At 39.8% G+C, this 105,418-nt stretch overlaps 2 protein-coding genes and 3 long non-coding RNA genes across 11 annotated transcripts; 3 read left to right on the forward strand and 2 right to left on the reverse strand.

Moving 5' to 3' along the window:
- Positions 1–17,228: 17,228 nt before the first annotated feature.
- LOC104594786 (uncharacterized) lies at positions 17,229–18,350 on the reverse strand. Its single transcript, XR_734787.3, has 2 exons — positions 17,813–18,350; positions 17,229–17,739 (listed from the first exon to the last, which is right to left on the reverse strand). It is a non-coding gene; the product is annotated as an uncharacterized LOC104594786 (long non-coding RNA).
- Positions 18,351–26,136: 7,786 nt separating this feature from the next.
- Positions 26,137–35,408, forward strand: LOC104594788 (uncharacterized). 3 transcript variants are annotated; one of them, XR_016082095.1, is made up of 3 exons: positions 26,137–26,888; positions 27,087–27,294; positions 27,390–33,362. It is a non-coding gene; the product is annotated as an uncharacterized LOC104594788 (long non-coding RNA). The 3 variants fall into 3 exon arrangements; XR_734790.3 differs by having other exon boundaries at positions 26,144–26,727; positions 26,798–26,888; positions 27,087–33,362; XR_734791.3 differs by lacking the exon at positions 27,390–33,362 and adding an exon at positions 35,095–35,408 and having other exon boundaries at positions 26,149–26,888.
- Positions 33,559–35,081, reverse strand: LOC104594787 (uncharacterized). 2 transcript variants are annotated; one of them, XR_734788.3, is made up of 2 exons: positions 34,515–35,081; positions 33,559–33,999 (listed from the first exon to the last, which is right to left on the reverse strand). It is a non-coding gene; the product is annotated as an uncharacterized LOC104594787 (long non-coding RNA). The 2 variants fall into 2 exon arrangements; XR_016082096.1 differs by lacking the exon at positions 34,515–35,081 and adding an exon at positions 34,339–34,508.
- Positions 35,409–48,133: 12,725 nt separating the features above from the next.
- Positions 48,134–55,630, forward strand: LPPGAMMA (Phosphatidic acid phosphatase (PAP2) family protein). Its single transcript, XM_010255259.3, has 2 exons — positions 48,134–48,943; positions 55,377–55,630. Exon 1 carries the CDS (start codon positions 48,251–48,253, stop codon positions 48,923–48,925), a length of 675 nt encoding a protein of 224 aa, XP_010253561.1. The 5' UTR covers positions 48,134–48,250; the 3' UTR covers positions 48,926–48,943; positions 55,377–55,630.
- A 3,469-nt stretch (positions 55,631–59,099) lies between these two features.
- Positions 59,100–97,673, forward strand: LOC104594791 (transcription factor GTE1). 4 transcript variants are annotated; one of them, XM_088897210.1, is made up of 10 exons: positions 59,111–59,367; positions 70,533–70,763; positions 75,509–75,664; positions 81,780–81,995; positions 83,055–83,132; positions 83,495–83,719; positions 83,926–84,024; positions 84,199–84,257; positions 97,132–97,282; positions 97,376–97,673. In XM_088897210.1, exons 3-10 carry the CDS (start codon positions 75,509–75,511, stop codon positions 97,547–97,549), a joined length of 1,158 nt encoding a protein of 385 aa, XP_088753336.1. In that variant the 5' UTR covers positions 59,111–59,367; positions 70,533–70,763; the 3' UTR covers positions 97,550–97,673. The 4 variants fall into 4 exon arrangements, with proteins under 4 accessions (XP_010253565.1, XP_088753336.1, XP_010253566.1 ...); XM_010255263.3 differs by lacking the exon at positions 70,533–70,763 and having other exon boundaries at positions 59,100–59,367; XM_088897211.1 differs by lacking the exons at positions 59,111–59,367; positions 70,533–70,763 and adding an exon at positions 70,927–71,005.
- The last annotated feature ends 7,745 nt before the right edge of the window (positions 97,674–105,418 follow it).

Below are 105,418 nucleotides of genomic sequence, written 5' to 3' on the forward strand. Positions count from 1 at the left end.
TCAACTGCCCAGATCAGCAGTTTTCTGACTTTTTCAACAAGTATTAGTCAATTAGCGGTTTATAGTATAACTGGGACCGGGGGCCTGAATGATTACCGGTTTTTCCAATCCTGTTTTAAAAACCATGGTTCACCCTCTTCTCCCTTTCACCCAAAACCCTTTTTTGAGAGATCATTGCCACTGCATATATAGCAGGGCTGTTGAATGGGGCAGCATTAGTCTCGTCATCACTATCAACGCTATTAGAGGTTTCCATTTCTATTGAACATATACGGGCTGTTGCTTCATTTGTTCAAAGTAATCAACCATTTCGTTGAATGTAAACTTCTTAAATATTCAAGAAGGCAAAGAAGAACATAGCACGCTAATTAATTAAAGTGTTCAAAAAGTATAATTTATTTTAAATGTGAATGGAGGTTTTTTGCATAAGCCAAAGTTCATGAGAGGCTAAAGTATCTATTAGAAACTACAATGGAGGTTGAAGTAATTCATTATATAATTTACAAACTTCTTGTCATCGCAATACTTCAATCCCCCTCCAAACTTTGGACTTTTTTAATTTTATAAAATATCCAAATTATCCCATTTAAACATGTTTCTCTTATTTTATCTGAGAAAAATGAATTTTCTTTGAAAATATGTGATATGTGATCATGTGAGATTTTTTGCTTATCATATATGACTTATAGTTTCGGTGTGAGTATTTATTGGATTGAAATGGACCAGTCCAGACATAATAGTCCTGAGTATTGAGTATTTACTGGATTGCATTGGACCTTGTCCATCCATAATGGATTGTGTCAGATTGAACCAATATCTGGTTAGCTGGTAGAAGATAAGAATGGAGGTGTCAATGGACATGTTTGGGTTGCAACCAATATAAATTAGAATCAATTTGAACATATTGAATGATCCAACTGAATTGGATTGGTCTAAAATGGTCCAGAGTATCCATTGGATTGGATTGGACCCGGTCCATCTATAATGGATTCATATTGCATTGGATTGGATTTGACCAAATCTAGTCTAATTGTATTCATACATACCCAACCCAGTTGTCATTTGCCAAATATTTGAGACCTTGGTAACAATATGATTAAAACTAAACTTAAATGCTTGTTGTAAATGTGCACATGCATTACACATGGAAATTTTAAATTATAACAACACTTATTATTATTATTATTAACCTTTTGTATTCCATTTCTATCATAAATAAAAATAATTTTTACTTTAAAAAATTATGTTTATTTAATATGAAGAATATAGAACATTAGAAATGTTTCCAAATTCTTTCAACAAAATTCTGCACTTTTTCATTTTTTTTGTGTTCTATCTATTTTTTAAATGTTTATTATTCAATTATGACATCGTGATTTTTTTTTTTTAAAAGTTGGACAATTGACCCACCAGCTAAATAAGAAAATAGCTTTGCTTCCAAATTAGTCTTAAGTTATATATTTCATCTACATTATATAAATAATTTATACTTATCAAAATTAATTTTTGTTTGATATAATTAATATGTAATTTTTTATATATTATATTGATTACTTAAACTCTTTTTTTTTAAAGAGTTACTATTTAGCTATACCTATCATTGATTAATCTATTTGACCTAAAGCACTAACCCACCACCCAAAAAGAAAAATTGTTTGATTTCCATGTTGACATTTTGTATTACATTTCCATCATTGATAAAATTATTTCTTGTGTATAATACTTATTATTGTTCAATATAATGAACGTATAATATTAGATATGTACCCAATATTTTACTTATTATAAATATACAACTTTAGATATGTGCCCAAATGTTTCTATATATATATTCTTTTTATTTTTTATTTTTAAAAATTTTATTATTTGGCTATGGCATCATTTCATTTCTAAGTTGATTTTAAATTTAGCATTCCATTTTCAACATTAATAAGAATGAGCAAAATCTCATCACTCGAACTCGTCACACCTTTGATCGAGCCAAGGTTTAAAATATTGTAACGTATTGGCCGATATGTACCGTTACCATAAGAAACCAATACATGGAACATGTAAAATTCATGTGTTCCGTATCTTTTCGTATGTATTGGCCGAGCAAGACTCGAACCATAGTCACCAGATTTTAATGCACATAATTTTGCCACTCAACCAATCCAATTTGTTTGGTGTAATTACATGCATTTTTAGTTTTAAGTCAATTTTTTTTCTTTTCTTAGTGATGCTTATTAATAAATGCTGAAATTAATTATTAACATTTATATATTAATAAATATTAAGATAATTATATCGGTTATTTGAAAATTGATGTATATACATTCACATTTTAGTTTTTTTTTTTGTTTTTTTCACATTTTAGTTATTCCATCATTTTTCAACGGTTACTAATTATGTATCGATATGTCACATTTTATATAAAAGTTAAATTATGGTTTTTTACATTTAAATGATTTATTTACAATCATATAAAACTTGTAAGCATTGTTAATAATATATTTTTTATGATTTTTTTTAATTTCTTAACATATTTATGCGTATCTTGATTTTTCGTCTGTATCCATGCCTATCCAAAATGTATCCCGATACGTCTCTTAAAATTGTCTTTCCGATACACCTTGTGTTTCCGATACTTTAAACCTTGGATCGAGATCTTTGTGCTCTTCTCGTCACCAAGCACAAGCGAATATAGGAACCCTACCTTGTGTTTTTCAACCAAAAGGGAACCTCATCTCACTAGTAGACCTGTTCATGGGCCGGATTCGGGTTGGGCTTTCACTTTGCATTAACATATTTTTCTAAAGCCCGAGCCCGAGCCTAGCCTAACCATCAGGCCTACAACTTGGGCCCGAGCCCGACCCTCATAAAAAAACGCAAAGCCCGGGCCTGAGCCCGAGCCCGAAGTCTAGCTCATGTCGCTGCTATTGCTGAAGCGATTGAATAGAGAGAGAGAGATTATAAAGAAAAAATAAAAATGTATATATTAATTTATTAATATATATATTCTAATAAATATTATATATTTTATAAAATATATAATGCTGAGTCGGGTCGAGCCGGGCTCAGGACAAGCTTTTTTGACAAATCCCAAGCCCGGCCCGAAACACAATCGGGTTGATGTTTTGGGCCCTAAGTCAGGCCCGCGGGCCTAATTACATGTCTAAGCCCGACCGAGGTGCGGGCCGGGTCATTGGGCTACCCGGCCCATGAACAGGTCTACTCACTAGGCTATGTTTAATTTGAAGGAAAAGGTAGGAAAATTTATACAATATTTCCAAAATTTTCATATCTTTCTTTTTCCTTACCCTATTTTTTCCTTTAAACCAAACATGACCTTAGGGTTTACCGCGGGTATTTGAAATTCGATCCTACAAACATCGATGATTTCATTTTCTTATCAATTCTAAAAAGTGTAGCTTGAACTCTGCTACTTTCTTGTTAATCATGCTATCGAGGTTTTAGGCTGAAGGTGGATGCTGATGAATCGATTTTTGGTCATGTATCAATTTTTTGGCTAAGTACCTCGTCGTTTAGTCTGCTTCCAAGTGGCCGATAACTCAGACCGAAGTGGAGAACTTTGGCTGTCGGGCTGAGTCGAGCTGGTCAGCCCGACACCTCACGGGCAGCTTGACACCTAGCCTGTCCAGCTCGACTCAGCCTGGTAGCCAAAGTTGGAAGCAGACCAAATGACGAGGTACTTAGCCAAAAAAATGATACATGACCAAAAATCGATTCATCGGATGCGATTATTTGGGGCGGGATTATGAAGTTTACGGATGAGGTTGGGCGGCTATGGACATCTCTCGCTGACTATTATATTCGACGAGGACCCCAGAGAGGGCGAGGGGCATTTTCGAGAGGGATTGATGATTGTGATCAATGTGAGAGATTTTAGTGTGACATTTTGATGTTTACTCTCGATTCGAAGGAGAGATGTAGGGCTATTCATAATAAGACCCAACCCGGACCGACCCAATCCGAGTTGGCCGGGTTTTCTTCAGCACCGGTCAGTTTCGGGTTATAAAAAGTCATAAATCGATGATTCAGTTTGGTTTCGGTTTTTATGTGTGAAAATCAGAATCGACCCGAACCGAACCGACTTAGTAGTTAGTTCCTAGTTAGTAGTTACAACCTACTTAGTTCCTACTTATCTAAATTGTCTCTATCCTAGTTACAACCTAGCACCACTAAGTAGGTTGTAACTAAGTTGGGTTGTACAACAACTAAGTCACCACTAAGTAGAACCGAAACTGACTCAAACCGATCAGGTTGGTTTTGCTTAACACATGGTCGGTTTCGGTTTCAATTTCAGGTAACCCGACCAGGTTGGGTCGGTTGGAAAAACATCAGTAAACTGACCCAAACTGACCCGTGAACAGCCCTAGAGAGATGTATTGTATTAGCCGATGGGTTGTATTGGGCTTGGGGTTTTAGGTCAGTGGGCCAGGCCAATATGGCCCGCATGGTCCTGTTATGCCGCCTATGGCTTGTGGGGTGGCACAACCCATATATATTATATATATAATATAATATATAATATAAATTATATATATAATATAATATATAATATAAATTATAATTATATAATAATATATTGTATATAATATATTATTAAAATAAATATATTTTTTTCAATTTTATTATACTATTTTATTTAATTATATATATAAACAATTGTATATAAAATTAAAAATTTAAATGTTTTTTTCAAATTTTTAATATAAATAACTTTGGCCTGGTTTAAAGCTTGACCTAGCCTAGCATGGGTCTGTGTAGGTTCGGATCATGGGCTGTGCCACGCCGACGCCCAAAATATTCCAAACGAGGGAGGCACAGCCGGGACGATCTGCAGGCCATGCCATGCCAGACCAGCATGTGGCCCGTTTTACACCTCTAATTTGAAGAGAAGACAGTATGATTGCTTTTATGGAGAGGTTGGAGGTGTTGGGCATTAGTGAGGACTTTGCGTTTGAAACTCTGTTGCCTTTGAGGTGAATGATGGTGCGCTTAGATGATAACCTTTCTAGACACAAGTTTGAGGAGGAGATTTTTCGTGGGTTTGCGGTTGGCTCGATTGGAGCACCTCACTCATGGATAGAAGGCCCGAGCTCTAACAGTGTTCTTCTCCCGCAAAATCCCCACAATGTTGAACAGTGGCATCGGAGGGTGAAACTTCTTGAGGGAAATACGACTTAAGCAGATACCAAATTACATGGAAGTTGTGGGGTCCATGAAAGTTGTAGGGTAGCGTCATAATTTATTGGTTGCTTTTGCAAAGCTGCACGAGAAGCGCAGGGATGTTCTAGAGTGATTTTCGTCAAGGTTGTACTAGTCAATTATAAAACAGTGGATGATCTGGTTAGTGTTTGATGTGAATAGGCCGAAATGGAACTGAGACACGGGAATTTTAAAGGATCAATTGAGTTAGTGAAGAGGGCTACCGTAGAACCTAAGCTGGAGGTCAAACGGAGAGGTGTGTTCTTAAGCTATTAGTGCCATATGTGGATGATTATGCATGTAAAAGAACTTTTTCACTTGCTAAATGACAAAGATGACAAGGCCATGGTTTTTAAAATCGGATTGAATCAAACGGTCGGACCAGAAAAACTGAGAATCAGTTAGGTGATCAGTTTTTTTTTTTATTCGGTTCGAATGATCGGACCATTTGACTTAAGAACCAGGTTTTTTATCGGTTCATTGTCCGGTTCGATTTTAAAAACCTTGGACAGGGCATTATTAGAACAAATAGAGTGTGGAACAACATTGAAGCAGGCAGTATTTTAATTACACTGTACTGGATCCCTACAAGTAAGCTTCAAAGGTTGCATGAGGGAGTTTTGCACTAATATTGTATAATGTAGAAGTCATTTGGTAAGTCTTTTTGGAAAGATCTTCTAATAGCTCTGACAATCAAAAGACACATTGAGTTTTTGCATGAAAATCTGAGCAGTTCAAAACTAGTTTGACTACCCTACGTCTTTACCCAGCGAGAAAGATGAGAAAAGCTCCATGAAACTTCCTAAGATTATCTTAAAATAGGATTTTCACATTTTTTTTGGCGCATTACTTTTGGTGACTAAATCTGTTACAAACAAACGGAAAAGGACCACGATACGATCTGCCCTTTTTGTAAACAGCCATAAAACCACAGACAAAGACATGCCAGATGGGGCTGTAATTTAGTAAGTTCTAGAGGGAGATGAGCTATGAGATGGGTTGGGTCGCTCGCAATCTAGCATGACCTTGCATGACTCGCCATGTTGGGCTCAGCAAGTTCAGGCACATGGGTCCACATGACAGTTGACACACATATATAAAATATTCAAGATGGAAAACAGTAAATAAAAAAACAAGGATGGAATTGCTATTTTTTTTTTCTGTACACATGTATTTCGCAGCAAGCTATAATTAAATCTCGTCTTCCACATAAAAATGTTAAGACCATGTGCAAGAAGTATGCTGAGCTAGACAAGAGCTTGGGAGAAATTGGTCGTGCTCGTGCAATATATGTATACATATCCCGACTTTCAAATCAAATCCACGATCTGATGATGATTTCTGGAAGAAATGACATGAGTTTGAGGTGCAATATGAAAACGAGTTTGGAAAGACTACAAATACAAATTCGTAAATCAATTTAGGAGTATAAATATAAAATTGTAGAATGCAAAATCTTGTATTTTGTATATATTTGTATTTATGCTCTTTCTTGTTCAGGTTGATCTCTTTTTCTTTGTTGAGATTACTTTTAGCCCGACATGCTTTTTGAGTTGACATGAAACCTAATCCATTTCATTTCTTTTTAGTGTTTGAATGCATGCCTATCACCAGGAGTTGATTTATTGCTAGAGTAAAAATTAGAACAGCCTTGTTTCATGTTATTCTAGGACAGGCCGACCGACTCATTTGGAAAGGTTTTGTAGCGAAAACTTGGGATGGAATCTCACCTTCATCAGGGTTTGGGGATGTGCTACTGCTGTGTAGCCCCAACTCCCCAAAAAAAAATCGATTAATTCATTTTTATATGATGATGGCTTGATGCTTTAAATGTTTTGAAAAGCTTTATGTTATTGAATTCATTTCACTTTATGTTGGTAAACTAGATTGGAAACTCCTTATTCAATGATGATAAGTAGCAGATCTCCTAGGTGACTAATGAAGATAATAGAAGTTACAACCATCATACCTATGGGCCTCTTTTTAGTTTTCATGGACTATCTAAACTGGATTTGAAATTTAGGACATCCAACCACATTGATTGACATAGAGATGGGTTCCGATCCCCTGAGTGCCCATTACATGTTATTGTCTTATATTTCTATTATAATTAGAGGTGTAAATTAATCCTTATATGGTTTCTCCCTGGATTTCCCCCTTGTAGATACATTTTATCCTTTGTCAATACTATTTAGGTTATGTTTGGGAGTGCTTAAAAATAAGTGTTTATTTGGATCATTAAGAACTTATTGGTATTTGGGAAATAGGTCTGAAATAAGTGCTTAATAAGAACTTGTTTTTTAAGAAACTTTTTCTTTCAAAATTATCTCTAGTTAAATTTTAAAATACCACTTATAAAATTATTCCTCGTTGAATTTTATAAAAGTACTTTTATGAGAGCACTTTACAAAAGCATTTTTATAAAAATACTTTTATGAAAGGAATTTTACAAAAGCAGTTTTATAAAAGCACTTATACGAAAGCACTTTTATAAAAATACTTTTATGAAAGAACTTTTACAAAAGCAGTTTTATAAAAGTACTTTTATGAAAGCAATTTTATAAAAATACTTTTACAAACGTACTTTCATAAAAGTGTTTTTATAAAAGTACTTTCAAAGGATATGTTTTAAAAATTTGAAAGAAAATGAAGGACAAAATAGCCACAAATACTTATTTAAGTGCTTGTTAGATAAAAAAAACAACCAAACACCCAATATAAAAATAAGTGATTCTTTTAAAAAAATAAACATTTGAAAAAATTGGGTGTCAAATGCATTTATTTTTAACTTAAACACTCCCAAACATAACCTTAATGCAAAAAGACTAGAAAGACAATTGGCTCCTGCAGCAACTAACAAATCTGCTAATGAAGGTAGTGGAAAAGTAGGCATTGTGAGTGCAGGGAGTGGAATCACAACCTGGGGTGATCTGTAGATCTGATGGAGGGAGGAAGATACCTGCAAATAACGGAAGACATAGAGTTGCCAGAGGAGAGTGACTCTTGAGGATGATCAACGAGTTGAAATTGCCCAAAAAAGATGTTCCAGCTGCAGATTTTGGGGATCTGGCAAATAAAGTGGAGGGAACTGATAATGATGCTGAAGAGTGAAGACAAAGAGGGTGATGGCCATCTTGGTACCCTTGAGGGAATAGAGGCAAAGACGTGCTTATGTTATGCTGGCAAAAAAGAAAAAAAAAAAAAGATTTTGGTTTGCAGGAATAAGGGTATGGAATAGGAATCTGTATGTGATTATTCCGATTTCAACTTTTTGATTGGGTAGAATCAGAATTTTATTATCATTTTTGTTGGAATGACATTCCCCTATTTGAGAGAATAATTATTCTCTGTCCTTCTAAAAATCAAATCTTATTCCTACTAATTCCAATTCTCATTCCTATTCCTATCTAAACCACACTGACTATGGAAATAGATGATTCTAATTCCGATTCCGATTCCAATTCTACGATTTAAATTTTGACTCTGTATCCTGAACTAATCAGTAACCACCCGTTCAGTTTGAGCTACCCTGTAGACTGTAGTTGCTGAAATTTGTTGTTCAAGATGTACATGTTCGGATTATTTTTGCCTGTACATTATGAGGATTACATCTTTTTATAATAAATGAAAATGTTCTAGTAATCGATGTGCAATTTAAATAATTTGTTAACGACAGGACTGAGTGCATTTGATGGTGAACCTTCTTGTACGCATCCAATCTCATTTTACGATCAGACAGGAGAGATTAGTACTGCATTCTTAACATAAAATTATTGCGCAGATCATAATAAAGAGATGCTGGAAGCAGGTTTTTAAAATCTAATCGGACAATGGACCATTCAGAGGTTGGGTTGAACGGTTTGACCGTTTGAACTGAATCAATAGCCTCTTTTGACAAAAAAATAATAAATAATAAATAATAAAAAACTGTTATCTAAATCGACAGTTCGAATGGTTCAACTGCTTAAATCAGTGATTTACTGATCAAAAGACAGTTCTGAGGTAAAACGGAATCAATCAAATGATCAATTCCTGATTTTTCCGGTCTGGTCCGGTTTTAAAAATATTGACTAGAACAACAAAATTAGTAAAACCCAAATGGAAATAAAGCCATGCATCTTGGTTTTTGGTAGCATTTGATTTGGTCCATCTTCTGCGATCTTTCCTTTTTATTTTAATATATATATATTATTTCAGGGTTGATTGGTTGTAAGTTTTTTTTTTTTGTTTTCTGGTATCTTGTCGATACAGTCGGGGGGGAATCTATGAAAGATTTGATTGACCTTTTTGTTTTTATCCATGTATATGTTGCCATAAATGGAAATAAAGCAATCAACCCCTACAACGTCTCACAGCACATCCCCGTCGTGTATTGGGAACATCTGATCATTGGGAGATGTTCCCAATACACGGCGGGAATGTGCTGTGAGATGTTGTGGGGGGCTGATTCGGTCTCACATTTTTGTTCTTATCCATGGACATGCTTCCTTGCATGGAAACATCTAAAGGGAATGGTGTGAATGTTGTTTACTATGTTCGGTGAGGTGGCTTTTCTATTTGAAATGCTTCCATGTCAGTGCCATCTAAGCCTCGTTTTTTTGCTGGTATTATGAGAGACTGGATTTGCTCCTCACACCTAGCGCCTCACATATGCCTCACACGCACATCCTATCATGCATTGGAATATCTCCAATATTTATTGGTTATTATTCAAAGGAAATGTTCCCAATGCATGGTGGATGTGCATGTGAGGCGCCCATTTGTGAGGAGCATATTCGGTCATGTATTGTGAAGCATGTTTTGTGAGGAGCAAATCCGATCTCAAAAAGAACAAACCCCTAGAAGTAGGGGTGATCAGTTCAGCCCGGAAATTCCAGGCTTGGGCTTGAGTTTTGTGTTCAGGCCCAGGCCCACATCAAGCCAACAAATTTTAGGGCCAGGTTTGGGCTTAATACTTCAAGCCCGACCTGACCCTCATATATTTAAATTTATACATTTTGTGTATAATATATACATATGTATACTTGTTATTTTTACATTATATTATATATTTTATACATAAATATTATAACATGACATGTATAATTTATATTATATGTAATATTTTATGTTATATAATATATAAAATAAAAGTTTATATGCATGTTATGCCATTTAATATAAAATATTATAGATATGTAGTGTTTTATATATGAAAGACATTGGCCCAGAATCAGTCTGGGATAGGGCTTATGTTTTAGGCCCGAAACCCCGGGCCGGGCCGAGCTCGGTCCTAAACAATAGCCCTTATCATAAGTGCAAAGCCCAGCCCATGACCACCCCTACCTAGAAGTTCTAAGTTTGAATGCCATTTGGTTGAGAATGTTTTGAATTAAAACAATTATAACACATTTCTGCTATAAGCATAAACCAAGGTTGTTGGGGGAAGATCCTCAATAGCCATTTGAAAAATAATCCAATTACCAGGCTCTTAACTGGAATCCTACATGGCAATGTAGAGATATATCCCAGTGCACCACATAAAATGCTTTTTTATGGCTCTATGCTTCTAAGAGCCATTAGATTAGATGTTATTCAATGTGCAACAATGTTTCAGTTATTGGAAAACATTTTTTTTCGTCTTTTTTCTTTTTAATTTGACCATTGCATGAGTGTCAATATAGTATGAGTGTAAATATTGTAAGGTGGTGACTTATTGAATATAAGGCTGCGTTTGAAAATGATGCAAATATGTGTGAATGCAAATATGTGGAGTGTAAAATGGTTCATATAAATTGTAAAGTTGGGTTAGTTTTGCATTGACCAATTTACCTTATTACCCAATAGACTTTTAGCTGTAATATATGCAAATACGAATTCCAATAAAACATATGTTTTTTTTTTATAAAAAATCCACTTAAATGCAAATTTACTTCTTTTTTATTGATGCACTTTTACATCTTATTGTCAATATAAATATGCATTGGTCTGTCATTTGTCAATACAAAAATGTAATGTTGCTAAATATAGGCAAAAGTAAACTAGAGTGCAAATTTAATATAAATCGGGATTTACACTCCATTTGCATTATTTCCAAACGCAGCCTAAGGCTCAATTTAGAAGGAGTACAAATACAAATTTTGTAGAGTGAAAAACCTTATATTTGTATTGTAAATCTTTGTATTTATACTCTTCCCGAATGGAGCTAAACATTTCATTTAAATATTTAGGTAACAATTCGAATAACAAATAAAATACTGCTCAAAACACTTGTTCCATATTAAAAAAATAAAATAAAACACTTATTCCACACCTCCCAAAACCGGGAGAATGACGATAAGACTATGGGGGGCTGGAGTTCCCAAAATTGCAATGAGCCTGTCCGTACTTTTCCCCTCAATACCACCTTGCTCATCACAAGTACCAACCCAACACGTTTAACGTCAAAATGCCGGTGATAGTTCTTTGACATGGAATGCAGCTAAAGGTGTAAATCGAGTCTTGTTGGCACAATGGTCTGCGGGCTGTGACAGGCCCAGTATGATCATATGGGCCGTGCTGGGCCCGGGGTTTTAGGTCCATGAGCCGATATGGCCCAACCCATAGTCCAATCTAGTACGGCCCGCGACATGGCCCATATATTATATATATTTATATAATGTTATATAAATTATAATTATATAATAATATATAATATATAATATATTAATAAAATAAATACTTTTTAATTTTATTATACTAATTTATTTAATTATTGTATATATAAGTAATTGTATATACAAAATTCATATAAAATTAAAATTTTAACTTTTTATCATTTTTTTAAATAAATAGCTTTATGCACGATTCGACTTGGCCGCGACATGGCACAATATAACATGGACCCTCACGGGCCTGGGCCATGAACCATGTCAGGCCAACCCCCAAAATTTTCACTGAAAAAGACAGCAAGGCATATAACGTCTCACAGGGCACGATCCGCTTTACACCTCTAGGAGTGCCATTGTCTCTCCAAAATCTGAGCATGAATTGACAATGGTACTCGATCGACAGAACCTAAAAAAAGGCAACACAAGATCTGGATGTGGCTTGGACTTTGAATAATTATAAATGCAGTCAAATTGCTTGAATATCTAAAATACTATAATATCTGAAAAGAGATCGTGTTACCTATTTAATCCTATTGATATATGTTTTTCAAATTTTGTAAGTAAAAAAATGAAAAAAAAATGAAAATGGTTTATTAGTACAACTGATTCCACCATGGTTTTGAAAATCAGACCTGAAATGAAACTGTTTTGACTAAAACTGGACAAGACGTATGACTTGTTCTTAGTAGGGTTGTTTACGGGTCGGGTTGGGTTGGTTTATTGAGGTTTTTCCAATCGACCCGACCTGGTCGGGTTACCTGAACTTGAAACCGAAACCGACCCAGTGTTAAGCAAAACCAACCTAGTTGGTTTGAGTCGGGTTGGGTCGGTTTCGACTCTGAGTTCAATATGCTTGACAAAAACTCAACTGCAATATATATGTGGGGACTCTGGCACCACAATATGTGAGGTAGTGAACGTGCGAAAAGCCTTGTTTTTTGATAAATAGGATATACCTTTAGTTTACAGTTTGGACTTTGGAGAGGAGAAGAAAAGCAAAACCCATATATAATAATAATGCCTATTATAGAGGTATATATGTTATATATCTTTTCAGTAATTAAGTTTCATCTCCAAAACCTCCAACCTATCCCTTTGATAATATATTAATTTTGAAGTTTAATTGTCTTAATTGGGATTTGGGTGAATTCTATAGGGAGACTTCAAGACAGTTAATTACAATCATTAATCTAGCCAATGTAATAGATTTGAAGAGGGGCAATTAGTTATGAGGGCTTAATTAATTTGAACTTCACAAAGGGACAATTAGTGGGTTCGATTCGGGTCGATTTTGGTTTTCACACAAGAAAACCGAAACCGACCCAAACCATCAGTTTATGATGTTTTACAACCCGAAACCGATCGATGCTAAAGATAACCCGGCTAACTCGGGTTGGTCGGTTTGATCGGATTGGGCCTTCTTATGAACAACCCTAATTCTTAGGTCAATGAAACCAACTGTCTAGTCGCTCCGATTTTCAAAATCCTGAATTTCACCAAGCAGCAAATAGATATAGGCATATCCCAATTTGGTACATTTATATTTGAATTTGAGCTGGATCTTATCCATTAGGATTATATTGAATTAAATGTTATTAATAAATTTAAATGATTAAAATATTATATATTATTAATAAAATTAACTAAACTGACTTTAATATGCATTTCTTTAACCAAATGAATCGAAAATAACTTGTACGTGACTTAAACCTAACAAAAACTACAATATCTAAACGAACTTTACTGTTATTATAGATTTTCAAGTATTTATGGACATACATATAATCAGATGTTTTCGGATCGAACAGGTGTAGATTCATATTCGATCCAATTATATTCGGATCTAATTCAGATCAGTACTGTTAATGGGGTCAAATTCAAACAATCGGATATTACAAAGAGTAACAAAAGGGAGGTAAGGTTTTGTGGTAAGAATAAAGACGCATGAACTGTTAAGAAGCAGAGGTTGCACCAAAGAACTTCTGAAATGTTTTTTTTTTGGAAAAATTTCAGTTTAGTACCTTAAACGATAGTGTTATGTTAATACTCAAACTTTAAAATGTCACTGTACAAATTTTGGAAAACTGTTAATTTAATACATGCCGTAATTCATCAGTAGTCCGTTAATTAACTGATGCACGTGGTGTCACAAGTAAGTAATTTATAATATTCTAAAATTCTAAAATTACCCTTAAGAATACGGTTCATTGTCTTCTTCTTAGACGCTGAAACTAAACCAGAGCGTACGTGGATGAAAAAATTGCTGTTAAAAAAAAAACTAATACTAGAAATTAAAAAAAAATAAGGACTAGTAAAACCAGAAAACTAATACCAGTAAGAATTTGGACGACGACGGACGCGACGCGTAAAAAGGACTGGTAATTGTTACCATTTGTTAAAACAGTTCTGAGATTCTTATTGAAAAATTAGTTAAATATATTTACTTGTGATTCATTTTGATATGAAGGGACATTGATGACTGCAAGTGCTCACATATTTACTAATGTTATTGGATCTGGAGTTCTCTCCCCAGCTTGGGTTGTAGCTCTGTTGGGTTGGATAGCCGGACCTGCTGCTCTCATACACTTCGCTGTCATTACTTGGCTCACATCTGTTCTACTTCCTGACTGTTACAGGTCTCCTGACCCTGACAGGCAAGAGAAACTACACATACATTTGGACCGGTCCAATTGGACTGGATTTAGTCCAATTCGATCCAGTCCAATGTGAGTCCATTATAAATGGATCATGTCGAATCCGATCTAATAAATGTTTTGGACCAATTTGATTCGGTCCAATTCAATGCCTGGATTGTCTAATTTGTTCAAATTCATTTTGGTTTAGATTGATTTTAATCTAAATCGGTCATTGACACATATATTCTTATATTATATTAATGGACTAGATATTAGCTTAATCCAATTCAATCTATTATAAATTTGTTACAGATGGACCATGTCCAATCCAATCTAATAAATATTTTGGACTGGATTGGTCCAATCCATGGTCTTGTTGGTCCATCCAATCCATTCGAATTGATTTTGGACTGGATGGGGTCCAATCCAAAACCGGTCCATTGACACCCTTACATACATGGATGCAGTGAAAGCCAATCTAAGTAAAAAACAGGTTCCTGAAACAAGTCTGTTCTTGATTAGATTTTTAAGAGAAATTAAACAAACACTTCAAAATTCAGGTTCAAAACATTGATAAACCAAGGGTCTTTCTTGAATGTTTGGAATCCTAATGGGGTTTCTAATTTTCCCTTTTTGCCTCATGAGGAATAATGGTTCAGCTTGTGGATTAGCTCAATATGGTAGTTTTGTAGGGGCTACCATCGGATACACCACCACTCATCTATCATATGGCATAAGTAATTTAATCCGATGATTGTCCCCCATAACGTCCCACATCACATCTTTATTGTGTATTGGGAACATCTCTCCCGATGATAATACCAGAAATGATGATATTATTATCGATAGATGTGCACAATACACGGCAGAATGTGCTGTGGGACATTGTGGGGGGCAGTCAAGTGGGGGGCTGATTTGAACCCGAATCGATCTCTCCGCAGCCAAAGTTGTAGGTTTTCAGTAACTGATTCATAAAACTCTAAAACAAGATGGATAGATACCCAAAAAGGATGATTCATTTTTCTTGGATGGGTTTCATTTTGCAGCGAGAAACCATAATGTAAGGACTAATTTGAGAGGGGTGGAAGTAGGATTGGATGTCACTGCAACTGAGAAAATGTGGAGGGTCTTTTGGGCCATCGGAGACACTGCCTTTGCCTACACCCCTTCACCCGGCTTCGTTGAGATAAATTACCAGACCTTTTTATGCATCAGTCCGACCTTCATCTTCAAAACATGTCATTTCCACAAAGGACATTATAAAGAAAATTAGATGACGTCCAGAGGGCATTTGTGTTATTTTACATGCCACTTAACGTATGTTAACAATTTTAGACTAAATTGACAGTTTTCCAAAATTTGGGTACTACAGTGACACGTTTTGAAGTTCGAGTATTAACTTGACACTACCCCAAAGTTTAAGGTATTAAACTGAAAATTTTCTTTTTTTTTCAAGACCTCAGAGGACAAACACAAATCTCTTCTATTCATCCTCTACTAAAAACGAGGTTATTTGGGATCTTCAAGAAACAAAGGGCCTATTTGGTTTGTAGGAATAGGGGTCTGAAATTGGAATCGGAATGGGTCAATTCGATTCCAAGTGTTAGGTTGGATAGAATTAAAATTCTATTCCCATTCTTGGTGGCCATTCCCTCCCCCTCCCATGGGAATGAACTTCCATTCCAATTCCCATTTCGATTTCTGTCTAAGTCAAATAAACTATGGGAATAAATCATTCAGATTTCGATTCCAATGGATTTTGATTTCGCTTCTAACTGTGAACCAAATACATCCTAAATTATTTCTCCATTTGGATTAAAAAAGGTAAAAAGCTTGTTTTTCGTTAATACCATTTTGTTGATGAACTTGGCGAGACAATTTGTCCGGTACTCTTGAGAAATAACAAATAAAATGAATGAAATAAAGGTCTGTTTGGTTCACAATTGGAATCAGAATCGGAACGGTTTATTCCTAATCTGTTTGGTTCATAAAAAAATGGGAATGAGAATTGGAATTAACAGGAATGAGATTTCATTCTCAAGGGAGGGGCAGGGAATGGCATTCCCTCATTCTCACAAAAGAGAATGCCATTCCAGCAAGAATAGAAATGGGATTCCCATTCTACCTATAACCAAACAGTTAGAACCGGAATAGCCAATTCCAATTCCGAACCAGACCCCTATTCTTGCTAACCAAACGGGGCCTAATTTCATTTGGACAGGTTTCTCTTTTCAAACGCCAAAGATGATAGACGCAATTGTAGTTGTAATTTTGTAAAGAACCATACAAGCTTATGAAAGTGGAACTGCAAATTCCGACTCATTGGAAAGAGTTCTATCTGTATTTTCGGGTAGTTATCTTTTAACATTTGACAGTTGGCACGTTTCTTTCCTCATTGCGACGATGTCTGACGTCAAGGGCTACCGTCCCGTGGGCATTCAAACATAATATCGACCGGATTATCTGTTTTTACTTTTTAGCGTCGTTGGCATTATCGTTGTCTCGTCAATTCAAGTGATTGTTTGGTTCATATTACGTCTCTTCAGACTTCAGCTCGAGAGTTGAGACATCTAGACTAGTGTGAAAGAGGTGGGTTGATCTGTCGGTTTGGAAGTTCTAAACTTCTGGTATGATAGTAAAAGGCTTCTCCAAGCTTATCTGGAACTGGAATCGTCTCTTCAGCTGAATCCTTGGTAACAGAAATCGATCAATACAAGGTGAGTGTGTGGAAATCGCCTGCCTTCGGAAAAAATTCACACAAAGCTAAAAAGATCTCAGATTTTAATCTCTTGGTCGGACATGACAGAGACGGAAAGGGGCATGTACTAGCTAGCTGCTTCTCTACTGCTTACTGCTCATCTCATGTATTCAGCTCATGAGAAGAGTTTCAAAGAAGAAAAATATATAACAATCGAGAATGAAACAAACATGCCAAGATAGAGAAATTAATTGAAAATGAGATCAGACAAGGAGTCAGAACACTTTTTTTTTTTGTTCTTAGGCTAAAGAGGCAGATGATCATTTGGCCGTGGTAGCAGTCCGCCTGCTAAGCAGCTTTGGCTGTATAACCCATTAAGCTAAAATACCACTCATCCAGATCTCCGGCCAGATCTTGGTCAAGTGCTCCACCTTCTTTGATCCCCTTGAAGTTTCCTTGGATTCTTCTCCCACTACCCATGTCTTGGTTTGGGGCGGAATAAGTCTCTCTTCTTCGAGATCTTTGCTTTTTCATGGCTTCCCTTCTGCGATCATGATCCGCTATCCTGCACTAGAGATAAAGCATATAAGCCCATAACGCATGAGAGAGAGAGAGAGAAAGAGAGAGAGGAAACATACTCCACAGGAAAAGTGAGACGGTGCGTGATCCCTAAGACACAGAGAGGAATGCCAGAGGAGCTGTGAAGGTTTACGATGGATTTCATTCTCCTATTTTGCTTTGAGGTCTTGTGCAGACTGCAGGTGGAAGAGATGAACGGGAAGAAAAGTGGATTGGGAGCGTTTGGGTTGGTACTTGGTTTTAGCTTTCTTCTTCTGTCTTTCTCGATCTTGCGTGGGGGTAGCTGAAGCTCTATCTTTTGTGACACAGAATAGGCCAGCGTTCTTCCTGCATTTAAAGTAGAGTCCCCACCTAAAGTGTTTCTTTTTTTTCTTTTCTCTTCTCTTTTACTTTGATTTTGGTAGGAATTAGAAAAGAATGTTAATAGTTAGGACTTAATACTGTTGTATTGCACTCCAGTGTCCAGGTCTGGTATACTACGAGACCCAATCAGAAGTTCACACATTTTATTGTGCTTTATTGCCTTTTTCGTATCAGACTGAGAAGATTCACAGCAATGGGCCCATGTTTGGTCACTTGGGTTGATCCATACAAACAGTGACTGACATTATTAAGGTTCTGTCTTCCGTGCATCCTTGTCTGTTCTTCATATCCCCAAGCCAGCCTTGAGAAGGAAGAATCAAAGATGATTTCTTGTTCGTTTCTCATAAAGAACGGCGTATTGAAGTATATATCCATGTTTGGTTGATATATACATGTATTTCAAACATGTGATGAATAATCTCTTCCCAAACCCCTAATACTAAAACCCATGTTTAGTTAAAAATTCAATTTTCATAAGGGTATTTTAACGGCAAAAAGGAGATAAATCAGCCTTAAAAGTGTGGTTAATTAATTTGCATCATTCATAAGCGAGGATATTGGGTTTGGGCTTGGGACTTTGATCATGTGAGGTTAAAGGAAATTTACTAGCTATTCTCTCTCTCTCTTTTAAGCTAATTTTTTAGCTATGGCCTAAGTTTTTCTCATCGATATTTTAAAAAATGACCTGGAACCGGAACTGTTCTGACCATCGGTTTTTAGGTTGACGGTTCAACCGTCCGATCTGAACAGACAGCTCATTCTGACAAAATAAATTAAAAAATAAAAAATAATTAAGATTTAAAAATAACCAAAATTCGTTGAATAAATCAAATGGGTCAACAGTTCGATTGCCTAAATTAACAAATCGTTGACCAATTCAACAATTTTTTAACAGAAACTAGATTTAGGGTAAAATAGAATCGATTGCTTAAACAGTTTCCAAACTGAACGATTTGACTGTTCGAGTAACAGTGGTTCGAAAACCATTTTCTTGTAACAAATTTGCGAGTTTTGGAAAGGTGAAAAAGTCAAGTTAAGGCGAGATTGGAACGCTTGTTTGGTTGTGAAAAGTAAGGACAATGGTTTTGTGGCGTATTTCCACGTTCCACTTTCCCGGAAAGGGGAGATAAAAATGGGTACGGATTCATGGAGTGTTTCGCCTCCAAAAGAACACTTGATTAATAAGCTTGCTCCCAAGTAGACCTGTTTACGGGTTGTATCGGGTTCGGGCTGACGTTTGCCTCTTTACCAGCACAAAATGTTTAGGCCCGAGTCCGAGTTTAAAGCCCAGTCTGCACATAAAATGTTTTATTTATAATAAATTTATATTTTTTAAATAGTAAATTAGTATTTGATAATAATTTAATAAATAAATATATATTATATATAATTAATATATATTTTTATTATATGTGATAGTATCCGGTTGGGCCTTTTTGAAAAAACCTGAACCCAAATCCACAGGCCTAAAATTTTGTCTAAACCCAAAAAATAATGAACTAGGCCGGGCCATCTTGTATACTACCCAACCCACAAACAGGTCTACTCCGAAATCCCAAGGAAGCCGAATAGAAAACTACTCTCATTTTGCAGCCTTTGCACATTATGTGGGAGATGTCATAAAAAACTGAAAATTTGAATCAAAATGATAATCTGAAACAAAACATTTTATTAATCTGAACCAATTGATATATAATATATAATACATATTATTTATATTATATATAAATATATATATATTAATATATTTAAATTATATATAATATATTCATAAAAAGGGGCAGCGATCTGCTACCAACAAAACACTCCCAACAATGCGGCTGTAGTGATCAGTTGGGACATGTTGGGAGTGTATTGTTGGTACAGATCCAAAGTCCATCGTACGGTTCAACTATGATACTGAGTTTAGATGATTTTAGGAAAATCAGACTTAGAAATGGGGCGGAAACCATTCAAACAGTTCTACCGTTTGGATGGATCAATTACATAATACACTTTATGAAGAGGGCTATATATATATAGAGAGAGAGAGCAAATTGCACATGGGGTCCATTGAGGAAAAATATTTCTATTCTTTCTTTCTTTTTGATGAAAAATGTCTTCTTGTTTGTTTTCAAAAAAGATGCATAACACTATCCGAAAAAGATGAGATATGCAATATCTGCCTGAAAATTCTTTTCAATATGAAATATGCTTTGTATCAAATGTCTCGCACTTTTGCTTTCTTCTGCTTTATGGGCAAGAATCGTTACTGGATTAGATGAATTCAATTTCTCAGTAAGGCTTAGTTTGGAAGGAGTACATATTTGTATTTGTACTCCTACCAAACTGAGCCTAAATGGATTTTTCTGAACATTCTTTGACACTGGTTTAGATTGGGAGTGCCTTCACAATTGACATGAGTTACTTTGGATAGTGCCTGGATGAGGTGGATCAGTATACCTCCTTTTCTTTCTCTTGCCGAGGATAGTCCATTTCTAATCTTTTAAAATAATCATTTATGACACGAACAACTCTATAAGGATGTCGACTTCAGAGTTCATATTTGCACCCCACAGGATGTGCCCCTACATGCATATCTTAGCCTGCATTGAGAATATTTTTCATACTTTTCATTGAGAGATGTTCTTAATATACGATTGGGAATATGCTGTGAGAAGCTCCCGATTTGAAACCAAGTTTCTTTCGAGACAGGATTTCATCAAAGCAAAAATCATGCAAATACCAAGCTTCTCTCTGGAAAATAACTCCTTATTCTTTAATCTTCTACAAGTTGGCAATTTGGATTAGAGTGCATGTTCAAGGCTTGGTCTGCACTCCGGACCAAGTTAACAAGGCCTTCCGTGCTAAGCCCGAGTCTGATCTCTTCATAATGGCATTGCCCAGCCCGTCCCATTATAGTCTAAAGCCCAGCCGTGGTGAGTGGTTATTTGGAAATTGGAATGTGCAAGCCACTACAAAAGAAAACATTCCACTTTTACTTATATTCTATTACCTTTCAATATGAAATTGCAATACAAACAATTGAATTTTTCTCTGCTTTTTATTTTTCTATTTTTTAAATTAAGCGGCTTTCAGTCCGTCTTTGAAAAGACGGAATTGCACAAAGGATTCACCGTTCACTTGCTGAAATCTATAAACGAATTTGTTTCCATATTATTTACTTTAAGCTGCCACTTTGAGACACAAAATTTCCCCATTTATTAAATAATTTTATCAATCATAAATAGATTAGGTTAAGGAAAGGAATTTTATCAAGGAAAAAGGAGTATCTACATGAAGCATATATGGCATGCTAGAAACCAAATGCTACTTGAAGGAGTTTCTTTCAATCCTATTAGTATTATCTCCAAGGCAAATGCCATTATTAATTTTCTTTCTGCCTCTAAAATTTCCTTGTCAGATCAGCCTACACCTTCTATTGATCCCACTTATCAGTCTATGGTGTCGACCTCCAAATCTCCAATGGGTGTAGTTAAAATTAATGTGGATGCAGCGGTTGGATTGATTGCAAGAGACCATTGTGGTTGTTTCTTGAGGGATTCCCGAGGAATCTGAATCCACAACTTTTATTCATGGCAGGGGCAGAGCCAAGGGGACCCAGGGGAGCCATGGCCCCCCTATGGCCCACTTCTAAATTTCTAATATTACCCCTCCATGTAAATTTTTTCCCTCCTTCACTACGCACCCCAATGGTTTGGCCCCCCAACGGCCCATCTATGTTTATCCCCCCCACCCCCCATCCATTTTAGGTTTTGACCCCTCGTAAAAAATTCCCATCTCTGCCCCTGCTTCATGGTCTGTTGTTTGCTTGCTAAAGAATTACATATTTCCTCTTTCGATTATTATATCGTTCAGTTTTTGTTGGATGATCATTACCATATTAGCTAACTGCACGACTTTCATTACCAACCTTCCATCTTGCTCGGTATCTTTTGTTCCACGTTACTGCAAACTATGTAGTCCATGCTATAGCTAGGAAAGCTTTATCTCTTACTTGCACATGCAAAGTTGAATGAAATAACCCACGGGCTTCTTAAAAAAAGGAATTTATAACTTACAGGTAATCTGTCTGCCACAAACTTATAGATAAACCAAACACCCCCCAATATTATGAACGTTTCACAAGAGGCAGCCGGGCAGGGTCAGAATGACTCGGTACAAGTATAATTTCAATGGGAATGGTGCCCACAATGTAAACAGGAGCAGCCCATCCCCCAACCTTGGTGCAGGTGGGATTAGATCTCAGGATCCCAAGTCTCTGTTACAATCAGCAAGAGACCTTACCAACTACCCAGTTAGCACCTTGTGCCAACTATGTTTATCACACAATTCACTAATCGCATGTTCAAATTTTTCAGACCTCTTCTTCAAATTCCAAAATCTTCTGAGCAATAAAGCTCCTACTGGTGGATCATCTAATTAACCAATAGCGTTTTAATCGCTGATTGAAGGGACTTATTGCATTGCTTTTTTTTTTCGGTATCTTTTGCGCCTAAATCTTGGTCTAGCACTTCTACCTTTTTGGATCACATTATTGTAGATGTATTATAATGAAAACGACTAGATGACACAATAATCAATCCCAAAGTCACATATATTCCTTTATATATATATGTCTCCACCCAATGTTTTCCACCATTATTCTCTAAAACACACCCACATTGCTATGACTGAATATTAAAACTTCAACGTCTTCGCTTTTGGTGACGGGACCTTCTGATTACAAGATTTATGGTTAAGATGTTAAGTTTCATATATTGCTACCCGCAAAATGATGGTAAATGGAATTCCCTATTGTTTCTGCATGACTACTCATCTCGTTGGAGAGTTTGGAGAAGCTCCAATGTTCTTTTTGGTCAATTTGAGTCAACCATATAGATTGCCACAGTTTAAAAAAAATCAAGGGTAAAATAGTCTTTTCATTGATTCTATAGTACATGCCAACACATTTTATTGACAAGGGAGGCTTAAGTCTTACAAAGGCCATGTTTGGGAGTACTTAAAAATAAGTGTTTATTTGAGCTATTAAGCATTTATTGGTATTTGGAAAATAAGCCCAAAGTAGGTGCTTATTTTAAAAATGAGGGCTTATTTTTTAAGCCCAAAATAAAAGTGCTTTTATAAAAGTACTTTCATAAAAGTGTTTATAAAAATAATTTAATAAAAGTGCTTGCAAATGATATATTTTGAAAATTTGAAAGAAAATGAAGGACAAAATAGTCACAAATGCTTATTTAAGTGTTTATTAGAGAAAAAGACTACCAAACACTCAATATAAAAATAAAGCACTTGAAAAAGTTGGATGCCAAATGACCGAAATGCAAATAAGTGCTTATTCGAATAAGCACTTGTTTTAACCACTTATTCAATAAGCACTCCCAAACATGGCCTAAAAATAAGAGGGGAGTAACCTGATAGGACTGGACCATAGGGCACTGAAACCGTAGATGATGGGAACAAGAACGTGATAACTAAGAGTGGTTGTTCATAGGTCCATTTACGGTTGCAAGTTGCAGCTACAGAATTCATCTATTAAAAAAGAACTGAGAAGTACGGACAGACCCATGCAGATTTCTGATTTTCATTGCAGAGCTATAAACATTCAAAATGTCAAAAACCCCCACTCTACACATTACCCACCCTAGCATACTTTGGACCTAAAAATTCTGACCTTGGGCTGTCATTCTCCCAAAAATGTTTAGCTTTTTCAAATTCATGATGCCATATCACTTGAGTGATTGACAAAACCTCGTTACAATGAATGGGTGAATCGTAAAAAGAACATCCTCTCCGCATATATAACTCCCATATCTACCTTTTTTTTTTTTTTGAGTAGGGGTGGGGTGGGGAGGGGGGTTGCAGATACCAAAGAAAACATCAACAGGCAAAATATCATCAAATCAGAAAAGAAAGTAAGAAGCGAAGAGAGTGTAATATAACATTAGAAGGTCAAGTATGTTTGTCAAGGTTTTAAACATCGGACCGGACACGGAACCGCTTTGGGAATTTTTCCCGAGTCAAATAGTCTGATTAGACCTGTTCATGGCCGGGCCAGGTTCAGGCCGGGCTTTTACTCTTCATTAATGAAAATTTGTTAGGCCCAAGCCCGAGCCCGGCCCTGATAAAAAGCCCGAAGCCCGATTGTGTTCGTCGGAACTGAGTTCGCAGTGACTGTGGTCTGTGAGCTGCGACTTGCGATTTTAAGTTTAACAGTGATCATTTCACGTCAGAGAGAGAGAGAGAGAGAGAAGGAGAGGAGTGAGGACTCACCGCCGAAGTTGTTGCGTCGGTGAATGTTCGCCGCCTCACCGGTTGTGTGGCTGCTTGAGAGTGTGAGGATGAAAACTATGGAAGATGTAGAGAAGAATGGTTCGGTTGGAAAAAGAAAGGAAAGAGGCAAAGAGGTGAAAAAAAGAGGGGGTCTTCGACTAGGATTTTTAGGTTTAGTTATAGGTTGGGCCAAGCTATTTTGGCAAATCCCGAGCCCGGCTCGAATTTATTGTGGGCCGGGCTTTTTGGCTCGAGGTTAAGCCCACAGGCCCATATGCGTATTCAAGCCCGTCCGGGGGACGGGCCGGCCCGTCGGACTTAAAAAAATGGACCCTATACTTAAAATGCGACAATTCAGTACCCAAACTTTTAAAACGTGACAATCCAGCACCTGCCGTTAACTAGCTGTTAACCAACCGTTAAGTGGTATTTCAAAAAGACACAAATGCCCTTCAATTGTTATTAAATTTTCTTTATCAACCATCTAAACGTTGACAAAAAATTAACAGTCCTAAATCTTTGCTTTTTCCATACAAGAAAGTTGAGGTCATGTTTGATGCCCTTCAATTGTTATTTAATTTTCTTTATCAACCATCTAACATTGACAAAAAATTAACAATCTCAAATCTTTGCCTTTTCCATACAAGAAAGTTGGGGTCATGTTTGAAGAGGCAAGGATTTGAGACTGATAATTTTTGTCAATGTTTGGATGGTTGATAAAAAAAATTAGATGACACTCAAAGGGCATTTGTGTCTTTTTCAAATGCCACTTAATGGCCAGTTAACAACTAGTTAACGATAGGTACTGGATTGTCACGTTTTAAAAGTTTGGGTACTAAATTATCGCATTTTAAAGTTCAGGGACCAATGTGGCACTAGGCCCAAAGTAGTACTAATCAATAATTTTCCCATTTAAAAAATGGCCAAAACTGTTGTCCGAATTGACAGGTCAACGGTTCGATCGCCTAAGTCAACAGGTCACTGACCAAATCAACAGTTTTTGACCAAAAAGTGGTTTTAGGGTGAAACATAACCAGTTACCTAACCGGGGTTCCTGGGTCAACCAGTCTAACCATCCGATCCAGTATGGTTTTCAAAACCATGATGTTTGTCATAAATTACAATAGAGCTGTGGAAATCATGGTGATGTTTGGGATTGATGTCAATTTCTTAGAAATCAGTGCCATATTAGAGACACATCGCCAATTCCAAAATTATCGATTATTTTGCGATTTGTTTGGCCAATTTTTAAGAAGTCACCAAATCAATCAAAAATTGATATTTGGGGTTTTAACCGTTCAGTCCACCCCTAGGGTGGAGCTAAGACTTCTAGGAGTGGACTGAATCCTGATCAATCCATGGGCAGGATGCAATTTATAGGGGGGCTACTAGTAGACTAAGAGGGGGTTGCAATTTCAGATTTATGAGGTGGATTGCGGTCCACTTATCCTTATTTTTGGATGATGTGACATTTGACATGAATAGGGAGAATAATTACCATAAACACAAAAATCAATGCTGATAATCACTACCAAACAAATTCATAATCAATTTCTAAGACTCAAGTTTGAAAAGAGTATAAATGCAAATATGTACGGTGCAAATACATACAAGATAATAGAAAAATATAAGATTTTGCACTCTACGTATTTGCATTTGCACTCCTTCCAAACTGAGCTTAAGAGATCAGCTGACATGGCAAAAATTGTAGCAAACAAGCAACTTCTCTGATCTCTGAGAAATCAGTGAAATATCTCCCATGTTAATTTGGAAAAAAAAAATCCATGATATTTACCCCCTTTCCTACTCAAGCTGAGCAATGCTATCCATAGAACAAGATATAGGCCATATTCCGCAATATATACATATACCAAAATAAAATAATATAAAATGGCATCCAGCTCTTTTGTCTTGTATAGCTGACGTACAATCTCTGACCTCAGCAAAATGACATCAAACCTACTGGCGGCTACTTCCCTCATGCTCATATTTTAAATCCAATCACACAAAAGAACAGTTCTAAACACATCAAAATATGTTTAATTTGGAAAATTATTCATTAACCAACGTCGAGTCACCACTGGTGCCAGACTGGATAAGGAAGAGTAATCTAATTACAATATTAGGAATTACGACTTCTATAAATTAACTCAATGCTTACCACAGGGGAAGGAAAAGAACATCTGAGGTTCTCTTCTCAGGAGAGATGATGCCGGCGTCCAGCATCCATTTGCCAGAATTCATAAGGCCATCTTGGCTGGTCCCCGGCATCATCCTCCTGTGTAGAGAACCTGGCATGACAATTTATCAAGCATAAGATCAAAGAATAATGAAAAGGGTACTGAGGTTTTAGCTCAATGCTCTACTCTGCTGCGTTCTTTGTTCTTTCTTACCTTTTCTTTGGGCAGGTATGCTGGGATTGGACTCACAAGCTCAAGGTGGACAATCAAATCCATTAACTCGTGTTTTTCTACCAAACCCTCCACAGGTTAAACTCAGGTAAAAATGCATGCTTGAAAAATCTGAGGCACAAGGATGTTTTATGAATGTATTATGTAATTCTGATAACCTATCAATAGAAAAGGGAAGAGAAAATGGAACTCTGGTATATTAATTCTAGTGAAATACAACCCTGCACTCATAATGAACAAAACCAATCTTACAATTGACTAACCTCAAGTTGGATTTGATTTGCAGAGGACGATCTCAAATGCATACATGTGAGCAAGCTGGGAGCCTAGAGGGTTCACTGGAAAAACCACCGATAGATTTCCCAGGCAATCGTATCTAGTCATCAAGCCCATTATCCAACCCAAAATGGAATGGCATCAATTTCATCTTCCTTCTCAACAAGCTTTGGCCCCTGACCATTGGGTACCCCCCCCCCCCAATGGCCTGCAACCAAGTAAGTTCTACACAAATGATATTGAATTGAAGTGATCTTTGAATGGCTATCATATGCTATTATATCTCAAGTCTTAGTCTTCAATGTTTGTGCAGCACAAATAATATCCCTCTGAAAACAAATCTTCAAAGTTTGAGTGCAAAATTTCTTCATGTGTGTGTATTATAAAAGGACCAATACCGCCCAAAAGTAAGGTGTTCTATTGGGAAGTGGCTTATATGAAAACCAATACTTGTGAAATACTACAGAAAAGCTGGTGCCTCTCCTTGGGGACCTTGTACTATTTATCATTGCCGATTAATAAATTTCATTCAATTATCAAAAAAAAAACAAAATACTACAAAAAAACAGAACAGATTGGTGTCTTTCTCCAAATATCTGTCTTCTATGCAAAGCAAGTGGTGAAACTATTTGCCAAATAATTCCAGGAAACAGTGAAGAATCTATGATAGAGGGGTGCTAGGGCAACAGATGCAAGAATAGGAACAAGAACACCATAAGTAGGGGCTTGAGCCTTCAGGGTGGGTCCATTCAAATTTTGACAGAAGCCCTACCTGAGCTCACCCAAGTTGTACCTCTAACCATAAGGAGGACTTAATGGAACATATAGTGATTCAAACAGCTTATTGGCTTAAAACATTGTCCCACTTTTGATCCATTTTCAGTTCATGATTTCTCAAGGGGCTGGATCAGCATAGCTACATCATCTTTGACAATAACATCCAGGGCTTACTCTTGGAAGCCTCCTAACCTGAACCAACTCAATTTGAAATTTGATAGAAGTAGTTTGGGCATGTCTAGTAAAACTGCTATTGGCAGAGTGATTTGAGATGGAAGGTAATTGTGGCACTTTACTGAGGTCCAATAGAACAAGGAGTTACACTAAAGGCTGAGATGATGGCTCTCTGCCATGCTTTAAAGTTGGCATCCTCACTAAACCTCATTGACATCTTGGTAGGAGACTCCAGCACAACTGTGAACTGTTTGTCAGATAAATCCAGGTCTGTGGAGATACAGAAATATTCTAAGAGACCTAAGGATCTCTGCCATGCTTTAGAGTTGGCATCCTCACAAAACCTCATTGACATCTTGATAGGAGACTCCAGCACAACTGTGAACTGTTTGTCAGACAGTAATCCAGGTCTGTGGAGATACAGAAACATTGTAAGAGACCTAAGGAGAATGCTAGAGGAGCTGAGAGCTCAAATACAGTGGATCCCAAGGGAAGCAAACAGCCTGGCAAATTTGTTAGCTAAGCAAGGGGTGAACAGATCAAATATGTTCTGGGAGTCACTAATGAAGGTCTAATGGATTGGTATGTAGAACAAATGGGTATACTTAGGTTGTAGTAGGGGCTGCCTGGATTATGTAAGCTTGCTTTCAGTACACATAACATTTTTTATCTTAATCAATAAAATTAACAGGTAGCCATAAAAAAAAATTAAAAAAATCAGCTACTAATAATAATGCAACATTTTCATTCTATAAAATTGTTTCATTGATGTGACTTCAATACACTACATCCTGTAGGATTCTTATATTCAATTTTTCACCATGCCCCCCATTTGGGAGTGCTAATTGAATAAATAAGTGCTTATAGGATAAGTGCCATGAGTTTTTGGTGAAAAAATGTTTTCTTTTAAATGGGGGAAATATAGGCATTTTAAAATTATGTGATGGGCCAAAAACGCAATAAGCACTTTTTTCAAAAAGCACTTGGGAAAAAAAGGCAAAATTTTTAGCTTATTCAAAATGAGCTTATTTCCTGAAAAAGCACTTATTCAGGCTTATTTCCAAACGCAACTAAGTGCTTATATATGTGGTCCTGACCTAAAATAAGAACTTATTCCAATACGTGCTTAAAAATAAGCACACCCAGACAGGGGCTATATGATTCAACAATTCCTTATAGTGAAGCATATACCTAGATATTTGTACTACATTTTACTCCAAAGGTGCACCCATTACAATATATTTTGTTGGCAAGTTAAGTTCAACCATCCAGTTTCAGGAGTCCTAAATAGAACTATAGGAGAAAACGGGTCATATAAGCTGCAATTACCACAATGAACATTCAATAGAAATTGTTCAACATTTAGAAATCCCAAATTAACTGGGACATGCTTTTTCATCCATTTTACTCCAAAGGTAAAATAGTGAAATGGTAATCCCAACACAATGGAAACTTGAAAAAGTGTTACTAACGGTTAATGACTGAAGCATGGACATTTTGAAATGGGTGCCACACCCATATCAGACACACATGGACATTGACATAGCATGACACTTAATGGAACTCTTCTCTTTGTCACATTTTTAATATGTGACTAAAGAACCTCAAACTCTTCAGGTAAAATCTGGACTTGAATGATTAATTCATAACTTTAAAATCTTTTACAGTGACTAACTGACTGTGTACCAAAAGTTATTTTACATTATTTCCACAAAATATTTCTGTGGAGCTAAACCATTGCTACTTTCAATTGAAATGAGCTTTAATTGAACAGTCTGTGCTCGAGTTAGATTAGCTTGATTCAAGTTCGACTTGAAAGCCCATGAACCTAGCTCAATTAATGTGGAAACAATCTCTTTGTATGTACAGGGATAGTAAGGCTGCATACATCTATCCCCTTCCCATACCCCACATTGGCGGGCGCCTTGTGTATTGGGCTCCCCTTTTTTATATTATATATAATAAATATATCAGTTTTTCGAGCTTTTGATCCAAACTTGAACTCATCGAATATTTAGTTGAACCAAGCCAAGATATGCCAAAGTTTGACTTAGCTTAGTTTGATTACAGCCCCTACTCCCACTTTCTCCAATGTGACCAGATTATGTTGTGCATTCAATTAATATCTGCTCCATTTCAAGCACTCTCCATTTACTCCATGGGCTAAAAGGCCACAAGAGAGTTGGCAGATACAAGGACCCATTAGAAATCAGCTTGCAATCTCTAAGCCAAGTGTTGATGATTGAGACTCCAAGGCCCCTTGATTTCCCCTTAGACACATAATAAGAGGCAAAGATAACTCCACTCCTCATACAAAGTTACAAACTAAGTACTCTAATAGATCTGATATTACATTGAAGTATAGTTTTCAAGGTGCCAAGACGAAGCTAGGCAACGGGGGGTGCCTTGTTGCCTAGTCACCTAGGCAATGAAATTTTTACATGGAAGCCATGGACCCTGGGGTAATTCCCTAGGCTCCATAGCAATAAGTAGCCATCTTCCATTAATAATTATCTATAAACTTCATAAAAAAGTATAGGCTTCACATTAAAACATAAGAAATCATCATATTTATGAGAAGAAAAAGAAGAAAGAAAAAGAAATTTCAGAAAATAAAGGGGCTTATCCCCTATTTTTGTCTAGGAGATGAATATGTTGATTGGACAGAATTTTAAGTCTTCCTTGCTTATTGTTTGAGGTTTTGAAGTATTTGAGGGTTCAAGGAACATACACTAACATGTGTGTTGATTAAACCCTAAAAAATAAGAAAATAATAAAAAGAAACTAGTATATAAAACCCACAAAATGAATATTTTAGTTTAATAATATCTATTTAACTATTATAATATAAAAAAAAAACAAAGAACATAAAGGTGTTTCATAGTGGCATGTACAAAATAGGTAGGCGATTAAGCGAAGTAACCATCAATGGTGCCTTGTTGCCTAGGTATCACCTAGATGGGAACCTATGCATCGCCTTGGCAGCTATGCATTGAAGTCCATGTTTATACATTTTCTACCTAAGATATAATCCCATTCCTTATATAAACTAAATGCCCCAACAAAAGTACAAGCTAACCTGAAATAGCAAGAGCCATGTGCATTTCACTTCTTGCATACCTAGGCACAGTGAAACTCTGTCATCGAATTACCCTGATCTTGGGATACATGCGAATGAGCTGTTTACTAGAAACCAAATCTCTGGCATCTGTCAAATAGTGAGCTGATGATCTAACAGACAAAAACTACCAGAATCCCCAAGTAGCCAAGCAATAACCACTAAGAGTCTCCCTCAATCCATACTTTCTCAATACACAACAAACACGACTTTTTTTTATAGTAAATAAAATTTCATTAAAACAAGGAAAATTCAATATGACCTTTTTTACTTCCTTGGTTCGATAATTCATAACAAGGAATAGATTGAGATGGATGAGTGGAAAAAAACTTGAGTGGATAGGATCAGAAATGAAATCATTCATAGGAACTTAGGAGTAGCTCCAATAGGTGATAAAATGAGAGAAAGTGGAATAAGATGGTTTGTTATGCATAGAAGACCATCAACAACACCCATAAGAAGAAGTGACTTGTTACAAGTTGAGGGGCTAAATGACAAGGGGTAGACCAAAAAAGGACATTGGTAGAAGTAGTAAAAAATGGTTCAAATGCCAATAATTTAGGATATGGCCTTAAACAGAACAAACTAGCGAAACAAGATTCATGTAACCAACCCCATATAGTTGGGATAAGGCTTGGATGATGATGATGATGAAGTAAAAAGGGGGAGAGAGAGAGAGAGAGTAGAGGTGGTGATAACAGATAAGGCATAAAAAAAGAGAAAACTAACCATCATATCCATCCCCCCCCCCAAACTCAGAACAATCACTATATTAACTGAGAAAGTATACAAGTATGGTCCTCTGTACACAGTATTTTCTACAGAAAACCCCTTTAAGGACCCCCAAAAAAATTAATATTCAAAAAAGAAGATGAGAGATCATCAGTACTGAAACATGTAAGAGTTGACAGCCAAGATCTTAACATGTCCACTGCAAATTGATCACCACCTCCTCTGGACTAGATTTTTGCTCAAAAATTCTACTATTCCTTTCAGACTATAATGCCCCACGCACTGCTAGAGGAACCGCCTCCCAACAAGCTTTCCCTTTCTTGTCATTCCATGAATCCTCCACCCAGCTAATAGGCCCTTCACAGAGATTGGGAAACACCCAATAGCTGGAACAGATATTTCTTCAAACTTTCATCTACCCTTTTTCCATTCTCCCCCTCCACTTTCCACTTTAGCATAACCAACTTTGCCCCCATTCCAAACTACAAATGCCATCCCCCTTTATGTATGGTATACTATGTTCTTTCTCTCAATACACGATAAGAACAGGTGAATTCATGGCCATGGTTAAGAAAAGCAACCTTAGCCTAAATGGAGTTCCTATGCAACCATGCCCAATAAGATCAGAACACATATGACAATACCTCCTACCAAAAAAAACATTAATTCTCTAAGCTCCTTTAGAAGCAGATAGTCCTGGGTTCCCAAGAGAGAAACCATCATCATGGTATATAGGAATACAAAGATTACTTCAAACCTTGTAGTGAAAAATGCAAGACAGTAAAATTTTTTCATTATTTACATTGTATTTGTAACATATTATATGTTACCCGGATACGGCAAGGACATGGCTAGATACAATACCAGATACGAAATTTACATTAAAAACTGTAGTATCTGATATGATACAACATCCCTGTACACGTAACTAGATATCATAGCCTCAGAAGCTTGTAATTGAAATCAGTTTTCACCAATATGAAAAAATTACATCATCATCGTCATCATCCAAGCCATATCCCAACTAAAAGGGATCGCATACATGAATCCTTTCACCATTCCGTTCTGAATACCATATCCATTGTTAAATTATTTGTGATTAAGCCATTTCTTACTACTTCGACCATGTCCCTTTTTTATCTACTCCTGCCCCTTCTAGCCCCTTCAACTTGCAACAGTTCACTTCTTCTCATGGGTGCTGGTCTAAGGTCTTCTACGCATGTGACTAAATCCTTTTAGTATACCTTCCTCTCATTTTATCACCTATTGGAGCTACTCCTAGATTCCTTTGAATGGCTTTGTTTCTGGCCCTATCCTTTCTAGTTTTTCTACTCATCCATCTCAGCATATTCATTTCTTCCACACTGATTTTTTGGACATGTTGGACATGTTGTTGCCCAACACTCTGCTTCATATATAGTGTTGGTAAAACACTCACCATGCAAAACATGCAGTAAGGCCTTTGTTCCAGTTCTCCTGTTGCTATGCTTGTAAGATACCAGGCTACATCAAGCAACTGTAATACAAACAGATCCTATACAATTCTCCTTCTCTCAATAACTTAAACAGCGGGAAAAAATGACAGACCCAAAAAGATGAATGTAAACAGTACAGATGAGTATCCCAACTTCATAACAACTATAGGCAATAGTGGCATAATACAAATAATTGGAAAAATCCATCCACAAAGTCAAAGGTTGAGTTAATAATCCTGTTTTTTATGCAAAGATAATGTGCTTTGAATGCTACAGCACCAAAAATACAGGCAACTAAAGAAGATCCAAGTTCAACTCAACTAAAGCCTTTTTCACAGCTAATTAGACCCAGGTAGTAACTGCAAACTGTTTTTAGGGGTGAGTCTGGGGGGAGAGGGGAAACATAATTTATTTGGAGAAGAGGACAAAGATACCGGTATGCAATAGCAGATTTTAAATCAGCTCCAGCACTATAAGCTAAAGAATCCAAAGCTGCTTCCTCTTTGTCGATCGCCATATCTTTCAGCAGAAAAAGTATCACCATCATCAGTAACACCATGTCTACGTAGACGCTTGGCACGTATTAATGCTTCTCTTCCTTTGCCAAACCGCACACTGTCGTCTTCGATGTGCGGCAACATTTCCAACTGGAAACCAATAAGTAAATAATTAGATGGAATTTTACGTTTTTCATTGGTAAGATGTGATTTAACGTTTTAACTAGGAAAAAAAATGAAACGTTTTGACTCGTACTACTCTTAATTTCTTGCATAAAACATGTTGTACTGAACGTATAAGCATATCACAGGATTTCTTGATGAACTCAATCCCATTTAAATAATTTATTTCTTTTAATTGATCAATTAATTAAAGGAACGATGGCTATGAACTACCAAGCTTAGAAGTTAGAACCCTTCTAAAGAGGCAACAAGACTCGTATTAAAAGAATTAAAGAAGCAAAAAAGTTGATGATATTCCAGGTTTACATGCCCATAGACTTGTTAGGCCGTCTTCTGTGCCAAGGGGAACTTTCATCCGCCATTTTCGATCACCAAATATCACTCTTTGTGTGCTTTGGGGCCTTTCATTTTAGATAACAAACCCAGTGCAACGAATTAAGAAATGTAGTTCGGTTTTGAAGAAAAGAAAAGAAACAATTTACACTGCTTCAGAGGCGACAACCCGATGTGTGTCAATCCGGACGCGCAAAAAACCGCCGCTGTGATGACAGGTTACGGATAGAAGATAGAATAAAAATAAGGGAAATTTCACTTTTAGAACTTTAGGGTAATGTCAAGTTAGTACCCGAACTTTTAATCATGTTGTAACTGTATCTAAACTTTAAAAAAGTTTCAATTTGGCCTCTGCCATTAACTTTAAAAACTTTAAACCATCTCTAATTATAATTAACTGTAATCTATCAGAAGTATTAAATTTGTTCCTTATCATATGATTGCATCTTTATATCTTATTTTCTTGTTGATAAATTACATGTTGGAGTGTTTAAGTACACTAATCAGATTTTACACAACTTATCAATTATCAATTTAGATAATCAACTAATTTATAGTTTACCACTGATTACCATTTCATCTCTATTTGTTTTCTATTCTTGTAGATATTACCACTTTTAGGTATTCATTTAGGTTTAACTTTATTTAATATTTTATTTTTATTTTCTTCTACTATTCTATGATAATAGTCTACTGTTTAATAATATTATTTTTGAATTTTGTTAATAGGTATCGTAGAGAATAATGCTGGACAGTATCAGGTATCATGTTCTTATGATCATTGCAGGCTTTTTATTTATGAAGTGAAAAGTAGGACTGCTATGGACCTGTAGTAGCTGCTTAACATCTTTGCTTTTTAGGCTTTAATTCATAGTGAAACTTTTGGCTCTATTATTTTTGGCTGTATTTGGTTGCAGTGCAAACTTATTTGCATTAGTACAAATGCATGAGAGTGCAAATGTAAAAAAAAATGTGAATTCTTGTTTAATTTTGTTTTTTATTTTACTTTATTCTGCTTCATGTCTTAAATTACTTCATTTGTAATGCAATCAAACAAAATAAATTAAAATTTGAAACAAAAATAGATCAGAATTTACACTTAAATCATCTGCACTGTCACAGTTTTACATTAATGCAATTTTTTTTTTGCATTGCAACCAAACACAGCCTTAGGTTCCGATGCTTTAGCATTGTTTTAGGTCATTTGGTGAAAGAAAAAGCTTCACCAAAATGTCAAGACTATAAAACCTTGCAAAATAGGTTTTGTGAGGTCCACCAAAAGAAAATGGTGTACATAGTAAATTCCCATTCACCATGAAGTTAGTAATGGACCTCTTTCATCCCCAAAGAATGCAACAATCGATAGTCTTTTCGCCCGTGTTTAGCAGTTAGCACGCCCCCCTCCCCTAGTACATTTCATTAACACAAAGGAGAGCAACAAGCAGAAAAAATCACCAACAAGAGCTAAAGACAAAAACAAGTTATAATAAGAACCTTGAGTTATTTGGGTCATTAACACAAGTGACCCAATGGTCCATGACATCAAGCTTTATTTTATAAAACCGAAGGCCAAACAAGACCGGGGTAACATGTCTCAATAAACCACAATAGCAAATGAAAATTAACTCTTAATGGAGCTTATTAAGGTCAAAGAAGGAAGAACTACCGAACAAGGAGCTCGCTTCATTTGCTATCCAGTCAGCCACTTGATTCACTTCTTTGAATAAATGTTCATAACGAATGCCTTTTTTGAATATAAGCCTATAACGAATGCCTTTTTTGAACTTGTCCTTTTTAACTCCAAACAGTATTTGATGATGTTCCTCAGGGTGACCTAACCTTTACACACAATATGACGAGCTTTTAATAACCTTCGATGACAACCAGAGACTCCATGAAATTTGCTGTCAGGTTATGAGCCTCTCAAGTTGTCCAAGCTTCTGTCTCATTAATTGTGGTGATGCCTAAAGAGTAACCTTTATAGTCCAAAATTCTGCCAAGATGGTTTCTAGCTACTGCCGCCATTGAACACCAACCATTCTTGGGAGGCATCAAAATTCATTTTAATGCAACCCGAGTCCGGGTACCACCTAATGAGATTCCAAGTCTTATCAACCTTCTTACAGCTTCGACTGTCTCTCAATTTACCAAACTCCAACCATGAGTTTAAAGCTCTATCCATTACTACATGAGGAGGGGTCGACTTATTATTAATGACCTTTTGGTTTCAGTTTTTCCAGATGTACCAAAGAAAGTGAACACATTTTTCTTTTTTCAAACGAATTTAAATCACTGATCCTCACCCACCAATCGAAGAGAGATGATTCATGCTCATGTGGGCCTTCTATTAAGTGATTAGCCAACAACCATACTTGTTTAGGTACCACTAGGGGTGTATTCGAGCCGAGCCAACAACCATAATGTTAGGCTCGGCTCCAGTTAGACTACAAGCTAAGTTTTTTTTCTAAAAAATAAAAATTATACATATAAAAATATTTTTTTTTACATACAAATAAATTAAGAATTATAAAAATTATTTATTATTATACATAAAAAGTAAAAATATTATTATATATAATAAAAGCTATTCTATATATATATATATATATATATATATATGTATATGTATATAATAAAAAATATCCATTTATTATACTAGGCTCATGAGCCTCATGAGTCGAGCTTCACTAGGCTCGGACTCGGCTTGATTAGAAAACGAGCCTATATATCAAGCTCAAGCTCAGCTCGAAGCTCGATTTAAATTGAGCTGAGCTAAATTCGAATAGCTCGTGGCCACCCCTAGCTACCACACAATTTCTAAAAATGTGGTCGAGGTCCTCAACTTCCCCATAGAAATTATATCTCGGATCAACATTAAAGCCTCTAGAATTGAGGAAAGTTTTCAATGGAAGCTTATTTTCAATAATAGAAAAAGAAAACCCCTCAATTATGGGGGACAATTAATGTTCCAGACCATAGATATCCAATTCAAAACATTTCCCCTACTCATTGCCACTTTTTGTCAATGTTTGGATGGTTGATCAAAAAAATTAGATGATACTTGAAGGGCATTTGTGTCTTTTTCAGATGTTACTTAACAGTAAGTTAAAGTAGGTAATGCATTGATATGTTTTCAAAGTTTGGGTATTGAATTGTTGTATTTTAAAGTTTGGGGACCAAAGTGGCGCTAGGCTCAAATACAGTCTACTAATCAGGAATTTTCCCAAAATAAAAAAAAGTGAATTTAACATACCTATTTTCATTATTTTGATGTATTATTTTTTTCATCCTAGAAATCCTGGAAAGGATATTGATGAAGGAAGATTTAGCCCGACCTCGCAAATCGCGCCACGTGGCAAAAAACAAGTAGTTCGGCACTTAAAACAGCGTGCCGAGGGTACAAAACACCAAAGGGGAGAGACCAGCGGTCCGAACTCCCTAAAAGAGGAGCCTGAACTCCCCTTGAGGAGCGACTCCCTAAGAGGAGCCCGAACTCCCTACAAGGGGCCCGAGCTCCCTACTTAGAGCTCGAACTCCCTACGAGGAACCCGAACTCCCTACTTAGAGCCCGAACTCCCTACGAGGAGCCCGAACTCTCCCTTTGGCCCTGTCACACAAAGCAGAAACCCGAACTGGCCCGTCTCATGACAGTTCGGGACACCCCCCTATCCGAACTCAAGACTTCGCCTCGCGCACTGCTCCAGGCACTTCGCCTCCAGAGCATTGAATTGGACGAACCACACCGTACCTGACACCGAAGGAGTCCGTATCCAGGGGCAGTGCGCCTGACTAACTTGGGATCTGACGCTTGACGGCCGCAATTCAACGGCCACCTGCCACCGTCACCTGCCATCACCATCTCTAGTTATAGAGATGGCTCCGACAAAAAGAGCAGTGATGGTTCTGCCCCAGCAGAGGCAACAACGCCCGAACTGGCAGAAGCACGGAAATAATCATTCCCGACCTGACAGAAGTCTAGGAGTAAGTGTGCGAGGTGGTTATAAAAGGCTCTCCACTCCCCCAAAGAGGAGGTATGCAAACTTTGCGCTATCTGGTTTTGTCTTGCCTTTGAAGGATTCTAACTTAAGCTTCGGAGCCTTTACACCGGGTTCTCCCCGGAGCTTCCTCATCCCCTCCGTTTCAGGTTCCCCGCTACTCAGCTCAAAGGCAAGGTCGTTGACAGCTAAGACCGGCCGGATTGCGCATCATCAATTGGCGTCGTCTGTGGGATCGCTTCAAAAAGCCTCCCTCCAAACTCTCATAACCCCTTTTCTTCAAAAAACCCAACACTCATGGCCTCCTCCAGCAACGCCGGACGTGGCACGGAGACAAACAATACCGGGGAACAACTTCAAGTCCCCGTGGTGTGTGTTGGACAGTTCACCATCCCCCTTTCGGTGGATGGGATCCCCAGCTTGAATGCGCCACAAGCAGTGGCGCCCGTAAACCTTCTTGCCACGAGCATCCCCTTTCCTCCCCCTATTGAGGCAACCTTTACTGAACCGACTGTCGTCCCCCTGGCAGCCAGCCAAAACCGGTTGGACGACCTGATGCAGTGCATGCGGGCAATGCAAGCCCAAATGCAACACCAGCTTCACCAGCACCAAGTGCTGCACAACATCTCCCAGTATCACTATCAACAGTAGTTCCCCCAACTGCCACTAAATCAACCACTACTTCCACCTCACCACCCTGCTTCGAGGCCGGTCAAGGCCTCCCCGCAGGATGGACGCCCCCACCAAGGAAAGGCCTCTTGGCCCCAGAACCCCCCTAACAGCCAGGCTTCGTCCCCAAGCCGAAGAGAGAAAAAGATCATCCCCGCCTCGCAGCTCGCAGGCGGGTCGGGAACCTCGCCCGCGAGATCGGCACCTCGGCGCTCCAAGCCCGAGTTCCCGCTCACGGAAAACCGATTCGGCGCCCTGGCGGCAGACTACCAGCATTCCGGGCCCATCGAGCTCGGCAACACGGAGGCCAGCAGTGCCAGTACAAGGCCCACTCAACAACGACGGCGCCGGTGAAGTCGCTGAACCGCCACCCGTGTCTTGTCAGAGCTCAGAGGCAAAGAAGAGACGAGCTCGGACGAGGTAGGAGCTGCCCCGATTCTCTCAGTTCCTTCCCCCCTCGCATCAGAACTCCTGGCGGTCCCCTTGCCCAGAGATTTCAAGCTCCCACCTCTGGACAAGTATGACGGGTCCTTCAACCCCAACGACCACGTTGACGCTTTCCAGTCCCAAATGCACCTCGCCAGGGCCAGCGAATCGTGCATGTGCGTGGCCTTCACCACCACCTTCAGGGGGGTAGCCCGCACTTGGTACAGGAACCTGGCCCCCGGGTCGATAAAGTGCTGGGCCCAGTTCGTGCAGATCTTCACCGCACACTTTGTCACTAGCAAACGATGCCCCAGAATAGAGGAAAGCATCTTCGGAGTAGTCCAAAGGGAAGGAGAATCCATCCGGGGCTACATCAAGTGATTCAATAAAGCATGCTTGCAGATACCGCGGTTGGACCCCGCGGTGCAGCTCGCGGCGGCCAAAAGAGGGGTAACTTACAAAGAGTTCAAATGGCACATGGTAGCTAACCAGCCCGCAACCGTGGCCGAAATCCTCAAGCTCGTGGACAAGTTCATGAGAACAGATGAAGAAATCAACCAACGAACCGAAGGCGGGAACGAGAAAAGAAAGAGGGAATGCGAGCCCTCCAACCCAGTCGACCGAAAAAACCCGGCCCGGGAGCCAAAGCCAAACCAGTCGTTCCGAGCTCCCCTAGCAGTTCAGACGGATTACACGCCGTTAAACACAAGGCGGACCGAGATCTTAATGACAATCAAGGACGCCCCATATGTGAAGTGGCCACCTCGCCTAAAGGGAAATCTGAACGAGAGAAATAAGAATTTGTATTGTAGTTTCCATAGAGACCATGGTCATAGTACCGAGCAGTGTAATAATCTCCGGGACGAGATAGAGGGGCTCATCCGTCGCGGATACTTAAGAAATTTTGTACAACACAACAATAATAACAATATGGCAGGTCGGCAAGGGGAGCACGAAAAGGATGCCCCCGAATCTAGCAGCAGACCCGCCGAACCATTGCAGCGACAGCCTTCGGAAGAGAGGCCAGTTCGGGGAACCATCCATGTAATTGTGGGAGGATCGGTGGTAGCAGGGTGTACCTCGGCAGCAGCCCGGACTTCAGTTCGCGAAGCGGCCCTCGAGGAACGGAACCCCCCAAAAAGACCAAAGACTGAAGAACCAATCTTCTTCACGGAGGACGACGCGCGAGGGGTCCACTACCCCCACGATGACGCACTTGTCATTAAACTAAGGATCAGCGACTTTGAGGTCAGACGCGTACTCGTAGATTCGGGCAGCTCAGCGGACATCCTCTTTAAATCAGCATTTGACCAGCTATAGTTACAGAGGAGCGAGCTGAATCCCGCGAACACTCCTCTGGTGGGTTTCAGCGGAGAGGAAGTCAGGCCCTTTGGAAAAATAACAGTACCTATGGAAGTCGGCACATGGCCTTGTGCGGTCAGACTCAACCATGATTTCTTGGTGGTCACGACCCCCTCCCCATACAACGCCATAATAGGGCGGCCAATCACGCATATCCTACGGGCGGTGGTCTCCACCTACTATTTGGCCATGAAGTTCCCTAGATCGGTGCTTCCGTCGAGGAACCCTTACGAACCAAACTGGTGAGTTTTTTACTTCAAAATTTAGATATTTTTGCCTGGTCCGCGGCCGACATGCCCGGCATTAGCCCCGACCTGATAACTCACAAACTTAATACTGACCCTGTAGTCAGACCCGTTAGACAGAAGAAACGCAACTTAGCCCCAGAGCGCTGAAGGGCGGTCGACGAGGAGGTCGAGAAGCTCCTCGTAGCAGACTTCATAAGGGAAGTCCATTACCCGAGCTGGGTGGCCAACCCAGTGCTGGTAAAAAAGGCAAACGGCAAGTGGCGCATGTGCATCGACTACACCGACCTGAACCGAGCCTACCCAAAAGATTGCTTCCCCCTCCCCAGGATTGACCGCCTAGTGGACGCGACCTCGGGACATGAGTTGCTAAGCTTCCTGGATGCCTACTCGGGCTACAACCAAATCAGGATGGACCAGTCCGATGAGGAAAAAACCAGCTTCATAACCGAGTTCGGATTGTACTACTACAAGGTCATGCCCTTCAGATTAAAAAATGCCGGGGCGACCTTCCAAAGACTTGTAAATAGGCTATTTCGGCCCCTGATTGGCACGAAGATAGAATGTTATGTAGACGACATGGTCGTCAAGACACAGTTTTCACAAGAATTAATACAAGACTTAGATTCTGTCTTCCAAATCCTGCGTCAGTTTAGCATGGAATTGAACCCCAACAAATGTGTCTTCGGCGTCACCTCGGGCAAATTCCTAGGCTACATTGTCAATCGGCGCGGTATTGAGGCCAATCCGGACAAGATAAAAGCCATCCTAGATATGAGACCACCCCGGAAAGTAAAATAAGTTCAGAGGCTAAACGGCCGCATAGCCGCTCTAAGCCGCTTCATGTCCAAATCAGCAGACTGCTGCCTACCTTTCTTCAAAGCAATCAAAGGCAAAGGGTTCGAGTGGACCCAAGACTGCCAGCTCGCGTTTGACGAGCTAAAAGGTTACCTCGCTAGTGTGCCAACCCTAGCCCGGTCTGAGGAGGGCGAGGCCTTAGAACTGTACCTCTCGGCAAGCGACGAGGTGGTCAGTTCGGTACTAATAAAAGAAACAGACCGGGTCCAGCGACCCTTCTATTATGTTAGTAAAACTTTGCAGGGAGCAGAGACAAGGTACCAGCTAGCATACGCACTAGTGATAGCAGCTCGGAAACTCCGCCCGTACTTCCAGGCTCACACCGTCATCGTCCTGACTGACAAACCTCTGAGACAAGTTTTACTCAAACCCGAGGTTTCCGGTCGACTGACGAAATGGGCCATCGAACTCAGCGAGTACGACCTCCAGTACAAGCCAAGAACTGCTCTTAAGGCCTAAACTTTGCAGATTTTATCGCCGAGTGCACGTTTAGCCTCGAAGCCCCTGAGGCGGTCGAGCCCGAGATCCCCAGTTTGGGCGAGCTCGGAGCTCCCAAGCCAATAGAGTCTGAACCCCGTAGAGTAGCAGCCAGTGTAGCATCTCTCCTTGTTAGACCAAACGCGAACTGGGATGAGGAGCCCCGGATCCTTCACGTAGATGGCTCCTCGAACCAGCAAGGCAGCGGGGCTGGGATAGTGCTACGCGGCCCGAGCGGAACAAAGTTGGAATACACACTACGCTTTGAGTTCGTGGCATCCAACAACGAGGCGCTGATAGCCGGGCTGAACCTAGCACAAAAGGTCGGAGCAAAACACGTTGTTATCTGCAGTGATTCCCAGCTCGTGGTCAACCAAGTTACAGGCGAGTACGAAGCACGCGAGCTCACTCTGATTGCATACTTGGCAAAAGTAAAGGAGGCTCTGCTCAACTTCTAGTCACACTTCATCAGGCAAATCCCGAGGTCAGAGAACACTGAGGCCGATGCCCTGTCCCGGCTAGCCAGCACGAGTTACAACGCCATGAGAACCGTGTACATAGAGGACTTACCTCGGCCCAGCATTCTCGGTGAGGTAGAAAAGGTCGCTCCCGTCTTTGAAGCAGAGCCGAGCTGGATCGACCCACTCGCGAGCTTCCTGTTAGATGGAACCCTCCCTGCGGACCGCAATGCAGCCAAGAGGGTGCAGCGCCAGTCAGCCAGATACGTCTTAATAGACGAACGGTTGTACCGACGATCCTACACTCTCCCCTACATGCGATGCTTGCGACCTGCCGAAGCCAAGCTCGTACTCCGCGACACTCATGAAGGTCTGTGCGGCGGACACCTGGGGGGCAGAGCCCTCGCCCAAAAGGCACTTCGACAAGGGTACTACTGGCCAACGATGAAGGCAGAGGCCGTCGAGCTCGTCAGAAAATGCGACAAGTGTCAAAAGCATGCCAATATCCACCATTAGCCTGCTGCCGACCTCAAGTACCTCACCAGTCCATGGCCCTTTGCACAATGGGGCATCGACCTTCTGGTGCCATTCCCGCCAGCAACAGGTGGGAGAAAGTTCCTAGTGGTGGCAGTAGATTACTTCACAAAGTGGATAGAAGCCGAACCTCTGGCGGCAGTTACAGCCCGAAACATACATAACTTCTTTTGGAAGAACATAATATGTCGCTTCGGGCTACCCTGGATACTGATCTCCGACAACGGCAAACAGTTCGAGGATATCAAGTTCCAAGAATGGTGCCAAAGTATGGAAATTAGTCAGAACTTCATGTCGGTCGCACACCCGCAGGCAAACGGTCAAATAGAAGTAATGAATAGAGCCATCCTCCGCGGACTGAAAGCACGACTAGACCGAGCTAAAGGGTTGTGGGCGGACGAGCTACCAAGTGTTCTATGGGCCCACGGAACCATAGAAAAAACCGCCACAGGAGAGACCCCTTTTAACCTCACCGACGACACCGAAGCGGTAATCCCGGCGGAAATCGAAGTACCTACGCTGCGACTAGAAGCATACGACGAGCAGACAAACGAAGACGAGTTACGCACCAACCTCGACCTACTGGACGAGGTGAGAGACCTCGCGCACATCCGAACTGCGGCCTACCAGCAAAAGGTAGCTCGGTACTATAACGCCAGAGTAAAGAAGAGGAGCTTCCGCGTCGGCGACCTGGTTCTCCGTAAGATCATGGTACCCGAGCCCGGCATAGGAAAACTCGGACCAAATTGGGAAGGACCCTACAAAGTAAAGAAAGAACTCGGGGGGGCATACGAGCTCGAAACCTTAGAGGGAAAGCAAGTACCCCGAGCATGGAACATTGTCAACCTAAGGCGATACTACCTATAGACCGCCAAGCAAGGTGGATAAAGTCACCACCAAAACAGGCCGCGCGAGTGCGGTAGCCCGGACAGGAAACAGATCGAACATATGATCAGTTCGCCAAATATGCTCAGTTCGGGAGAAAGAACAACCAACACTTAAGTAAAAGTCATTCCATTCCAAAAGTAAGGTAGTACATAAAAAAAAAAATTTACAAGCCCGGAGCTATTTCTTCGTTATCAGAAGGCACTTCAACAATACCCGAAGGCCCCGCCTCTCCCTTGGAGTCTGGCTTGGCGTTGGCAGCATTGGCCATCTACTGAGTTATGCGCGAAGTAGATATGACACTAACATCGAGCTCGGGGTACGTATTTCGGATCATCCACCGGCTTAGTTTAAAACCCCTCCTATATGAATCCACCATCAGATCCTCAAAGCCCGGTGAAGCAATGTACTCATCGACGGCCTTCTTCTTGGCATCTTCGATACCTTGAGAAAAGATCTGCGTCCTCTCCCTGATGTCCTCCTGAAGATACTCGACCTGATGCTGCAGATCCAGCTTCAAATCCGCCATGTGCTTCACCACCACTCCCATGGCCTCAGCATCTCTTTGAGACCTCGCCTGCTTGATCCGTGGAAAACGAGCAGTCTCTTCGGCAGCACGAGCAGCCTCCTCGGCAGCGCGACGAGCCTCTTCGGCAGCTCGCGCTTGCCTCGAGCTCCTCTCCACCTGAGCTGCCAAGACGTGAATAGAAGAATTCACCTACCAAAAGGGACCGAGTGATCAAAAGAACCAGCAAAACAAAAAACCGAAGAGCTCTAAAGAAGGGAGAACACTTACCACCATGGCATGGGTAACGGCACGGCAGGCCACTTGGTGCAGAGGGAGATCAGTCCACGCCGCGACCTCCTCGGGAAAAATAGCCTCCTTACTCTTTTGAAGAGCATGGGTCGGCGATAACACACTCCTGAAATCCCCCGGGGCCCCCGAGCCCGAGGGCCCAGCTCGCGTATGAGCAGACCCGGAGTAAGCAGGAGCACCGGAGTATGTAGGAGCCCCTGTGTATGTAGTCTCAGCATAAGGGCCCCCTGCCGGCTCCTGCATTGGAGGGACCATCTTGGGCTCCCTGGGCAGATCTTCTGGCTGATAGTCCGGCACCTCGGGCTCCGCATCCCGGGGCATCTCGGCACGAGTTCGCTTGGCAACCCGCTTTCTCCTCTTCATGCCTTGAAACAAGTGCCCACCCCGGGTCCCCCGAGAATCCATCGCACCTGCGAAAAGAAGTTCGCCATCAGTAAAAGCAAGAAAGACAGCAAGATAAGAATCTCTAAGTGAAGAACCTATCCGAACTCAGGCCGACCGCAATGAGCTTGGCCTCCATCAGATACTGTTGACACTTCAGCCCAAGCCGCTTCCATTGCCGGAGGCCCTTCGCCGTCTCTTTGTCAAGCGTGACCCCGGAGTCAGGAGCAGCCATTCCCCACCCGGTTTGAAACGGCCACCCCAGCACACTTCGCACCCCGAAATAGTCCCGCTTCCATGCTGGCACCTTGTTGGGGAGCTCATGTAAAAGCTTAAAACCCGGGCGAGGAGACAGGTAGTAAGCCCGCCTACGCCCGGGGAGGGAACTTGCTTGCTTCTTAAGCATCAAGATTGAAGAAAAAATCTCCAAGTCCAACGGAAAGCTCTCTTCGCAAAATAAGGAGATTGTCCCCACCAAGTTTCGAATGGAATTCGAGTGAAGCTGGCCGACCATCACGCCGAAGTGGTTCAAGACTTCGACAAAGAGGGGATGGAAAGGCAATCGCAGCCCTGCGGCGAGCTGCTCCCGGAATATCGTGATCTCATCAGGACCGTGTTCCCAAGGAAAGCTACCCGAAGGTATGAAATAAGCGTACTCCCCGGGCAAGTTATAGTAGGAAATGAGGGATTGGAGCCCCTCGGGCGTCATGGTCGAAGGACCGAACTTGTCTAACATCTGACCCCAACGAGAGGTGGACGCCAAACTACCCAAAGCGCCTCGGCCTATGAGCTCGAACTCTTCCTCGAGCTCTACCTCCGGCTCGCTAGGGCTATCGGGGGATGCAACTCGGTTCGTAGAACCTGCATCAGACCCGTTGAAAAGACTATCTGAGCCATCCCAGCCAGACATCGGGGAGTAAGATGGGATCCAGGAAAGTACTCACCCGGACAAAGGCAGTAGACCACAGAAGCTCGGACGAGCGGAAGACCTTGAGGGCAAACTGAAAAAAACCTGAACGCGAACTGGATGCGATCAGAAACTCAGACGCGAGCTCGAGAGAAATACTGAAGTGACAACAACTGGGGTCCCCCCCGCTATTTATACCCACAGTGACCGAAAGGCAACGACTTAGATCAAAGCCAATCCGATGGCCCACAACTGCACTGACCGCACGTCCCCCGAGACCGAGACGTGATTGGTGCACGTCTTTCTGAAACTGACAGAGCGCCGACGCACATCTTTCGAAACTGACGGAATGCCAGCACACGTCTCTTCAGTAAAAATGGCAGCGGCACGTCTTTTTCAAATTTGAAAAGACGCTCGCTATTGCGCCCCCCAAGTGGTGCGCTTTTTTGAAAATTCGAAATAAAGCACGCGCCACCACATCTATCAGCGTTTAGGCAGGCCGGCGCGTTTCCCGCCTAATGGACGCTTGAAGAATCCCAAGGAGCCTTGACAACGCACCTCGCGCCGGCAGAACCAAGATTCAAAGTGCAGGGCAAATCTACCTGACACCTTGCAAACTCCTCGCGCCAGGGCAAGACCCTTAGCACGAGGAGTGGGGGGCAATTGATGAAGGAAGATTTGGCCCGACCAAGCAAATCGCGCCATGTGGCAAAAAACAAGTAGTTTGGCACTTAAAACAACGTACCGAGGGTACAAAACACCAAAGGGGAGAGACCAGCGGTCCGAACTCCCTAAAAGAGGAGCCCGAACTCCCCTCGAGGAGCGACTCCCTAAGAGGAGCCCGAACTCCCTACAAGGGGCCCGAGCTCCCTACTTAGAGCTCGAACTCCCTACGAGGAGCCTGAACTCCCTACTTAGAGCCCGAACTCCCTACTTAGAGCTCGAACTCCCTACGGGAAGCCTGAACTCTCCTTTTGGCCCCGTCAGACAAAGCAGAAACCCGAACTGGCCCGTCTCATGACAGTTCGGGACACCCCCCTATCCGAATTCAAGACTTCGCCTCGCGCACCGCTCCAGGCACTTCACCTCCAGAGCATTGAACTGGACGAACCACACCGTGCCTGACAACGAAGGAGTCCGTATCCAGGGGCGGCGCACCTGACTGACTTGGGATCTGACGCTTGACGGCCGCACTTCAACGGCCACCTGCCACCGTCACCTGCCATCGCCATCTCTAATTACAAAGACGGCTCCGACAAAAAGAGGAGTGACGGTTCTGCCCCAACAGAGGCAACGACGCCCGAACTGGCAGAAGCACGGAAGTAATCATTTCCGACCTGACAGAAGTCTAGGAGTAAGTGCGCGAGGTGGTTATAAAAGGCTCTCCACTCCCCCAAAGAGGAGGTATGCAAACTTTGCGCTATCTGGTTTTATCTTGCCTTTGAAGGATTCTAACTTAAGCTTCGGAGCCTTTACACCGGGTTCTCCCCGGAGCTTCCTCATCCCCTCCGTTTCAGGTTCCCCGCTACTCAGCTCAGAGGCAAGGTCGTTGACAGGTAAGACCGGCCGGATTGAGCATCATCAGATATCAGATATGTTAGTAAATTTCTCTTTGTCGTCAAAACCGTTAAGACAGAGGTGCAGAGTATCGGAACAAGTTAACGATAGGTCTTTTTACGCAAAGAATGAGTTCGGAGGGGAGGGCTGTGTCACTACCTCTGAAGTGCAGGGTGACAATCTGTAATTTACCCTCTTTGCGAACAGAGAGACACGCCACGCTTCCTTTATGCGACAACCGAGTGAATTTCTCTGCATTCTGAAAGGACACCGGAAACCAGGTCCATCTTTTTTATGATCAGAGATCCGGCAGTATGACAACTCCTCTACTCAAAGCTGTGACTCTCACACACGTTCGCTACCAAAAGGGCGACCGATTGGGTCACTTCCTTGCATGGGTTTCTTTGATCCCTGTCTTCATCAGCCTTGGTGGTTTCATTTCTCATTTTGTTTTTCGTCGAGAGCTTCAGGGCATTTTCTTTGCCCTTGGCCTCCTCATATCTCAGTTTATCAACGAAGTCATTAAAAAATCGGTTCAGCAGTCTCGGCCCGAGACATGCATGCTACTCGAGATGTGCGATTCCCACGGCTGGCCCTCCAGTCACTCTCAGTACATGTTCTTCTTCGCAGTCTACTACACTCTTCTCATGTACAAAGGAATTGGGCTCGCCGGCGTGAGGAAGAAGTTCACTGTGGGGTTTATACCTTGGTCTGTGGCCTTACTCACTATGTATTCTAGGGTTTACTTGGGGTACCACACTGTCGCACAGGTCTTTGCCGGTGCCACGCTTGGTATTGCTCTGGGGGCCTTGTGGTTTTGGGTTGTCAATTCTATGCTTATATGCTATTTTCCGGCAATTGAAGAGAGTACAATTGGGAGGATGCTTTATATCAAGGATTCTTCACACATACCAGATGTGTTGAAGTTTGAGTATGACAACGCAAGAGCCGCTCGGGAGAAATTGGCCTGCAAGTGTGCAACAGATTAAAAAATCTCAACCATGCTGGTAAGCTTTACTCTGTTTATGTTTGTTCTAGCTCTCCACTTACCTTCTTCATTTTCCCCATGATTGTCATTCTTATATAAGTGCTATCTAGCATCAGGATTATTGTAGTAAGCTTATTTATTTATTTTTAACAAACTACACACTTCTTTTAAGATTGGATGAATGAAACATGCAAGGTTTATTTTGGCCGATGCTTTGCCACTGATGAGGAATCACCACTAAGGCAAAAGATATCTCTTAGTTTCGCTGATCAAAAGAGATATCTCTTAGTCTCCAATTAAGTTTACCCTAATTTATACTCTATTATTTAAGCCATACTGCATATATTCTGCTTCTGTTCTGGTTATTTTAAAACCATTTGTTTCTAAGGAAATTATCCATAAATCCAACATCGCATTTAATCCCTCTAGTTTTATCAATTAATACCGTGTCATTACTCATTAGCAAACAACATACACGACCTCCTCATCAGTATGTTTAGTCAATTTATCCATAGTGTAAATACACAAGGGCTAGTGCTGAACCTTGGTGGGGTCCCAACATAACTGGAAACTTTGATTTCTTTCCCGTGGGTTCCAACATTGGTTGTTGCACTCTCATGTATGTCCATAATTAGGTCCACATACCTTGTTGGTATTCTTTTCTGTACTAAAACCCATCATATTTTCTTTATGGGAACTGTGGCATATTCTTTTTTTAACATCATTTCAATATCTCTCTTCTTCTCCTTAAACTTTTATATCAATCATCTCAATCAAGGTTCAAAGTATCGACACGTATCGTTCCGGGACCCCTCCGATACGCCCCTACAGTGGGTGTATCGGACGTCTGACTGGTTCAGGGGGTAGAGGAGACCTAAACTGCCCCCCCCCCTCCCGAACCGGTTGCGAAAAAAAAAAGGACCAAAATGTGTATCGATATTTTGAACCTTGATCTCAATAAAAAGATAGCTTTTGTGATTGATCTCCCTGGCACAAAAACGAATTTGTTTATCTGATATATTTGCTTAATGTTGTAAGCTTACCTGTAGTCTGCTTATTTTCTACACTTGAACCCCGTTTTCAAAAGGTAAAGAACAAGTATTGTATTAAGCTATTTATACCAGAAAGACATATAATGTACAAATTTGCCATTTGTATGGCAAATTTTCCATACTTCAGATCCCGGATTGGTATAAACCAAATATTTGTTTTATGTCAGCTGGTAATCTGTTTTTGTTGTATTTGTTCCTACTGTCTTTTTGGACAGATCAGGGATCTTGTTTTTTTTTTTTCCATTTTTTTTAAATGAATATGTTAGCTCATCAATGAAAAAGGTCTTAATCTGATGTCTATATTGTCATGGGCCTACCATATCTTCTTTCAGGCAGTTTACAAGTTATAATCACCTGAATCCCCTTCAATTATCAAATTCTGTAATCTGCCTCCCTTGCCATTTTAAGCCCTCAGAGCACTGCTTGTAAGTCATCCATATTGCCAAAAACAGTTGTGCATTTCTCTTACCCATGTCAACAGCTCTGCATGTAAGAATGTGCTCAACATGATATCCTATTCTGATTAGTTCTTAACTATGTTTCTGGGTTATGGCAAGGGCAGAGTTGGACAGGGTGTCAAATACAGAATTTTCACTAAAGTTTGAAGTATTCAAACAGGTATCCAGGTATTCTAACTCTTTTAAATTGCTAACAACATGATTGAGCCAAGGAACAGCATTTAACTGCATAGATGTTAAAAATGAGTAATAGGTTATTCTCTCAGACAGGCACACAAATAGGGAGTACTGTCTGGTTATTCTTGTTCTTACCAGTTGATCCATTACAAGACATTTTCTCATAGATGCTGTCCACAGCACAAGTGCTATTATGGATGGAACTATTGAACTCCATGGTAAGGTGTTTGGGTTTGTCCCAACTGTTGAAGATACTTCCCTAAATGCTTTGAGCTTCACCCGCCTAAGTGTGTCTAGATATGTTCGACCTAATGGATGCCACTGCATGGACCCCCATGTTTATATGCATAGATACACCATTCTTTGAAGGTTCTGTTTTCACTCTGGCAGGACCTTCCTCTTTTACTCATTCTTTTCACCATATGCTTGAGTTTCATCTTTCATGATGTTTGGTCAGATCACTTTTGCTGCAGGTGTAAAGTTGTTATCCGTCCATCCTCTCTTGTAAGATCAGCATCATTTCCGTTTGTCAGTTATATGTTGTTTCTATACTTCCTTACTTGTGTGTGATTCCATAAGTCACCTCAGATAGCTTTGCCACTGGTGGGCCCATATGGGAGTTCACTGTTGACCTTTCTGCTCCATAGGCTACTCTGGAGCATAGACAATGTCTCTAGTGTGCTGGCTAGCAGCTATCTATCATTGTAGTTTGTAATCTCCATTCTCTTCTAAGGTCTTACTTTCAGATACAAGCTTGAGTTCTGACAATCAGTCTCATCAGGTTTGCACCATTCCATGCTAACAGGTCCTAAAGATATAACTCGATAATGTGTTTCCCTCAACCTGCTATCATATCCTTTATGTTATCCTACCATCATTATTCTTTAGGCATTTGATGAACCATTTAACCGTATATAAGCTGCCAAGAAGTAGTGGCACTAGATGATGGATGGATTCAAATCCTTGCTCTAAGACTAAGCTTGATTTTGCTTGCTTCCTTCCCTATCTTCCTCATCCATGAATTTCACTGTAAATTGGGATCTGAATGAGGGAAACGTTGTAAAGCAAAGTTCAAACTATCTATATGTATAGGTTGAAATGTATTGGTTTTTGAGGTTACTGGCACAGGGCATGGGTAGAATGGCCAAAACTCCACTCCATTTTACTCGTATCCACAGTATTGGCTGATATGTTCTCAACATCAGTCTGCATCAGTTGATACAGATTCAATACAGACCAATACTATGAGTGTCAGACAATGCTTTATTATTTTATTTGTATGAACTTTTGTACCTTATTTCATGTCATTAGCTCTTATTAACTTATTTATTCAAATTCAAAATTGGCTTTATGTGATTGACATGCCATTGTTCTCTCTCACCAACTTCTAAAATTAAGGGTCTATTTCTATTTGGTTTGCAGGAATAGGGGTCTAGAATTGAAATTGGAATCCAACCGTTTGGTTGGGCAAAATCGGAATCCTATTGCCATTCCTGGTGGAATGGCATTAGGGGTGCAAGTCAGACGGGCTGGGTTGAGTTTATGGTCAACTCAGGCCCAACCGTAAGATTTGGGCCTAAGGCCTGAGCCTGAGGTCATGCCTGATCTTCCCAACCCACATTGTAATTTGATGCACTCAGGTTGGTTAGTGAACCCACTCTAAAATTACACATGTATGTATATATGTAAATACACATCTATAATTTTATATATGCATGTATGAACGCGTATAGTCAGGTCGGGTTTGGCCCTCAGGTTGGGACAAGGTCAGGCTGGGCTTGTGCTACCCAAGGGCTAGGTCCAAGCCCAACCCATGTAAAATTTTAGGCCGGGTCGGTTTGGGCTTGGGTTGGGCCTGTCCAAGTTTCATCCCTAAATGGCATTCCCCCGTTTGAGGGAATGGCCATTCTCTCTCCCCTCCCTTGGGTATGAGAATCCATTCTAACTGATTCTGATTCCGATTTCAATTCCCATCTGAAGCAAACAGGTGGGAGGAATAGACCATTCAGATTCCAATCTGATTCCAATTCTGATTCTGACTATGAACGAAACTGCCCCTAACTCATTAATTAACTTCTTGTAGAGAGACTGGGCCGAATGGGCCCTAGTATCTTTTCTTGTAGTATGTTATTTATTTATTTGTTAGCTAATGGGCCTATCTTTATGGGCCTGTTATTTCTTTTTGTAAGTTCTCTTTATGTGACTGCCTAGCTGGCCGCCCACTTAAGGGCATATTTGTAATTAACCTAACGATTGAAGTTTAACAAAAGGATTAGAGAAGGGAGGGAAGAGATATTTGAACTCTTCTTCTTCTTCCTCTTCTTTTCTCCATCTTCTTCCTTTGTTCTGCTGTTCTCTACTTTTCTTCTTCTTTTCACTCTAATTTTTACCAAGTCTATATCAGTTTTAGAGGACTGATTCACATCTCACTCCCTCTAGGGCTTGGTTCGAAGGCAGCTTGTAGAATCAGGAATGCATAATGCTTAACATCACATTAGCCATTTAAGTAATGCAATTGGGAAAAAAATAAAGAGGTTAAGAGTTTACGTGCTTGAATATGTTTTATATGGTTTGTTTGATTTTGTTTTTAAGTTTTCATTTTAAATATGTTTTACATGTTATGTTTATGTGTTTTAATTTGAAATAATAGGATTTTTTAAAACATTTATTTTAAAATTTAAGTTTATATAATTGTGTCTAGTATTTTTAATATTTTGCATTTTTTTTGAATTTTTTGCCTTTTTTTTTGCGTCTTGCACTTTTAAAACATTGGGCCAAGGATCTCCTAAGTTTTATCAACTTCAGCCGCAAGACATTCTCTCCTCATGGAGAGTGATAGATTTCATGTTATGCATTCACATACCTCCATGCATTACAACTGATATGTGCATGCTTAAATCCCTTGGTAAGGGCATAAGTATTTGCACCATCAAACTATAATGCCCCATACCAAGGATTAAAAGTTTGTAACGTATCAGGGCGTATCAGCCAATACGTATTGCATCAGTGATCCCCTGATATGCCCCTACAACAGTTGCTTCGGGGTCTGACCTGGTTCAGGGGTAGATGAGCCTTAAACCGACTCGTTGAACTGGTTTAAAAGAAAATAAAAAAAAACATAACCCAACGATACAAGCTGATATGCCCCAATCGGCTATCAAATTGTATCGATATTTAAAACCTTGCCCCATACACAAGATATCCATTATGCCTCGGATCTGGGGATTATTTGTATGAGTGGAATGTTAGAAACAGTTATTAACTAGTGACCCCATGTAACTATTCTGTTATGTGTCATGTTCAGTGAATCTGTTGTCTAACAAGCACCCACATATTGCTTTAGTGTCTCTACACAAGTGACTTGAGAGTCATCACCCTGTAAGGCAAGCATAATGTGCCGGTCTTTCCGGACTATCGAAGCCCTCTTGATAGTCCTATGGCTAGGAACCATTTTAGGATATTTGTATTAGGTGAAAGCATATCTCAAAATTTCTAACATACCTAGGAATATATTTGCTTAACAAAGAAACTATGGGCTATTAATATGAAATTAAAAGTTGGAAATATGAATGGCAAAAATGCCCTTTTATTGATAAATGTGAATAAAACAAAAAGGACCATATATAGTCAAAATTGTTTACATATGAACAATGGTGCACAAGTAGGGGTGAAAGTTAGGCTGGGTTATATTGGGTTGAAGTCAATTGTAGCCCATCCAAAGTTGTGAAAAATGGAAAGATATCATAATAGAGGAATAATGATATCATGTTTAGCTCAGTGAAGATTGTTTATCTGGTCAAGAATACTTGGGTTCAGTGTTCAGAAAATTGGGGGGGGGGGGTTATGGTTCCAGAACCACAAATTAAAGTTCACCAATGTGAAGAAAAGGGTGTTTACTAATGAAAATCTGTCATGAGGTCATGAACACCCTTGATGTTAAAGTTTCTTCTCTTCATGGCTATATCATATGTCAAAAGTGTTTAATGCATTAGCAGTTACTGGGGTTCATTCATCCCTACTGGCCATCTATGTGCAAGTTGCATAAATCATCTTTTTCTTTTAAGCAGGCTCTTGAGGCTATGAATCTACTCTTATTATTGTTGGAGGTTGGATTCTGCTTCTACTATTCTTATTCATCTTTGATGTTCGGCTATTATTTTTGTTTCTATCATTATTTGTAGACAAGCTAATTGGTGCAATTTTTGTTGATCATAAATTCTGGGTTTTTGTATTTGTGCAGTACTTATGTTTTGCTTGTCTCTCATGTGCTTCTTTTAATAAGCTTATTTTTGGAGAGTATATTCATAAGACCAACTAGCTCCCACTAAATCAAATCCCAAACATCACAATTTCGTCAATTGAGCTTATTGTAAGGGGTTGAAGTCTTGTTGTTTGTGAGCAAAACAACAACAAAAGAAAAAAATGTAAAGAAGTTCCCGTGCCTTGCTGGTAATTTATCTGTTGTGATTTTTTATGGTTTTGGCCGTTGCTATGCTGGTTTTGGCTTTTGGTGGAGTGGGGTATACAAATAGAGGTCCTGTCCTTTGCGATCTGCACCAAGGAATGAGGGAGTATTTATAAAGTAGTTGATCTTTACTGGAAAATATATTATGATGGGGGCTTATAAAGTATTCCTTCCTGAAAGTCGTTATTTCAGGGATGAAGAACTTGAAAAGGGCTTCTTCTTTCCTGGGAACTATACTATTTCGAGATAACTACACCATGACGAATGATATGAAGAATTGCTTTTTTTTTTCATTGTCAGGTACCTTACCGTGGTCAAGAGTTGGGAATTCATGTTACCATTTCATTAAACGTCTGTACTTTCGGAAGGTGCAGAATGACAATGAGTAGCGGAAAAAAATCTACTGTTTCAAGGAATTATCTGTACCGAGACACTTGCCGGTATATTTTTATGTTATTATATATATTCGTACAAGACTCCAACCATCGTAGGCTCATTTTATGCATTTTATACTTAAATTCTAATTAATAATTATAATTATTTCTTTATCATCATCATCATCCATGCTCTTATGGCAAATATATGTTTTCGGCTACATAAATCCTGATTGGCCAATCCGTTCTTTTTAAAGCCTTATTTGATTGGCAAGTTTGATATCCATGTAATGGTTAGAATTCCAAATATAATTCACAGATCAGATGGCTAAAATTTATTTCATCTTATTAGACATGGGACACATGGTGATTGAAGGGAGGGCATCTTGTTGTGGTTATCATGAGGGTATCCTCAATCCCTCATTTTATCCTGCATCTAAGCATCTTTGTGAAAATGATAAAAGTCAAATGGAACCGTTCTTCTGCATCAGAAAACGTTTGTATTTTCTTTTTTTAATCTCCTATAATTAATGCTTTTGATGTTCAGCTGGGATTTGTTGTTTTATTTTATAGTAATTTTTGTTAGTTTTATTTATTTATTTATTTTTTGCGTTTGTTGTTTTCTATGATCTGTATTGTTATGCAATTTCTTTTATTGTTTTCTGTCATTTTTTATGTTTTAATTTTTAAAAATTAATGGGTTGGGTTGGGTAAAGACAGATTTGGGTTGAAGGCAACCCATTTAACTTTCTCTGAACGGGTCATTGACGAGTTGGTTGGTTAGACAGGTTGGATTCCCTGACTCGAGCCCAAACCTGACCCGATAATATTTTATATAACTAAAGTGATAGTGAGATTTTTCAATATTTAGGGGTTTTGAGTACAAATTTTTATTTTTAGTTTCTTGGCTAGGCTTTGGGCTTTATGTGAGGGTGGATCTTGGGCTCAAGATCTAGGTCTGTTGGTTAAGGTTGGGCTCAAGAAGTCAAGATCTAGGTCTGTTGGTTAAGGTGGATTCGGGTTCAAGCTTGAATGTATTTTGTTGTTATAGAGGCAAAGCCGAGCCATAAACAGGTCTACTTGTAATGCGATCAGAAGTATTTTATTTGATTTGATGGTGGCGGATTGCATAGTGTACTTTTGGTCACGTTACAGCTGTATATTTTGAATATTGACAACATATAAATGGGAGATATTCTTGATGTGCGGAGCGCCCTATGAAGGGAAGATCTGGATTCATGATGAGAAGTGTTTTTTTTGTCTTTTTTTTTTCCAATAGTTATTTTCTCTTATGCTGTGTTTAGTAGGGCTTCTTGTCTCCGAACAAGCTGCTTTAAAAGCTCCTTTTGGAAAGAGTATAAATACAAATATGTCAGTGCAAATACATACAAAATAATACAAAATACAAAGTTTTGCACTCTACAAATTTGTTTTTGTACTCCTTCCAAACTGAGCCAAAAGCAATTATAGAAAAAAATACTTTAAAACCGCTTGGTAAGGTGTTTTTTAGTCTGCCTTTTTAATGAAAAAAGCACCTATTTGAGAATGTTGCTTGGTTCAAAATGAACATTTGCTGAGATAAAAGACAATCTTACCCTCCACAATATAACATCCATATTTCTTAAATAAAAAAAAAGAAACAATGGTCTAATACGTGGAGATTACCAAAAAAAGGGATTAATACATGGTATTCACAAGAGTCTAGTACAAGATGCTTTTGATTCAATAATACAACGATTGAGAATAAGAAAAATGAAAAACATGTGAGATGGAATGGTCAGAATCACCTTTGATTCAAGAAATATAACAAAAAAGAAGAAAAAAATAGTGGAATATCATACCTGGTTCTAATTTGTTGCCACTGTAGGTTGAAGGGTTGATAATAGAAGGGAAGAATGGGACAAAGATGGGGCCTTTGGGTTTAGTCTCATTTGGGTCCCCGAACTTCAAAACATGCCAATCCAATACCTAAATTTTCAAAACATGTCAGTTTAGTCCCTGTCGTTAGTGGTCCATCAGTTATTTCTATCACTTGATGATATATGTGACTTAAAACTTTTAAAAATATCAAAAATTACCCTTCGACACTGTTATCTTCGTCTTCCTCAAGAATCAAGGTTGAACCAAAACAAATTAGGGTGGTTGGTAAAGAGAATTAGATGACACCCGAAAGGCATTTGCGCCTTTCACATGCCACTTAATGGTGATTAAGAGGTTTGTACTAAATTTGCATGTTTTAGAAGTTTAGGTATTTGATTGACGCGTTGGGACCAAAGTGAAATTAGTTTAAATGGGATAGTTTTTATATTTTTTAGTTTAAATGGGCAAAAAACAGAAGAAAAATCATGTTAAGCACTTGTTAAAAATGCAAGAAGCAAAAAGCTGCCTAAAGATTGTCGTTTCTAACGGGCTTTTCTATAAAAAAAAACCCGTTTATTGCTTTTTTACCAAGCGTTTTTGGGGGTGTTGTGCTTTATGGGTTTTGGCTTCTAAAATACAATAAATGCTAGAAGGGCTTATTTGAAGCCCTGCGAAACGCAGCCTCGCCACATATTTTAAACTAATAGGCAAGGTTCAAAATCGATACTTAGAAACGGCCGGAACTTTATTTTCTTTTAGTTTTTTTTTTTCAAATTTTGGTTTTTTGGAGAGCTTTTAGCATGTTTTTTATTATTAAAAAATGGGTGTCCAAAACACCTGGAAACAAGCTTTTTGGATCAAAAGATACGATCCAATACACCCCGTATTGGGCGTATTGTATCGATACTTTGAAACATGCTAATAGGTTAATATGGTCATTTCACCTTTGCTGTTAACAACGTTTAACTTGTAAAGGCTGATAGGGCATCCGAAACTTTTGATAGTTTAGGTAGTAAAGTGGCACTCCCTTATAGTTTAGGCTGAGTTTGGAAGGAGTATAAATGCAAATATGTAAAGTGTATATACATACAATATATAAGGTTTTGCATTCTACATATTTGCATTTGTATTCCTTCTAAACTCAGCCTTAGGGTTTTTATTGAAGTTAACGCTATTTTATGGTTTAAGGGTGTCAATGGACCGGTTTTGGATTGGATGCTATCCGGTCTAAAATAAAATTGGATAGATTGGACGGGCCAATAAGACATATTGGATTGGACCAATCCGGTCTAAAATAGTTATTAGATTGAATTGGACCTAGTCTGCCCGTAACAAATTTATATTGAATTGGGTTGGATTAAGCTAATATTTGGTCCATTGATATAAGATAAGAATATATGTGTCAATGGACCAGGTTTGGGCTGAAACCAATGTAAATCAAAAATGAAATTGCACTGATTGGACAGTCCATATATTGAATTGGACCAGTCTAAATTGATCAAAGACATTCATTGGATTAGATTGGACTTGGTCCATTTATAATGGATTCACATTGGACTGGATCGGATTGGACCAAAATCCAGTCCAATTGACACCCCTAAGGTCTGTTTGGTTCGAAGGAATAAGGGTCCTAGATCGAAATCGGAATGAACAGCCGTTTGATTGGCGGAATCGGATTCCTATTCCGGGCGGAACGCGGAATGGCAATCCCCACCATTCCCGACCCACCCCAACGAATCGAAATCCCATATTCCCGCTGGTCACAACAAGAAAAAAACGAAAATGACACAAAACTCCCTCCTTCAAACCCTTCTCTTTGCCTGATTCCTACTTTTCAACCCTCTCTACCTCGTCTCGTCAGTCCCTACTTGGGCCGCTGAACGGCTGAAGTGAAGAACCGAACCGAACTGAAACTGCGGCGAGTTAAGTCACCGCCGATTTCTCTCTCTCTCTCTCACACACACATTTTTACCACCCTCCCCTGTTTTTCCGCTGCAGCAGACCGGATTACAAAGGCACCATTTTCAAGTGCAGACTCTCATACTTGCAACACAAAGGTATGATTTGATTTGTTTGAAGTCTTGTAGTTTGTTTGGTCTTGGTGGTCTCGGTGGGAGTTTGTTTAAATTTGCGAAAAAGAACCTTTCATACAGGTTCATGATTTGTGGCTGCCTCTCTGTATATCTAATGAAATCCAGTATCATACCGTGTAAATGCATTCAAGAGCCAATAAGTGCTTAGATCCTTTGTAAAAATCAAGACCTAACCAAGAAGATATAGGAAAAACAAAAATAAGCAAGAACTAAGCAAAATTTCTGTTATTGGATTATTTCGTTGTGGTTAAAATCACGGGTTTCAATTTCCTTTGTATGGTTGTTTAAGAACTGAATCACTTTAATGGTAACAATCCTTATTTTGGTTTCCTTCTGTTGTTTTCTGCTTTGGAGATGGCTCATATGTAGTTGCATTATGGCCTGAAAAAATAGCAACCTATTTTGTTATTTTCCTTGTAGTTTTTGGAAAGTCTGGAATTATATATTTATTTATTTTTGTTCTTTCAGCTTCATGACTTCCATCCTTCTGTCTGTCCACCTTTTACTGCATCTCCATTATTTCTCTCATATGTTTGGTTATCTTGCATTCTATGAATAATATCAGTTAATATTGCTATGTTATGTTAGCTGAGTTGATTTGTTTTAACAAGGCACAGTGCATATGACCAAAGATTATACTGCAAGTACTGGTAGAGGTTGATACGAGAACCCAGCAATTTAGGCCTGTCAATAATACCCAAAAATTTGGGTAGTACAACATTTTCTTTATATTTCTTATTGTTGCAACCACAAAAGAACTCTTCCATGATATTTCTTTTACCTATCATAAGGATACTTGAGCATAAAAATTGTTTTTTTTCCTATTTCTGCTTTCTTTTCTAGGTTGAACTTGTAATGTTAATGAGTTACCGCTATCTTATATGATTTATGGATTGTATTTGATGATCATAATGTTTATGAGAGTGTGGACTACTTGCTTATTAGCATTTTACCATACTATCTCACAAACAGTCACTACAATACTACAAGGATATGTACTTTTTGTCTTGTGCAAAATATTGCAGATCTTTATTCTAACCAATTAGTGCATTAGGCCCCTTTGAGTCTAATGATCTGAGTAGAACATCTGCCTGACTAATTTACCCAGTATTTATAGGGAATTTTTATCAATTGCTATTTGGGTGCCAAGTATTTTTTGGTCTTATTAGATCTCTCAGTTCCCAAAAGTAAGAATGGTCCTAATGCACTTTATGGTCTCTTTTTTCTTTCCCATCTATAACACCTTAGTGGTTCATCCGTTTGAAACATAATGGTGTAATTCAAGGAACCAGATGCAAGCAAACAGATTTTAGCGTTGAAAAAAAAAGAAAAAAAATCAACAAACTTTGAATGTTTTCTCAGTGTATTTAAGATACTGCTTTAAATTTCAAATGCAGGAGAGCTGCAATGGTCAAAGAAATCAGATGCATATATAGAGCAAATGCACTACTAGGACACCAGGAGATAATTTGATGGCTGGATTCATCAAGGAAGGATTTCTTTTCAAATAATTTGAATTAATATAGGAGGCAAATTGGATTTTTAGAAATTTGCCTAACAAAGGATCATCTATATTTTGGTAAAATGTATACTGTTGCTATGGGGTTCCTGGAGAAGGGTTGCATACAAAATGATAAAGAACAAAGATTCTTTTGGAAATTATGAGGAAAAACTAGGGGGGAGAAAGTGAAATCAGGGAAAAGTTAGGAACAAGGTCAGTGGTAGAATGGGGAAAGGCTGCAGGAGTGGAAAAAGGTTAAAGAGAAAAACTAAGAGGAAATTCCATATCAAACTCTGTAGACAATTTAAGAAATTAATTATCATTATATTTCAAAATTTTTCTATTTTCTTTGAAAGGTAAAGTAATAATTTTATTGAATCAGCAAATAACTCAGTACAACAAGAGAGCCAGCCACAATTAGCTGCTCAGATTTTTCTATTTTGCATGTTCAGGATTATTTGTTCTTTTGCATGATATATTAAGAAACTCTTCCTGAATTATTTCTCAGCTTGATGGTTGATATTCGGTTTTAGAACCATTCTTTTTATCTAAAAAAGGCAGTCTTGTTTCTTTTCATTAGTAAACCTTTTCAGTTATTGATGAAAAAGCTGATTTATTCTCTTATTTTTAAAGAAAATAATTGTGAAATATGTTTAAGCCAATAAAGTTTTGTAATGTTTAATATGAAGATACAATGTGAAAATGCAAAAATTGGATCCTTATGCACCAATATTTAATGATGATATTATTTTAAATGTTTCTCTGGCTTGCTAAACCATTCTTAACCTTTTTCTTTATGAACATTTTTTTATGACTTTTGTATAGTTCTTTTTTGTGCTTATATGAAGAAATGTGAACGTTGAGATGGATGAGTGGGAGAACTAGCAAGGGCAGGATTTGAAATGAACTTATTTTGAGGAACTTAGAAGTAGCTCCAATAGATGGTATAATGAGGAAAAGTAGATTAAGATGGTTTTGTAACATGCAGAAAAGGCCATTTGACCAAACAGGTGATGAGTTGCAGGTTGAAATATCTTGAGCCTCCTCAACTCTGAATTTAGAACCATCCGCCTCATTTTCCAATTTATTTTTCCTCTGGCAGACTTTTTTTCCAAATTCTTATTCATGGGCATCCCACATTTCTCTTCCAATTTTTTAAAAGTTCTCTTAGTAAATTTCTTCCCTCCTAAAATGAACAGACCCAGAGATTTGCTGGATTCCACCACTGTATTCAACAAAGTTTCTGAGTCAATAGATCCTTCAATAACATGAGTTTCATCAACTAAAACATCTTCTTCATCAGATTCTTTGTTGTCACCATCTTCCTCATTATTATCCTCACTGTCATCATTATCTATCATTATGACCCTTGATAGAGTACAATGGCGAAACAGGATTCATGTAACTGACTCCATGTAACTGTCATAAGGTTTTTTTAAGGTTAAGTTTATCTGTTACTGTGACCCTATGCATCTGTAAGGAGCAACTTAACTCACGAAGCCTATCTCAATTATGTAGGGTTGGCTACATGAATCCTTTTCCACCATTCCACTCTGCTCACTGCCAACTATTATTAATTTATGGGCCCTTAAATAGTTCTCAGCATGGCGGGGATATGGTTGAAGAGGAAGGTGTGGCAGTTGCAGAACAGGCTTTTGAGAAAAATGCGGTCTTAGAGCTAGAAAGGATCACGACTTGCTCTAAGGACACACTGGTTAATGAGAAGATTCCTAATGCAGTAAGACAATTTAGTAGTAAAAAACCTTTGAAATGTTCAGGTTTCAAAAGTTTTTGCTAGATTGAAAGGAGGCTTATTTGGTGTTGGGCCTAGTAAGAAGGTGAAGCAAGTTAAGAAGCCTTGCAAGAGGAGCAAATATGTAGAAGTTCAAATCACTGGAGCAACTAAGTAATTGAGATTGAGGATTTTAGTGTTTTTGTTGTTGGGTTATGCCGTTCTGGTTTAGTCTGGGTATTTGAAATCTTGTAATTTTAGGTAGACAGTTTGTTTGGTGGGAATGGATGGGCAGATTTTTAATTTTTGTATTGTGTTTGTCTGGATAGCGGTTTGGTTCTGGATGTTGTTCTCAATTTTGGTTGTGGACTTGTGGCATAATTGGGTTGAGGGTTTGGGTTTTGTTTTGTGGTGGGTGAAAGTTTTTTGTCTTCTTTCAGGCGACTTCAAATTGCCTTTCTTGTATTTTCTTTTCTCTTTTAATAAATTTTATTTTATTACAAAATATAATGATAGTAATGTTGGATTTTTTTTGAAAATCTAATAAGTTACTTTCAACAAGAGGAGTTAACAACAAAAGAGGAATTTTAAATTTTGTTTTTTTTTTTTAAACAACAAAATTTTTTTAGGTTAAATCATCTACTCCTTGGAGCTCCTGAATTATTTGTTATTAAAGGACTTGGATTTCTTTTATTTTTTTTCTTTTTTTACTTAACAGTATAAAAGTTGATAGCTATGATAATTTAATCTCTCTAAGGAAAACTAATCTCAGAAAATTTATAAAGTTTATATATAGACATGGATCTGTTATATATAAATTATGGTGTGGGTATAGTCCTTGAAGACTTATTGTCACCACCGGCGACTGTTAACACCGGCGACTGTTAACAGCAGAGCCAAACCCGACGACTGTTAACACCGGTGCCGAACCATGCGTCGTTTAATAGCAATAGGTTCTAAAGCTTTCGAATTCGAATCAACAATCCATAAACTTGATGGTAGTCTGGTTTTGACCGAGAGAGGTAGAGGGGCTTGGTCGAAAATCTCTTTGCCAGTAGAAGAGACGAAATAGTTCGAAGATTTCCTTCGAGAGGCGATCAAAGATCAAAAATCTATGGTAAAAGATCGTAAGCATGCGTGCAGAGGGAAGGTGCTTCTTCAACTAAATGAAAACAAATGGGGTAGGTTCATCCGTTTAAGCTGCTGGGAGCTCGCTCAGAAACACAAAACCATTTGTATCCTTGAAGAAGCAAGAAAATCAGGGTGGAAATCGTTCGTTGAAGTGATAAACCTATTTCTCCAGCATCCTGGTCTCCAAACCTCTGAAGTTCCCGTAAAAGGAGACTTTCCATCCTTAGCGTCAACGAGCAGAGTCGTTAAGGCCGGCAGTTCAGCCCACATATCCATAGCCAATCAACCGAGACCCTTCGACAAATGGAAAAATGCCTTTGTATGCTCCAAAACAGATGACCTAACTTGGAATGAGGTTGAGCTAGGAATTACAACTAACCTTCATTCCCATAACTCCTGCATCTCCTTCCCTTCTCTAGTAACAGAGCAGTGGGTTTTGCTTCTTCTGAAGATTTGGTTTCCACTTGGGTGAGGTTGGAAAATATTCTCGTTTATGGCAGGTGGGTGAAGATTGATCGATGGTGGTCGACGTTTAACTCCGTCCCCTCTAGATTAAAGTTTGACGACTGGATTCTAGTTCATGGCCTCCCGTTCCACTTGTGGTCGGATAAGATCTTCTCCTTGATAGGAAGCTTATGTGGAGGGTTGGAAGAGATTGACCCCAAAACCAAAGACTGGTCGGAACTGAGGTGCGCTCGTTTGAAGGTGAAAGACATGGGAGTTCATTCCATACCCCGATCGATACCAATCCTCGGTAGAAATGTGTGGTTTTTCGCCATGATCGAAGTAGAGGAAAAAATAAAGGCTTCTTCTCCAATTGCCGAGTCAACCCGGAACTTCGACTCGCGAACTTGGGGTAATCTTGTTGCCGTAGTTGAGCCTGTGGCTGGTGCAGGAAGCTTACGTGATAGGAACGGCAAGAAGGTGGTGGCCTATGTAGAGACGTACAAAGCAAGGAAGAAACATAATATTTCCCTACCAGGTAAAAATAAAGGAGGAGGAGAGGTGTTTTTTTCCAAGAACTCGAAATGGAAAATTTTTCAAATTTTAAAGGAAGCTGAGACTCTTGCCCCAAAGTCCACTACAGAGCCATCTCTTTCGGACCCAGGTGTTACGAAGCCCCACCGGATACCCGAACCCGACCCGGTGAAGAAACCCATCAAGCAATTGAGCTGTTCCCCACCTTCGGACCAGGGAGATTGTCTTTCGATACCAACCTTCAGCGAAATAAACATTCCTGCAACTCCCCCAAGTCCAATTAATCACAGAAAGGAAATTCACCGACCCCAACACCGTTGCAGAACTCAAACCCAAGCTCTTTTGGAGAAGAAGAATCAGAGTCGGATGAAGACATGAGCACTTACAGGGCAGAATTAGAGGTGGACACTCAGGAGATAGCTCTCAACAGATCCAAAGCCCTCTTTTCAGAAAGAGAAGCGTGGGGAAGTGTAGAATTATTGGGGGACTCTCTCCACCAACAAAAGCTTTGAGGCTAGACGGGGAAGAAACTTACCTCAAAACTAGTTTGCAAATCTCTCTAACTCCATTCCCTTGTCAAACCTAGAATTTTCTTCTTGCTGTTATCATTATTGCAACTCACCTTATTGTCACCCCTTCTGTGTTCCAGGTTCAGGTGGCAAGCTATCCCAACCAACGACTCTCTCAAACAAAGGTAATTATGCGGAGGTTTCAGGTCCAACATCATTGTCCAAGGTTCTGGTCAGTCGATCTAGGAGGGAACAAGATGCTGATGAAGTCAATGAGATGGCAAAAAATCTAGGCCTCCAGCAATGTGAAGTTGGCAAGGCCTCCGACAAAGAATGGATCAACAAAAGAGATAAGGGAGCTGACTGGGAGTTATCAGAATCACAGAAAAAGCTGAAAAAGGGACTAAGTAGGAAATTAAAGAGGTTACAATTGGGGATAAAAAAGTTGGAATTTGCAGGAGAAGGGAGTAGAAGAATAGGTAAGGGTAAGACCAACAAAGTTTCAAGATGAAAATCCTGAGCTGGAATGTAAGAGGGTTGGGTGGCAAAACAAAAAGAAGCTTAGTAAAAGATACCCTTAGAAGAGAGAATCCTGACATCATTTTGTTACAAGAAACAAAAAAAGAAGTGGCGGACAGGAAGTTAATCAGAGCAACATGGGGTTTAAGAGGCAGAAATCGGTCTACCCTTCCAGCCATAGGCACATTAGGAGGGATCCTTGTCATGTGGAGAGAAGACGTGGTTACAGGAGTGGAAGTGGACAGAGGCGAATTCTCCCTTTCAATTCTTTTCACAAACAAGGCAGATGATTTCACTTGGATTTTCACTGCAGTTTTTGGCCCTAATGATCCATCAAATAGGAAAAGGTTTTGGGAAGAGTTGGATTCCTTGCATGAACATGATGAGTTTCCTTGGGTTGTGGGAGGAGACTTCAACGTCACGAGATTCTGTCAGGAACACTCCAAGGGGAAGAGGGTCAACAGAAGCATGAGAGAGTTCTCCAACTTTATTTCTAGACATAGGCTGCATGACTTCCCTTTAAGGTATGGTATCTTTACCTAGTCGAACATGCAGGAGAATGCCTTAAGTTGTAGGCTGGACAGATTCCTAATTACTTTAGATTGGGAAGCCCATTACCCCTTGACCTGTCAGGAGATCCGCCCTTGATGTACATCTGACTACTGGCCTATCACCTTAAGTATAGACTTGAAGATTAGAGGGAAAACCCCTTTTAGGTTGGAAAAATTTTGGACGGAACACAAAGACTTCTGCAAAAAGGTTGCTTTATGGTGGGAGGAATGTAAGTTAGAAGGGTGGCCAGGGTACAGATTTTTGGAAAAATTAAAATTTGTAAAAAGAAAGTTAAAAGAATGGGCCAAAGAGGAGTTTAAAGCACTCAAGGAAGAGAAATCAGCTCTCTTATCTGAATTAGAGGATTTAGATCACAAGGAGAAGATTGGCTAGCTAGAGGAGAATGAAAGAAGGAGAAGATTTGAGCTCAGAAAAGAATGGGAAAAGGTAATAAGGAGAGAAGAAGTTTACTGGAGACAAAGATCTAGGGTCATATGGTTAAAGGAGGGGGGCAATAACTCTAGGTTCTTCCATATTTATGCACCTGGTATGTGGAAAAGAAAGATTATTTCAAAATAAAAAATCGGGCATCGAGAAGTGGAAGACCCTGAGGAAATTTCTGAAGCTTTCTTACACTTCTTCAAAGATCTTTATGCAAAGAAAGAAAACAGAAAACTCTCTTTAAACTCTTGGGAAGGACTCAAATTGTCCGAGGAGAACAAATTGTTGCTAGAAAGAGAGTTTCAAGAACAAGAAGTAAATGATGCAGTTTTTAGCATGGACGGAGATAGAGCCCCTGGCCCTGATGGCTTCCCAATTCTATTCTACCAGACATGTTGGAGCATCATTAATTCAGATTTATTACAGGTATTTAATGATTTCCATCATTCAGCCATTGTAAACAAAGGAAACAATTCCAATTTCATATGCCTGATTCCCAAGAGAAAGGGTACTTTAGAACCAAAAGAGTATAGACCTATCAGTCTGATTGGGAGTGTCTACAAATTTTTTGCAAAGGTTCTAGTTGAAAGATTGAAGAAAGTTTTAGGTGAAATCATATTCTCGAATCAATTTGCTTTCATCAAAGGGCGTCAAATAATCGACAACACTCTAATAGCAAACAGATGCGTTGAATAGAGGAAGCTGAATGGCAAACCAGGTGCGATTGTGAAACTCGATTTGGAAAAAGCGTATGATAAAGTAGATTGGGAGTGCCTCATGGAAACTATGAGACTAATGGGTTTTGGAAACAAGTGGATCCAGTGGGTTGAGGGATGCATAAGTTCCACTTGGTTCTCAGTTCTAATAAATGGGCAGCCAAAAGGATATTTTAATGCCAGCAGAGGCCTAAGACAAGGATGCCCCCTCTCCCCATTGCTTTTTACTCTAGTTACAGAAATTTTTAGCCAATTGGTGAATAAGGCAATCTCTTGGACTATTGAGAGGATTTGAAGTCGGATGGGAAGCCACCCAAATATCTCATCTTCAGTTTGCTGATGACACTATCCTTTTTCTAGAAGCTGATGAAGTTTATGTGTCAAATCTGAAAAGGGTCATCACCTGTTTTGAATGGATGTCGGGACTGCAAGTAAACTTCTCAAAGAGCAGTATTGTTGGCATAAATATAGCAGAGGCTCAATCCTTGAATAGCTTCACAGAGATCTTGGGATGCAAAGCAGAGAATCTCCCCTTCTCCTATCTGGGGATGCTTCTTGGAGGGAACCCGAAAAATCAAAGCTTTTGGGATCCAATTCTAGAAAAATGTGAGAAGAAACTAGCCACATGGAAAATGAACTACTTGTCAAAAGGGGGGAAGGCTCACTCTAGTTAGAGCATCCTTGGAAAACCTCCCCACCTACTACCTTTCCATCTTCCGCATGCCCAACAAGATTGCCATTCAGTTAGAAAAACTTTAGAGAAACTTTATTTGGGAAGGAGGGGGGGAAGGGGCTCACACCTTGTGAAGTGGTCTCAGGTTAGCAAACCAAAGGAGAATGGAGGTTTGGGAGTAGGTCATTTGAAAGAAGGAAACACGTCTCTTCTTAGTAAATGGTTGTGGTGATTTCCTCTAGAGCCAACTGCACTATGGACTGCTGTAATCACTAGCAAATACGGGAAGCACGCCAACGGTTGGGATAGCAAGCTTCACTTGAATCGAATCAAAGACACCCACCCTTGGAAAGGTATAATCTCGACTTACAATTTTTTCATATCCTTTATCAGATACAAAGTGGGAAAGGGTGAAGAATTAAGTTTTGGACTGACCTGTGGTGGGGTAATTCTACTTTAGCTAACTCCTTCCCTCGCCTATTCAGCCTTACCTTAAACCAAGAAGCTTCCATATCCCAGGTTTTATCCCCCTCCCCTCTTTACTTCAACTGGAATCTAACCCTTAGGAGACCTTTAAGGGACCCAGAAATTAGTGAATTTTCTAGCTTCTTGCACACCCTGAGAGAGGTCTACCTCTCACAAAATTCCCCTGACCTTCGTGTTTGGATCCTTCACCCATCAGGTAAGTTTTCAACCAAATCTTACTTCAAAGCTTTAGTTAGGGAAGAACAAACTAATGATTAGTACCCCTACAAGAGAATCTGGTTTGCTCATATCCCTACCAGGGTATGTTTTTTTTGTGTGGGAAGCCAGCTTAAAGAAAATCAACACTTTTGACCTCCTTCAGAAAAAGAACCATGGCAGGTATTATTTATCTCCACATGGCTGTTGCTTCTGCTTTAAAGCTGGGGAATCCACCAACCATATTCTGCTCCACTGTGAGGAAACTAGAAAATGCTGGAACTTCTTTCTATCTTTGTTTGAATACAGCTGGGTTTTCCCTGAAAATGTGGTTGATTGCTTAAGGCAATGGTCAGGAAGAGGATTAAGCAAAAGAGGGAAAATCTTATGGCAATCTGCTGCTCATGCTATTTTCTGGAGCATTTGGGAAGAGAGAAACGGCAGGGTCTTTAATAACAGAACAAAAAACTTTGAGGAGCTGATGCCTCTAATATGTTACAGATGCTTCCTATGGACTTCCAGCTCATCTCATTTCAGAGGTGTCCCTTTTGATGACCTCCAAAGAAACGCTGTAATTTTCCTTCACTCTAAACAAATACAGTTCAACACTACCCAAACTTCAGATCTGATGTGGAGGGCGAGACGACCTTGTATTTTGATGGGAGTGCTTTTGGAAACCCAGGTACAGTGGGTATTGGAGGTGTAATTCGAAATAGAAATGGTATCAGTTGAGCTTTTAGTGGGCCGATTGGAATTGCCTCATCAACAAAGGCAGAAGTCTTGGCAGCTCTAACTGGCATCAGGATTGCAAAAGACATGGGTTTACGAAGTCTTACCATTAAAGGAGATTCAACCAACACCATTAACTGGCTTTCTAGTCCTGACAGTGGGCCTTGGACTTTAGCTCACTACCTAGCTGAAGCGAGAGACATTCTTGCCTCTTTAAGTGGCCAGGTGGTCTGGATTCCGAGGGAGCTAAACTCTGAAGCTGATAGTCTAGCTAAATCTGGTGCTTACAGGGATTTTCTCTTTAGTGATAGCTCTATGCCTTTGTAATTTTCTGAGAGTTTTATCTGTCGTGTATATCGCCTCATGTACCTCTCCTTTTGAATAAAGTTAACTTTTTTGTCAAAAAAGATTGTTTCTTAAAGAGAATGGTTTTCAGAAACTAAATGCTGGAATTTTACATTTATCATGATTGAGATCCAAAAAGGGGACAGATGTTTGTATTTCAACTTGAAGAAACTATTCTGAAAATTGCTATATTTTTTACTAGCAGCATGTTCATATTATTTGCTCATGGATTCTGAAGGAGTGAATGTTAAACACTTGTGTTTGCAGCCTTTGATAGTTTTTTCTTTTCTCCCTTTTTGGGGGTCTAATTATGATCTTATCATGCTCATGTGCAATGCTTTTGATTGGGAATTAAGAGAAATTAAAATTGGGGCCATTTACTAAGACACCCTTATAGTTTCACGTAATTACTAAGACCTATCCTATAGTTTGCGTATTACTAAGTCACCCCTTACTTTGCAACTGCTTTACTTATTGCTGGTTCTTTTAGACGGAAGTGTAAAATAACATGGCATTTGGGAGGGGGAGTGTATCTGGCCATCGGGACCGAACTGGTTAGCTTTGACAGACCAGATCTTTCCTGTAGAAAGGGATAATTTTGTTTGGTTGCATGCCGGCGCAGAGCTGAGCTGCTCAAGAAACCCGCAAAGGCCTCTCTATCAGCAAAAGACGCCTTCTAGGGTCTCCACTACCTCAGTCTTGATGGGGGATGTTGTTCAATCGGTTGCTGCGACGACAGGGACAGTACTAGAAGACTCAACTCAAAGAAGAAATCACCCCGCTGGCCATAATTGAAGCCAGAGAGGAAGCTACCCCACAGTTCCAACCGCCAGCTGAAATCCCAAATTATCAGGTACGCGGCTCCTTTTTGATTCGAGAGGGTGGACAAAAAAGGGGAAAGGAGGTGGTTGTGGAGGGGGAGAGGGGTGAGAAAAATGAGGGAAGGAAGAAGGTCGATTCTACTTTGGCCTGGGTGACCTCAAAGCTGTTGGAGCTGGGGAAGTTTTTGGGGGTATCACCCCGCTGGCCATAATTGAAGCCAGAGAGGAAGCTACCCCACAGTTCCAACCGCCAGCTGAAATCCCAAATTATCAGGTACACGGCTCCTTTTTGATTCGAGAGGGTGGACAAAAAAGGGGAAAGGAGGTAGTTGTGGAGGGGGAGAGGGGTGAGAAAAATGAGGGAAGGAAGAAGGTCGATTCTACTTTGGCCTGGGTGACCTCAAAGCTGTTGGAGCTGGGGAAGTTTTTGGGGGTATCAATAGAGGGCTTGGAGGAGACAGTAGCTACTTAGAGGGGATAGAGAAGAGGTTGTCGGCGGAAAAAGAAAAACTGAACGTTGGAAAAAGGGGGAAGTTCTACCACGAAAAACAGGGAAATGCTAAGACTTTCTTGGGGTTTGAATGAGAAGGCGGGGAAAGGGGAGGGTCAGGTGAGGGGAAGGGGGAAAAGGGGTAGAGAAAAGTGAAAGGCCGGCACAAAGGGAGGGGGGTGTTATCGTATTTTCTTTATGGAGTTAAAAATCTTGTTTTGGAATGTAAGGGGTTTAGGGTTAGGGAGAAGAAAAGGAAAGGCTTTGGGGGATTTATCTGAAGCAAGAGGGCCTTCCACAATTCCTTGGGTAGTAGGGGGAGACTTCAATGTAACTAGATTTTTGGAAGACAGAAATGGAGGTAGAAATGAAGCTAGAGACAAGAGGCGATTTGCAAATTTTGAAATCAATTTGAACTGATAGATCTTCCTCTAATAGGGGCCCAATTTACAAAGACAAACAACCAAGAGAATACTGTCCTAGTAAAACTTGATAGATGTTTGGTGTCCCCGGGGTGGGAAGACCTATTTCAAAACCTGAATCAGCAGGCTTTGCCAAGGCCAATTTCAGACCACTCTTCTCTTCAACTAGTTTGTGGTGGGCAAGTCCGAAGAAAGTCAAGCTTTATATTGGAGCATGCTTGGTTTGAAGAAGAAGACTTTGTACCTTTTTTAAAAAATACTTGGACTGAAACTCATGTGGTTGGAACAAGCTCTTACATCTTAGCAAAAAAATTGGGTGTAATTAAGGAGTCTTTGAAATCTTGGAAGGCAGAAAATCGGAATAAGTCAGAAAAAGAAAAGAGGAGGTGTCTTGAGGAAATCAAAGAGATAGATACAGCAGAGGAAAGAGGCCCCATTTCAAAATCTCAACCCCATATGTTGCAGCTAGAAACTCTGCCCTTGCCACATCACCCTCCTCCACAGGATTGGAGTACAGAGCAATATCATCTCTAATGACGCCCCCCCCCCCCCCCCCCCCCCCAATGCCTGAAGGGCCTGGGTTACCCACACAACTCCCATCAAAGTTCAGCTTCTTCTAACCATCAGTTCATTAGAGGAACTGATGAAACCATCAGTTTATCTCTAATGGCTCCCCCAATGCCTGAAGGGCTTGGGTTCCAACCATTTTCATCTCTAAAAGGTTTGAAACCCCGGTCCAGATGGGCTTACCAATTTATTTTACAAAAGTTGTTGGGAAGTGGTGAAAACAGATTTAATGCAGGTTTTCCAGGAATTCCATAGGAATGCCTCTTTGAAAAGAAGCCTAAATGCCATGTTCATCTCTTTGATCCCGAAAATTGAAGGAGCCACAAACTTGAAGGATTTCAGACCTATTAGCCTCCTAAACAGCTTCTACAAGATTCTGGCCAAGGTTTTGGCAAAGAGGTTGAAAAAGATACTGTCGAGTGTGATCTCTCAAAATCAGTTTGCGTTTGTCCCCGGGTGCCAAATGTTGGACATTGTCTTGGTAGCAAATGAATTAATTGATTCAAGGTTAAGAGAGGGAAATCTGGGCCTGATTTGTAAACTTGACCTTGAAAAGGCCTATGACAATGTCAATTGGAGATGTTTGGACTGCGTGTTGGATAGAATGAATTTTGGAGGAACTGGATAAAAGTTTGTCACCTCTCCCAAGTTTTTAGTCATCCTAATTCCTAAATGGCCAATCAGTGTTTTTTTCTTTTTTTAATTCTGAGGGGCTTAGACAAGGAGACCCTCTCTCCCCTCTATTCTTCATTTGTGTGATGGAATTACTTGCAATTTTCATTCAAAAAACAGGGGAGGGGTGGTGGTGGAAGGGCGTTGAGGTGGTTCCAGGAGGGGAGAATGTTCAGGTACTACAATTCACTGACGACACTTTGTTTTATGGAAGCCAATGAGGATCACTTAGACTTATTAGTGGGAGTTCTAAGCTGGTTTGAAGTTGTGACAGGACTGAAAGTTAATTGGAGCAAAAGCTGTTTGATCCTAGTGGGAAAAGTGGAAAATGCAGAGGACTTGGCAGAGAGATTAGCTTGTCAGGTGGGGTTCCTTCCAACAAAGTATTTGGGACTCCCTCTAGGAGCAAAATGCACTTCAGTAATGATCTGGGAACCAGTCTTAGAGCAGTTGGAAAAGAAATTGGCAACTTGGAAGGTTAAATACTTGTCCTTGGGGGGGGGGGCAGAATTATCCTTTTAAAAAGCTCCTTATCCAACTTGCTGGCGTTTTATCTCTCCTTATTCCCAATTCCAAGTAAAGTGGCCCAAAGAATTGAGAGGCTGCAAAGGGACTTTCTATGGAAAGGTTGGGAGGAGGATAGGAAGAAAATCCACTTGGTGAATTGGGATAAGGTGTGCTCTCCAAAAAGTAAAGGAGGTTTGGGTATTAGGCGAATGAGGACCTTCAATAAGGCTCTTCTTGGGAAATGGATCTGGAGGTTCGGGTTGGAAAGAAACTACTGGTGGAGGAAGTTAATGGCATCTAAATACAACACTATAGAGGAGATTGGATTACCACTTCTTCTCCCCCCTCCCTAGGCTGTTCTGTATGGAGGAAAATAATGGACATTCTCCCCATTTTCAGTAGAGGTTTAAGCCCCAACCTTGGGAAGGGGGACAAGCTATCCTTATGGAAAGATCCCTGGTGTGGAAAAACTCCTCTTTCAGAGCTATTCCCACATCTATTTCAGTTAGCTGATTTTTTTTTTTTTGATCAATAGCACTTTCATTAATTCATCAATAGAAGATTTACAAAAGGAAGACAAACACGCTTATCTTCCAAGAGCAACAAGGAACCTCAAGAAAAGGAAAAAAGAAAGAGAAAAGAAAGAAAACACACTAAAGTTACAGCTTGGCCCAAAAAAGTGAATCCCTTTCTGCCCCTTGTTTAGCTAAACCGTCAGCTAGGGAATTAGCCTATCTTTTAACCCAACGTATCTTAACTTCCATCTCCCGCACCAGCCACTTGAATTTCCTCCTCTCATTATTGTATTTCAGTTAGCTGATCATCAAGATGCAGTGATTGCAGAATGTTTTGAGGTGGTGGGGAAACCCAGTAGCCTGGTGCCCTTCTTTTAGAAGGAACTTTAGGATTGGGAAATTCCAGACCTGGCTGATCTACTCGAACTGTTCTCCCTTCAACCCCTAAATCTGCTCAAAGAAGACAGCTGGTCCTGGACTTGGAGCACAGATGGCCTCTTCTCTGTCAAGTCATTTGCCGCTCACCTGACAACGAGTGTTTCAGAAGACATGCCTGCTTCCAGAATCTGGAATCCACTTCTCCCTTAAAAATCAATGCTCTGGTGTGGGCTGCAGCTCTAGACAGGTGTTTAACTAGAGCCCACCTATTTAAGAGAGGGGTTCATATTTAGGATCAGAGTTGTGTGTTATGTGGTCAAGAAGTGGAGGATAACAGTCATCTGTTTCTGCGCTGCTCAATATCTGCTATAGTTTGGAATCATTTTCTTGGTTCGGTGGTTCTTGCTTGGTCAATGCCAACTTCGGTGAAGGAGATGTTGTGGAGCTGGGGGTTACAGGGATTTTCAAAGCTTGCTTCAGCTGTGTGGATGTCCATTCCAGCTGCCATCAGTACCATTTGGGCAGAAAGGAACAAAAGACTTTCAGAATATTTATAAGCATCCGGAAGACCTGATATCTATTTCTTTTGGAAAGTTGATTTCCTGGGTCTCGACTTTGAAGGGGAATTCAGGCTACTCAGTTGGGGGCTAGGCTAAATTCTAGGAGCCTATGGCATCTGTAATCTTGTTATGTTTGGGCTGTTTCCCCATCTAAGGTGTTCTGTTGGGGGGCCTTTGTACTAGTATTTCTTATCAATAAAGTTTACCTTACCTTTTCTCAAAAAAAAAAAGAAATAATGAAAGTATCGATTTGAGATAACGGAAAACAAGAAATAGACAATAAAAATATTTTTCTATTATTGTCTTTTTTACTTTTATTTTTATTTCTTTTATCTTCCTTGGTATTTTCTTTAATTTTTGTTGTTTTCTTTTTCCTAGTACTTTTTGTTTTATTTTTAGATTAGAATAATGTGAGAGGAGGTTTTGTTTCTAAATGGGTGATATGAGACTTTTTACGGGTATTTTCAGAATAAAAAACCATTCCCATGGTTTGTAATAGAAGGTGCATTAAGCAAAGCGGTTGCAAAGTAGAGGGGGTCTTAGTAATACACAAACTATAGTGTAGGTCTTGGTATGTACATGAAACTATAGGGGGTATCTTAGTAAATGACCCTTAAAACAACATATTGGTTGAGGAAATCCTGATGGTTCTTTATGTATTAACAGATGGAATCCGTCGATTTACCGATTCTAGATGGAGCTCCTGTTGATGGAAATCTTATGATGATTGGAAATATGGGAAGTGGCATGGCTGAAGATGATGCTGTAGAAATAGAGAGGATTTCACACCATGTTGATGATATGATTGCAAAGGTTGATGAGGTGAGATTTTAATAAATCATGATTCAAGTATTGATATCCCCCCACCTGAAGGTAAATATTTTGTATGTACCTCTAAGTGGTTTAACAACTGTTTATGTTATTAGATGTGTCAGTATGTCTTTAATGCTCCAAATCTTAAATCAGGCCAGAAAGGTTATAGAAATGTTGCCAAATTAAACTCATGGTATTATACCCTAAATTATGGAATTCTATCTAGCTTTGAATAGAGATTTTTTTTTTGGTAATAACAACTTCAAGTAAAAATGTGAATAAGATAGACTGTTCCCAATTCATCTCATTAGATTGAAAAACCTAAAAATGGTTATTTAAAACACAAATTCAAAACCTGATTTTCCTTAGGAGTTCTTAATCAGATGGGTTTGAGTGCTGCCTCAGTTCTTAGGAGTTTCAGTAGCAGATTTTACTAATGACTGGAACTCTATTATTTTGTGATTACTATTGTATATCACTGTACTGCTATAGTGATACCTTCTGAGAAGTTTATTGTCATACTTGTATAGTGGAGGGTGTCTTGCCCTCCCTTTTCACTTTTCATTTTTATATTATAATAAAACACTACCATTTATAAAAAAAAACTGATTTTCCTTGACCTAAATTGCCACATCTTAGCTCATCTCAGGCTTCAAGAACCACAAAAAAAATGTCAACCAGATCATCCAACTCCTCAGTACCATCATCCTCACAAGTGAGGACAGAATTACACACAAGATAGTAGAACATTCAGTAACAGGAATACTAAAATCAAGAACCACTTGGTCAAAGTGCCCTCTACTGATTTGACTAACATCCCACTCTTCAATTATATATTTCACTTTCTTTTCTTGGTAACGCCATAATGGAGATAGTGACATTGATCCCAACAGCAACCTTTATGTCCATGTGTTTCATGACAAAATGATTTTCTTTTTTTTTTTGGGGGGGGGTGTACTTGGAGAATGTGAGTATCTCCATTGTCATATCTTTGTAGAAACCATCTTCATGACCTCAGAATCATTTTTCTTCAAGAAATTGGGCTCCTTCGAAGTTGCTTGTCAGATTACGTGTCAATCTTAGTCAGGGATTCAGCAAAGCAAACTTGTCACTGAAGAAAACAGACCTTCAGAGTTCGGCAATGAGGGTGTAGAGAATGAGGGTTTCGAACATTGCTCTCTCTCTAACACCCTAACAGCATTTTATTAAGATAAACTTTGAATAATTACAAGGATGCCCTTAGTTGGGCAAGAATTTACACAGAACATAACATAGAAAGGATGGGCCAGAGTAAGGCCCATTACAGACAAGAACATAAACAGTAAGAAAGAATAAAAGAATAAACAGCCTATGGGCCATTCGGCCCATCTTCTCTACACTCCCCCTCAAGCTGAGCATAGATGTCAATCATGCCAAGCTTGCCAGTATCATGCTAAAGTTTTGCCTTGGGAATGCCTTTGGTGAGAAAATCTGCCAACTGTCCTTCAGATGTGATGAAAGGAAGGCATACTTCACCCGAAGAAACCCTTTCTCTAATGAAGTGTCGATCAACTTCAATATGCTTAGTTCTATCATGTTGCACTGGGTTGTGAGCAATGTTGATGGCAGCCTGATTATCACAGTACAACATCATTGGCTTGTCATGTTCAACCCCAAGTTCCTCCATCAATGATTTTAGCCATAAAAGTTCAGAGACTCCATGTGCCATGGCTCTGTATTCTGCTTCAGTTGAAGACCGAGCAACAACCGATTGTTTCTTGCTTCTCCAAGAAACAACATTACCAGCCACCAAGCTGCAATACCCAGAAGTAGATCTTCTGTCATCAATGTTTCTGGCCCAGTCAGCATCTATGTAGGCTTCAAGTTTCATGTGACCATGCTTGGCAAACAGAATTCCCTTTCTTGGGGAGCCCTTCAAATAACACAGGATTCGCTCTGCTGCTGCCATGTGTGTCTCGAGGAGCATGCATGAATTGGCTAATGCAACTGACTGCATATGCAATATCTGGCCGAGTCATGCATAGGTACAGAATTTTCCCAAGAAGCCTCTGGAAGATTCCTTTGTCTTCTAACAATGTCCCATCTGAGGCAGAGAGTTTATGACTCATATCAATAGGAGTAGCAACTGGTCTAGCACCCATCTTCCTAGTTTCAGAGAGCAAGTCAAGAATATACTTCCTTTGGGAGATAAGAATCCCATCCCTGGATCGAGCAACTTCTATGCCAAGAAAGTATCTCAGTTCCCCCAAATCTTTAATCTCAAACTCTGTATGGAGGAAAGATTTGAGATCATGAATTCCTGAAACATCATTACCAGTCACTACAATGTCATCTACATACACAATGAGGCAGAGAAAACCTTTTGATTTCTCATATAACATAATTCATCCAATTAGACTAACAACTGGGTTTTTTGTTATTTGGGTAAGCCCCATTTGGGAAATCACGTAGATATTTCCTTAATTACATCTCTGCTAGGGGCAGAGAAAACCTTTTGATTCTAATTCAGAAGTACCAATGAATAGAGACTAAGCTAAGTATGGTTTTTCTACAGAATTTTCTTTTGAAAATTCTGGTATATATTCCCTCTTTATTTGAGAGAAAACCAGCATATAAAGAAACAAACATTGTATGCATAACAAGTAAATAGGTATCATAAAAAGCATGTTTCATCAATAAGGCTACAAATGGCCTTTAAATTATGGTTGTGTGCATTATCATGCTGTGAGGAACCATAATCAACCAAGTTTCATGAACAAGGCTGTAGATGGTTTTTCCCCTCACACATAGGTTAGTAGGTTGTAAGGAACCATAATCAGCCAAGTTTCATGAACAAGGATGTAGATGGTTGTCTCCTTACATGTATTCCAATATGAAACAAGGAAGAAAAGAAAAATAAAAGGAAGAAAGAAAGGAGTGAGAGGAATTGATAGAATATGGGCTTCCATCTCATGTGAGAAGCACAAGGAGTATCATATTGAAGAGGTGTAGGAAGAACACATGATTCCCTACCTTCTTCTTCCTTTTTCTTTTATGCTCTCCACACCAATCTTCTTCTCTTTTCTCTTCCCACTTGTTTCTTAATGCTAGAAATCCTGCATATAAATTAGTAATAGCCAACAAAAAAGGCATTAGCCCCTTCTCCTTGTAGGAGAGGGGTTTATATAGAGGAGGGAGGTAGTTAAGCAACTCCCCACTCCTCTCTTCTTAGAGTGCCAAGTGTCACCCCACTTAAAATGGGTCAAGGAGGGAAAAGAAACTCTTCCTTCTTAAGGTGACAGTGTCCCCCCACTTCAAGTGGTTAAAGGAGGGAAAATAACTCTCTCTCCCTTAGGGTGACACGTGCCCCCTCACTTCAAGTGGTTAGATGAGGGAAAATAATTCTCTCTCCCTTAGGGTGACATGTGTCCCCCCACTTCAAGTGGTTAAAGGAGGGAAAATAGCTCTCTCTCCCTAAGGGTGACATGTGTCCCCCCACTTTAAGTGGTTTAGGGAGGGAAATTAAATCCTTCTCCCTAGGGTGACATGTGTCCCTCCACTTAAAGTGGTTAGAGGAGGGAAAATAGTCCTTTTGTTAGAATAGGACAAGTGGCATCCCCTCATAAATAAGTGGGACACCTCACAATTAATTAATCAAAATGGATTTAGGGCCTGCTGTTCCACTAAATGGGCTCTACTGCAGGCCCATTAAATGGTTATTGTATTACAAATAAGCCCAAATAACTTGGGGCCTGTTGGACTGCAGGCCCCTTTCTTTATTAAAATGTTTCAGCCCACCAATAGGACTGATTGGGCTTCTAAGAAAGCCATTTTTTTTCTTCTTTATTATTATTTTTTTAAGCTGTGACTGGGAGTATATTAATAACCTGCTCCCAGTCCAGCAAACTTAAGGACTTAACACTGCTGCAGCATATCATTTGCTTGACACCAAAAGTGAATGCAATTGCATGCTCATTGATCTGATCATCCTTAAGCTGTGTTTGGATCAGTGTTCATTTGACGTTTGGGGCAGAACAGAGGGGGTCAAATTCTACAAGTTTCTGGATTTCACTATTTGGTTTCATTTTTGTACATTATAGAGGAAACTAGCATTTTAAGCCTTTTTTCTGTATTTATTACGGATTCAAATTTCAAGGGTCAAGGGGAAATTCATTTGAATTCAACAGAATTGATGTGTGTTTGAAATTCAATTGTTGTGATCCACACACAAAATTACTAATTCCAGATTAAAAATCACTAGTGGAATTAATAATGATGATGGCTTGGTAAGCCTGAGAGATTACAACAATCATTCTTGATATGGCATGATGCTCAAGAATATCAACAAGGGTGCTGTAGTACTTTGCACTCTCAAACATCCACACAACAATGCCAATGTTGATACAATTCTCACTCTCGACCTTGAGCTTGTCATGCACCCAAGCTTATTTCAATGACCTCTTGTTCATCTGAACAACTGGCTTTTCAATTTCTCAATGACATTCTTGTCAATTCCTCCAAGTTTGTAGAGAGGGTAATAGGTAGTGGTCAATTAGGAAAGCTCACATTGGTCAGTGGCAATAATGTTAATGACAATCATTTCCTTACCCATTAAGAATTGTTAGAACAGCAAAGACAAGAAGCTTTACCAGAAGCATATTTCTCAGGATTCAAGACCACAGTGATAATCTCCTACCATAGTACCATCTCAAGGAGAGAGTTGGATCAAACAAAGACTTAATCCTTGATATATGCTTTACTTGCCTAAGGGCCTGTTCTTTTGCTCTGATGTCTGACATCTGAAAGTGCAATAATTACATTAAGAGGTGTATTGGTATTGGTGAACTTTTCTTTCCTCTGAACTTTGAAAGCATAGAATGCTGTTCTGAATTTTGAATTCTGAAAATTGTCAAATATCCATTTTAACCCCATATATGAGAATTTTTGTTTGTGTTTTGGGGGTATCATTGGAAAACAAAAAGTTGTAAGATTCCCCTAAGAGGTAAGAGTTAAGAGGAAATGAACAGGCCCTAAACCTGGATCTATAAACTAGAGGGTGTAAATTGATTACTCGATTTGAAGAATTTCCACTGTGTCAGGCCCTAGTTTGGTCTTTTTCAAAATTTAAGAAATGATTAACCAAAGCTGTCCCAAGTTGTATCCTTACTATAAATTTATTGAGCGTGCCTTACTATAAATTCCACTAGTCTTGCTTAGACCATATGGTATGGTTATAAGCTACATTTTTGGTCGGAGGGCAAGACTGTAAGAATGGTTTTGAGTTTCAAGGTTTTGAAAACTAAGCATATGCTGAAGCACTGGAACAGGTGGTTCATGGTTCAGGTGTCCAAGCATCACTTCCAAATCATTGAACCAACGAATAGGAAGAGGAAAAACGCATATAAAAAAGGCATATATTTGTGCTGGTCTTTTGTCTTTTCTATGGTTGATCTTTTTCTTCTTTTTTTTTTGCATTCACCATATTGTTTATTTTTACAGTAGGAACATTCCCTCATTATTCATTCTCATACAATGATTGATGAACAACAAAAAACATATAATAATAGCACAAATGTATAAATGAAATCATAGTTTTTGATAGATATAAATGAAATCATAATTACCTAATCAAAATTTGTCTTTTTAATATTGTCTGGAAATTTTATATAAATAAAAATACCAAGTCCCGGGCAGGGTGGGTCTGAAGTTGATTGAAACCACTATGACAATTGGTTGACAGTCTTAATGGATCCATTAGTGGTTTTAAAAACACTGATGTGAGGCCTAAGCTTGAGTATATGCTTCAGATTTTTACCTTAGTGTGCTTTTGTTATGCCTTGCCTTGGGTTGCTTCCCAAATGCCTCAGAATGTCACATTATGTACTTGCATTTTTTGAGATAACTGAATGTATTTCTTCTCATTGTTTCAACTAAAGCAGTAGATTGAATGGCTTTATCTTTGAAATTAAATACTGTTTTACTTTTACCAAATGGCTTATCTTTGTTGGAATTGTAGGATTGCCACTGTATGGCCATTTTCAAAGTTCCTATTTGAATTTACCTTACATTGAAATTTTGAATTTTTTCCTTGTTCTGGGGAACCTTATACATTTTCTTTTTTTTTATATATAATATTAATTTGCAGCTTGAGCAAAGAGTAAATGAAGTTGAACAGTTCTACTTAACTTTGAGTAAGAAGCAGCCAAACAATTCAAAAGGTAGCTCAGTTGTGAAGGAAAAAGACGAAGAAAAACATATTTCTAGCATCAAGAAGCAGCAACAAGATGCAACGCGAAGGGAAGCGGCTAGTGCAAAGAGGATGCAAGAACTCATGCGCCAATTTGCCACAATATTGCGCCAGGCAATTACCAATCCTTGTATATTCCTCGTGATCACATATATTTTTTTATTGACTTCTCATGATCATATATTATTTGTCAAATTATGTTAATTAATAGAATAATAAAAGACTTAAACATATTGTCTCAATATGAATCTCCAAACGTGGTCATCCTTTTTCCCTCTGTTGGTAAAGCATCTCTTTGTTCTTTGGATCTTAATATGAATCTCCAAACGTGTTTCTTTCATTCTGAAACCCTCTCTAAATCTTATGATCTTATTTTTATCTAAAAGAATTATTAAAATCTCTATGAGCTTCTAATGCTGTTTTTATCTCCCATTGCTTAACCAATTTAATAATGTGTGGTGTGGCATGTATATTAGCGAGGGGCTTTAAACTATCATTTGATCACGTAATTAAACTGTCAATGCGGAAAAGAACAAAACAAAGCAAATGCTTCATATGTTATGCTGCTATCAAATCTAAACTACCTCTTCAATAGTCTGTAGTTGAATATATTGTTTTTTTTTTGTAAAAATTCACCATGAAAGTTTGGTACATTGCTTGAATGAAACTAGAGATGGTTTGAATTGCTTCCCTTCTTTTTTGCAGTTGATTCCTAGATATCAGAGAGAGATTGCTGATAGTCTAGTTTGGGCAGGTTTAGGAGGATTTTTCTATATACTGACAACTCTATCTAGTCTAGTTTTTCTTTTAGGAGAATGTGGTTGGAAGTGGGCTTTTTGGTAAAGATATTACATCCTTTCATGTATATCTGCTTTTGTTTTCTGTTATCTTTTACAAAAACCAAAAAACAAAAAGAAAAGAAAAGAAAAGAAAAACATTATAAAAGGTCCATAATCAGTTGTTGTGCTGAATATAAACAGATTTGTCACTTTTGGCAAAAGGCGGTAATTGCAAATTCAGATTTCTTTTAATTGTTTTTAGGTGTTAGTGATCTCTTTTAACTACCTTTTTTTCAATGGTGCCCAATACCTGAAGTATTTATGGTTCGAATAAACTTTCTTTTCATCATCTTGAGCTGTAAATCATTGTCCTTTGTATCCCATTACTTGCCAGATCACACAACACAAATGGGCATGGCCTTTTATGGAACCTGTGGATGTTGAAGGTCTTGGTTTACATGACTACTATGAGGTAAATATTTTTACCATCTTCTCACTTTATTAAAATTCTTGGTCATGCATGGCAGACATATTTTCTCTCATTATAATGAATCAGCATATGCATAACTCTGAACAATGTAAAGTATTTGATATTGACTCCACTTGAGAGGGTGCTATTTCATTTTGCAGAACACTTACCTGCTTATTATTTAGATTTAGATTATAACTGTGGGTTTTAAAATGAATCATGTCTAGTCCTGGTTGTGGCTTTCAACTCAGTTGACTTGTGGGAATATTGTCCTTGATTAATTGTCTTCTTTTTTCCTTGTCCTTTAAGCTCTTCGATGTTTCCAGTGTAGGCCATGGATTGATTGCTATCGGTGTTGTATTTAGGTTATTGACAAGCCCATGGATTTTAGCACAATAAGGAATCAAATGGAAGCTAAGGATGGTTCTGGATACAAGAATGTCCGAGAAATATGTACTGATGTGAGGTTGGTTTTCAAGAATGCAATGACATATAACGATGAAAGAAGTGATGTTCATGTGATGGCAAAAACCTTGCTGGCAAAATTTGAGGAGAAGTGGCTTCAACTTTTGCCCAAAGTCATTGAAGAGGTAAAAGCATGTTATCCTAATATAAATTAAAAGCTTGTCATTGAAGAGGCAAAATTTGATTTGAAGTGATGTTCATGCAGTTCCATTTGTTGGAAATGTATTGTCTGCTGCTTTCTGATCATTGGGACTCCTTTAGGAAATGTATTATACACTTCTATTTCATTATTTGGAATCCCAGGTCAAGTCCCAAACCTGATTACTTGCAGGAAACAAGACTTAAGGAGGAGGAAGCTGAGGCCCAACGTGATATGCAACTTGCTCAGGAGGCTGCTAATGCAAAAATGGCTAGGGATATAAGTAGTGAGGTTTGTATTTATGCTAGCAGAAGCACGAATCTGGAATTAGCTTCTTAGAAAAGTACAGATGTCCATTTAAAACTGTTTTAGGAATGGTCACAATTCTGTTCTTTAAAGGATGTTCACTTGTATGGAGAGCATGATGAATAATGCATTGACAAAATTACTGTGGGTGCTTTTCAGCTTTGTGAGGTTGATATGCATTTGGAGGAACTGAGAGAAATGGTGGTCCAAAAGTGCAGGTTTGTTCATTATATTGGATCTTTTTTCCTGGTAAAGTCTTTTTTTTAATCTAATGATGTGCTTTTTGAACTTCAATTATGCCGTTCCTAATTATTTTCAGGTCTAGGTTTGATCTTGTTGTTCTTTCCATTATTTTTTTTTCCATTTAATCAGTTACGCAAAAAAAAAAAAAAGTTACAGTAATTGAAATCTCCTAATATAGTCTTTTTTTATTGGTAGCAAAAAAGTTTTATTGGGGTTGAATCAATCATACCAAGATTATATAACTGGAAATGTCAAACTAAAGATAGAAAGAACAACTAGTTTAATTTTGAAAAACATTCATTTTTAATGAATAATGCTGCAAAAAAGCTCAAGCTAAAATGAGGCTTTTAGAGCAGGCTATGGCCCATAGAATAGAAATGCGGCTGAGGATGAGAACTAACCATTTAGTGCATGCCATTTAGGCAATTGATATCAGTATAGTTGGATTGTTTTTCACCATTTTGTTTGTAACATTATTTTAAGGTTTCAACTGATGAATGGGTATTATTGTGTAGATCATGTGTTCAAAAGTTTATTTTCTGAGAAAGTTTTACCACACTGACTTTTTTTGTTGCTCTAAAAGCAAAAAAAAAAAAGTGTTACAGTTTATCAATGTCAAATTGGTCCGTCTGATTGCTTTGGATTAAGCACTTTTTTTTATCAGTAAACATGTATTTTATTAAAATTCAGATTGTAAACAGTTTATACAACTTGGTGATGGGACTGTTGATCCCCTTTAATCACACTATTCTATCCCTCATTACAGTGCGGCCCAAAATAATTGCTGTCTCAATGTCCCCTGTTTTGCTAAACCATCAGCTAGTCCATTTGCACTTCTTCGGATCCATTTTAATTCAGCCTCAACCTCTTTTGCAATCTTCTCCACTTCCCTTATAACATGTTTAAACGTCTGGGGTATGGCTGCTGTTTTCTGCCCATGAAATTACTACTTTTGAATCCCCTTCCACTTCAACATGTCTGTATCCTAGTTGTTTGGCTAGCTTTAACCCTTGTAATAATGCCAATATTTCAGCCTTCAGTGAGTTTTCGGTGCCAATCAGTCCTGAGAACATATCCAATATCCTCCTTTCAGAATTTCTTAATACTCCTATTCCTGAGATGCCCGGATTTCCACAGGAGCTCCCATCAAAATTCAGTTTTACTTTATTGCCTTTTGGTGGTTTTCACTCCAGCCTTTATCTCTTACTCTTGAAGACTGTGCTACTTCGGACCATGTTCTTAGAATGTCTGTGACTGAGAAGACTTGAAAGCTATCCAAGGGTTTTACCCAATGGGCTACTTTCACCTTGCTACTATCAATCACTTCATCTATTGTTCTACTCTTTTCCAAGAAAATTTTGTTGTTCCTCTCTTTCCATATTACCCAACAAATTACTGCCTTTGTTGCTTTCCACATTATCATCCATCTTTTCTTTCGCTGTCTCAAGAATTCATGGTTGAAGAGTCCTGCCACATCTTGAGGGGGCACCCACCTGCAGCCAAAGAGAGTACAAAAGAATTTCCTCTAAGGAATTTAATTAAGGGATTTTAGCAGACATAGTGCATACTTATACACCTTGAATAGGGAAACCCTAATTCTACTCAAGTTCTTTTTTTTTTTGTGAATTATGATCGAAACAGGGACAAAAGGGTTTGGGAAGTAAACGAGAGGGGTGGAGGAAAAAAGAGGAAGGCCTTGGACAGTAGCGATTGGGGATACAAGCTGTAAAGAGTATATAATAGGAAGAGGAGAGTGTTGGGTTCTGAATCAGCCCCAAAGGAAAGAAATGGGGATGAAGTATTAATTCAGGAGGAAATTTTGGAGGGAAGAAGGGAGAGGGTGGATGAGGAGGAAAAAAAGAGTGAGGAACAGGGAGGGATGGCAACAATCTCGGAAAGAGAAGTGGAAATTAGTAAGCTAATGGAGAGGGAAGTGACAATGTGCAAATCCTTGTGTCTGTTCTTCTGGGGAGTGGAAGGTTTTGCAAGAAAGGCATTTGAACAATTTGAGAGAGAGAGAGAGAGAGAAGGGGATGAGGAGGAAGCATTGGGTGAGGATATATGAAGAGTCAATTTCTTACTTTTGAAAGATTTGGGGTAGAGGGGAGAAGGTTGAGGTTATTAAGCTGAACTAAAGAGGATTGGAGAAGAGAATCGGGAGATCTTTGGTGAGAACCTGATAAGCAGCCTTTTATCCAAAAGAGATGACCTGTTAGGGGTGGTGTTTCAAATCTATTAAGGTGGTGGTCACTTCAGATGGGCATCTTGTCTCGGATTGGGTCTGGTGACCCCGGTGTTTGAACAGAGTAGCAGTTGAGATTTGGGGGAGATGTAGTGGAATGTATTTTTTTTTTTCAGATTTGTAGTAGTTTCCAGTTTGGTTGTTATGGTTTTTAGCTGCTTTGTATTATCAAGGTGCCTGCTTGTCACCTCTGCCTTGTATTTTTTTCTTTCAATAAAATTTCTTTTATTACTCTTCAAAAAAAAAAGGTAGCTGGACTAGCTGAAACTGAACTGTGGGGTGCTTGGCACAATTTCTTGTATATATCACCTATTATTTCTTGTATAATTATTTTGGAAAGGTAGATTGTTATATAATGTATCAAGGTTAATAGATTGCAGACCTTGATTTTCATGGTTGTTTTTTTATGATAAATGGCATGTTGGTACCTTCACTTAAGATGGACAAGAGGAAGAGGGTCCCTTAATACAACAGAAATTTAGATAGACAAAAGTAAGCAATGGGAAAAACCTGAACATATAAACATTCCCCTTGATGAGGAATAAATCACCCGCCTTCCCTGCTGGAGGACAGGTTGGACGAGTAGTGGTTGAGGTCAGCAGACCGATCTGCAAGAAAACAGAATCAAAGTACCTGACTACCTGGGGTTTGGACCTAGGCTGGACACTCCGATGCTTAAGTTAGCTGATCTATGTGAGGTTGCTAAGAGAGCAGAGAAAGATAGTGAGAGCAAGAGAGCTGATTGCACTTAATTGTGCGTACCTTGTGAAGGCATGGAGATGCCCTTTTATAGGCCCTGGAGTCCAAGAGCTGTGTTCAAGATATCCAGGAGCGGTAGTCCTTATTGGCTTGTTATCTTCAAGGCACGTTCTACCGATGTTGGCAGTGATCCTCATCTAGTCGCTCCGAAGCGTGCAGGAACTGGGGTCATCCCTACCGGGTAGGCAATGTGCCACCGTCCAATTCGGAACCGAATGGCGTGCTAACCAGATAAGGACAGCCCGCCACGTAGGTTAGTACCCCGAAGGTCGATTGGCTACTCAAGTCGTTGGCTGCCCAGGTTGGGGAGGTCAAGCCGACATCTGAAGTCATCGGCTTGTTCTCCTAAAGTGGTATGCTCCGCTCTATCATTGAGCAATATGTCGGTCTTCCTTTGGTTGAGATGTAGGTTGGGTTAGTTGGCTTAGGCTGACCTGGCTGAGTGTGATCTCTCCCCATGTGGCGCCAAGGTGTCATTAGACAGTTCAGATTCGCCATGTGTCTCTTCGTGATTTGTCAGCCAGATTACCCCTCATCACCCCTAAACATTCAAAAAGAAACAAAAAATGACACTGTCCATTGCCTTGTAAAGTGAGTGGGTTGTCATCCATCTTTCAAAGGCCTTAAGAACAGTTGCCCAACACCTAAGGAATTTTCAACTTTTCTGGCAATAGCCTCCAAGGTGGAGATTTTTCCCCTCAAGATTCTTTCATTCCTCTTCTTCCAAACTGGCCTATTGATGTAGGATGATTGAAAAGCCTTGGAACTTTTACTTTTTTAGGGATTAATTTCACAGCATTCAAAAGAAGAGGAACATCAAAATTGTATGAATCTGATTAGGAAATTGATAGGGTCATTTAGATATTAAAGAAATAATGTATAATGAGCAGCCCTATGAGGGGGAAATGATTAATGGAACCACTTAATGAGCAACCTATTATGAATAATGTTAAGGGCCCGCGAATAGGATCTCGTCACAGGTCGGTTAACGTTCCCTTGTTTCTCTCTTTTTTCGAGGAACCTATCTTTAGCGCCTTTATGGTGATTTGTTAAAGAGATCACCAACTCTCCTCTGCTCTTTCTTGACTGAAATTCTGGATGGATTTATTGAATAACATCTGCTCCTTAAATAGGAATTACAAGAGTCCTTCTTAAGGAAACTTTCTAAAAAAGAACTTTCTAAAAACATTAGGAAACTTTCTAAAAGAAACATTAAGAAACTTTCTAAAAGACCTAGGAAAAAATAATGCTACTGCCTAATTAATAGGAACACTGAATCTAGCTAAGAGATAAGATAGGAACACTGAATCTAGATAAGATAAGATAGGAACACTGAATCTAACGCTCATTACTGCTGCTGTCTGCGGCTGTATTCCTTTCCAACTAAAGCATCTACAATAAATAACCAGTTTATTGGAAACTAAAGTGGACTAGACAGTCAGACTGTTCAGGCCAGAACCCGACCTCTTAATGGTATTGTCTGTAGTTGAACTGATATGCTATAAAAACTGGATGGATCCATTTACTCTTTCCTATTTCTCAGTGATATTCCATGATCAAGACTTACCTAAATCCCGTAAAACATTTTTTTAATCAGCAAGTCACATGAAACCATTTCATAAAATTTCATTTGGTATCTACTTTTTAATAAAGCAACTCAACTCCAATTCTTGAATAATCCATGTCACTTCTGGTTTCTATTGTAACAAAAGAGTTCCTTTTATGTGGAACAAGACTTAAATTAGTAATTATGATCTTACTTCTTACATATGGACGGTTCTTCAATATCTTGTTTATTCACAATAAGATATTTTCTTTATGCATCACTAAAAAACTGGCATTTTTTGAGAGAGATTACACAAACTGTCCATCTTTTTGTGAACTAGCTAGTTTGGTACAACTTCACAATATATAATGCTGAAACTTGGCCTTTGGCTAGCGGCTTCATGTTGAGGCCACTTTCCTAAATAAAAGAGCAAGCCCAGTGCACAAGGCTCCTGCCAATGCGGGGTCTGGGGAGGGAGAGATGTATGCAGCCTTACCCCTGCACATACAGAGGCTGTTTCCAAGATTTGAACCCTGGTCACCCAGGTTGCAATGGAGCAACCTAACCGTTGCGCCAATGTGAATGCAGACAAAGAGAGAAATTGAAGAGGCTGTTGCATAATGAGGAAGAGGAAGAAAGAGAGAAAGGATCTATGGGAATGATGACAAGCAGGGAGGGCACATTACCATGCTGCAGAAGATGAGACTGAAGAAATGCCTCTGCCATCTTCATTAAATTGGAGTAAAAGTGTGGTGTGGTGATGCCCCTGCATAATCAGGGAGGGCACATTACCATGCTGTTTATCTCCAGTCTGCTTTTCTGACATGGTGTTGAGCAAAAGTGAAAATGGAGAATTGAGAGCACAACAGCTGGGAAATATGGGTCAATTAGACTTGATTGGGGTTTAGTGAGGCTACAGGGAGTTATGGGCCATGTTCCAGGACGTTTTGATAGGCTGTGTGGTGTGGTGATGTTATGGACACACCGCTCGGCAGCACACTGCGGCGCAGTCATAGACAGCGGCACGCACAGCAGCATGCACCGCCCAGCGGTACCGCATAGCAGCACGCACCACTCGGCAGCGCGCAGCACGCACCGCCCGGCAGCGCGCAACACACGCCGCACGGCAGCAGCACTATGAGACGCATGCGCCACCCGGCAGCAGCAGTAGGGCAGGACCCACACGACAGCTCATCAGGGTGGGTCCACACTTATCTTACCACATCAGCTCTGCTCGCCAACTCGCCGCCAGCTACTCCATTCCTCGTCCCTTATCCTTATCTTATCATATCTTATCTTATCTTATCTTAAGTAAGAGTTGTGTTACCATTAGGAGTTTGAGTTAAGTTGGATTACCTAGCCTAGCCGAATCCAACAAGGAGTTTCCTTCTGTAATCTCCTATTTAAGGAGCTACGAATTGAAGTAAAGGCATTCAGTTTTAAACCAAGAAAGGTGTTAGGAGAGTACGGGTGATCTCTTGGACAAATCACCCACGCGATTGCCACAATAGGGTCTGTACGCAAGGGCAAGGGCAAGGGCAAGGGAAGACAGGAGTCTCTCCCGGCGGACCGACCCGTGACGAGATCCTATGCGCGGGCCCATAACATTCTGGTATCAGAGCCTACCGTCATGGGGGAACAAGAGCCGCTGTCTTCCAAGGCCACGAACTGGAACACAAACTTGCAGAGACCAGCATGGAGGTACGTGAGGTCAAGGATGATGTCCGGGAGCTTCGACGCTTGTTGGAGACATTCTTAGCCAATAAGGAAAGAAACTCAGAAGGAACCGCCACCAACAACAGCCGTAGACCGGACTGGGCAGAAACGCCTGGCGAACATCAGACGGCCACCCCGACTGCCGTTGTTATCCCCAAATACAGTCGGCTAGAATTTCCGTCCTACAACGGCGCTAGAGACCCACTGGGATGGTTGCACCGCTGCGAACAGTTCTTCCGCAACCAGTGCACCGATGATAGAGACAAGGTCAATCTGGCCGCTTTCCACCTCACAGAAGAGGCACAGCTCTGGTTCTACTGTCTAAAGCAGGAAGAACCCGGGCTTAGTTGGGAACAATTTAAATCCTATTGCCTCCTCCGGTTTGGACCCCCACTGACAAGCAACCCGCTGGGCGAACTGATCAACCTCAAGCAGACCGGGATTGTGGCGGCTTATCAGCGCCAGTTCCAAACTCTTCTCGCCAGAGCAGCCTCGGTACGCCCAGACCAGCAAGTCGACATGTTCACAGCAGGGCTAGTGGAACCCCTAAGGGTGGACGTCGAGATGCAGCACCCCCCTAACCTAGTCACTGCTATGAACCTCGCACGTGCCTTCGAAAGGAAGATGCAGATCTCCCACGAGGGCTTCAGTATAGGACGGCCGACACCAACATGGACGCCTTCGAAGACAGCAGGAGTGACTCCCTCTTCGATCACAAGCAGAGAACCAAGGCTGCCTGCGGGAAGCCCCTCCAGATCAGCATCAAGCATAGGAAGCAACAGGTCTGCACCCCCCATTAGGCGGCTGACCCGAGCCGAGATGGCGGAATGGCGTGCAAGGGGGCAGTACTTCAACTGCGATGACTTGTACTCCGCCGGCCACAAGTGCAAGAAGTTGTTCTGTCTCCTAGTAGAAGAACCCGAAGAGGAAGAGGACGAGCCTGCAACATCAAAACCAAAAATCTCCCTCCATGCCATTACGGGGGTCAAGACCTCCCAAACCATGCAACTGAGAGCATTGATAGCAGAACGGCCAGTTCGTATTCTGGTAGACTCTGGTAGCACCCACAATTTCATCAGTGAACAAGCGGCTTGCAAGTTAGAACTGCCCATGGAAAGAAGACCACAATTACAGGTGGCCGTGGCAAACGGGGAAAGAGTTCACAGCCCCGAAATTTGCAAAGACACCAGAATTCAGGTCGGAACAGAGTCCTTCCAAGCAGATTTATTTGTACTATCCTTGGACGAATTTGACATCGTCCTAGGTGTTAAATGGCTGATCACGCTTGGTCCAATTCTATGGGACTTCGCCGCCCTGACCATGACCTTCCACTTGGATGGCAAACCAGTCACATGGCGGGGAACCAGGATAAGAACAAGGGCGCAGCTACATACACTCCAAGGTGGGGACTCACGCGCAACAGATATGGAAAGGCTCCTTACGGACTTCTCTGCAGTATTCAAGGAGCCCAAGGGGCTTCCCCCTCCTAGAGCTTGCGACCACCGAATCCCTCTGATAACCAGATCAGATCCCGTTGTGGTTAGGCCCTACCGCTACCCTCATCGGCAGAAAGATGAAATAGAAAGGCAATGCGCAGACATGTTACAGCAAGGGATCATCCGTCCCAGTCGCTCCCCCTTCTCCTCCCCAGTTCTCTTGGTGCCCAAGCAAGACGGGACTTGGAGATTCTGTGTGGATTACAGAGAGCTTAACAGTCGGACGGTCAAAGATAAGTTTCCCATCCCAGTCGTAGATGAGCTGTTAGACGAACTCCATGGCGCGCAGTACTTCTCCAAGCTAGACCTCCGATCAGGATACTTCCAGGTCCGAATGACCCCAGAAGATGTAGAGAAAACGGCCTTCAGAACACACCATGGCCACTTCGAGTTCCTAGTCATGCCCTTCGGTCTTAGCAACGCGCCATCCACATTCCAGGCCCTGATGAACAAGGTGTTTCACTCCCATCTCCGCAGATTTGTCTTGGTATTTTTCGATGACATCCTAGTCTATAGCAAATCTTGGGTAGAGCACGTGCAGCATCTGCGAATTGTTCTTGAATTCCTGTAGTAACATCAGCTCTTCCTCAAACGGTCAAAATGCTCCTTTGGGGAATGCAGGGTCCTTTACTTAGGACATGTGATTAGCGGTCAAGGGGTCACTATGGATGACTCCAAGATTCAGACCATCAAAGAATGGCCCAGACCGCAATCCGCCAAGGCCCTCCGTGGTTTCCTAGGGCTAACCGGCTACTACCGCAAGTTCGTTCACAATTACGAACTGCTGGCAGCCCTGCTAACAAGTCTGCTCAAGAAAAACGCCTTCCTCTGGGACGGTACAGCTGAAGCAGCCTTTGTAAAATTAAGAGAAGCCCTCTCCTCCACACCAGTTCTACAGTTGCCAAACTTTGATCTTGAGTTCACAGTGGAGTGTGACGCCTCCGGCACCGGCATAGGCGCGATACTACAGCAACAAGGGCACTCAATCGCCTTTTTCAGCCGCAAGCTGGCCGACCGCCACCTTAAGTTGCCCGCCTACGAACGAGAACTCATTGGCCTAGCTAAGGCAGTGTAGCACTGGAGGCCGTACCTGTGGGGCAGATCTTTCATAGTCAAGACGAACCATTACAGCCTCAAATATTTGCTGGAACAACGGCTCACCACCTCGCCACAACAGCATTGGGTCAACAAACTCCTAGGATTCGACTTCCGGGTAGACTACAAGGCTGGGGCCTTGAACCGTGCCGCAGATGCCTTGTCCCGTCGCGAAGACGACATGCTACTCCATGCAATCTCCCAGCCCCGAGCCTCCCTGCTGGAAGACATTCGGAATGAACTGCCACAGTCACCCAAATGGAGCGATCTGCTCAAGACAATACAGGCGGGAACGGCCAACCCCAATTGGAGCATGCAGGACGGGTTGGTACTGTACAAGGGCCGAATTTATCTTCCAACCGACTGCCCCTTAATTCCCTCCGTTATCTCCAGCATACACAACGCCACGCATGAGGGCATCCAGAAAACACTACACCGCCTCCATGCAGATTTCCACTGGCAGGGCATGAAGGCTTCGGTACGGGACTTCATCCAGAACTGTTCAACGTGCCAGCAGCAGAAGTGGGAAAACTTGCACCCAGCAGGCCTTCTCCAACCCCTCGCCCTCCCCACTCAGATCTGGGCAGATATTTCCATGGACTTCATCGAAGGCTTACCCAAGGTGGGAGGGAAATCGGTGATATTTGTAGTGGTGGACCGCTTCTCAAAGTATGCCCACTTCCTGCCCTTATCTCACCCCTACAGCGCGGTCTCAGTGGCCCACGCCTTCTTTGGCCACATCTTCCGATTACATGGGCTAACCGAGTCCATTGTAAGTGACAGGGACCCGATCTTTACCAGCGCCTTCTGGAAGGAGCTCTTCCGACTGTAGAGAATAGACCTCGCCTTCTGCTCCGCCTACCATCCATAGACTGACGGCCAAACAGAGGTGGTGAATCGGACAATAGAGATGTACCTCCGCTGCCTTGTGGGAGACCGGCCCAGGCGCTGGGTGGAGTGCCTTCCGTGAACCGAATACTGTTATAACACAGCCTACCACTCCTCCCTTGGCATGACTCCCTTTCGGGTGGTATATGGCCGAGACCCTCCCCGTCTTCTATCGTACGAACCAGGCTCGACACGGCTGGAAGAAGTAGATCGCAGCCTCCGAGATCGCGATGCCCTCCTGGCCGAAGTCTCCTTGCGCCTACAGCAGGCACAGACGCGCATGAAGCACGCCTACGATCAGCACCACCGCGAAGTCACCTTCGAGCCGGGATAGTTCGTTTGGCTGAGGCTCCAACCCTACCGGCAGCTCTCCCTCAGGTGTCGAGGACCCCCCAAGCTAGCCCCAAAGTTTTACGGGCCCTTCAAGGTTCTCAGGCAGATCGGGAAGGTTGCCTATCAACTCGAGCTACCAGAGCACAGCAGAATCCATGACATCTTCCATGTGTCCCTCCTGAAGCCTTTTACAGGGACTCCCCCGGACCAAGTGCCCCCCTCTACCACCTCTAAAGGACGGCAGACCCATCTTCCAACCTCGGGCTCTTGTACGGTCGCGCATCAATCAGGGTACCTTCGAGGTTCTAGTGGAACGGGACGGACTACCATCAGCTGAGGCCACCTGGATCCCCTGGAACGATCTTCACAGCGCCTACCCCGAACTTGAGCTTGAGGACAAGCTCGTAGTCCAGGAGGGGTGTGATGTTATGGGCACACCGCTCGGCAGCACACTCGGTGCAGTCATAGACAGTGGCACGCACAACAGCACGCACCGCCCAGCAGTATCGCACAGCAGAACGCACCGCCCGGCAGCAGCACTGTGAGATGCACGCGCCACCCGGCAGCAGCAGTAGGGCGGGACCCACACGATAGCTCATCAGGGTGGGTCCACACTTATCTTACCACATCAGCTCTGCTCGCCAACTCGCCGCCAGCTACTCCATTCCTCGTCCCTTATCTTATCTTATCTTATCTTATCTTATCTTATCTTAAGTAAGAGTTGTGTTACCACTAGGAGTAGGTAATTAGGAGTTTGAGTTAAGTTGGATTACCTAGCCTAGCCGAATCCAACAAGGAGTTTCCTTCTGTAATCTCCTATTTAAGGAGTTACGAATTGAAGTAAAGGCATTCAGTTTTCAACCAAGAAAGGTGTTAGGAGTGTTCGGGTGATCTCTTGGACAAATCACCCACGCGATTGCCACAATAGGGTCTGTACGCAAGGGCAAGGGCAAGGGAAGACAGGAGTCTCTCCCGGTGGACCGACCCGTGATGAGATCCTACACGCGGGCCCATAACAGGTGATGGGTTCCTTGGAATCTCATATCCAGATTTATAACCACTGGTGATAAACATGGAAGCAGTTATTAGAAGCAGTTGTTGGATGAATGCAGAGGAGTCTGGGTACTGCCTCTAAGGAAGTAAGGAGTAATGTCAATAATTGAGAAATGGAACCCCTTGTTGGTTTTCTTTCAAGTCTCAATCATATCTCTCCAACAAGTACAAGAGGCTGGACACACTGTGGAAGCCAGATCTGGGTGGCATGTTTCCAGTGAAGGCTTTTACCATTTTATTAATTGTAGGAGGCCATGGTTCACTCCACCTTACATTCATATGTAACTTTCCTATTTTAACCAAAATTGATTTTATATGGGCTGCTTTCTTAAATAGTTCTCAAAGCAGCACTTTCAGGGCAAGGACATGGCAAAATTGAAGTATTTCCCATGGACAGAAGTGGCAAGACTGAAGAGTGGTAGGAGAGGTAGAGCCAAAATCTAGGGGTAGTTTATCTTTATTGGGTACTGTGGGGGAAGGTTGTTTTTGTTTTGGTCAGTCCGGGTTTTTGGTTGGGGGGTGTGGTTAGGAAGTTCTATTTTGTTGCCGCTTTGCAATTGGCGGATTTGAGTAGCTTTGGTTGGTCAATCTCCCCACTCTGGTTGATGATGAGATTTTGTTTAAGGCTGTGTAGTTTTGGGATATATAGAGCTTATTCGAGGTGGAACCTTCAGATGTTTTGTTTAAGGCTGGGTTTGACAGGATCTAGATCATTTCTGTTGCCCCTAGTTGCTCAGTGCTTATTTTCACTTTTTCTTTCCTGTTCCTTGAGCCATAAAGCCTGTATACACCTTTCATGCTTCCCTTTCCTTTTAACACATTTTATTTTACTGTCAGAAGAAAATTCTTAGTTCATTGGGGGCATTTATATTTATTGATTAAACCCTATTAATCTGTGCCTGAAGCTGTGAAAAAAAAAATAATGTGATTGTTTCTGAAAGCAATTAAATAAAGGGATTGAAAGAACTGCTTTTTCATAAAAAAAAATCCAAAAAAGAAATGAGAAAAAACGTGCAAACACAAACAGCAGATACAAAGATCTAAGCTTCAAATTTTTTATACGATATACCCCATATCGGGCATATTTATTGTATTGGTGGGTCCCCAAAACACCTGTTTAGAGGTGTTTTCGGGAACCTCTTTTTTAAAATTATATATATATATATATATATCAAAATATTTAAAACTGGAACTTGTAAAAAAAACTAAAAAAAATAAGTGTATGGTTTAAGTACTGATACACCTCTGCCGATACATAAAGGTGTATCGATACTTTGAACCATAGTAAGATCCCTAACCCACAAAAACAAAAACTTCAATGTGTCAAAAACATCTGGAGCCCCTACCCCACCGCCCCCTCTTCTCCCACCCAAAAAAATAAAAGAAAAAGAAACAAGTAGGAAAAAATAAATTTTCCAATATTTTGTTTTTAAGTTCCATGTGTCAACTAACTATAGTAAGCCCTAGTCATGCAGTCACTAATGGATAATACTAAATTCACTTGGTATTTAAGCAGACATCTTTCAGTTCCTATTTGCATGGGAGGTCCCTACAGCCAGATTAAGTATTTGAACTTCGAACTCCATGTGGTTCTATAGAAGTTCCAGTTGTTGGTTTTTAACACCCGAGCATGACAGTTATTGGATCCCCTACTTGATTGATTTTATGTCACTGATTGCTTTACATATAAATCAAGGCTAAGTCGGCCATTTTCCCCACAGGAAAATGTCAACAGAAGAGAAAAGAAAACTTGGTGCAGGCCTCAGCCAGTTGTCTCCTGAAGATCTGAATAAAGCATTGGAGATAATTGCTCAGAAGAACCCAAGCTTCCAAGCCACAGCTGAAGAGGTTGATCTGGACATGGATGCGCAGGTCATTAAAACTGCCATCTCATCAGTGTCAACTTTAACTCAGTCATTTTATTTATGGAGGTTTATTTGGTGTTGATATGTACTCATGATGCAGAGTGAATCCACATTATGGAGGTTGAAGTTTTTTGTGAGGGAAGCTTTAGAAGGCAGCGGCAAGAGTTCTGTTAGCAGGGGTGGCAATGACAACTCCAACTCCAAGCGAAAGAAAGAAATTTGTGATGCTCTTGCCAAGACTGCAAAGAAACGGAGTAAAAAGCTATCTTCCTGATGTATTATATCGTCATATTATAAGTTTGTCTCTTTCATATGTTCACCTGCGGTGGCTACATGTCAGCATCTCGTCCAATGTTTATATAGATACAACTTTATTAATAAAATAAAATTCTTATAAATACAGCTGTTTAGATCAACATTTTTTGACAAGTTAATTTGTTTTGTTGGAGATAAGTTCATCTTACTTATTTAACAGAGTTGTCAGACCCGGATAGGATTAGATGGTCTAACTGGTGAACCGGTGATCCCGTGATGGTGGTTTTTCACTGTTCGGTTTTAATGTGTTTTTATTTTTTCTTTTCCAATTCAGGCTGAACATTTAATGTGTGAATACCCACATACTTAATACATTGCAATAACTATGCAGGCCGCATCATTTCCATGTAAGGGGAGGGGCACTAAAATAAAACTGAATCTTTACATATTGAAAAAGTGTTTGGGTAAAATACATGGACTACCCTCTACTTTGGGTGTAGTGATACACTGATACTTATTCCCCCAACTTTCATTTGCAAGTTGCAACAGAATGTTACTTTATACTCTCATTTTGCAACACTGTTCTGCCACATTTTCACCATTATTTTTAAAAATAAGGTTTTGGATATATAATAAAGAAGAGGGCAAAAAGGTTTCTTAAAGGTTAAGAACTGACGGAATGCTAATATTGAAAACGGGGTGTTGGAATTTGAATGTACAGGGTGGCTTTTCTGTTGCAAATGAGAGTTTAGGGACAGTATCACCAACCCCAAAATACAGGGTATTTTAATGTACACCCTTAGACAGCAAAAAGGTTGTGTTTCTGTAAAAAAAAAAAGAGCGTAATCAACCAACTTCAGGATCGGCTATTAAGGAGTAAACACTCAAGACAAAGCGACAAACCATTCAATTCACCCACTTCAGATTTTATCAAATGACTTTAGGCTGCGTTTGTTTAAACTGTAAATGAGAACTGGGGTAAATTTTACACCCCGGTTTGGTTTTGCAGGCATTTGGTAGGGGTGTTAATATACTTCATCAATCGGTGTAAAAGTCTATTTTTGTCAGAGAATACATTGAAAATTAGTGAAAATTTTACGTCGATAAAATCGATGTAAATCTACCGTCCAACGGTTATCTCGTGTCTCTTCTGTCCAACACTGCATGTCTTCATTTGAACCAAGAAAAGAGAACCAGTGCGACGGCAGCATCCCCAACCGGCGATATCCCTTTTCACATCTCTATCTCTTTAAGCTAAAAGGCTAGCAGTTGCCTTTACCAGCAAGGGTAATATACTAATATTCATTTATTTTGAGTTCACAATCTAATTCCATATTTCAAAATAAATATGCTTTCTGTGTTCTTAGATATTTCAGTTTCCACATTCCTTTGTTGCCAACTTCCTACTTAATTGGCAAGATGATCTTATAATAAGGTAAATTGCAAATTAGTACCTTATACTTTGGGGATAGTCTCACTTTAGTACCTGAACTTTAAAGCATGCCACTATAGTATTTAAAATCCTAAATGAACACTACAGTGGATAATAAAATTATCAAATTGCCCTTTTATTGTCATAAACAATCAAATATGTTTACAAAACTGACGGATTGGTCTCTTCCATATGCCAGTGGATGAGGAGTTCAGACTTCAGAGTACCCTCGTACTTGCTAGGTCGTCGATGACGGGGCTCACTTCATTCGTCTAAAATTGTTAAAGTGCTGGTCAAGGAATTCTTGACTATGGCTCCGAGGGATGTCTTTGAGATGACATCGAGACATCCTCGAGAATAGAGGATTTGTGATGGGTTTTGAGATTCTTTTCATCTCTATTATGTCTCATGGAAGAAGAAGATGATGAATAATATCTTCTGGGTAATTCTGGAGTTTAAAAGTTTCAAATCACATGTGATACATTTTAAAGGGGAGTGCATACATTTTAATATGCAATCCCCTTGTTGAACAAATTAGTTGGGACTGTGCCTTTGTTGAAGCTACCGGGAATGCTGCTTTGTTCTCTAGAATAATTTTGCGTTATGACAAAGCTCTCTCTCTCTCTCTCTCTCTCTCTCTGCATCTCCAAACTTGTGGTGGAATCTGACTCTTTGGAGTAGGTTAATCTCCCAAAAGCCCCTGCGCATGCCTATTGCAGTGATCTCTTCATTCTTGATGATCATCCATGACATCAATATTATCTCTAGGGGTAAGCAAGAAAGCCTGAAAAACCGAACCGAACTAAAATCGAATTGAAAATCCAGTTAATTGAATCGGTTAGTTCGGTTTCGCTTAACCTTTTAAAAAACTGACGGGTAACCGAATCGATTGGTATATATATTATGTATTATAAATTATATTATATTATATTATATTATATATATATATATATTTTCTAAATCGAAGTAAACCCACCGCCACTTGACTTTTTGAGTTTCCCCCTTTCCCTTTCTTTCACACCTAAAGGCTAATACCAAAACTGAAAACCCTTGCTTTCCTTTTATTCATCTTCCTCCCAAGTTCCCCTTGCTTTTCTTTGGCGCCGGTCGTCATTTTCTGTCATTCGACGTTGATGTCAGTTGATGGTCATCCTTTGATGGCCTCTCCCCCTCCCTTCTTTGTTATGGCCACGCCAAAAGGCCCAAAATTGATCTCTCTCTCTCTCTCTCTCTTGTCTGTCATCTCCTCCGCCACTCCGTGACAACCACCAAGAAGCAACACCGGTTGGCGAAGCCACCAAAGCTACGCGCCAACTACTCCCTCTCTGATGACACCTATCATCTCCGCCACCTCTCACTTCAGGTTCAGGCAACAACAATCAATCCGGCATCAGCAAATCGGCCATCACTTTAGTGTTCATTGTCCAAGTTCGACTTCAGGCCTTCAACTTGTTTAAGGTTTTTTTTTGCATAAATATTATTTATAGTTATTTTTTTATTTATTGTTTTTTTTTGCATAAATAATCTTGCCTTTAGGCTTCATTTTATATTTTCATTTCAGCTTGTTCATTTATAGTGTATTTTTTCATTTTTCTGGATTGTTACTGAATGAGTGAATGAATGTTGATTAATAGTTTAGTTTGTTTTACTAAATGAATGTTGATTAATAGTTTAGTTTGTTGTATTTTCATTTCAGCTTGTTTTAGGGTTTTTTTTGCATAAATATTAGTGTGTTTGTTCATTTATAGTGTATTTTTTTTATTGTTATTAAATGAATGTTGATTAATAGTTTAGTTTGTTGTATTTTCATTTCAGCTTGTTTTGTTTATTCATGTTTTATGAGATGATTACAAAATGAGAACATTCATTTTTATGCTAAACATCTAGTGAGAATTGTACAAGAATCAGGGATGACTGTCTTTTGTTCATACAACTTATAATCTTCACTTTTTAGATTAGAAGAATTGAACAAATTACATAAACTATAAGTCTATAACCTATTGGAACATTTAATAAAATAAAAGTGAAAAATGTGTATAAATTTAAATCAATTTATTTTAACATGTAAATTGATTTTGATGGAGAGAAGGTTTTTTTCTCTCTCTCTCGTTTTTTTTTTTAATTTTGAGTGCAAGGTTACTACACAAAAGAAAAAAAAAAACAAAAAATAAACCACGAGATCCACCGGTTAATTGGTCATTGGTTCGGTTTCGGTTCGAATTATTAAGAAACTGACCAAGTTGGTTCGATTCAAAAAAAAAAACTCACAGTTTGGTTAATTGTCGCTACCCTCGACTTGTTTTAAAAGCTTGAACTTCTCCTAGATCCCTTGCTTTGCAAATCAGGTTGTCCACTTGTTGATTGCCGCAACCCTCCAATCAAGGAGATCGGCTCGTGCTCACACCGTCCCAACACAACCTCTTACAACCTTTCATTGGGAATATCTCCCCCATGAAATAAAGAACATGAGTGGGGAGATATTCTCAATGCAAGGCTGTAAAGACTGCTCAAATAGGTGTTGTCATGATGGAAGCTGATCTCCTAGTCAAGGTGTTCTTACACTTTCGAGCATATTTTGCTTGATTGGTTGTCTACAAGGTTTTTAAAATCGACCTGAAGAATGAACCGGTCAGGGGTCCAATTCCTAGGTCGATGACAAAAAAAATAAAATAAAATAAAAAATAAAAAAAGTCAAAACCGTTCGAACGATTAACCGCCCGAATCAGCAGCTTGTTGACCAAAATCAATGGTTTTTGACAAAAATCCAATTTTGGGGAAAAACAAAACTAATCACCTAACCGGTTCCCAATTTTCTGATATGACCATCCGCTCCAGTCCGGTATTAAAAACCATGATTGTCTGCATTGGTCCATCGTGACCATGTACTCGCTCTAGTGGAATTCTTTTATTCTATTAATAAAACCCCACTTTTTAACCCAAAAAGAAAAAATATCCTGCATGATTTCCATGCCTTGGCATGACTGAATGAATAAAAAAATCTGTAACAATGTGCATATGTATTTACACCCCATTAATAATTAGCCAACAGATCTTGACATTTTTATATCCATTGCAGTCATGGTTGGTAGTTTTGACCGTTTATAAGAGATGGTTGTGCATCTACAATCTAGAAATTTCTAAACGAAAAATAAAATAAAATAAAATTCATTCGGCAATCTTTCACTTATCTTCTAACATAAGTATTATGTAAATGTGAGTTTTGTTGTGTCTCCACACTTAGGCTGTGTTTGGTTTGAAGTAAAAGGTAGGGAAATTTATACAAACTTTTTAAGTGGAAATTTTTTAATAAAAATTAAAAAAAATATATTCTACTGTATTTAATGCTATGTTAGGTTTGAAGAAAAAAAAATAAGGAAAGGTGGGGATCCATCTACCCTTCCCTTTCCCTACTTTCTCCTTCAAACCAAACACAACCTAAGTGAAAACCTTCTAATAAAAAATTAGGATAAATTGCAGATATTGAAGAATACATGTTAGGAGTGTTGATATTGTCTCCTAAATAGGTGGCTGGATATTTGTGTCCTTTAATCATGTTTTACTTAAAGAGTTTTTTTTTTTTTTGGTAAGCAGAGAAGGGTTAAATTAATTATTGTAATTAATATCATAACATATATAACTAATTAATGTCTGCTGCTGATTAGGAGAGTTTTAGATTTTTCTCCCTACCTAGTCTTCTCTCTATTTTACTCTCTCTTCTCTTTTTCTCACTCTACCTGCCCTTTCTCGCCTTTCTTTCTCTCTTCATTTTATTTTATTATCTTAAGATTAACCTTAGGCCACTTTCCTGGTATAAAGACTGATCATTGACGTGTTTGCTTGTGATTAGGGTGTGTACCTAATTGCACACACCATATTTCTAGCAGATCTCATGTCAATTTGAGGAGTTCTTCAAGGTCCCCCCTTATCCATGTTTCCTCTGTTCTATAAATGACAATGTTTGGAGGAAACAATTGACCCAAAGCCACCAATAATTCTAAAATTCATCAGTTGCTGGACAAATAAAAAAAAAATCCATAGTCAGCTACTTATCTGGGATGATAATATCCGTTTGAGAAATAATAAAGTTTCCGAGTATAATGCGTTTACACGAGTTATATGTTAGATCATGTTATGTTGCATTAATGATAGATAAGTTCACTGCCTCAGTAGGCATTGTTTAATCTTGGCTGACAAGATTATGGTTGGGGCCTAAGGCAAAACTAAGGGTACCTTTGGTTCTCAGAACTGAAATTTGAATTGTTTATTCCTATAGTTTTTTTTTGGTTCAGACAGGAATTGAAATGAGATTTCATTCTCAAGGGATGGGGGAGGGAATGACCATTTTCTTAAATGGGAGAATATCATTCTAATATGAATGGAATGGAATTTCAATTCTGCCCAACTAAACAGTTAAAATCAGAATGGCTCGTTCTGGTTCTGATTCTAGATTCTTATTCCCATGAACCAAATGGAACCTAAGATCATGGTCCATGTAAAAAGTGATATTAATACAAATTCGATTGGATATCCAACAGACATGTGAAACATCATCGAAATGATTTTTTTTTTTACAACGTGAATTCTTTCAACTGAAATCTTTTCAATGGAGAGAGGTTGTATTGGTGATTTATCAGTACTCCTCTAAAGATATATTTAACTACTCTTATTTTGTTTTTACTTCATCTATCAATTTTAATGTTGGAAAAAACTTATAATGAAACAAAAAAATATGAACTTGTGATAAAATGACAAGTTAGAGGATATCTTTTAACATTGTTTTAAGTCTTGATGGTAAGTATGTATTATGAAACATGAACTTATGAAAAATAAATAAATCATATGATGTCTTTAATGTGATTTATTGAAATTTTGATTTATGTACAGAAAATGTTCGTAAATATGTCATAATTAGACTCTTTAGCAATGTTTTTTAACCGTAGTTGACATGGATGGTTGGACTGTTTGGTTGTTTGAACAACCGGTTCTGTTTCACCCCTAATCCGTTATTGAGTCAAACCCGTTGACTTCATCAGAAAATTGCTGACTCGGGTGGTCGAATTGTCGACTTGTTTGACTCAGCCAACGGTTTGCAATATAAAGTTGCAGAGAGGAGAACTCAGATGGTTCAGATCTGAGATCTAATCTGAGACACAAACTCAGATATGGGATTTAGCACAAAGAAAAAGAAGAAGAATACTTTCTTCTACAGGTGTCTTAGAGAAATCGATCTCAGATTTGAGATCCAAGAACTCAGATTTAGATCTGTATCTGTTGCCGCCACCTCGCCGTCGCCATTGTCGCTATCGTCACCGATGAGCATCCAATCATCCTCATCCTCTTCCTTCTTCTTCCCTCCTTCTCTCCTTCATTGTTCTTCTTTCTTTTTTTCTTTCTCAAACAACAGTTCTCCTTTCTCCTTTTGCTTTCTGGCTTTCTCAACTAACATCTCTTCTTTCTTATATGAGGTTTGCATATTAGGGCAAATCTCATATAAACATTTGCCCTAATATACAAATTATTCGACCCGAATTGTTGAAATGGTTCCGTTTTTCGGGTTGATTTTTAAAACCGTACTCTTTAGCGTTTGGCAGTACAAATTCATTCCAAACATGAACTAGACAACCACAAACCAAGGCGGGGTGTATTGCATTATACATTGTTGACATAGCCGGTGGAAGCAAAGACATGGCCAACGTGGAATGCCTAGTATTTTATATATTGATGATTGCAAGTGTAAGTGTTCTACACATGTATGAAAATATAGAATAAGGGAGTTCATTGAAGAGGCTAAAGTTAAAAGCCATCCTTCTATAATGTGTCCCAAGTCTATTTTTTCTAACTTGATTGATGATGTTTGAGTGAGAAACACAGCCTTATTTTAGAGGACAAATCAGCCCCCACAATGTCCGACAGCACATCTTCCACCGTGTATTGAAAATATCTTCCAATGATATATCAGAAATGATAATATCATTATTAGGAGATGTTTTCAATATACAAGGGAGATGTACTGTAGGACGTCGTGGGGGGTCTGATTTGAACTCATTATTTTAAGCGAGTTAAGTCTTTTTTTCCTTTGTTTGACTCTCTTTTAATGTTCTTTCCTTTTCTTTTAATACAAGTTGGCCAATTCGGGCCAAGAAAAGAGAAATGAAAGAAAGAACAGAAAAAGAAAACCAACCTAACTATATGTCTAGGCCCCATTACTTGCCAGGTGTCCGGTGTAGATTTTGGAGTCGCCATTTGATGGGTCCCATCACCCATGTGAGAGAGATTAGTCAAAAGTCAGCAATCCAGAATGCAGAAAATGTGAATGAAATTTGTAAAAATTGCTTTTAAGTCAGAGAATCGGATGGTTAGAAAATCATTTCGGACCAACCACCGAATGAGAAATTGAGAATGGATAGTGGAGACCTACGCGATCTTTCAAGACTTCAACCATGAAAATAAAAAAAG

The sequence above is a fragment of the Nelumbo nucifera genome, chromosome 2 (assembly GCF_055504915.1).
Source record: "Nelumbo nucifera cultivar China Antique chromosome 2, China Antique-T2T, whole genome shotgun sequence".
Classification (NCBI taxonomy): Eukaryota; Viridiplantae; Streptophyta; class Magnoliopsida; order Proteales; family Nelumbonaceae; genus Nelumbo; species Nelumbo nucifera.

Coding starts and splice junctions, on each gene's coding strand:
- LPPGAMMA (XM_010255259.3), top strand. CDS start 48,251: ATGACAACTCCTCTACTCAAAGCTGTGACTCTCACACACGTTCGCTAC.
- LOC104594791 (XM_010255263.3), top strand. CDS start 75,509: ATGGAATCCGTCGATTTACCGATTCTAGATGGAGCTCCTGTTGATGGA. Junction 83,133..83,494: donor GTTTACATGACTACTATGAG/GTAAATATTTTT, acceptor TGTTGTATTTAG/GTTATTGACAAGCCCATGGA. Junction 83,720..83,925: donor TGCCCAAAGTCATTGAAGAG/GTAAAAGCATGT, acceptor GATTACTTGCAG/GAAACAAGACTTAAGGAGGA.